Source organism: Somniosus microcephalus, chromosome 1 (assembly GCF_052327205.1).
Source record: "Somniosus microcephalus isolate GS21.2 chromosome 1, FLI_Smic_1.0, whole genome shotgun sequence".
Taxonomy (NCBI): Eukaryota; Metazoa; Chordata; class Chondrichthyes; order Squaliformes; family Somniosidae; genus Somniosus; species Somniosus microcephalus.
Genome location: NC_140987.1, coordinates 235883585 through 236026755, shown reverse-complemented (window position 1 = coordinate 236026755; position 143171 = coordinate 235883585).

The window sequence follows — 143171 nt, the reverse complement described above, 5'->3', positions numbered from 1 at the left end:
GAGGCAGGTTGGGGGAGGGATGGGTTCGTGCCCCCCGATTTTGGGATTTTAACCCCCCACACGCCTCCAATCCCGCCTCCACAGCCCAATGAAAATCCTGCCCATTGAGTCACATTTGCACCCCATGGGTGTGGCTCCACAATGGGAGCATGCGTTTGTGAAATTTACCCCAAGTAACCACTTTTTGAAGCTCAACTTGCCACAGACTGGGTGTCTGGCACAATTTTCACAAGCTACAATTAATTATTGTTCAAATGTTGTGATGCCTAAGCTTTTCTAATCGATGATATTGAAAAAATATCTGCAGGCTCTAAGATTTGAACAGTTTTGACACTGGCCATGATAATCCATGGGCTGTGATCCCAGTGGTTACACCCGCATTGTACCCTCCAGCTTTGACCTCACCAAAGGGTTTCAGTGGGAGGGTACATCATTTGCAATGCAGCCAACGGGTACTTCAGTTGCAATGGAACTAATGGACACCTGCACCATGTGGCCAGAAGGTCCGATGACTGCCCGCCATCAAGGATTGCCCAGGCCTTCTCCCCTCAAGACTCCATTCAGCTTCCCTTCGGCCCCCATGTATGAGGTGATGATGCTAATTATTTTAAATAATAATATTTTTGGGGGATCCAGGCTGCTCCCCTCACCTGGTTCCTGCTTCACATTGAGCCCCATTTGCACCTATCTGCATGCTGGCTCATTTTACCTTTCTTGGCAGACTATCTCTAATAATACACTGGTTCCCTGCTGAGCCAGGGAAGCAGGAGCTTCTAGTGTCGGGAGTCCTTGCCCCAGCCCCACCACTCCTTCTGCCCCCTTGGCGTTATTGATCTTGGAAAGGGCGAGTGGAGTTTCCACGCCTGATGAGGCCAACTGGGAAGAGATGGCAGGGATCCAGTGTAACTGGCAGCAGTTTGGATGAGGGCAGCAACTGTTGATTTAGTGAGAGCAACAATGGACAGTTTTAAGTTCAGCAGAAGATATAGGCCCAGAAATTTGTCCGCACCCATTGCACGAGGAACAGGGCCCATTCCCTGCATCTGAATGGTGAGGTCCGAGGCTCCCCATATATAGGGCCTTAAGCCTCATTATGGTGGAGCCAGCGCAGTCTCAGAGCCCGCTGACAAAGTGCAATAAAAATTCTGGCCTCTGCTGGTATAAGTGGGCCTGGGGGTTGGGACCAGGAGCGGGGTGATACCAGGGGTCAGGGCCGGAATCAGGGGAGAGCGGGGATCAGGGCTGGGAGATTGAGCGCAGAGATGGGAGCTGGTGAGGTCGGGATTGGGAGAGATCGGGGGCCAAGGCCAAAACTGGCGGCAATGGAAGGGGGAGCAGCAGCGATGTGGGAAGGTGCCGGCGGCGATCAGTTCCTTGAATGTGGAGTTACTTACCTTCTTGGTTGGCAGGTGATTCCTAGGCTTGGTTTCCCTGAGTGCAGCCAGCGATGGTGCCTCAGGGCAAACCAATGTTGGAGAGTGGACCTGAAACAGGGATTAGGCCCTTTAATTGCATATGCAAAAGGCATAACGCCTGCTTCAGGCGTGGGTAAAGGACTTCTTTTTTTTCCTTACCAAATATGGTGGTGCACTTCCAATAGTGCTTTAGGGTCTTTTAGGGGCATCTGAACAAGCAGATGGGGACATGGTTATGTCTCATGCAAAAGACAGCACCTCCAACAATGCAATTGTCCCTCATTACTGCATTAACGTGTCAGACTAGATTGCAAACTAGCATACTGGATTGGAAGTTGAACCCATAATCTTCTGACTCAGAAATTACAGTTGCACCAACTAAGCAAAGACATGGAAGGCAAAATGAGAGCAATGGCTTGCATGTAGTGCAGTATATTTACAGTCTGAGGATCTCAGATAGGGCTCTGGTTCTGAACATTGTTTGCTGCTCAAGGAGCTGAAAGAGAAGACATTGAATTTGGAGAGTAGGACATACACATCTACCCCATCGAACCCCTACATCATTTTAAAGACCTCTATCAGGTCACCTCTCAATCATCTCTCTTTTTGAGAAAAGTAGCCCAGCCTGTTCAGTCTTTCCTATTACAGGTAGACTACCTTTTATCCGAACTTCCGAAAACCGAAACCCTCTAAAAACCGAAGGTTTTTTCGTTCAGCGTAAGTCGTGCGCACGACATGACCAGAGTGGCGCACGACTTACGTTGAGCAGAGGGTCAGCGTAAGTCGTGCGCACGACCCCGACCCCCGCCGACGACCCCCCGCGGACCCCCGCTGACCCCCCCACCGACCCCAACTCCCGCCGACCCCCCCGCGGACCCCCGCCGACCCCCCCGCCGACCCCGACTCCCGCCGACCCCCCCGCGGACCCCCGCCGGCCCCCCCCGCCGACCCCCCCGCCGACCCCGACTCCCGCCGGCCCCCCCGCAGACCCCCGCCGACCCCCCCCGCGGACCCCCGCCGACCCCCCCGCGGACCCCCCGCGGACCCCCGCCAACCCCGACTCCCGCCGACCCCCCCCGCGGACCCCCGCCGACCCCCCCGCTGACCCCCCCACGGACCCCTGCCAACCCCCCCGCCGACCCCGACCCCCGCCGAACCCCCGGCCGTCCCCGACCCCCGCCGACCCCCCGCCAACCCCCACCGCCGACTCCGACGTCCCCCACCCCCGACCCCCCGTGGACCGCCCCCGCGGACCCCCGTCGACCCCCCCGCCGACCCTGACCCCCGCCAACCCACTCCCGACAAATTTCCCAGTCTTATAAAATACCTTCCGAAATCCGAAATTTTCCGAAAACCGAAACACGGCTGGTCCCGAGGTTTTCGGACAAAGGATAGTCTACCTGTATCCACTAATTAAGACAGCGTGTCGGCTGACAGTTCAAAAACTTTTTGTAAAGCAGCAAATATATTGTCAGCTGTTTTATTTTTGTGCCAAAAACATTTGTTCTCACAGAAAAGTGATAGTAAAATCAAAGGTTGCTAACTAACTGGGTACATTGATACAGATACAGAGAAAGTGAAAGAATAGGGAAAGAAGGGTACATTTTTCACTTTTGTGGTAACAACTAAGCTTAGTAGAGGTGTGTTATCTGATATTTTGTGCCCCACCTATGGTGCAATTTGGCATTTTGTTTAAAAGCTAGCAGACCTCCAGTGCCATTGGTCACTGATTAACTGGGGCGTGGAGTACCGTTTCTCATTTTAACTGCAGCCTCATTCTGGGATGCCAGATTTTCTGTTCCTGATCTGAAGCAGCAGCCTCACTGGTTTCAGATAAGAAAGTAAAGCGAGGCCACATCTGCCTGTTCAGGTAGATATAAAAGATCCTGTGCACTATTAATGGAGAGCAAAGATTTCACCAGGTGTCCAGGCCAACATTCCTCCCTCAATCAACAACTACCAAAGCAGATTAATTGGTCATTCATTTATTTTGCTGTTTGTGTGCAAATTGGCTGCTGGATTTGCTTACAAAACAACACTGAATGCATTTCAAATGTAATTTGTTGATTGTGAAGTGCTTTGGGAGATGCTGAGGGCATTAAACACACATTATAAATGCAAGCACTTTTTTTCATCGCTTTCTGACTCAGATGCCAGAATCCCTCCACTGAGCTGTTCCTGGAATCTGAATGAATGAAAAAGAAGAAAACTGGCAGATGTTCAAATAAGAAAACTGATGAACGTGCAATCACAGACTGGAGTTATACTGCAGCTAGTGCCAAGCTCAAGTGATATGAGATGGGCTCCTGTAGGGGGTCTCCCGTCTATTGGTTGACCTGACTACAGACACATACAGGCATTTCGGTGCTGCCACATTTCTGAAAACACTTTACAACATTGCATAGTGTCAGCTGTGGCTCAGTGGGTAGCACTCTCTCGATGGGAGGGGCCAGGAGTGAACAGGTGCTGCTGGGTGCTTGATTAATGCAGGGAGTTGGAGTGAGTTTGGAAAAAGTTGGTGGTGGGCTTTATGGTTTTGTTCAGGTTTTAGGGCCTTTGGATCCATAAACTGCAGCAGATGGCTGCTGAGGGGTCCAGAGTGCCAGGCACCTCAGAGGACAATGCTCCCAGGATGAATTTAATCAGGGGAGAAAATGTTGGGGGAAGGGAGAAAAAAGGCATAAAGATTTGGGCCGGGACCCCAGGAGATTTAGAAAAGAAAACACGGTGGTGGTTCAGTGCGAGGATAAGGAGATACGGGCTTTGGATATTATACATGAGGACTGTGGCGAGGGAACTGCTTTGCCTGCTGACTGAACCGAATGTTGGGTTCGAGGTGACGGTCAGTGGCTGGGAGGAGGTGGAAAGACTTTTAATAAGTTTGAAGGTTGGAGATAGGTTCTTGGATTTATCTCTGCTATATTTTGAAGAGCTGGTGGTCTCATTCTTGAACCTGTCAGTTTATATAAAGGGCAATGTGCTAATAAAAAAGTTGGATTCATGGGACATTAAAATTTGCTTGGCAATAAAGAGGAGATACTATCCAGGAACGCAGGTAGCAGATGGAACCCATTACGTTAAGGTGCGGTTCCCAGAGGGGGTGAAGTCACTGCCGTATAGCATGAAATTTGAGACAATGGAAGGAGTGCAGTACTTCCGGGTACTGCATGATAACCAGGTGGAGGTTTATTATTATTGTCTTGGACACGACCATCTTGTAAGAAGCTGTCCAGACGTGTATTGTTATAACTGCGGCGAGTCTGGACACATCACTCGGAGCTGCAAGGTGGAGAGCTGTGGGGTGTGTCACAAATACCCCACCCACTGTGATTGTGAGGTAGAAGGAAGCCCCTTGAGTGATGAGGAGATGGGAGAAGGAGCAGGAGGTGTGAGTGGAGCAGCAGGAGGAGCGAAGCAGGCGGAGGACACAGCTGGTGAATGGAAGGAGAAAAGAGCGCAGGAAGAGGCAGAAAATTACGGAGCAGAGAACAAGATGGAGATGGTGGAAAACACACCAAGTACAGTGGAAAAGGACAAAGACAGCGGAAGGCAGCACGGGTCAAGGGCAGAGTCATGCATGGCTTGGCTTTCCCTAAGGAATCTGGTGTCCACAGGGGGAGAGAAGGCAGGAGCGGGGTAAGTGTAAGTACTCCAAAGAAAGATGGGAAGTCGGACATCTTGGGGAGCAGGCGGGGGCAAGACAAGGAGAGAGCGCAAGAGGCAGGAGCCTTAAAGGGGCAGCAGGAAGGGAGCAGGGAGATAAAGGCACGAGAAGGGAGTAAGATAGGTGCAGATGCACCATTGTCCCAGAGAGAGAGGAAAAGGGGCGCAAGGGTAAGCGGTGGAGATGAGGCCAAAGGGAGTGGCACTGCTGGAGAAACCGTGATAGCATGAAGACTCTCTAAAGGGAGATTATGGGCTCGATTTTGCCAGGCCCAAGGAGGTGGGATTGGAGGCGTGTGAGGTGGTAAAATTACAAAAAATGGTGGGCGGGCATGATCCCACCAGCATCCCACCTCCGAGCAGTTTTCCCAAATGCGTGTTTTCTGAACCCGTTTCCATCACGCCTCCAAGAGGCGGGATAGGCCCTTAAGGCCATTAACAACCACTTAATTGCCTCTATAATCCCATTTTGAGAGGCCTTTCTGATTTTACCACGTTTCCCACGTCATGCACGTATCCTGTAGGAACACGCCAGTGAATCCTGGCAGCCTCACAAGCGGACTGCTTACTAACAGCTGCAGCTCCATCATTAAAAAGGAGTTTTCAGCAATCATCAGTTGCAGGTGGCAGAACTTTGCTCTCAGGTCTGCGGGAACATTTACCAGGCATACCCATTGTTGTGGAAGTTTGGAGCCTGACACCCATCTCCAGTGTGATCTCCTGGAAAACTCCTCTCACCACCTTGACTGAGCGCTTCCTCAACTGAGGCATATACCAGAAGCATGGGAACCATTTATTTCCTTTCCTCCTGGACATCAGATTCGGATGAAGACCAGCCGTGGCAGCAGCAGAACCATGAACAACAGCACCACCAACAGCAGCAGCAACAACAGGAGTGCCAAGCTGCTGCTCACCCACCTGAAGCTGCACAGGCCAGAATGTGCCAGCGCGCGACTGCATTGCTGCCCGGGATGTAAGGGACGCACTCATCTTGGCCAGATTTGCTTAGCCTGCACAATCAAACACTTTTGCCTCGCATCTTCTTTTCAGACCATCGACAATGGCCAAGAACCTGCAGATTCCTATAACTCTCACCACCATACTGACAAGTGCAAGTCACCCTAAGCCCTCAATGTGGAAAGTCCCATTAGCGAAATGACACACGCCATAACTACAGCAGTTTGCCATCAGAATTTTTTATGACAATGAGCAACTGATGGCTTTTCAAAATTAAACACAACATTACACCCAAGTGACTACCCTTGTGACTATTTGTGCATTATCTTCCTCTTACGCGAGCTCCTACGTGATGCTTCCCCTGTGGCTTCAGCAGATGTGGAAGCCCCTTGCTCACTTTCTTGCTGCTCCTGTCTCAACACCTTTGGCGGGTGTCCTCCGGGGTTCCGAACCTGTGAGGACTCGGCAAAAGTCTCCTGCTCCTACGGCTGTGCAGGGGTTGAGACGCCAATCTCAGTTGGGTGGGGACTGTGGTGGGGCTCTGACTGAGGGCTCTGCAGTGGCATGGCCATGTGAACGCTTGGACAGGAGCCCCCACTTCCTTGTTGTATGCCACCAATATCCCTCTCAGGGGTCAGCCCCACTTCAGAGCTAGCAAGTGCCTGGACAGCACCTTGCTGCACTGCAGGGGGGCCATGAGGACCCGTTTCTGCACTGGAATTCCTACTCCAGAGGACTTGCATGAAGGTCTGGTTTGTTTTGCTCAATATCTGACCGTCGCTCCTCAAGAGATGTCAGTCTATTCTGAACAATTACCATGTTTTCCATACCCTGGCGACTAAGCTCCTCCATGGACGTAGCCATCCTCTCCTCTACGGTAGCAAGCTTTACCATGGAGGTAGCCATCCTTTCCAAGGAGGTTTCCATCCTTTCCGTGGTGATGCATTCATGCACCAACGCCTCCACAAAGGCTCTACTCATGTTAGCGATGGACTCCTCCATTCGCTCCACACTCGCAGCGACCATGAGACAAAACCTGCCAGAGACTCCTGTACCTGTTCCTGGAGTTCCAGCACCGCACGCCATCTGGATGGACCCAGAGGCACAGGGTCGACATGCAGCGGAGCTGAGCTGGGAACATTCTCTCCACTGCGACGAGGACTCTCCACTGCCGTCCCTGACTCCACCATCTGCTGATGCTCACTTGTGAGCTGTGATACACCAGGTGACACCTTTACTCTATGTCACGAAGGTCCCACCGAGGTGTGAGTGTCTGCGCTGGCGCAGGGTGTGCTTAATTCTGCTGACGGAGTGCCCTCAGAAGTTGCAGCACCCTCTGAGGAGTCCGGAAGCTCAGGCTCTTCTTCCTGGACAGTGGGGACGGGGGCTCTCGAAGGTCCTGTGGGGGTGTAAAGGAAAGAGTTAGAGATGTGAGGTAAAGGTTGCATGTACATTGAATTATGCAGATGATCATAAGTCCATCTGTTAGAGCATCAGATTCATTATCAGTCACTCATGCAACGTCAATGAGAGAGATGCCAAACTATTCTGTCACCAGCTTGCTGTGATGCGCCCGCCTGTCTGTCCCCCACTTGGGAATCCTCCTCGATCCCGGCAATATCCAGGGCTGCCTCCTCCGAGGTGGTGAGCTGGGCTACTGAGGGTGGCCCTCCTCCTGTCCTCGCTCTTTCCCTGTTATCGTGGGCTCTCTTTTCCTGCAATGAGGGACACAAATGGAGTTTGAGTGAGAATGAAGGAGTGAGTGTAGAGAATCCATAGCATAGATGCTTAGAAGGCGACAAAGGACCCTCCCTGTGTTTTGTAAGTTGTTGTCATTGTGTCACAGTGATAGGGAGTGTGAGGGCTGCATGATCGAGTAATTAAGTGAATGTGACCATAGAGAGAGAAGGAATGGGTAAGGGTGTCAGTGTCAAGTGGGATGTGGAGGAAGAGGATGGCAAAGCAGAGTGCTGGTGAGGAGAGGCAATGGGGATGAGATTGAGGATGATGAGAAAGTCATACTCACATTTCCTGTGCGGAGAAGGTCATGAAACCTCTTCCTGCACTGCAGCCAGATTCTGTGGCACATAGAGATGGCATTGACCTCCTGGGCCACTTGCAGCCACACAGCTTTAGTCTGTTGTGGTGGCTTTTTTCTCCCTGAGGAAGGGAAGAGCACTTCCTTATTAGATCTTGCTCCCTGCACCAGAGCTTGGAGGGAGGGCTCATCAAAGCGAGGTGCACACTTTTGCTTGCTGGTGGACATGGTAGGTAAATGAAGTCCTTCATACAATGTCCAATGCATTTCCAGCCTCCAGAAGATGCAAGGCAGCTTGCAGGCCTTAAACCCAGCAGCACTGATGACGTCATCGGAGGCGACTTTCAGCATGGAAAGACTAATTGGGCCAGGGGTTCCCACACACTGGAAATCAAGTGCCCAATTAGGGGAAAATGGCACTTTTTACCCACTTCACATCGGAGTTGGGGTCCTGACATGAAAACCACCTGACATGCCCCAGCCCGACCCCAATGGCAAAATCGAGCCCCATGTATCTGACGGGGAGCAGGGATGGGAGGCTCGAGAGTGAGGAGTCAGAGGGGGACAGAGACATGGAAGTGGATGGTAGGATGGCATCGTGTGGAAAGTGTTATGTATTGTGTGTTCTCCTCCCACCTGTGGTGGCGCTGTCACAGCAGATAAATGGTTGGGTGTTCTCTTGGTTAAGTTTAGCTCTCTTTGTTCGGAACTCTCCAGAACTTCCCTTTCCTTCCTGAATAAAGCACTTCATGTTTGAATCTGTGGGTTCTGAGTTCTAATTGTGTCTAGGTAGAAAGGTACCGACACAACAGAAAGGCAAAGGTTAGTAACGGGCAGAAGGAGAGAGAAGGGGCAGCTCCTCGGTCCAAACCTAATGTAAGAAAGAGGCTGATATTAAATCCGTGTGTTAATGGTGACACGGAATGCAGGAGTTGGTTTAACAAGTCTTTACTGAATGGAGACAATGGAGAACTGAAACTACAGAAGGCTGCTAGCGCCTTTTTATACAGGGGTGGTCACTGCCGGTGCTGCAGTCTGAGACCAGTTATTCTCTTAAAAGTACACATACACAACAATTCCTCCCCTTTTAGATAAACAGTACATAACATTCATTTAACAACTAAATGATAACTAATTACAATCACAATTATGGTTGCTAGATACATTGGTTGAGGTTAATCAATTATAAGTTCAGTCTTTGAGGAGGCTTCCTGATTCTGTCTGGATAACGCCTGTTTGGGGTATCAGGTTCTTCTGGCAAGGTTGAGTCGGGATCAATGTCGTTGTTTCGTTCATCTGCTTCCAATATCACCGATTCTGCGGTAGATGCAATTGGTACGTCGGTTTCATCGCCAGGTGTATCAGATCGTGGTGTGGAGTTGACGTTTTCCCGTGACTCTAGAATCTGGTCAGCATGGTGTCTTACAATGCTCTCTCCAACGTCCACGGTATACATGAGAGGTCCTTGCTGTGTACAAATAGTTCCTGGCTGCCATTTCTCTGTGCGGTAGTCCCGGGCCAAAACTGGTTGACCTATCTTAAAACTCCTGGTCGGTCTTTCATTCATATTCTGAAACTGCCTGTTCTCCACATCTCTTCTGATGTTCGGCTTAACAAATCCAAGCGGCATCGTAGTCTTCGATTGAAGAACATCATGGCAGGAGTTTGGTTGGTAACCGCATGTGTCGCATTCCGGTAGGGAAACAAGAAGTTGTCCACCTTGTGTTGTAGGGGTATATCTTCATTACACATTGCCTTGATAGCTTTCTTGAATGTTTGAACAAACCTCTCGGCCAATCCATTAGTGGCTGGATGATATGGGGCAGATGTGTAATGCTTAACACCATTGTTCTTTAAGAAACTCCGGAACTCTTCAGACACAAATGTGGTCCATTGTCAGAGCAAATCTGTTCAGGCAGCCCATTCCTGGCGAATATGGTTCGTAAGACTGTAATAGTTTTTTCTGTGGTGGTTGAGGACATTTTTATTACCTCTGGCCACTTTGAATGTGCATCCACCGCAATTAAAATCATCGAGTCCATGAAGGGACCAGCAAAATCAATGTGCACCCTTTGCCATGGAGATGAGGGCGACTCCCATGGATGTAGAGGGGCTTGTGGTGGGGCGTTTTGGACCTTCTGGCATCCTGTACAGCTCTTGGTCATCTCTTCGATTTCTCTATCGATTCCTGGCCACCACACAAATGCTCTAGCTAAGTTCTTCATTTTTACCCCTCCCAGATGGCCCTCATGAAGCTCATTGAGCACGCTATCCTTCAATTTGGGTGGAATTACTACTCTGGATCCACACATCAAGGTTCCTCTGCACACTGACAGCTGTTCTCTTCTCGGCGAGAATGCTGGCAGCAGTGGTTCGCCATGTGCTGGCCATCCCTTCACCTTTAAATCATAGACCCGGGATAGTGTCGGGTCATTTTGTGTTTCCTTTTCTATGTTTGCATTCGTCACAGGGAGACATTCGACTATGGTCGAGTGGAATATCTCCATTGGATCCACTGCAAGTTCTTCTTCCACCGTCGGCAACGGTAGGCGCGACAATCCATCAGCATTCCCATGCTGTTTCGTTCCTTTGTACTCGATGTCATATTGGTGTGCCCCTAGGAAAAGGGACCACCTCTGTAGCCGTTGTGCTGTCATTATCGGTACGCCCTTCTGAGGGTTGAAAATGGAGACAAGAGGTTGATGATCAGTTATTAGAGTAAATTTTTGACCGTGCAGGTAGTGATTGAACTTCTTCACCCCCCACACTAGGCTGAGAGCCTCTCTGTCAATCTGGGCGTAGTTACGCTCGGCTGAAGTTAACGAGCGTGACGCAAAAGCTATCGGCCTCTCTAAACTATCAAGGAATTTATGTGACAGTACCGCCCCAATGCCGTAGGGAGACGCATCACACGCCAGTCTTATCGGTAGTGATGGGTTGTAGTGAGCCAATACTGCTCTTGAAGTGATTAAGTCCTTACTCTTCTGAAAGGCCCGCTTACAGTCATTGCTCCATTTCCATGCTACTCCCGTTCGTAGTAGGGCGTTCAGTGGGTGCAGCATTGTGGACAAATTCGGTAAAAACTTATGGTAGTAATTCACTAATCCGAGGAATGACCTCAGTTGCGACACATTTTCAGGCGCTGGGGCCTTAACAACCGCTTTAACTTTGTCAGGGGACTTATGTAACCCCTCTTCATCAATCACGTGGCCACAATACGATATCTGTTTCTTAAAAAACTCGCACTTGGGGCGGTTGGCTCGTAGCCCATGTTCACGTAGCCTAGTGAGCACCTGTTCTAGGTTGTTAAGGTGTTCACTCTCATCTTCACCTGTCACTAGGATGTCGTCCAAGTAACACTGAGTCCCCGGAATCCCTTGCAGGACTTGTTCCATCGCTCTTTGCCACATCGCCGGAGCTGATGCTACTCCGAATACCAGTCGATTATACTGGTAAAGACCTTTGTGAGTGTATATCGTGAGATACTTCCTAGAGGATTCTTCAACCTCCATCTGCAAATATGCTTGCGCTAGGTCAGTTTTTGTAAAACGCTTCCCTCCGGATAGTGAGGCGAAGATATCTTCCATCCTTGGAAGAGGATATTGTACTGTGTGAAGGTTTGGGTTCACTGTCACCTTGAAGTCCCCACAGATGCAAACCTTCCTTGGCTCCTCAGACTTATTGTTTAACGTTTTCTTCATGACAGGAACGATGGGTGTCGCCCACTCACTCCAGTCTACCTTAGATAACACACCTGCATTCTCCAGATTCTCCAGCTCTGCCTCGACGGCTGGGCGAGTTGCATATGGTACCGGTCTTGCTTTGAAAAACTTGGGAATTGCATTCTCCTCTATTTTTATCGAGGCAGTTACGCCTTTAAGAGTGCCCAGTTCTTGTTGAAGTACCTCTTTGGCGTCAGCTAAGATTGTTGACAATCGTCCAGGAGTGACGTCGTCATCCTTTTTACCAGCCAGCGTCAGTGCCTGAATGGACTGCCAGTCTAAACTTATCTTTCTGATCCATTCACATCCCAATAACGGTGGTCCACCATCTTGCAGAATGTAGAGATACAATTTCCGTATTTTCTTGCCATTGTATTCAACAGGCACCCTTATCTTTCCTCTGGGGTATACTTTTTGCCCCGTATACATCCTCAAGATAATGGATGTCTCTCTCAAGGGTATGTGTGAGAATAGCTGCTCGTAGTCTCGTCGATTCATGACGTTTAGAGCTGATCCTGTATCCAATTCCATTTTGACTTGAGACCCTGCTATCGTGAGGGTGACCCACATGTTTCGGTGATCCTCTTTTGCGATTACGTTGTGAAGTTTGAGACAGCTTAGTCTCTTGTTCCCAGATTCACTATCGCTCATCTGGTCTTCGGAACTACTGTCCGTCATCTTTTGTACTTTCCTGTACGGTTCCTTAGTAGCCTTTTTGTTGTCGTTGGTCTTCTTCTCAGACCTGCAAACTCGTGCAATGTGTCCCATCTTTCCGCATTGCCTGCATATTTTGTCCTTCGACCAGCAGTTCTTCTGGTCATGGTTTGTTCTGCCGCAGCGATAGCATTTTGCAAATCCCCGTGTCATTTCGTGGGTGCCATATTCCTGTGGCTTTTGTTGTATTTCCACAGCTCCCCTTGCTGCTGCTTCGTACGATACTGCCACGCTGAAAGCCTTATCTAGTGTCAGCTCTTTATCTGAGAGTAACCTCTTCTGGGTTCCTTCACTCAGGAGTCCACAGACAAATTTGTCCCGTAAGTTATCTGCCAGTCCTGCTCTGAACTGGCAGTGCTTTGATAGCTTGTGTAGTTCCGTAAGGTAATCAGCATTGCTCTCATTTTTGTGCTGATTTCTCCTGTGGAATTTAAATCATTCTGCTATCAGCAGCGGTGTAGGATTTAGGTGTTCCTGTAGGATAGCAACAATTTCGTTAAAACTCTTCGCCTTCGGTTTGGCTGGAGTAATCAGGTCCCGCAATAGGCCGTACGTTCTTGCGCCCATTAAATTTAGCAATACCGATGCCTTTTTCTCCTCGGCTATTTCATTTGCCTCGCAATATACCTCGACTCTTTCCACATACGTGGTCCAGTCTTCTATTGCATTATCGAAGGCAGTGATATCGCCAGTCTTTGGCATCTTGAAAATCTAAGATGGCGCCTCCCGCGCTTTGCCTTCGCCCCCGATTTAACAAAATGGCGCCTCCCGCGCTTTTCCTTCTTCCCCACCGAGTTAAGATGGCACCTCCCGCGCTTTCCCGCCGCTGCCGCTGCTGTCAACGCCGCTCTCCATGGTATTTTTATTTTTAACCGTTCCCGTCTTGGAGCGGACCCTCTGGGACACTTCCCTCCCTCTTCTTAGGTCTGATCGCTGCCCGGCTGCGAAGCAACGGCCGCGCCCTGTGTGCTCCACCCTCTCTCTCTCTCTTTGCTTCCCGACTCACTGCCCGGCCCCATTGCAGAGCCACCCGATCGAGCTCTAGCCCGCCGCAGCCCAGGAAGGATCAGTGCACTACCTGCCACCATCCTGATTGGCTGGGAAACCACAGACTGGAGACCAAGCCTGGCTCTCGACAGTCTCTCCTGCACTTTTCAAGTCGATGATGTGGAGGGCGGTTGCCCACGGTCGACGCCCGTTTCTCGTGTTTCTGTGGATTATTTTTTTATTTTTCTCTCTTCTGGCTTCGACCGTCAATAACGTCGTCTGAGGTGCTGCCAAGTTGCAGGCAAGTTCGTTTCTTACTCGTCGCCAGTATTAAATCCATGTGTTAATGGAGACACGGAATGCAGGAGTTGGTTTTACAAGTCTTCACTGAATGGAGACAATGGAGAACTGAATCTACAGAAGGCTGCTAGCGCCTTTTTATACAGGGGTGGTCACTGCCGGTACTGCAGTCTGAGACCAGTTATTCTCTTAAAGGTACACATACACAACAGCTGAAACGGCAGGGAAGGTTCAAACAAGAGGTGAAAAAGAGCCGGAGGCTGCAGGAGAAAGTAACAGCTGCCTGAAAAGTTAGGAAGGCGCTTGAGAGGAGGGAAGGGCCGGAGATTAAATGATGGGGAGATTATCAGGCATACTTCCCTTATTCGGAGCCATGGTTACATTGGTCTCGATTAATGTGAACGAACTGAGGGGTGAGAAGAAATTGCAACAGTTATTGCAGTGTTTAAAGGCACTGACCTGTTGTGTCTGCAAGAAACCTTTTGGGATGAGGATATCGTAGAAAGAGTTCGGAAGTTTTGGAAGGGAGAGGTGTTTGTAAGTTGTGTAAACAATAACCGTAGAGGGGTGGCTGTTTTGGTGAGTCTGTCCATGAAAGAGAAAGTTGCCTTGATGGACAAAGACATTGAGGGGAGATTTTTACAGCTAAAGGTAAAAATGGAGGAATTTAATTGCGAACTCTTTAATATCGATGCACCAAATGACCATTGCAAGCGTAGTGAGTTTTTTCGGTGGTTATTCACTGAAGCGGCAGAGGTGGAAAACACTTGTATAGTGGGGGATTTTAATGTTTTTTTTATCTTGGATGGACATTTCAGCCCAGATGATGGGAGACAAATTAAACTTCAGGTTTTGATGTTAATATGTGATGGAGGAATGGCTGTGCAGAGTGGCAGAATTGATTTGTATGATACAATTGAATGATCACGATGTTGTAAATGTTTTTAATGTTCAATAAATAATATGTAAAAAGAAAAGTGTGTAGCACACATACCTCTGAGTCATGGAGGCTGTGGGTTCAAGTCCCACTTCAGAGACCTGAGAATATAATCCAGGCTGACACTTCAGTGCACTACTGAGGGTGCTGCAGTGTCGAAGATGGATTTAATATTAAAGCAAGATCCCATCTGCCCTCTCAGGTGGACATAAAAGATCCCATGGTACTATTTCAAAGATGCCAGGAGAGTTCTCCCCAGTGGCCTGGCCAATATTTATCCCTCAACCAACATCACTGAAACAAATTATCTGGTCATTATCTCATTGCTGTTTGTGGGAGCTTGTGTGCATAAATTGGCTGCTGCTTTTCTTACATTATAACAGTGACTGCACTTCAAATGTACTTCATTGAGTGTAAAGCGCTTTGGGATGTCCTGAGATCATGAAGGATGCTATATAAGTCTTTCTTTCTTGCAAAGGCAACAGTGCAAGTGCAGCCTTAAAGTCATCTTCATTGGCAGGATTCCTCAGCGTGCTATCTGTTATGAAATTATAAACCTGTTCATTATAAATGGATTTCTGATTTAGTTGCACATAGCACTGAGGAGGTCGTCCTGTAATGCTTTTGTTACTAGTTTGCTGATTTTAGGCTTGATATTCTTGGTATTATTGGAACACAGAAACATTAGGAAGTAGGCCATTCAGCCCCTCGAGCCTGCTCCATCATTCAATTAGATCATGGCTGATCTGTACTTTAACTCCATTTACCCTCCTTTGCTCCATATCCCTTGATATCCTTACCTAACAAAATCTATCTTGAAAGCTCCATTTTCTCATTTGTTCACCCCCTTGTTTTCTGATTATTTTCTTTCTCATTTCTATTCATTGCCACCTTTATCTTTCTGCTGTCCTCTAACATTTGTCCTACTGGTCAGTTCATTTTTGTCTGATTTTATCTTGTCTGCAGCATCTTCAAGCCTTCCATTGCCTGTATTGATTAGAATTACCAAAGTGTGAAGATAGGGGCTGAGGGGCAGCAAGTAGTTTGTTAAGATCTGGGAAAATAACAGGAAGATTGTGCAAGCATAAAAACCATCACAAAGAGTGAGCTGAGCTATTACGGGGAGCTCTGTGGAGCGCAAAATGCAAGGTTGAGTGATAAGTGAAGGGAGAACTGTGACAGGGGTATGAGAATTATGGAAGCAGGGAGTTAATAGCCTGAGAGGGAATCAACACTTTCACTGTTCCTAAGATAGTGGTGGTGGAGGGGGGAGAATGAAAATAAGAGAAATAGAGTGTTGCCATGGCATCCAAAGGTTTCTCACTTTTTTTCAAGGATGCGATTGGTTCTTTTGTTTAGTGAATAGAATAATTTGGGAAATAGTGAGCTGTGTATGTGTTTTACCAAGTGCTTTTTGATTGGTTGCTGTTTAAGTGTGAATTTTAGGTCAATCAGTCAATCACATCAGACACTTTCTCATGCCCTATGAACACATCAGACATGTACCAGATGTAAACCTTTTAATTCTATAGGTTTGTTATTGTAAATTACAAGCGTTAGTCTAATTTCTGCATGGTATTTATATTTTGGCTCTAAACTAATAATTATAGTGTGGTAAGTGTAAATGACAATGAACACAGTGTGAAAAGCGAGCAAAACGTATTCCATCAACCGTTAATGTTTTTAGAAAAGCAAAATACTGCGGATGCTGGAAATCTGAAATAAAAACAGAAAATGCTGGAAATGCTCAGCAGGTCAGGCAGCATCTGTAGAGAGAGAAACAGAGTTAACGCTTCAAGTCAATGACCCTTCATCAGAACTGGAAAAAGTTAGAGATGTAACAGATTTTTAAGCAAGTGTAGGGGCAGGGAAAGGGGGGAGGAGAGGAAAGAATAAAAGGGAAGGTCTGTGATAGGATGGAAGACAGGAGAGATTAAATAACAAAAGGGATGATGGTGCTAGGCAAAAGGAGGTGGTAATGGGACAAGTTAAGAAACAAAAGATGACTCTAGATGAAGTGTGAATGGCAATGGCAGAATCATCAACAGCTGCCATGTGAGAGAGAAGAAAAACAAATTGGGGGGACGAGGTTATGGTCTGAAATTGTTGAACTTGATGTTAAGTCCAGAAGGCTGTAACATGCCTAATCGAAAGATGAGATGCTGTTCCTCGAGGTTACGTTGAGTTTCATTGGAACAGTGTAAGAGGTCAAGGACGGAGAGGTCAGAGTGAGAGTGGAGCGGAGAATTAAAGTGACAGGCAACCAGAAGCTCGGGGTCACCCTTATGGACTGAACGGAGGTGTTCTGCAATGCGGTCACCCAATCCGCGTTTGGTCTCCCCAATGTAGAGGAGACCGCATCGTGAGCAGCGAATACAGTATACTAAATTGAAAGAAGTACAAGTAAATCGCTGTTTCACCATTAATGTTCTTAGTTTGTTTGGTGAAACAATTGGGATGAATTCTTCTTGTACTCAAGTTCACTTTGGCCCAGAATTTACTGGGAAAATAACTGAGAGTTTAATGTGCATGCCTTATTAGTGTCAAAATAACCCAGCAATTTGTGGCAAGGAAGAGATAAGGTGTGAGTTGCGAATCGGCACAAATTGCTGGACGATTTATCCATGAGCCTCACAAAAACAGGAGAGCGGTGTTAACACCTCGTGAGTTTTAGTAATTTTCTGCATTTGCACTGTTAAAGCAAATTAACCTCACCACAGAAAGTCAGGGTTGGTACTTAATAACATAAGGACCCTTTTAATTATGTTCCAGGAATGCTGGAAGGTCCAGAAAAGGAATAATTGAAACTGTGGAGTCTCACTCCTACAGGTAGTAAGTTGTTCCTAGAGGTTTTTAAAATGTAAAATTTAACATTTTTATATTTTTCCTACTTTTCCTTTCTGTCTCCTTTTCTCTCTCTCAATGTAATCTTTCTTTCCCTCTTTATTTCTCTTTCTGTATCTAATTTGACTCTAATTCACCCTATTTCCTTCTCCATTGTTCATTGGTCTCTTTCTCTATCCTTATGTCTCATTGGTTAAGGAAATAGACTGTTGATCTTGTCATTCACCAAGGTCCTATATTCCCCATTATTAACTCGCACTTCCAGCAATTTGCAACACAAAAGATTTTTGAGCTGTAGGGTGATTTAAAAAATTACCCTGCAGCTCAAAAAAAACTAACAAATGGGGCATGCCGTGAAATTCCCCGCTCCAGTAAATTATGGGCCATTGTTACAGGCTGATGTCAAGAACTTTTGATGGCTGGGCAGCACTTTGAACTAGTCTGGGCTTATTATTGAACTCAGAATTACAGCATGAATATAGTTTTGCAGAACATTAAAAAAAGGGGTTGAATTCTTGTGGTGTATGTAACCTGTTCCACCTTGTGTTGTAGTGGAATCTGATCTTCGCTCATGGCCTTTATTTCTTTTTTGAACGTTTGTACAAATCTCTCGGCCAACCCGTTTGTAGCCGGATGATATGGGGCAGAGGTATAATGTTTCACCCCATTCTTCTTCATGAATTTCTGGAATTCTTCTGACACGAACTGCGGTCCGTTGTCTGAACATATTTGTTCTGGCAATCCATTTCTTGCAAATATCGTTCTTAGCACCGCGATCGTCTTTTCCGAGGTAGTGGTAGTCATCTTAATCACTTCTGGCCATTTAGAATGTGCGTCCACCGCAATTAAAAACATGGAGTCCATGAATGGACCAGCAAAGTCAATATGTACACGTTGCCATGGGGTTGAAGGCCATTCCCATGGATGCAGCGGTGCAATCAGAGGTGCATTTTGCAATTTTTGGCACCCTGAGCAGCTTTTCGTCAGATCCTCTATCTGTTGGTCGATACCCGGCCACCACACATAAGCCCTAGCAAGGCTTTTCATCTTGACTCCCCCCAGATGACCTTCATGCAGTTCCTTTAGAACTCTCTCTCTTAACTTAGGAGGAATAATCACCCTTGTTCCATACATCAATGTTCCTTGACAGACGGACAGCTGTTCTCGTCTTGCTGAGAATGCCGGTAACAGTGGATCACCATGTGCTGGCCATCCCTTCACTGTCACTTCGTAGACCCGGGACAGTGTCGGGTCGTTCCTGGTTTCTCTTTCAATACTTGCATTGGTGACTGGTAAACATTCGATGATGGTCGAGTGAAATAACTCAACAGGGTCAACCGTCGGTGCCTCCTCCTCTGTAGGTAGTGGCAGGCGCGACAGCCCATCAGCATTACCATGCTGCTTTGTACCTTTGAATTCGATCTGATATTGATGTGCCCCTAGGAAAAGGGACCATCTCTGGAGTCTCTGTGCTGTCATCACTGAAACACCCTTCTTAGGGTTAAAAATGGATACCAACGGCTGGTGGTCTGTCAGAAGCGTAAACTTTTGGCCCTGCAGGTAATGATTAAACTTCTTTACTCCCCACACAAGGCTGAGAGCCTCCCTATCTATCTGAGCATAGTTGCGCTCAGCGGAGGTCAATGATCTGGATGCGAACGCAACTGGCCTCTCCAGGCCATTTGGCAACTTGTGTGAGAGTACTGCCCCAATACCATATGGAGAAGCATCACAAGCCAAACGAATAGGCAGCGTTGGGTTGAAGTGAGCCAACACTTCCTCTGAGGTGATCAATGCCTTGCTTTTGTAATAAGCATAGCTGGGACACACAGACTTAACAGTGGTGGAACAGGTTACATACACCACAATTCTAATTCCCTAAATGCTGTTAAGAATGCAGTGTCTTCATTTGATATGGAGCTTGGAACTGTTTCTAGAATCTTCTCGGCATTTGTTTTGGAAATTTACTTAAAACTAGATAGCAACACCACGTAATTTGAATGTGATGTGCCCAGTCTAGGTTGTTATAAGTTTGAACAGTTTCTAGTTTTCTAAATTTACATTTACTCCAGTACTCCTCCGTCGAAGACTAAATACATTAATATTAATATTTTATCTGCATTGGATTTTATAACTTTGTTTCAACTTTAAAACGTTAGTTATCATATTATATAAATGTTTCCTTATTGCTATGGGACTTAAATATAAAAATAATGTCCTTGTAGGACATGCATGACTACACGAATATAGGTTTGTTTTATTTTAATTTATTTGTAAGCCTCCAGTTTACTATGCTTCATTTACCCATCAAGCCCACTTCACAAGATTATGCACAAGAATTTCATGAATATAAAATGAAATAAAAGTAGTCACGGCAATAACAGTATTGCAGCTTGAGAACAGCAGTAGGAAATATTAGCAACATAACTTGATATTATTGGACTGCAGCTTATTGTTAATGGGAAACTTCAGAGCAAATGTTGCTTTTGGGGAAACATTTTTGTAGCACACTAGCAAGCCTGCAGACATATATTTAATAGAGTGCACCACTGTTAAATATATAACTTAATTTTACATAGATTTAATACAAGATGTAATCTCACGAGCAACAATGTTATTTATATTGTAACACTGCACTATAATTTAAAGGGCTAGAAAAATATAATTGAGAATTCAGACCAACACTTTTATTTATCCAGTATCATTAACCACTAGCAAAGACTCCACATTTAATTTCATTTTTGTTTAAATAACAATTGCAAATTGTGTGGGGAGTTTTGCGCTGTTCAGTTACGCTTTTTGTTAACCACAATTAAACATGATTTATTCATACCACATTTAACAACCATGAAAGAAGAAATACCTTCGGCTCATACATTTGGGTCTGCTCCAAGCCAAAATCAAAGCTGTGAGAAGAAAGTGTCCACTGTGCAATGCAAAACAAATAAAAAGTTTACTTTACAATAAAAATACATGAAGATTCAAGCATTTAAGGGATAGATACATCAGAGAACATCTGCCCCATTTTTAAAATGCTAAAGTACATGTGCAACTGAGTAATATTCCCCTTGTGCAGAGGTGGCTGTGCTCTACCGTAGTTTCCTACTAGCACAGCTGGCCATAGACAAGATGCTGCTACTGGTGCGAAGACCCTCGTGTTTCCCCAAGCCACCTGGTGCAGCATGGGCACCATATTATGTGGTGGGCTGACGTGCTGGAGAAGTCTACTAGTAGCAGAGGGTTGGCCCATTTTCATTGTCAGTCAAGTGGCAAAGCTGAGTCAATTTTCCGTTGTGAGGTAGGAGGTTAACAATTTTTCCTGTTTCATTGTGTAGCAAGATTACAAGTGCGTTTGCGAAGAATTTCTTTGCTCCCTATTTCTAGCGAAGTTGGTCTTTCAAAAAACACTTGTTTATTGTTTTGCTAAAAATACTGAAGATGAGAAATCTCCAGTGTATTAACCGTATCAACAGCAACAGGAGTTCTTACCCTGTGGTGTTAGTACGATTAATTGGTCCAAGGGTGATAATTACCTATGCAAATGAAGGAAGTGTAACTTTCAATTATTGAATAAGCTGAAGTGCCCGGTGGTGCCGAGGCTTTTTCGAGGGCATGTTGTTGTTGGAAGAGAGAGAGAGAGCGACTGGGGGGAAAGAGAGAGAGCGACTGGGGGGAAGAGAGAGAGCGACTGGGGGGAAAGAGAGAGAGCGACTGGGGGGAAGAGAGAGAGCGACTGGGGGGAAGAGAGAGCACGACTGGGGGGAAGAGAGGGCGGGGAGGGCAGGGAGGGGCGGGGAGGGCAGGGAGGGGGAGGGAGGGCAGGGAGGGGGAGGGGGGTGGAGGGGGGGAGGGAGTGGGGGAGAGAAGGGGGAGAGAAGGGGGGAGGGGGGAGAGAAGTGGGGGAGGGGGGGAGAGAAGGGGGGAGGGGGGGAGAGAAGGGGGGGGAGAGAGACAGAGGGAAGGAGAGAGAGAGGGCGAGTGGCCCGCGGCCGCAAATGGAGCCAAGCCCCGAGAACAGGCGTGAGCCGGCTTGAGGCTGAGAGACGGCCACGCCCGGTTGCCGGGGTAACCCTTCCCCCCCTTCCGAGCCCCCGTCCTCCCGAGCACCGGCCGCGCCGCCCCGCCCCGCACTCCCGAGAGCCCCGCTCTCCGAGCCCCAGCCGCCCCGCCCCGCACTCCCGAGAGCCCCGCTCTCCGAGCCCTGCCCCCTCCCGGCCGAGCCGGCTTGAAGTCCGCCGATTGCGGCTGTGAGAGACGGCCGGCGGGCCCGGTTGCCGGGGTAACCCTTCCTGCTCACCAAGCCCCGCCCGAGATCCGCACTCCCGAGAGCCACGCCCCCCCCCGCCCGAGCCGAGCGGGGAACAGAGAGAGACGCCGCGTCTCAGCTGCTCCTGCTGTGCGCGCACCCTGACCCTCATGACCCTCGTGGCTGACGCCGTTGCCCCGGGTAACGTGACATGGGGGGGGTGGAGCTTAGCAGAAGCCATGGGACAATTACCTAGCTCGGGCCTGGCTGGGCAAGAAAGGCCCAGGCTTTGAGGCCTAACAAAAACGGGGAAAGATAGGAAAAAAAATCTTCAGGTTAGAGAAAATATTTACAAATGAATGACGTTTTTTTTAAAACAATTTAATAAAAGCAATTTTATTTTGCTGGAAATGTATATTTGAAAAGAAAGACGCAGAAAGCAGGAAAAAGAATGGAAGCAAGGTGGCGGCTACTCACCTCGGTTCAGAACGATAAGGCCCGCCCACACACGCACCGATTGGTCGACCGTCAGGTCACCAAAGCGTAGGATTGGTCAATCGTCCCGTCACTCGACCGTAGGAGGGCCCGGCCGCACGCGCCAGCAACCCGGTGTACGATTGGTCGACCTCGAGGTCACTCTGTCGCTAATGAGTGGATAATGAGATGCTAATGAGCAGAATGTTGAAGGTTTTTTGGATACCGCGGGCGCGATTTTCGTCCGGCCGAAACGTAAATACGCTTACCAGCGTTTCGGAAAGGTAAGCTTTCTTTCGACGTAACGCACGCGTAGGTACGCTCTGTAACTTTCGAGCGCATAGCCGGACAGACGCACACGTGAGGACAGACAGACAGAAGGACAGACAGACAGAAGCACAGACAGACAGAAGGACAGAGAGAAAGAAGTATCCGTTTATATATATAGATCGGATATAAGACTGATTGTTCAAATATTATTAGTAAAGCAGAAATTGAGAAAATTGGGGTCAGTATTTTTTTTTATATATTGGCTCGGATTTTGCAGTTAGTGGCAAATGAATGTTGCCAGCCGTTCATTGCGCTTACACTTGCCCATAGGTTTTTCATGGGCTTTTGCACTGGAACTTGCTGTGATTAGAAATCCATTTCAGTCATGCGCCCTCTACAGGGGATCTGGAACCTGTGTGAGCAGGTCAAGTAACTGTGTCTCTTCTCAACCAATCAGGTTGAAGAATCTTCACTGAACCACGCAGAGGCTAAACCAGGAAGTGTAAGTTAGAACATTTAATTCAATGTAAAATATTGTACAGAAAGTGAAATAAAGAGAGGGAAAGAAAATGGTATTAAAAGGAAGGTATGAAATCTTCATTGTCACTGGGTCAAAATCCTGGAACTCCCTCGCTAACAGCACTATGGGAGTACCTTCAGCACACGGACTGCAGCGGTTCCAGGAGGCGGCTCACCACCACCTTCTCAAGGGCAATTAGGGATGGGCAATAAATGCTGGCCTTGCCAGCGACACCCACATCCCATAAACAAATTTAAAAAAATGGTATTTTAATTTTTAATTTTATTTTTTTATTTTTTTATATCTCGAACAATAATTAAAATCTGAAGGAATGAGACTCCACACTATGAAAATAAATTTTTCAATGCCAGAGATGTTGTTTGGCAGTAATGAAGACTTATCACACCATTAAAAATTCACTTTCACATGAATGGACAAGCCCTAACTTTTTCTGGCATGTTCAGTGGGTATCTATCACGTAAGTAACCCGACTTCATGCCCTTCCATATATTTGAATGGTGAGACTCTCAGTGAGATACTGGTATAGCGAAGCTTCTGGAGGAGCAGAGCAACTAGGACAGAAACTTCCTAATTTCCGCGATTAACTACGCATGTGCGGACACCGGATGTTGCTGTCCAATTTACTCCTTAATAACGGTGAGCACTAATAGCCTCACTGTTATTTCTACCGCAAAATCTGGGCTATAATATAAAGATATATTCACACACAAAAGTTAAAGAGAAACTAAAATCATAACATGTTAAAACATAACTGGGTTTATTGATACAGAAATAACAACAACAATTTGGATTTCTATAGTGCCTATAATGTAGTGAAGCATCCCAAGGCGCTTCACAGGAGCGAAACAGAGAAACTGGAGGTGTGAAGATAGTTATATGGGTATATTTCTGACCAGTACAATGGGAAAATGTGTCTTTCCTTCACATAGTTTCCCTCTTGTACCAGACTGTGTGAAGAGGTTTTTTTTATCTTGCTTATGTTTTCAGTTCCTCCAGTGCTCCAACTTTGCTTGCTAAAAAAACTACAGTTGAAGCTCTTAATCTTGAACAAGCATGCCCACTAACTCACTGATGAGACATGCTGAATTATGAATTAGTTATTAGTTGGACAGGTAAAAATGTAGACCATTAACCTGACTGACGTTCAGAGAATTGGGTGACTTCAATATAAACCCAGGAAGCCACAAGCCAAAAATTACTTAAAGAGTAATCACTTTCTCACAATTTAAGGTGTTGGTTTACAAAATAGACTGCTGCTAAACACAGTGAACATGACCTTGGTGAAAGTATTTATAAGGGAAAGAAACAGATTTTTGGTTCAGCAGCAAACAGAGGGATAAGAGCCTAGTATATAAGCTAAATAAGCTGAGAGGGCCAGAAATCTTGGGTGTGGGGAAAAGCGTAAAGCAATTTGAGGTGGAACCCAGATCCACTAGATTTTCACCCTGTTTAAATTTTGCCCAAAATTCCAGTGGGGAGAGGAGAGTAGGTGTCATCTACCCCCCCCCACTCCCACCCATACCTTGGGAGCATGTCTGAGAGAGCCACAGGCAATGTTCCCCCTAATTTTTTTTTTTCGGGGGGGGCTAATTCACAGATTCGCGCATTGGCCATAAGGCTACAATTTTTTGAAGATGCTATTAGGTTTGTGGATGAGGGTATCCCAGTACACATTGGAGTAGAAATTGGTCATTATTGTGCCCGTTTTTTGCAGGGCACTGAGCTACACCCCGAGGACCTCTAAAAATGTCCGACGTCACATTGTCATCAGACAATTTCAAGTGTCTGGGGTCGTTGCCTAAAATAGGTGTTAGTCCCTTTGCTAAATGCCTGTTTTAGTACCTCTCTGAGAAATGTGGCTGTTCTGAGCAGAGCAGGCATTGGGACGATAACCAATACCCATCCCAATGGCCCAGAAATTTGGGTCTCCACGGGTGAGTACGCATGGGGTACTCACCCGTAAGCCCAATGGAAGTGCCGGTTTCGTGCATGCACTGCGCATCGCGGGAAACCGGCACTTCCGTTCCTCTGAAAGAAGGGGTTACGAGGTGGAACGCGTGCGCAGGAGAGGCAGCGCGTGCACATCGAACTTACGTTTTTTTTGCAGGTTTTCCCGGGAAGGTAAGTCTCCAGAAGTTAGACATATAAAAAGCAATCGCAAGGCCTGCTTTTTACAAGGTAAGTGGTGAATTAATTAAAATTAAAACATTTTTTCCAAGGTTTATTATTTTTAAATACTTTAAAGAAAGGTAAGTTTATTTTTAGCCCTGTTAGAAAATAAAATTATTTTTTTCAAAAATTTAAATTATTGTTTAAAATAGTTATTTCATGTAATTTATAGTTTATTTTAAAAATGTGATTTTTTAAAAATTTATTTGAAGATTTAGTGATGTTTTGGGACTTATAGCATTTATAGGTTTGACCTGTCAAACTTATGAATGAAGCATTCCCTGCTGCCATTGGCTCTCCATGGCCCACGTGATCCCAGGGGACGCATCAAACTAACTGTGCCCCTGGGATACGCAAGCACTGCGCGCCGGCAGTTGGAGGAGGCCCAGGATCGGAATACCATGCGGGCCCACAGCACAACGGCCGGCGCGCAAGGTAAGTGCAGGTCAGAGGTTTGCACCCGCGGGAAGTCCCCGACCCGAATTTCTGGGCCAATGTCTCCTTGGATTTTCAGAAAGCCTTTGATAAAGTACTTCACAATAGGTTACTGTGCAAAACAGAATCTTGTGGAATCAGTGGCGATGGATTAAAAATTGCCTGCATTCTCATAAGCATGAATTTATTATGAATGGCTGTGGCTCTGCTTGGAGGACTCTTAACAGTGGTGTCCCACAGGGATCGGTGTCAGAGCCATTGCTTTTTACTATCTTCATAAATGAACTAGATATAAGTGTTGGGATAGTGGTCTGTAAGTGCACAGATGATACAAAAATTTGTGCAAGTGTTAGGACTGTGGAGAACTCATTTATGCAAACGGGGCCAAACTCTGGCAAATGGTATTTAACTTAGATCAATGCAGTGTTAGACATTTGGGCAGGGCCAACACTAATTATACTTACACTTTACATGGAAAAGAACTGAAATCGGTTCAGAGAGAAAAGGATTTTAGCATTATCGTTTATAATTCTCTAAAATTTCATGATCAATGCCAAGATGCCATAGCCAAAGCAACTAGGATATTAGGTTGTATAATGGAACTATTCAATATAAATCAAATCACACCATTTTGTCCTTGTACAGGACCTTGGTTGGACCAAACTTAGGGGGAAAAATTCATTAACACCCCTTATGGGGCGCCATTATTGGCCGTGTGCAAAGTTTAGCGCCTGCCGCTAATTATTGGCACCGACGGCAAACTTGGCTTTTATCGCCCCTGGAGGTGATTGGAGTGCTAAATCAGGCACTTCACAACTGTCTTAAGGCGCAAAGGCCGAGGAGCGAGGCGCTACCTCAGAGCACTGATGAAGCATGGAAGGGCAAATCAAAATTAACCTGCATAGTGCTGCTCAGTACCCAAAACTCCTTCACACAGTGTTGAATCTCTCCAGAGTTCTTTCTCTCTCTCTCTCTCTCTCAGAATGCATGGTGCAAAAATGTCACCAACAAAAAAAGGCAGGAAGCAGTCGCCTTTAAATAGCGCTCCCCCGGTCCATTTCTGACTGCAAAACGCTCCCCTCAACCTGTCGTTGCTAGTGGCAGGCGGTAAGGCAGGGGGCGCCACTCAATATCCGGTCCGGGATGCTACCGGGGCATTGCGCCCTCGACTGACGTCACGATCTGCCGGCGCAGGAGATCGTGGCAATAGTGTTTAGTGCCACCGCAAAATGTCTAGTTAATTTTGCGAACGGCGCAAACATCGCCGCGCCCGGGCGCTAGTTGCTTTGCGCCCCATTAGCGCCCTCTTAAGGCACTAACGGGAGGTGCAAACAGCTGAATTTTTCCCCCTTAGAATACTGTGACCTGGCTGGGGCAGAGATCAGGCTTTCTAAAACATAGGTGGAATACCAGTAATGTAAGCATGGTCAACGTGGTCTTCTGGACTAATTTTGATCATTTAAGTGGGTTGGAAAGGAATTTTCCAGATTATTTTTTCCTAATTGGCCTTGAGTTTTTATTTGTTTTTTTCCTCTCCTATATGTTTACATGGCTGCTGGTGGGTAGGGAGGGTCTAGTCCTGATGCTTCAGGCATCATGACTGTATAGACTAGATAGTCTTTTCCTGCCCATCATTTCTGTATGTTCGTATCCCAGGACATCCACCAATTTTGTCCTCATTAAGCTCAATATAACTCTTGCTGAGAGTTAACATGCATTGTGGTGAGGATCAAGTAAAAGCACAAAGACAAATGTAATTATTCCCTAATGCTCAGGAGCAGAAGAAAATATAACTCCCCTTTTCTTCGGTCTTTTCTGTGCCTCAGTCGTCAGCACCAGAGCCACATGGCGTCGCTCCGCTCTTCCTGCTGGTTGTTGAGGTGGACTCCTCTGTTGCACCTGTACAGGCATGGGATGTCAGCCCTGACTACTTAAATGATCCCCTCCTCTTGAGTTGGGATAGAGCCTACTGCATTTGTGCTGGTGGAGTGGGACTCCAGGAATTTCAGGCCCATTGACTTGTCTTATCATTCATGCTTTTATGCTTTGCAGAGTTAAATTGAAGAATTAATACAGTTTTGTTGTGCATTGTTTGGTTGAAAACCTTTTTGTGTTGTTGGTGATGCTGGAGTTTGCATTTTGTATTGTTGATACTGGGCACATTCAAACATTGGCCTATTCGATGATGATATTGTTAATTTATTAACTAATTCACAGATGCAAAACACCCCATTTCTTTGTCACAAAGAAGTTGGGTAGATACTGAATTTTATGATAGCCCACTCGAGAATTTCACAATTGACACCATTGCATTGATACTCTGAAAAGGCTAAGAAAACTCTATAAACAACATCTTATCAGTTGGCTTGACACACTGTCTTAAACATTTAAATTCATGCAGGAGATGCTGCATGATAAGCAGGGGCTCAAAATGTGGTTTGGAGTCCCTTAACCATGAATTATGTTGTGTCATCAGTCTCAGTCAGCAACAGGACTGGATGTGTCAACTGTGCCCTTGTACACGTCCGTTCACTTGCTCTGTAACAGGAAAGGCATCCACTTAATAAATGTTGTACTACAATAGAGGATGGCACCTTTGATATGTGTGGAAGTTACCCCAGTTGTAGCAATCCATTTGATCAGTACTTCTTGCCTAAACATCCACCCTCTCCACCACTGGCATACCGTGGTTACAGTGTGTACTATCTACAAGATGCACTGCAGCAACTTGCACAGGCTCTTTTGGCAGCATCTCCCAACCTGCGAGCTTCTTCACTTGAAGGAGAAGGGCAGCAGGGGCATGAGAACACCATCAATTCCCAGCTGCCTTTCAAGTCACATAGCATTCTGACTTGGAAATGAACCAACATTCCTTCAACAGCGCTTGGTCAAAATCCTTGTACTCCATACTGAACAGCATGTGGGAGCACCATACCACATGGACTGCAATGGTTCAGAAAGAGGGCCAGCCACCATTGTCTCAAAGGCAACTAGGGATGGGCAATAAATGCCGACTGTGACAGTGATACCCACATCCTGAGAATGAATTACAAAAATCTCACTAAATTCTCACACACATTTATAGGGGACATGAATTGGCTGGTGGCGAACACTGGTGTCATTGTGTAGCAGGGGGGGTGAGTTGGGGTGGGGTATACTTAATGTTAATCAACCTGCCTCATGTGGCAGAGGCTATGATCTGAAAATGGTGCTCATGACTCTAATACCAAATCTGCAAATCTTAGAAGAGATGTATAACTGGGGCACACGGATCCATTTGAATAGTCATAAAATCCATATTTAGGTTCCTTAAAATTCATTTTTTTGTGCAAGTTTTTAATTTTTTTAATTCGTTCATGGGATGTGGGCATCGCTGGCAAGGCCAGTATTTATTGCCCATCCCTAATTGCCCTTGAGAAGGTTGTAGTGAGCTGCCTTTTTGAAGCGCTGCAGTTCATGTGGTGAAGGGTGTGGTGAAGGTTCTCCGACAGTGCTGTTAGGGAGGAAGTTCCAGGATTTTGACCCAGTGACGATGAAGGAATGGTGACATATATTTTAAGTCAGGATGGTGTGTGACTTGTAGGGGAATTTGGAGGTTGTGGTGTTCCCATGCGCCTGCTGTCCTTGTCCTTCTAGGTGGTAGAGGTTGCGGGTTTAGGAGGTGCTGTTGAAGAAGCCTTGGCGAGTTGCGTAAATGCATCTAGTAGATGGTACACACTGCAGCCACGGTATGCCGGTGGTGGAGGGAGTGAATGTTTAAGGCGATGGATGGGGTGCCAGTCAAGCGGGCTGCTTTGTCCTGGATGGTGTCGAGCATCTTGAGTGTTGTTGGAGCTGCGCTCATCCAGGGAAGTGAAGAGTATTCCATCACACTCCTGACTTGTGCCTTGTAGATGGTGGAAAGGCTTTGTGGAGACAGGAGGTAAGTCACTCACCGCAGAACACCCAGCCAATTAGCAAATCATAATTGCAAATCAGAGCATCCCAGGCCTCTCCCAGGAATTTACATGTAGAAGTGAAGTTGGTGGGTGTCTCAAGATCACATGGAACTATTTCGAAGAAGAGCAGGGGAATTCTCCTTGGTGTCCAGGCTGATATTTATCCTTCAACCAAAATCATTAAAAACTGATTATTAAGTCATTATCTCATTACTGTTTGTGGGAGCTTGCTGTGCACACATTGGCTGCCGCATTTCCTACATTACAACAGTGATTACACTTCTAACGTGCTTCATTGGATGTAAATTGCTTTGGGACATTCTGTGATTGTGAAAGCGCTATTTAAATGCAAGTCTTTTTTAGCTATGTAGGTACAAAAGTTGCATTTCTTGTGTATGCACAGTATTGTTAGAAATCAGGAATCACCACTTTGTAGAGGTTTTGGCCAATTAGTAGCTTAACTCTAGTCTTTCAACTAATCAGGATCTACTGCAAACCAATATGGTGGGTATAATGGCCCAGAAATTTGGGTCGGAGGCGTCGCGCGGGTGCAAGCCTCCAACCTGCACTTACCTAGTGCGCCAGCCGTTGAGCTGTGGGCCCGCGTGGGATTCCGATCCTGGGCCTCCTCCAACTGCCGGCACACAGCGCTTGCGTATCCCAGGGGTGCAGTTAGTTCGATGCGATCCCTGGGACCACATGGGCCTTGGAGAGCCAATGGTGGCAAGGAAATGCCCATTCATAAAATTGACAGGAAGAGCTGTCAAAACTATAAATACTATAAGCCCCAAAATATCACTAAAACTTCAAATAATTTTTTTTTTAATCACATTTTTAAAATAACTCTAAATTACATAAAATAACTATTTTAAACAATGTTTAATCAGAGTTTAAGATGGAATTTAACATGCTAGTTATACAGCAAAAACATCGCTTTGTCAACTTGGGCGTTAGTTAGTAAGGAGACTCAGAAATGAAGGTTTCCCCCTCTCTTACAGTCCGTTCCTTTGAGGCAGAGGAGCAACCTTCAACCTCTTACTCAAATTCAATTCACTGTTCCGGTGTTCCAATTCTGCCCTGCCTGGGACATCCTTTGTTTCTTCTATCTTTCCTGATCTTACCCTGCCTGTGGTCTCCTGTACATTGCTTCAGATCTTCTCTTTCGGTGTGCTCAATTAATTTGTTGGTGCTGGTTAGTCATAGGCATGAGTACACAATTGGCTGATGTATCAAAGTCTTATTACATAGGGTATACATATATATCAAATACACTATCATTACAGTCACAGTTAAATTCATTCTCGCAATCATTTCAAGTGACATTACAGTTTAACATCTAATCAACAAATCATAGACTTAAAAGATTCTGCAGATCTCTATTTTACTTGTATCCATCTTGTGGATAATTCTTGCTAAACATGATTTCTCCTTAGCCTCAATTGTCCCAATCCAAATTCCATGTAACTGTCTGCTTCAACTTCAATTTCAATCCCTCTAACAGGTACCAGTGTGCTTAACTCTATTCTGATTGTTTCATTAAATTAGATAGTTTCTCGATGGAGTACGTGTCAATGCTTTAAAAGTTGTCTCACTCCCCTGAGCCACATTAACCATTTCATGACTTGCTGTTGTGAAGTAACTGAGCATGTCTGAGACCCGTTCTTCAGTGCAAATTAACCAATCATTTCCGGATGGTAATTGCTTCATACGTAACAAATCACATTTGCACACTCATATCCGTATCTCAATATCATGCCACATGTGCCATCTGATACAAATCATTCTCGAGCTTTCAGGTACCTTATCAAAAGATTGTCTGGAGGTCTTTGCTCATCATCCTCTGCATGTCCCGATGCCTCGGGTTGTGGCCAGGCTATCAAATTCAGTTTTCTTAAAAAGTTCATTATAGGCAGGGACACAAATGTCTCCAAGAGAAAGCTATCAATTTACTATTCGTAGCTACACTTTCCTGACTTTCACGAGAAAGTTTGGAAAATTCCTATTTGGTGGTGTAATTCTCCTGTTTCTATCTTACACCCTCAATCACTTCCTCTCTCCATTTTACACATCCCATTAATTACTATTCATATCTCATTCATGAGCCCTGGAGGAACTTTACTGTCCAGTACATTATTTAAGATAGAAAACATAGATCAAATGTTCTCACTTGGTCCAAGTTATTATCACTTTTTATTTTATCATTATTTTAGAGGATCTTTTATTTTCCCAAAAGTAACCCAATATATGAGTCCATTTTGGCATTTCAAACTTATCCCAAAATCCAAACAGCAGTATTGTTGGACTGATAGGTTTTCTCAATGTTCAATTTCATTTCTATCAATTTATCTTATCAATTCCAATTTCAGAAACAAGTGATTAATGCTTTTACATGATGTTTTAACATTAGAGACAGAAGTGCTGCAAACAGTTTATAAGGTAATTTCCATATAACAAAAGAAAGAAGAGAATCCATTGTGGTTCTGCTTAAGAGCCCAACGGGTTAATTCGTCAAATCATAATTTTCCTTCTGTCACTGTGGGAAAATATTAACTTAAAATTAAGAAACTTAAATTTAATAATGTCCAATATCTTTACATTCATTCAGTAATACTAAAGTTGTTGCTTGGTGAACTTAAACAGCAGTCAGTGGAAAGTGTTAACCCTTTTGCAGGTTTTTAAGAAGGTGGAGCGAAACATTGTCAGGCGCGCACAATTGCATTACTTCACCTAAATTTAAAAAAACTTTCCTGATCGAAAAAGACAGTTGTGTTTTCACAATTTAATAGGTTAGTTAGTTACCTTTAATAATTCCAATTTAATTCAGACCAATAGTGTAATAACAAAACACAGGAAAGGTAAAACAAAAGAAAATAGCACAAGCTTGCAGAAAACAGTAAACTATGTCATATTTCTTATTGTCCTTTCTTCAGAGGTCTTTCCAAATGACTGTAAAAACATTGAATATAACTGGAGAAAAAATAATTTTTCACATTTAAACAAATCAAATCAATCAGTATGTCTCTGTTGTATCCGTGTGTTGTATTCGCATGCAGGAGTTGGTTTAACAGGTGTTTACTGAACAAAGTCTGGAGGTGAACTAAAAGATACAAGACGCTATACAGGCTTATATACACGTGTGGTCACTACCGGTATTACAGTACACAGGGGCTCTTAAAGGTACATACACTACAATTCCTCCCCTTTTAGATAATTAGTACATAACATTTTAAGTAATCATTAATTAACATGTTTACAAGAACAATAATCTACACATTTGCTGCAGTTAATCAATTATAAGTCACTCTCTCTGGAGGCCTCCTGACTCGGTCCGGATAACGCCTCGGTGGTGTAATAGTTTTCGGTGGTGTAGTAGGTTCTTTTGGCAAGGTCGATTCGGCTTGAATGCCAGTGTCTGGTTCATCTGGTTCCAGTATCATCGGATCGGAGGTAGATACTATGGGTATCTCTGCTTCATCATTAGGCATATAGAGTTGTGGTGTAGGTTGTCCCTTTTCAGATGACTCTATGATCTGATCAGCATGGCGCCTTATTATGCTTTCACCAATGTCCACGGTATACATCAGCGGTCCTAGTCGTGTGCAAATAGTTCCAGGCAGCCATTTCTCGGTACGGTAGTCCTGGGCCAAAACTTGTTGACCTATCTGGAAGGTTCTAGTTGGTCTTTCATTCATGCCTTGAAATTGCCGGTTCTCGACGTCCCATCTGATGTTTGGCTTGATCAAATCCAGCCGGCATTTTAGTCTTCTATTGAAAAACATCATGGCGGGAGTTTGGATTGTAACCACGTGTTGCATTCCTGTATGCAAACAAGAAGTTATCTACCTTATGTTGTAGATTTATGTCTTCATTACCCATGGCCTTTATGGCCTTCTTGAAGGTCTGGACAAACCTTTCAGCTAATCAATTGGTGGCGGGATGGTATGGGGCGGACGTGTAGTGCTTAACCCCATTGTTTTTTAAGAACTTCCTGAATTCTTCGGACACAAATTGCGGTCCATTATCAGAACGGATCTGTTCAGGCAGCCCATTCCTGGCAAATATGGTCCGTAATACTGTGATGGTTTTTTCCGTGGCGGTGGAGGACATCTTTATTACCTCCGGCCACTTGGAGTGTGCATCAACCGCGATTAAGAACATTGGCCTAGAAATTCAGTTGCGTTTGCGCCCACTTATTGGCTATAAAGTGGTTTGCGCCTGAAGTTTTTTATCGCCCCAAATTCAGATGGACCCTAACATCGGCGTTAGCCGGTAGCGCCGCGCCGGCACCGATGACGTCATCAGTGTGCGCAGCGCCCCAGTTGCAATGCTATTCCGGCCCGATGGCCAAATTCAGTTGCGGCCGCCTCGCCCGTGGCAGCCGCAAACAGCGTTTGTGAAACGGGGTCTTGCAGCTCCGAATGGCCGGCGCATAAAGGTGGAGCGGCGGCCGGCCGCTTTCCCAGCGGCCGCCTGCCCGCACCTCCCTCCCCGGACTTCTGCACCCCCCCCGCCACGGCATTGATGTCTGAGTCCCGCGAGCCCGGCACTTCTCCGTGGTGCCGGGCTCATTTGCCGGGGGAATCCACCGGCGATCTGACGGCTGCAGGCAGCTCCTCCTTAAGAGAAGGAGGAGGCCTGCAGTACCCCAGCCTGCCGCACCGCATCGGGTGCCGCAGCGGCAGCTGGACGCCTGAAAGTGACATTCATCGCCCCTAGCGAGGCGGCCAAATCCTGCAATAGCGCCCGCCGCCGTCTTGGCCCGTCACAACTGAATTTTAGGCGGGCGCTACGGGAATCCTGGCGAGCGCAAAATTTCAGGCGCAAAAGACCTGGCGGGGCCATACCGAATTTCTAGGCCATTGAGTCCATAAATGGACCAGCAAAGTCGATATGTAACCTTTGCCATGGAGATGAGGGCCACTCCCATGGATGTAGAGGGGCTTGTGGTGGGGCGTTTTGGACCTTTTGTCATCCTAGACAGCTCTTGGTCATTTCTTCGATGTCTCCATCGATACCTGGCCACCACACAAACGCTTTGGCTAGGTTCTTCATTTTCACTCCACCCAGATGCTCCTCGTGAAGCTCCTTTCGCACTTTATCCTGGAGTTTGGGTGGAACCGCCACTCTGGATCCACACATCAAGGTTCCTCGGCACACTGACAGCTGTTCTCTTCTTTGCGAGAATGCTGGCAACAGTGGTTCGCCATGTGCTGGCCATCCCTTCACCGTTAAATCGTAGACTCGTGAGAGAGTCGGGTCATTTCTCGTTTCCTTTTCAATGGTAGAACTTGTTACTGGTAGACATTCTACTATGGTTGAGTGGAACATCTCCACTGGGTCCACTGTAGGTGCCTCTTCTACCGTTGGCAACGGTAGGCGCGATAAACCGTCAGCATTCTCATGCTGTTTTGATCCTTTGTATTCTATGTCATATTGGTGTGCCCCTAGGAAAAGTGACCACCTCTGTAGCCTTTGCGCTGTCATAATGGGAACGCCCTTTTTAGGGTTGAATATGGAGACGAGGGGTTGATGGTCAATCAACAAGGTAAATTTTTGTCCGTGTAGGTAATGGTTGAATTTCTTCACTCCCCACACCAGGCTGAGTGCTTCCCTGTCGATCTGGGCATAGTTACGCTCAGCTGAGTTCAAAAGCTATCGGCCGCTCCGAGCCATCAGGGAATCTATGCGATAATACCGCTCCTACGCCTTAAGGGGATGCTTCGCACGCCAGTCTGATTGGCAGTAATGGGTTGTAATGAGCCAACACTTCTTTGGACATGATCAACCTTTGCATTTATGGAAGGCACGTTTACAGTCTTCGCTCCATTTCCAAATTACTCCCATTTGTAGCAGTGCGTTAAGAGGGTGCAGAACAGTTGTCAAGTTCGGTAAAAATTTATGATAGTAATTTATCAATCCCAGGAACGACCTTAATTGTGAGACATTTTCAGGTGCTGGGGCTTTTATGACCGCTTCAATTTTTTCAGGTGACTTATGCAACCCTTCTTCGTTAATTATATGGCCACAATATGATATCTGTTTCTGGAAAAATTCGCACTTGTGGTGATTTGCTCGTAGGCCCCGTTCTCTCAGCCTAATGAGCACCTGCTCCAAATTGGCAAGGTGCTCGTTGTCGTTTTCTCCTGTTACAAGGATGTCGTCTAGGTAGCATTGAGTCCCCGGAGTCCCTTGCAGGACTTGCTCCATAGCTCTTTGCCAGATAGCTGGATCTGATGCTACTCCGAAAACCAGTCGATTGTACTGGTACAGGCCTTTGTGTGTGTTTATCGTGAGATACTTTTTAGAGGCCTCCTCAACCTCCATCTGTAGATATGCCTGTGCCAAGTCAATTTTGGTGAAACGTTTCCCTCCGGATAGTGAGGCGAAAATATCTTCTATCCTTGGAAGAGGATACTGTATCGTGTGAAGTATCGGGTTTACAGTCACCTTGAAGTCCCCACAGATGCAAATTTTTCTCTGTTCTTCAGATTTATCATTATTCAACGTTTTCTTCATGACCGGGACGATGGGTGTTGCCCACTCGCTCCAATCTACCTTGGATAACACGCCTGCTTTTTCCAAATTCTCCAGCTCTGCCTCGACTGCTGGACGAATTGCGTATGGCACCGGCCTTGCCTTAAAAAACTAGGGAATTGCCGCATCTTCCACTTTTATTGAGGCGGTGACGCCTTTCAAGGTTCCTAGTTCCTGTTGAAACACTTCTTTGGCGTTAGCCAAGATGTCTTTTAATCGTTCAGGTATGACGTCATCATCATAATTTTTCTTACTGGTCACCGTCAGTGCCTGAATGGAGTGCCAGTCTAAACGTATCTTCCTGATCCATTCACGTCCCAACAACGGTGGACCACCATCTTGTAGAACGTATAAATACAACTTCTGTATTTCCTTGCCGTTGTATACAACAGGCACCTTTGTTTTCCCTCTGGGGTATACTTTCTGCCCCGTATATGTCTTCAAGATAATGGATGTGTCTTTCAAAGGTATATGCGGAAATAGCCGCTCGTAATCCCATCGACTTATGATGGTCAGAGCTGATCCTGTATCTAGCTCCATTTTAACTGGGGACCCCGCTATCGTGAGGGTAACCCAAATGGTCTGGTAATCTTCTTTGGCAATTACATTACGTATTTTGAGACAGCTTAGTCTCTTGTTTCCGGAGTCGCTATCGCTCTTCTGGTCTTTGGATGTACTGTCCGTCATCATTTGTACCTTTCTGTACTTTTCCTTATTGATTTTTTTTCTGTCAGTGGCTTTTTTGTTTCCAGATCGGCATACACGTGCAATGTGTCCCATCTTTCCGCATTGCCTGCATGCTTTGTCCTTGAACCAGCAGTCCGTCTGGTCATGGGTGGATCTGCCGCAGCGATAACATCTCTCGAAACCCTGTGTCATTTCATGGGTGCCGAAGTCCTGTGGCTCTTGCTGTATCTCTGCAGCTCCTCTTGCTGCTGCTTCATATGATACAGCCACTCTGAAAGCCTTGTCCTGTGTCAAATCTTTCTCAGAAAGCAGATTTTTCTGTGTTCCTTCACTTAGGAGACCGCAGACCAATTTGTCTCGTAGAGAATCTGCCAGTCCTGCCCCGAATTGGCAGTGTTTTGACAGCTTTCTTAATTCGGTGAGGTAATCAGCGTTACTTTCATTCTTGTGCTGATTCCTCCTGAAGAATTTGAATCGTTCCGCTATCAGCAGCGGTGTTGGGTTTAAGTGCTCCTGTAGGGTATCAACAATCTCCTTAAAATTCTTGTCCATCGGTTTGGCTGGAGTGATTAAGTTTCATAACAGCCCGTATGTCCTTGCGCCCATCAGATTTAGAAGTACCGATGCCTTTTTATCATCCTCTACTTCATTCACTGTGCAATATACCTCCACTCTTTCCACATATGTGGTCCAATCCTCTATATCACTATCGAAAGCAGTAATATTGCCAGTCTTAGGCATCCTGAAAATCAAAAATGGCGCCTCCTGCGCTTTCCTTTCTTCCCTGCCGAGAAAAAAATGGCGCCTCCCGCGCTTTCCCGCCGCTGCCGCTGCTGACAACGCTGTTCTCCGTGGTTTTTATTTACACAGATATTTTTAATAGTTGGAGACTCGTTCCCGCCGGACTCTCTGGGACTTTTCCCTCCCTCTGCTTGGTCCGAATGCCGACCTGCTTTGCAGCGCCGGCCATCTCCCGAGTGCTCCACCCTCCGTCTCTGTTTGCCTCCGCCTTCCGACTCGCTGCTCGGCCCTGCTGCAGAGCCACCCGATCGAGCCCCAGATCACCGCCCAGGAAGGATTAGTGCAGTACCTGCCATCAGCCCGGCTAGCTGGTGAAACCACAGTTTTTTGGTTTTTTTGTGTTTTTTTCTTCGACCTTCGTCTGAGGAATCAATCTCCTTGAGGTGCTGCCGAATTGCAGGTAAGTCCGTTTCCAATTCGTCGCCACTGTTGTATCCGTGTGTTAATGGAGACACGGAATGCAGGAGTTGGTTTAACAGGTGTTTACTGAACAAAGTCTGGCGGTGAACTAAAAGATACAAGATGCTATACAGGCTTATATATCTGAGTGGTCACTACCGGTATTACAGTACACAGGGGCTCTTAAATGTACATACACTACAGTCTCTCATCGCGTTTGTTTTAGGCATACACCAAGAAAATGTCATATATATAAATAATACTCAGCAGGGTTCGTTTTTAAACTCACTGCTGTTGAGTAGCAGTTTTTTGTTCTTCACTTCAGCATAGTGAGTCTTTTTTTCAGGATGCCTTGGGCTTATGCTGTTTACTTTCTCTTTCATTTTGTTTAAAACTCCTTCCAGCAAGTTAAGGTCTTTCCCTGTGTGCTTGAAGTTGCTTTCAAAGGTAAACTAGGAAATAAAATGGAGAACAGATACTGTAGAGAATAGTAAAAGCATATTCCCACCATTCAGGGACTGCAGTCTTTTCCTACTGCCTGTTCACAACGTCTGACTATGTAACCAATGATCCTGAAGAAGAATACGGAGGTGTGACCAAAGCCTGTGACTTTGCTGTTCCTCATCTTTGGTTGTGATTCAACACCAGATACAGATCATTGCAGCCCCTGATAGATCATTATACTTCTTATTGGTTTTGACATACTACGAGGAATTTTAATCTGGAGGAGCACTTGGGTTTGGATGCAGGTGGGGGTAGGAAACTGGCTCTAACACTCAGGCTTCCGGGTTGCCTACTAACATATGTTAATCGCTCGATTAGAGCGATATTTCAACTCACTTTCAAATTTAACGGCGCATCCACGGGTTTCCTGGGCTTCCTGAAACTCGCCAGTGAAAGCAAGGCGAGAACACAGCGGCAATTGAGGGGGCAGAATCAAACTCATGGAAATACTGCAATAGATACTCAATACTCACAGCTGCTTTCTTACCTACTAGTGAGAAAGGATTTGTTCACAGTGCTTTTGGTGAGAATTTACTTTCTACATTTGCAGGTTTCTCAATCACATCAGGATGGGCGGCGCTTTGGCTGCCTTAGATTGGATATCCGACGAGGGCCAATATGACCACCACCAGCACCAGCATCAGCCTGCTGTTAACAGACATGGGGGGAAAAATTTGTTAGCGACCATTTTGGGGCGTTAACAGCGCAAATATTAGCACCTGGCGCTAATTAGCACCGGTGACTGCGAAATTCAGTTTTAGCACCCCTAGAGGGAAGTGGAGCGCTTAATCAAGCACTACACACTTCTGTTAGGACGCTAACATCGGGGAGCGGGGCGCTACCACAGAGCGCTACTCAAGTTCAGGCGCTGTCAATTACAAGTACTCAGACAGTCTGGCACCTTCCAGTTCTTAAAGGGGAGGGTCAATCATACTGCACAGCCTCACCCTGCTCATTGTTGCTTGTGACCTGGGACTGCAAGGAGCTGCAAACCATCATTCACAAATCTCATAGCCGATCAGAGGCCCAGGGAGAGATCTCGCCGGTTCAGCGACCAAGCTTTGGAGGCTCTGGTTGCAGTTGTGGAACGCCGATGGGCAGTGCTGTTCCCAGACCTTGGCAGGAGGCCATTGCTGCAGGAGTTCAGAAGGATGTGGAGGGAGGTGGCCCAGTATGTCTTGGCCAGAAGCCTGGTCCAAAGGACTCACACTCAGTGCCACAAGAAGTTCAGTGATCTCACTCGGGTGGTTGGGTGAGTACATGCTTCAAAAACCTCTACATCCCATCATCTCAACCTCACTCTGTGCACAGACGGTACAAACACTCACCCACTAAATGTGCCCATCTACTAAAAGTCACATCCACAACCCATACCTTGCATACATTAACAGCTATTCAACTATGGTAGGCACATCTGCCAAACACATGGCCGCATACTCACTCACACGCTGTCCTTTTTCTTGCAGGCCAAGCTTGCTCATAACAGAAGGGAGCAGCAATGCATGGGAGGAGGTCAGGCGGAGCTGCACCCCCTTACACAGCTGGGGGAGCGAGTGCACAGCATCATTGCTGCAAAGGTCATGGGCGCTGTGGCAGTCTGAGAGGTCGACCCCCTTGAGGACAACAACGGTATGTTCATCACCTCTCCCTCTTCTCTCAAAACCACTTCCCCCTCGCAATACAAGCCCTTCCCACTTTCCATCTAAGTATACTGTCTCCATTCTTTGCTCCCTTCCTGCCCCCTCCCTTGACGTTAACCCCACTCTTGTGCCTTTGTGCTTTCATATAATCAGCCTGTCCCTCAGCCTCCCAGTGGCAGTGACGCGGGAGAGGAGCAGGAACACCAAGCCGGAGCCTCACTGTCTGTGGCTCCCGAGGGTGAGACATCTGATAATGGGGACACGCGGTCGCTGGAGGGGAGCAGAGGAAATGGCTCTGATGTGGGTGAAGCTCCAGGGCCCAGTGGGCTGCAGCAACACCATGGAGAAAGGGAAGCTCAGGGGCTATCTCCCCGGAGGGTGAGTGCGCGCACGAGTTCTGCTGCACAGGACTCAGATTGTGAAGGAATGAGCCCTATAACCTATTCAGAAAAATACACACTCTTATGAAAGAATTCTGGCCTTATTAACACAGGACAAACTGGGTTTGGAAATTTAGAAACTTAACTATGAAATCGCTGTGAAAGCATTCTGGCTATTGAGTTAAGACAGTTGTTGACCCTGAATAAATAACCTTATTGAAACAGAAGGTGAAGGGCTCCAACAGGCTGACCTTTGGGAACAAAAGCAATGGTTCACCATGGATAAGGTTTTCTAATTGACACTCCGTAAAAAGGCACGTAAGATAAGGAACATCTGCCCTCGTAAAGATGATATCAAGTAAGGAACATCTGCTGTCAACTGTTTTTATATGGTAAACTTAGAACAACTAGAGATGAGACATGGGTCTGGCTGAGGAGGTAGTAAGAGTTGCAGAGGTCAGTAGAAAAAATGACTAGAGATAATTAGCTTGCATCAGCAGAAAACCTTAAAGGAAGTACCACTGGAAAAGGGTATAAATATTGAACTCTCAAATGGGATAACAGACTCGCTTTAATCAGGCAAAGCGATTCTCGGCTTCAGAGGCAGCTCTGTAGTCTCCAACTCTTTGTACCTCGGGGATCAAAGGTGTTTGATTTTGGTGGATATCCTGAATAGAACTTTAAGAACTGTAATGCTGTGGTGAAGTTAAGATTTAAAAGTAAGATTCTATGATAATAAGATTGTAAGTTCTCTCTTTTTGGAACTGTTAATGTTGCAATTGATTCACCAACTGTAAATTGCGTATCGGTTCTTTAATAAATCTATGTTTTTAGAATTGTCTCACATAAGAATTCTGTATCAAAAACTCGTGAACTCAATCTTTGTACACTCTTTGGTGAGGAGTTGCAGAATCCTGGGGGAGTTTTCTGGACCCTCATAATATCCGGAACATTACAGTCTAGCTAAACTTGTTAAAAGCACTATCTGGAGGACTGTAACTTTCTCGGGTTGGTCCTTTCCTTTAGGGAGAGATAGTCCGGACCTTTAGACCCAATTGTGCGTCTTTAGGATTTGGCTACCTTTAACTTTAGCTGAAAGTGAACTTCATGAGAAATACACCTTCTCCGGGGTAGCCGTAAAGGGGCTAGGACTAGAAACTATCACTTCAAGATGAGGACCTCGATGTCAAGGCGATGACCACACAGGCAATGAGCATGCAAACTGAGCTCATGGGGGCAGTGGCAATGGTGCCCGAGAGCATGGATGCACCGGCTAGGAGCATGGAGGAGTCCACCGGCAGCACTGCTCTCATCTCTGTGCAAACTATCGAGCCCATCCTTGGCACTTTGCAGAGGATGGTTGCCTTGCAGAGAGACCGTGGGAACCCAGACCTCATGCCGCGTGTCATGTGTGAGGTGGCAGCAGCTATTATAGCACAGACCGAGGCAACACAATGGCTAGTGCTGTAATGGAGTCAGTGGTTGGTGGCATCCAATCTCAGACTGCTCTCATGCAGTCTCAGATTGATGCCACGCAAGTGCTGACTGCTGCCATCGTTGCTGGGTCGCCCACTGTCCACCGGGGATCTCACGGTGCCGCAGCAGGCCAGCAATCTGCTCGAGCAGATTGCTTTGGATGCTGAGGTTCTGCCCCGGGGGAATGGCAGTGTGTCAGTCGAGCAGGAAGGTGCTGTCCTCTCTCAGGATGATAGCATTCCTGCTCCCACCACTGCCACTCCACCATTGCACTTGCCGCAGCCTGTAACCCAGCCATCCCAGACTGCTGCCACCCATGCTGAGGTGTTGCAGTCTGCAGCCGGGCCTTCCAGGCCCAGAGCTGGTCGAGGGTGTCCTGCAAGGCCATCTCCAGTCTCTGGCTCCCAGACACAACAGACTTTCACCAGCCTTGCTGCAGCCACTGGGGCCACATTACAGAGGAGCAGTAGGGTTGGGAGCGGGGGAATTTCAAAGGGGAGGGACATCATTGAGGAAGGCCCAGTAAATAAAATGTTAATAGCAAATGGGGGGACTGTGTGTACAAAAGTTGATGTGTTTGTAAATATATTATTCAGTTTAGTAAGAAATAGTTCCGATTGCTAAGAACCAGTTGTTTGTTCATAAGTTGTTGTGTTTGTATATTATTGGTTGTGTTTGATAAGACTGCGTTGTGCAGAATAATAAATGTTTATTTTGACATAGCAAATTTTGTGATGTTTCTCATTTGAGCTTTGCCCAGTGATAGAGGCTGCGAGCTGGCTGTAATGATGTGGTTGTTCTGAATACGACAGGGGATATGTTTGTTTTCCAGGGCTGGCATTTATGTCAACTTCGCCTGCGATGAACCAGTGAAAATGAGTGGGCGCTCGGCTTTACGGCTCTAGCTGGTTTTCCACAGGTCCAGGACGTCATTGACTGTAAACAAGCGGCAATCCGGGCAACCCCAGATCATTCAGGAGTATTTGTCAACCGCAAGGGCTTCAACTCAATCAATGTGCAGCGAGTGTGCAACCACAAAAAGATATTTCTGCAGGTGTGCGCCAGGTTCCCGGGGAGCTGCCATGATGCTTTCATCCTGCGGCTGTCCAAGCTTCCTGACATCGTTGGACCTGTAACCGGACTTAAGGGGTGGCTGCTAGGAGACAAGGGATACCCAATTCAAACTTGGCTGATGAGACCCGTCTGAAACCCGACCACTTATGACCAACAGCGAAACAATGAATGCCATATGACCACCAGATGTGTGATCGAACAAACCATGTAAAGGTGCTTCAGGTGCCGTGACAAATCTCGAAGCACGATTCAGTACGCATCTTCCAGGGTCTCCAGAATGGTCGTGGTTTGCTGTGCTCTGCACAATATTGTGCAGCAGTGAGGCTTTGACTTTCAGGAGGAATAAGGTGAAGAGATCAGATCCTCCTCAGATGACTTGGAGGGGGAGGAGGAGGAAGCTGAGGAGGAGGAAGGTGACGAGGGCGATGCATCACCAACTGCTCACATTGCTGCCAGGGATGCCTTTATTAATGCAAGGTTTACTTAGGTTGCACCAATGGACCCATATCACAAGCACATGCAACCGCCACTCTTCCTGCCCCCCCCACCCCCTGCCCCCATTGCCACTGACAAAGCAGTCCTGTAAACAAACAACCACCTCTTGACAATCCTCCATTGGTCTTCATCAATTCATGTCTTCCCATTCATCATCAAACAAGTTAAAAGGCAACTCGCCACCAAGCACCCAAAAATGGACAAGATGGGAAAGTGGTGCAAATTAATATTTATGTGACCTAACTAAAGAACAGAAACTTAACAACATAACATTTTCGCATACACCCATGTGCAAACTCTTGTGCAACTACAAAGCCTTTTTTTCTTTTTTACTCTTCCTTTTCCTACTACTCCTACATGGTGTAAACCAGATGGCTTGAACAGAGGTAGAGGCAGACTGCACAGATCCCTGCTCTGACTGCTGAGATGGTTTTAGCTGACATCCTCTGGATTTTGTACCTGTGGCTGCGCAGCTATCAACGGAGTCCATGCACGCCTTGACCACGGCCGTGCAGACTCTGAATGCCAACATGTCTGTCACCTTGAATAGGATGATAGATACCTTAGCCTTCACCTTACAATGCTGCACTGATCTGCACCAAAGTGCTCTCCACCACAGTGGTAGCAGTGAATTGCGGCTGGGCCATGAGAGGGATGATGGCGAAAGGGGACATGGAAGTGGGAACACTACTCAAAAGCGCTTCCACTTCTCACCCATTGCCTCCGCTTCAGTCTGCAGCCCACATGCTGCCTCATTCCCCTCATATCTATCATCCTATTTAAGGTAGCAGGCATTTTGCCATCCAGAGTCTGCATGGCTGTGGTCAAGGCATACATGGACTCCGTTGATAGCCGCGTTAGATGTTCAACAGAGTTGGCCACTGTATCCATGCAAGAACACATCACTGCAATGCCCGACGACATCAATCCACTCATACTTGAGGCGAACTCCTCCAATCTCTCTGCAATCGTCATCAGTGTGCTTGGAAGGCCTGTCGGAGCATCGCACATTGTCTGCTGCTGCTCAATGATTCTCCTTTTCATCGATTGCCCCGGGGTACAGCATCTGTGTCCAGATGAGCAGAGCTTGGAGAGGGCTGTGCCCTCCAACACGGACTCTCCACTGCTGTCCCTGTCTTCTCCATCTGCTCTTGCTCACTGGTGAATTGTGAGACACCTGGTGAAAACCAACTATCTGCCTACGTGGTCCTACCGAAGTGTAAGTATCTGAGCTGGTGCATGGTCTGCATGAGTCCTGTGATGGTGCACCCTCAGAAGGACTCAGCTCCTCTGAGGAATCACCGCTGGCGACCTCCACTGACTTCTGTTGCATGCGTGAAGGCCCTGTCAAAGATAAAAGACATGAATTAGTCCTGGCAAGGTAAGCATATGTTTCAAGTTATCATTATGAAGATGATTATATTTTACTCGCTATTGAAATCAAGTCAACATGACTGAGTGCCGTACAACATGTAGGTCAGTAATATTTAATTGTGTCACCAGGTAGCTGGGAGCTCTCCATCTCCGATGGCCAGGGACACCGAAACTCCATTGATTTCCAGCCCCTCCTCCTCTGCGCTTGTAAGCAGTAAAATGCATGGAGAGCTGCCTCCAGTTTTTCCACCTCTCTTGTGTTCTGTGCTCTCTGCTCCTGCAACAAGGGAAAAATCAAACCTATGCGTAGTGTAATGACATGTGTTCACCCGATGGATGCAGTGCGTTTGGTGAGGGTGACTATCAGGGAGAGGCATGAATTTGCATAAAGATGAGGGTGAGTGGCAGTGGTGGATGGATCGATGGGGCTGTGAGGAAGTGCATAGAAAGAGAAGGATGTGTGGGCGTGCAAGGTAAGTGGGTGTGAGGCGTGATATGATGGAGTAGGCTTGAGAAGGCAGAGTGAGGGATTGGGTGATGCGCACAGCAGCAGGTAGGTAAATGCGCCCCTGTGCTCACCTATCCTGACCTGGGTAGGTGATTAAAGTGCTTCTTGCACTGAATCCAGGAGCGTGGCACTAAGCTCCTGCTGCTGACCTCCTGTGCTCCCTCCAGCCACGCATTCCTGGTGTCAACAGCAGGTTTCTTACTCCTGTTGCTGGGGAATAGTGTTTCTCTCTGACTCCTCACTGCCCTCAGCAGCACATCAAGGGAGGCGCTAGTAAAACGGGATGCAACCTTTGAACACCCTGATTCCATACTGAGAGTTCTTCCTCTGTTGCTTCCAACTCCAAGTCCCTGCAATTTCCATCTTCGGATTAGACTTTTAAATACTGGAGTTGAGATTGTGTTATGCGGGTCCTCATCACGCCCACTGTTGCAGATGGGACAGCAAACCCGGAAGCAAAATGATAATGAGATAGCTGCATTAAAAAGCCACAGACAAACACACTGAACTTACTTCTGTGTTACCCACACAATATTGGAACCCCCTCCCCCTCACCTCTGTCCCGCTCCCAACATGTCTCCAAGTAAATATCAGGGCCGCAGTGTAGGAGCCAGAAAAAGGGATGATAGGACCTTTGTGGGGCTGCCATACTCAAGATTTGCAGTGTTCTACATGTTTGCTGATGATACCAAACTCTCTACTACTACCTAGACAGCACAATTGTCACTGTGATGCTCAACTGCCTCAGCGACGCAAAGCCACAGATAAGCTACAACTTTCTATGGCTCAGTGTTATCAAAATTTAACCATCCTGTGCAGCCTTTACCAGATGTTGTGTGCCTCTCCTTCCCAGCTACTCGCTGTATTCTTATCACACTTGTCTCCATGACATCCATTTGCTTCCTATCAGCCCGCACATTGAATTTCAAATCTGCCTCCTAATATTCAAATCACTCCATTGCTTTGCTTCTCCCTGTCTCTGCAATGTTCTCTCACCCGACATCCCATCATGCATCATCCACTCCTCCAACATTAGTCTGCCATGTAGATCCCTCCATTACCCCCAATTCCCATTAGTGGCACAGCTTTCAGCCACCATGCCCCTGAATTCGCTTCCTAAATCTCTCTACCCTTCGACCTATCTCCCCAACTGCAAAATCCTCCTTAGATCTTTTTGGCCACCTCCAATGGGCCAGTGATTCCTGTCCCAATGCGTGAGTATGGACGGGGTACTCACGCGTGGGCCCGGAGGAATTGCCGGTTTTCAGCATGCACAGCGCATGCGAGGAAAACCGGCATTTCCTCTCCTCTGAACCAAGGGGTTAAGAGGAAGAACGCATACGACGTATCAGGCAGTGCTTGCGCGCTGAACTTCCCTTTTTTTATTAGAGTTGCCCGTGGGGAAAAGACTTCGGTTTTCACGCGTGGAAAAAGCAGCCGTAAGAACTTACTTTTAACAGGTAAGTGGTCTATTAAGTAAAATTAGAAAATTTTTCCACAGGTTCATTTTTTTTGAAGACTTTACAGTAAGGTAAGTGTATTTTTAGCCCCGATTTTTTATATAATAATTTTTTTCAAAATTTAAAATTATTGTTTAAAATAGTTTATTTATAGTTATTTATAGTTTATTTAAGTAGTGCGATGTTTTTTTAAATTTTCTTTCAAGTCTAAGTAGTGTTTTGGGGCCAGGAGTTTTCATGAGTTTGACAGTTCTTACTATCAAATTCATGAATGAACTTTTGCAAGCTCCCATTGGTTGCCCAGTGCTCACGTGATCCCAGCCGACTCATCGCACTAAGTACGCCACTGGGTCAAGCACGCACAGCATGGCAGGACCTGAAGCGGGCCAGTGACAGGAAATGCAATGCGGGCCAGGATTGAAATGTCAGCGCGCCTGGTATGTGCACATCGGGGGCTTGCACGCGCGGCAATCAAAGAGTGTTGTGAGTTTGGGTAAGTGTGAGAGTTCTTTAATTGTTATTTCTCTTTAAATCATTCTTGATAAGATTACTTAAGCAGTTTAAGTAAAGGGGAAAAGTTAAATATTTGGGATTCTGTTGGTTTAAGAAGAGTGAAACAAGGTTACACTGCAGTAGGAGTAAATTGGCACAGCAGGCAGTGGAAACCAGTTTTCTAACCAATCAGCAGGGGTGACTCATTTGGCTGTAAACAAACAAACAGTATAAAAGGACCAGTCCTAGTGCGAGCAAGCACTGAGTGTGAGTCATCAAAGAGTGCTGTGAGTTTGGGTAAGTGTGAGAGTTCTTTAATTGTTATTTCTCTTTAAATCATTCTTGATAAGATTACTTAAGCAGTTTAAGTAAAGGGGAAAAGTTAAATATTTGGGATTCTGTTGGTTTAAGAAGAGTAAAACAAGGTTACACTGCAGTAGGAGTAAATTGGCACAGTAGGCAGTGGAAACCAGTTTTCTAACCAATCAGCAGGGGTGACTCATTTGGCTGTAAACAAACAAACAGTATAAAAAGACCAGTCCTAGTGTGAGCAAGCACTGAGTGTGAGTCATCAAAGAGTGCTGTGAGTTTGTGTAAGTGTGAGATGGGGTAAGTGGGGTGTTAGGTGCTCTTTTCAAACTTTAACAGTGGGTTGTAGTTAATAAGGCCTTTCTGGTGCAGAGTGACTGTTGGTTAACCATTTAACTGGTGTAACTAAAGGGATTGATTTAATTTAAATCCAATTAATTAAAGGGGATACTGGCATCTAAAATCGGGCACAGGGTGTCCATAACTAACAATAAAAAATGTAATTAATTACATAGAATGGAGCAGGTGATGTGTTACTGTTGCGAGACGTGGGAGCCGGTGAACCCCATTGAGGCTCACGGTGATTACGTCTGTGACAAGTGTCTGCTGCTACAGGAACTCCAGCTCCGTGTTGATGAGCTGGAGTCTGAGCTTCAGACACTGCGACACATCAGGGAGGGGGAGAAGTACTTGGACTCTGTGTATCAGGAGGTCACCACAACTATGAAGTTAATTAATTCAGATGTAGCCCATGGTCAGGAACAGGACGGTGTGACTACGAGTGAGGCAGGTACGGGGATCCAGGAGGTAGAGCTGGAGGAGCCGCAGCCCTTGCTCTTGTCCAACAGGTTCGAGGTTCTTACTCCATGTGGGGACAGGAGCAGGGACTGCAGGGAGGATGAGCAACCTGGCCACAGCACCGTGGAATGGGGGGCCATTCAAGAGGGGGGAGTAAATAGAAATGTTGTAGTGGTAGGGGATAGTATTATTAGGGGGATAGATAGAGTTCTCTGCAGCCGAGAGCGAGAGATCTGAAGGCTTTGTTGCCTACCCGGTGCCAGGGTTAAGTACATCTCCTCTGGGCTGGAAAGAAACTTGCAGTGGGAGGGGGTGGATCCAGTTGTCATGGCCCATGTTGGTACAAATGACGTAGATAGGACAAGGAAGCCGGGTCTGTTAAAGGAGTATGAGCAGCTCGGGGCCAAATTAAAAAACAGAACCTCAATGGTAATAATCTCTGGATTATTACCTGAGCCACGAGTGAATTTGGCTAGGACAAATAAAATTAGAGAGTTAAATGCGTGGCTCAAAGACTGGTGTGGGAGAAATGGGTTTTGCTTCCTGGGACACTGGCAACAGTACTGGGGCAGGAGGGAGCTTTTCTGTTGGGATGGGCTTCACTTGGCCAGTGCTGGGACTAGAGTCCTGGCAGATCATATAACTAGGGCTGTAGAGAGGGATTTAAACTAACTAGTGGGGGGGAGGTTCCTAGAGAGCAAATAATAAAAATGACAACAGAGAAGTGTGGTAAACCACTGTTATTGTTGTTCACCGTTGTTGTTGTTGTTGCACACTGTTGTATCTATGCATGCCTCAGCTGGCTCCGCCCCTGGCTCCACCCACATGCCCAGGTATAAAGGTGACTGCTCTGCAGCCCCCTGCCTTCTTGGAAACCAGTCAACCACGAGAGGCATGCTCTGTTCTTTGTTAATAAAAGCCTTTTAGTTACTCTCCCAACTCTCAGTCTTTTATGAGTAATTGATAGCGCATCAATTTTATTAACAAAGACAAAATGTCAGCACCAAACGCTGAGCAGCAGGCGCTGCAGCAAACGACGGCACCAAACGCTGAGCAGCAGGCGCTGCTGCATGCCCTCAGACCAACATGCCTGGACCTAGACCCTCAAGAGGCGGGTTCGTCTACCAAGTTCGCACAATGGCTGCGTTGCTTCGAAGCTTACCTGGAAGCCTCAGCCGTGACACTAGATGGAAACAAACTAAAAATCCTGGCCTCCAAGGTGGGCCACCAAGTCTACACACTCATCCAGGATGCGACTACTTACGCGGCGGCTATCGATCTGCTAAAAGGACAATACACACGCCCGGTAAATACGGTTTATGCCAGACACCTCCTGAGATCCCGCAAACAGCAGTCCGGGGAATCGGTGGAGGCATTCCTACGGGCACTACAGATACTCGGCCGAGCCTGCGATTGTAAAGAGGTATCGGCCGCGACACACACGGAGGGACTTATCCGAGATGCTTTCGTTGCGGGCCTCAAGTCCGACAACTCCCGGCAGAGACTGTTGGAGAAGGGCGAAATCGACCCGAAGAAGGCAATGTCCCTCGCGCTCTCGCTAGACGCGGCCCACCGGAATACGGACGCATTCTCCCCTAACCGCTCCGCACCGTGGACGCCGCAACCTTGGGTCATGGGACCGCCACCCCCCGGCACCAACTGCTGCAGCGATGTCCAAGGGCCCGAAATGTTACTTTTGTGGCCAGGCAAAACACCCCAGAGCACGCTGCCCGGCGAAAAACGCTACCTGCTCTGGCTGCGGGAAGAAAGGACACTATGTCAGCGCCTGCAAAGGTAAAACCGCTAACGCCAGCAGCGCCGCGTGTGAACCGTGGGGGCAGCCATCTTGTCCGCCATCTTGGACACCTCCAGCCGCATGGGGATCGGGATCATGGGCGCAGCCATTTTGTCCGCCATCTTGGACGCCTCCAACTCCAATCGCGGGCGACCCGGACTCAACCACCGCCTCGTCTGACGACCACAGCGACTCGCTCGACCATACGCTGGCCTCCGTGACGCTGGACCAATCTCTCCCTCACCAACTGTCCAGGTCCATGATGGACATTACGGTAAACGACCGCGCCACTACCTGCCTTTTCGACAGCGGGAGCATGGAGAGCTTTATCCACCCTGACACGGTGCACAGTTACTCTCTCCCGGTCCTGCCAACGCACCATCGGATCTCTATGGCTTCCAAATCCCATTCAGCAGACGTCGGTGGCTACTGTGTGGTGACCCTTTCAGTAAGGGGCACAGAATACAAAAATTTTAAACTTCTTGTCCTGCCCCACCTCTGCGCTGCCGTTCTACTGGGGTTGGATTTTCAGTGCCACCTTAAAAGTGTCACATTAGCGTATAGCGGACCCCTCCCCCCACTCACAGTCTGCAGCCAGCAGCTTTTAAATCGCCCGCCGCGCACCATTTGCAGCCTCTCCATGCTTAAAGTCTCCCCCCCCCCTTGTTCGCTAACCTCACCCGCGACTGTAAGCCCATCGCTACCAAAAGCAGGCGGTACAGTGCCGGGGATAGGAGCTTCATTAAATCCAAAGTAGCAAGACTCCTGAAGGAAGGGATTATTGAGGGTAACACTAGCCCTTGGCGAGCACAAGTGGTGGTAGTGAAGACTGGCAAAAAACAGCGCCTAGTTATTGACTACAGCCAGACGATCAATCGCTACACCCAGTTAGATGCATACCCACTCCCCCGCATATCTGACATGGACAATCAGATAGCACAATACCGGGTGTTCTCGACGATTGATCTGAAGTCGGCATACCACCAGCTTCCCATCAGGGCTGAGGACCGCCAGTACACAGCTTTTGAAGCTGACGGTCGTCTCTACCACTTCCTCCGAGTCCCCTTCGGCGTCACCAACGGGGTTTCGGTCTTCCAAAGGGAGATGGACCGAATGGTTGACTAGAACGCGCTGCAGGCCACCATCCCCTATCTAGGCAAGGTCACCATCTGCGGCCACGACCAGCAGGACCATGACATTAACCTAGAGAAATTCCTCCGTACGGCCCAGCGGCTGAATCTAACATACAACAAGGACAAATATATGTTTCGCACCACGCGCCTCGCCATTCTTGGCTGCGTAGTGGAGAACGGAGTCATCGGCCCCGACCCCGACAGAATGCACCCCCTTATGGAGCTCCCCCTCCCCCACTGCCAAAAAGCACTGAAGAGATGCCTAGGGTTTTTCTCTTACTATGCTCAGTGGGTGCCCAACTATGCGGACAAAGCCAGACCCCTCATCAAGTCCACCCCCTTCCCCCTGACAGCAGAGGCATGTGCAGCCTTCACTCTCATAAAAAGAGATATTGCGAAGGCCACAATGCACGCAGTGGATGAGTCCATCCCTTTCCAAGTGGAGAGCGACGCATCCGACTTCGCCCTAGCTGCAACCCTTAACCAGGCGGGGAGACCCGTGGCCTTTTTCTCAAGGACCCTCCAGGGCCCCAAGATTCGACACTCCTCTGTCGAAAAGGAGGCCCAGGCCATTGTGGAAGCGGTGCGACATTGGAGGAATTACCTGGCCGGAAAACGATTTACCCTGCTCACTGACCAGCGTTCAGTGGCGTTTATGTTTAATAATAAGCAGAGGGGCAAAATCAAGAACGACAAGATCTTGAGGTGGAGAATTGAACTCTCCATCTACAATTACGATATCTTGTACCGGCCTGGGAAACTCAATGAGCCCCCAGATGCCCTATCACGTGGTACATGCGCCAACGCGCAGGTTGATAGACTGCAGACCCTCCACAATGACCTCTGCCACCCGGGGGTCACCAGGTTCTTCCATTTCATCAAATCCCGTAACCTGCCCTACTCCATCGAGGAGGTCAGGACCATGACCAGGAACTGCCAAATCTGTGCCGAGTGCAAACCGCATTTTTATAGGCCAGACAGAGCAAGCCTGATCAAGGCCACTCGTCCCTTCGAGCGCCTGAGTGTCGATTTTAAAGGGCCCCTCCCCTCCTCTGACCGCAACGTGTACTTCCTCAACATAATTGATGGGTACTCCCGTTTCCCGTTTGCCATCCCTTGCCCAGACATGACCAGTACCACGGTCATTAAATGTCTGAATGACCTTTTCGCCATGTTCGGCTTCCCTAGCTATATCCATAGCCACCGGGGCTCATCCTTTATGAGCGACGAACTCCGTCAGTACCTGCTCACGAGAGGTATTGCTACAAGCAGAACCACCAGCTACAACCCCCGGGGGAAAGGCCAGGTGGAAAGAGAGAACGCGACGGTTTGGAAGGCCGTCCTCTTAAACTTAAAATCTAAGGGCCTTCCGACCTCTCGCTGGCAGGAGGTCCTCCCTGCGGTGCTCCACTCCATCCGGTCACTGCTTTGTATGGCCACCAATGCCACCCCCCATGAAAAAATGTTCACTTTCCCCAGGAAGTCCACATCGGGTACCTCGCTACCGACATGGCTGACGTCTCCAGGACCCGTCCTACTGCGGAAGCACGTGAGGTCCCATAAAACAGGCCCCCTGGTCGAGAGGGTGAGCCCCCTCCATGCCAACCCCCAGTATGCTTACGTGGCGTACCCGGACGGGTGGGAGGACACAGTCTCCATACGAGACCTCGCACCTTCGGGTGCCCCTGAAACACTACCATTGCCATCCACCACTACCCACAACCCAACCCCTGTAGACGGCATGCCGCAGCCCCAGGACCCATCATTGACCACCCAACCACTCAATGAGATGCCAGATTCAACGTTGAATGCTGCACCATCACCGCCGCCACCACGACGATCAGGACGGCATACAAGGCCACCTGATAGACTTACTTACACGAACTTTTAGTACACTTCACCCCGCCGGAATAATTTTAAACAAGGGGTGAATGTGGTAAACCACTGTTATTGTTGTTCACCATTGTTGTTGTTGTTGCACACTGTTGTATCTATGCATGCCTCAGCTGGCTCCGCCCCTGGCTCCACCCACATGCCCAGGTATAAAGGTGACTGCTCTGCAGCCCCCTGCCTTCTTGGAAACCAGTCAACCACGAGAGGCATGCTCTGTTCTTTGTTAATAAAAGCCTTTTAGTTACTCTCCCAAATCTCAGTCTTTTATGAGTAATTGATAGCGCATCAAGAAGGTCATAGACTTAGGTAGCAGTGGGGAAATAAAAACCAGAGCATGTCAGGAAGGGGCAGAAGGTATGGAGTAAAAGGTAAAGTAATAAAAAGGGCAAAAGCAGGAACTAAGTGTCACAAAACATATTTGAAAGTTCTCTATCTGAATGCACGTAGCATTCGTAACAAAATAGACGAGTTAATGGCACAAATAACTACATATGGGTATGATCTTGTGGCCATTACAGAAACATGGCTGCAGGGTGACAATGCCTGGGAATTAAACAAACCAGGTTATATAATGATCAGGAAGGACAGGCAGGAAGGAAGGGGAGGTGGGGTGGCTATGTTAATAAAGGAAGGAATCACTGTAATACAGAGAAATGATATTGTGTCAAAAGATCAGGATAATGAAACAGTTTGGGTGGAGGTAAGGAATAATAAGGGGAAAAAAACACTAGTGAGCGTAGTCTATAGGCCTTCGAACAGTTGCAACTATGTTGGACGGAGTATCAATCAGGAAATAGTTGAGGCTTGTAATAAGGGAACATCTATAATTATGGGGGATTTTAACTATCATATTAATTGGACAAATCAAATTGGGCAGGGCAGCCTTGAATATGAGTTAATTGAGTGTATTAGGGATGGGTTTCTTGAGCAGCATGTAACTGAACCAACCAGGGGGCAAGCAACCTTAGATCTGGTCCTGTGTAACGAGACAGGATTAATTAAAAATGTCCTAGTAAAGGATCCCCTTGGAATGAGTGACCATAACATGGTTGAATTCCATATTCAATTAGAGAGTGAGAAGGTTGGATCTCAAACAATCGTGCTAAGCTTGAAAAAAGGAGACTATGAAGGTATGAGAGCGGAATTGAGTAGAGTGGATTGGGAAAATAGATTAAAGGGTAAGACGATACATGATCAGTGGTGTACATTTAAGGAGTTATTTTACAACTTCCAAAAAAAATATATTCCACTGAGAAGAAAAGGGTGTAAAAGAAAAGAGCCATCCGTGGCTAAGTAAAGAAATTAAGGATAGTATTCGACTAAAAACAAGGGCATATAAGGTAGCCAAATCTAGTGGGAGGATATAGGATTGGGAAAACTTTAAAAGACAGCAAAAAATAACAAAAAGATTGATTAAGGAAGGGAAGATAGATTATGAAAGTAAATTAGCAAAAAATATAAAAACAGATAGTCAGAGTTTTTATACTTATATAAAAAGAAAAAAGGTGGCTAAAGTAAATGTTGGTCCCTTCGAGCATAAGACCGGGAAATTAATGGTGGGAAATATGGAGATGGCAAAAACACTGAATGAATATTTTGTATCAGTCTTTACAGTAGAGGACACTAAGAATATCCCAACACTGGACAAACAGGGGGGCTATAGGGGGGAGGAGCTAAACACGATCAAAATCACTAAGGAAGTGGTACTCGGTAAAATAATGGGATTCAAGGCGGATAAATCACCTGGACCTGATGGCTTACATCCTAGGGTCTTGAGGGAAGTGGTGGTAGGGATTGTGGATGCATTGGTAATAATTTTCCAAAACTCCCTGGATTCAGCAAAGGTCCCGGCAGACTGGAAAACTGCTAATGTAACACCCTTATTTAAAAAGGGCAGTAGACAGAATGCTGGAAACTATAGACCGGTTAGCCTAACATCTGTGGCAGCTAAAATTTTGGAGTCCATTATTAAGGAGACAGTAACAGGACATTTGGATAATCATAATTTAATAGGACAAAGTCAGCATGGTTTTATAAAGGGGAAGTCATGTTTGACAAATTTGCTGGAGTTCTTTGAGGAAGTAACATATAGGGTGGATAAAGGGGAACCAGTGGATGTACTCTATTTAGACTTCCAAAAGGCATTTGACAAGATGCCACACAAAAGATTATTGCTTAAGATAAAAAATCACGGGATTGGGGGTAACATTCTGGCATGGATAGAGGATTGGCTATCTAACAGAAGGCAGAGAGTTGGGATAAATGGTTCATTCTCAGACTGGCAATCAGTAACTAGTGGTGTTCCGCAGGGGTCAGTGCTGGGTCCCCAAATCTTTACAACCTATATTAACGATTTGGAGGAGGGGACCGAGTGTAACATATCAAAGTTTGCAGATGATACTAAGATGGGAGGGAAAGTAGTGAGTGAGGAGGACATAAAAAACATGCAAGGGGACATTGACAGGCTAAGTAAGTGGGCAGAGATTTGGCAGATGGAATACAATACTGGAAAGTGTGAGGTTGTGCACTTTGGCAGGAAAAATCGTAGAGCAAGTTATTATCTTAATGGCAAGAAACTGGAAAGTACTGAAGTACAAAGGGATCTGGGGGTCCTGGTGCACGGAACTCAAAAGTTTAGTATGCAGGTGCAGCAAGTGATTAAGAAGGCCAATGGAATGTTGGCTTTCATTGCTAGGGGGATAGAATATAAAAATAGGGAGGTATTGCTTCAGTTGTACAAGGTATTGCTGAGACCGCACCTGGAATACTGCATACAGTTTTGTTGTCCATACTTAAGAAAAGACATACTTGCTCTCGAGTCAGTACAACGAAGGTTCACTCGGTTAATCCCGGGGATGAGGGGATGGACATATGAGGAGAGGTTGAGTAGATTGGGACTCTACTCATTGGAGTTCAGAAGAATGAGAGGCGATCTTATTGAAATATATAACATTGTGAAGGGGTTGGATCGGGTGGATGCGGGGAGGATGTTCCCGATGATGGGTGAAATTAGAACTAGGGGGCATAGTCTTAGAATAAGGGGCTGCTCTTTCAAAACTGAGATGAGGAGGAACTACTTCACTCAGAGGGTGGTAGGTCCATGGAATATGCTGCCCCAAAAAGCTGTAGAAGCTACATCATTACACAAATTTAAAACAGAAATAGACGGTTTCCTAGAAGTAAAGGGAATTAAGGGTTACGGGGAGCGGGCAGGAATTTGGACATGAGTCTAGGTTTGGATCGGACGTGGCCCTGTGGGTAGCGGAGCGGGCCCAGGGGCCATGTAGCCTGATCCTGCTCCTATTTCATGTGTCTAATTCTGTTAGATTCAGGAGATGGTTCTGTGATCGCAGATTGGCGGTTAGGATCAGACCAGCCATGATCTTATTGAATGGCGGAGCAGGCTCGAGGGGCCAATTGGCCTACTCCTGCTCCTATTTCTTATGTTCTTATGTTCTTATGAACCTAATTTCTGGCCCATTATCTTTTTTTTCGCTCTTCCTGTTTGGAACTGCAGGCATGACATTTGAAGTGCTTTGCAGTGTTTTGCTCTATGAATGGAGTTATCAGAGTTCATGTTGTTGAGGTTGTGAGTTCAAATTTTACCATGGCAAGTTGCAAAATTGAATTAAATAAATTTGGTAATCTTGGGCTTGTCTCAGTAAAGATGACCATGAAATTTGTTGGATTGTCATAAAAACCCAATTAGTTCACTAATATCCTTAAGGGAATGGAACCTGCCACTCCTACTTGGTCTGGCGTACATGTAATTTTAGTCCCACTTTATGCGGTTAACCCTTAATGTCTCAGCGAAACTAGGGATGGGCAATAGGTTCTGTCTTGACATTGTCACCCACATCCCTTGAACAAATTAAATAAAAGCTTCCACACCTATTTTTTTGAATTTTCATTATCTTTTCTGCTGGCATCCCACATTTGTATTTCAATGATCTAATCCATGCTGTTCTATTGCAAGTCATGGTTTACTTTCTTCAAGATGATGACTGAATTCACAGCTAAATGGGTTAAATTTTCTACACATGGTATGAAAGCATGTGCTCCAAGTAAGCATCATAGAAACATTGGGATGTGGGCCAGGGAATCCCTAGTGGTTTGTGAGTTCAGCTGCTGCTATACTGATGTTGTAGTCCATGGGCAAGGATAAAAAAACAACAGATTGTGTACATTTTGTTGGAGGATATTCATTTGGGGATTTACTGTGCTGAAATGTTCAAATGCTAATATTTGCCAAAACTCACCCACCTCTGGATTAGATTCTTGAGTCATTGAGCTGATCTGCCTCAATATATTTTCATTTACAGGGGAAATCAGAACTAGGGGCCATAAATATAAGATAGACACTAATAAATCCAATAGAGAATTCAAGAGAAACATCTTTACCCAGAGAGTGGTGAGAATGTGAAACTTGCTACCAGAAAAAAGAAAAAGAAAGACTTGCATTTATATAGCACCTTTCATGACCTCGGGATGTCCCAGAGTGCTTTATAGCCAATGAACTACTTTTGAAGTGTAGTCACTCTTGTAATGTAGGAAATGCAGCAGCCAATTTGCGCACAGCAAGTTCCCACAAACAGCAATGTGATAATGACCAGATAATCTGTTTTAGTGATGTTGATTGAGGGATAAATATTGGCCAGTACACCAGGTATAACTCTGCTGTTCTTTGATATAGTGCCATGGGAGCTTTTATGTCCACCTGAGAGAGCAGATGGAGCCTTGATTTATCATCTCTTCTGAAAGATATTAGCCTAGATTTTCATGCTCAAGTCTCTGGAGTGGGACTTGAACCCACAACCTTCTAACCTTAAGAGGTGAGAGTGCTACTCGCTTAGCCACAACCGACAGAGCTGTAGACTGATAAGGAGTATTAAGGCAGCTAGTACAGATGCATTTAAGGGGAAGCTAGATAAACACATGAGGGTGGAAGGAATAGAGAGATATATTGATGGAGTTAGATGAAGAAGGGTGAGAGGAGGCTCATGTGGAACATAAACACCGGCATGGACCTTTTGGGGCGAATGTGCTATAAGTGCTATGGCCCGGAATTTGCGGTCCCTATGACAGCAAACTGGCAGCATTCGCTGTCATTCCGTCTTTGAAACTGACCGCAACTTCAGGATTTAGCACATGCGCAGCCTAATGCGGATATCCTTATGTTGCAATCTGTCATTCACTGCTCCTCCACAGGCTGTGCTGTGCCCCTCCCCAACCCCCCCCCCCCCCCCGCACAGAGCCGCAATCAGAGAAATCACTCACATCATTGAAACTGACAAAAACTGTATTGATTTCTTTGTGGGTTCAAGGACAAGACATTTATGAAAGAGAATGTCTTTTAATCTAAAGTATGTTCAACTCTTTATACAGCATTTACAGGAGACATCATGCTAGTGATGCATCTAGAATGAAACTGAAACTAAACTAAACTGCCTTGCTTGTCTCTGTCACATGCCCTCTGCTGGTCAGGCACAAGCAATCAATACATGCAAAGCTGCTGGTAAGGCATCATAATCAAGCAGGCAAATACCATCTCTATTTGCTGATATCATTACATCTCCTTTTCTTAAAACAAAAGTATTTTACTTTTAACTAACAACATGTTTTCTTTGTATTAATCTGCATTTTAACTGTAACACTTAATGAACTTACATTATCATTATCATGATCAAGGTTTTTTAACCTTGCTTTGTGTGTTCACATGAAATATGTCAATACACTAGAACTTGAAGAAAGAATAAGATAACATTACTTCCTTCTATAACAATAGTCCTTAAATTTGCTCAATGAGTCTCTCAGGAGGCTTCACGTGTCTTGAGGATTTTCTGATTGATTGTCCTTGAATCTGAGTTGTTGCCTCAGATGATGTGTTCTCAGCTGTGTGATCAGGTTGTTCAACAGTATCAGTCTCTTGACCTGCTGTGGCTGGTCCCATGAGAAGATCTCGACGATTTCTTCTCAGAACAACACCCTCATCTGTCTGAATGGTGTATGATCTTGGTTGAACTTCACTCAGGACAGTTCCCTTCTGAGTCCATGTGTTTGTTTTGTCTTTGAACCTTACTTGGTCACCAGTGTGGAGTTCAGGTAGGTTTTGTGTTCCTCTGTCATAGTAGTACTTTTGCTTTTCTTTCTGTTGTTCTTTGAACTTCCTCACTTTCTCCCCCTCTTTTGTTTTCAGGAGGTTCTCCGGGATGAGTAGGTTTGACCTTAGCCGACGTCCCATCAGGAGTTGGGCTGGTGACTTACCACACTCGAGCGGCGTTGTGCGGTATACAAGCATGCTTTGGTAGAAGTCAGTTCCACTGCCTTTTGCCTTGTACATCAGTCTTTTCACTGTCTGGACCGATTTTTCCACTAGTCCATTGGACTGTGGATAGTGAGGACTTGATGTTGTGTGGACAAAGTCCCACTCTTTGGCAAAGTGTCGGAAACTTGCATTGTAAAACTGGGGTCCGTTGTCTGTGAAGACCTCGCTTGCCATGCCATGTCTGGAGAATATGGCTTTCATACATGTTATCACAGCATCTGCAGTGGTGGTGTTCAGTCTACAAACCTCTGGATACAGGGAGTAATAGTCTGTTACTACAAGATAGTCCTTCCCTTGACATACGAATAGGTCAGCGCCTACCTTCTGGTAAGGTCTGTCTGGTGCTGGGTGTGGCTTTAGTGGTTCTACTGGATTGCTTGCTCGATATTTCAGGCATATTGTGCAGTTTGACACCTCATTTGTCACATCTTGGTTGATTCGTGGCCAGTACATCACCTCTCGTGCTCTTATCTTACATTTTTCGATTCCCAGATGTCCTCCATGGATCCTTTTTAGCATCTCTTTTCTCAGACTCTTTGGGATAACTACTTTACTTCCTTTGTAGATGATGACTTCGACCACTGATAGTTCCGCCCTGCAGTTCCAATACTCTGCCATGTCAGGTGAGCAGTCTTGCTTCATGTTGGGCCATCCATCCAAGATGCTTTTCCTTAGTCGTCTCATTGTTTCATCTTTGTTGGTCTGTCTTTATGAGCTCCATTTTTGCATCTGCTATGGGCAGTGCACTTGTGATCATGTCCACGTAGGCGTTCACTTTTTCATCCATTTTGGTGTTTGCGGGCTCACTTGGGTCTACAGCTCTGGACAACGTGTCTGCTGTATACATCAGCTTACCCGGTGTGTACGCAACATTCAGTGTATAGCGTTGCAGCCTGATCATCATTCTTTGTATTCTAAGCAGACAGCTATTTAGTGGCTTTTGGAACAATGCAATCAAGGGCTTATGGTCAGTCTCTACACTGATTGCTTATCCTGCCACAAACTGGTGAAATCTTTCACAGGCGTATGTGATGCTGAGCAGCTCCTTTTCTATTTGAGCATATCGCGTCTCCGCATCTGTCATTGAGCGCGATGCATATGCAATAGGTTGCCAGTAGTCATATTTCTGCAGAAGAACGGCACCGAGCCCACTCTGTGATGCATCTGATGATATCTTGATGGGTCTCGCTGGGTCATAAAACCTCAGAACTGGTTCCTCTGTGAGCAGTTTCTTTAGATCGCTCCATGACATCTCATGCTCATGATTCCATTCCCATTCTATGTTCTTTTCAGTTAGTCTTCTCAGTGGCGCCATCTTTTCTGAGAGGTTGGATATGAATTTCCCCATGTAGTTGATCATTCCATTAAACCCCGGCACGTCCTTTTTGCATTGTGGCTTTGGCATATTCTCAATGGCGGACACCTTTCTGGGATCTGGTCTGATGCCCTCACTGCTAAGGATATCTCCCATGAATGTCAGTTCTGTCACCCCGAGCTGGCATTTCTCTCTATTCAGCTTCAGGTTTGTTTTCCTTGTTGCTTCTAGCACTTTTTTCAGTCTCTCGTCATGCTCAGTTCTCGTGGTTCGTCATACTATGATGTCATCCATTGATGTATCAACTCCCTCCAGGTGCTCATAGATCATATGGATAGTTTTGTGATACACTTCAGGAGCTGAGGCAATGCCAAATGGTAACCTTAGGAATCTGTATCTGCCAAATGGACTGTTGAACGTGCACAGTCTTGAACTTGCTTCGTCCAATTTCATCTGCCAAAATCCTGATGATGCATCTAACTTGCTGAAATACTTTGCATTTGCAAACTGTGCCATGATTTCCTCACGTGTAGGAAGCTTGAAGTGCTCTCTCTTTATTACTCTGTTTAGATCTCTTGGATCCAGGCAAATTCTGAGCTTTCCATTCTTTTTGTCCACTATGACGAGGGAACTCACCCACTCAGTTGGCTCATCTATCTTCCGAATCACGTTCAGGCTTTCCATCCTGTCCAACTCTGCCTTCAGTTGCTTTTGAAGAGCAAACGGAACTTTTCTGCATGGATGTATGACCGGTGTCATACTTTTATCTACTCTGATCGTGTGTTCTCCTGGAATGCAGCCTAGACCCTTAAATAGGTCTTTGTACTCTTTCATGAGTTCATCATAGACTGTCTCTCCTTCACTTTCCACAACGAGGACTCTCTTTACCAGGTTCAGTCTCTCACAGGCTTTTAAACCTAGTATGGCTTGCACATCCTTTGGCACCACAATTAATGCTAGCGTGTGCTCTCTGTCCTTGTGTGTTACTTTGACAATGCATCTTCCTTTCACTGGTATATCAGTACCTGAGTATCCTGTCACTTTCACTTTTATTCCATGTATCTTTGGTCTGGGTCTAATTTTCTTAAAATCAGTCTCTGATATCACATTAACTTGTGCTCCAGTATCCAATTTAAATGGAATGTGTATGTCATTCACTTTTAGTGTCAACATCCAGTCTCTTTCTTCTTTTTTGTTTTCAGACACAACATCTACATAGAACTCCTCTATGTCGCTTTCATCTACTGCATGGACCTTGCTTTGTTGCACTTGGTTCTTGCAGCAACGGGCATAATGGTTGTTTTTGTTGCAACTATTGCATGTTTTACCATATGCTGGACACTTTCTTGGTGGATGCTGTGTACCGCATCGACTACATGACATTCGATTGTCCCTTTCATTTTCGTTTGCTGGCCACGCCTCTTTTTTCACATTGGCGCTCTTTTTGTTCAACGGTTTGTATCCGTTCTTTCTCACTGCATCCACGTTGCAGCTACTGTCACTGAACAGCTCCTTTGCCTGCAACTTCACAGTCTCTGTAGCCCTACACAGTGCTATGGCTTTTCCCAGGTCTAGATCTTGCTCTCTTAGTAGTCTTTCCCTTAGACCATTATTCGGAATACCACACACCAGTCTGTCTTTTATCAGCGAGTCTGTCAGTCCCCCAAATTCACATGTTTTGCTTCTGTTTCTCAGTTCAATCACATACTGATCAATAGTCTCTCCCCTTTTCTGTACACATGTGAAAACTCTGTTCCTCTCAAACGTCACGTTACGTTTAGGTATGCAATAGGCCTCAAACTGTTCCATTATTTTATCTAGCTTCATTTTGTCTCCATTAGCAGCGAATGTGAAGTTATTATACACCTCCAGTGCTTCTTCACCCATGACATGTAAGAACACTGACGATTTATTTTTATTACTTTTCTCGTCAGCTCCGATTGCCGCTAAATACAACCCCACACGTTGTTTGAATCTCCTCCAATTTTCAGCCACCTTACCTGTCAACTGAAGCGTCGCCGGTGGGAGTAAACCTTCCATTTTTCACTTCATTAGCTATTCTCTAATGGCAAGTAACAATGTTCTCTTTTGGCTTGCTAATCTGTGGAGAGCTGATTTAACTTCAGATTTTTCCTCTTCATCTCTTTCAATCACTTCTGACACCATGTATTGATTTCTTTGTGGGTTCAAGGACAAGACATTTATGAAAGAGAATGTCTTTTAATCTAAAGTATGTTCAACTCTTTATACAGCATTTTCAGGAGACATCATGCTAGTGATGCATCTAGAACGAAACTGAAACTAAACTAAACTGCCTTGCTTGTCTCTGTCACATGCCCTCTGCTGGTCAGGCACAAGCAATCAATACATGCAAACCTGCTGGTAAGGCATCATAATCAAACAGGCAAATACCATCTCTATTTGCTGATATCATTACAAAAACCTCAGCTCTTCCGCAGTAATCACGCTGTTAAATTCCCCACTAAAAGTTAGACCCAAAGGGATTAGGTGTAACTGGGGTTTTGACAGCGTATTGACTGCTAAACAAAGGTTATGGCTCTGTACAACTAATTTAAATTTTGTACAGTGTCAAATTTATCCATTTTATTAATAATTTAAATTTTACAGAAACATAAAAAAAAAAAAAAAAATATGTTCATTTTTATTTCAGGTTTGCCTTTTCCCCATGTGAGAGACCCAATCTTTGTTTTGCTCTCTCCAACATTTAATAAAACATTGAATTTTAAGAGCTTACCCACTTCCAGGTTCACTGTCTATGAGAATTCTGCATTTTGATTGGCTGCTTAGACAGCTTGTTGATGTCACAGCAGCTCGCACAATGGGATTCCCACTATGTTACGTGGATTTGAATTAGGCGTCAGAAAACCCAAACTTCTTGATACAGAGATTGCGAGATCTTTGTATGAAACTTACTTCGGGACCAGCGGTGAGCACCTTTGATTCACCGCTGACCGCAAATTCCAGGCCGATGTAATAACATAGTCCATGACTGGTACTGCAGTGGCTCTCTCCCAATTTCGTAGATGAGGTCGCAGTCAATCTGAGAGTGTGACGTGCCACCAAGACATGCAGAGGAAAGATATTGTTTGTCCAAACCAAATGATATTGGGCCAGGTGTAACTGTAATTGTTGCAGATTATAACAATGAGTTTCTCCTCCTGAGTCAGATAATTTAGTAATTGGGATCCTCTTGTTATATAAAGCTGCATTTTTATTCAGATTAATTTACCATTGCATAATCACTGCATGTCAATCCATATGAGATTAAAGCAAGGACTTCCATTACGAGCACAATGTTAGTATTTTTGTGGAGGTTGGCATGCCTATTTTTAAACAAAGAATTGAGACATTACAGTCCTAAAAACCAAAGGGACTCCACTGGTCTCCTGCCATAATGCTGCCAGGAAAATGGTGACAAGTCGGTTGTGCTGGGACATCGCTGCGGAACGCGCTTGCTAAGTCGGGATTTTCCACTGCTAAGCTGTAGCTAGGGCCCATCATTATACTGGTGGCTAGTAGGAGTAGCTGTACCAACAAGGGGATTTGGGGACATTTTTGTTTCCAGTCATATACTTCTGTGACTAAGGAAGGAAAAATAAGAAGAGATGAGATGAGGGAAAGAGGAACTTACGCTTTTGCTGGTCTTGCATTCTTGCCAAAGTGATGAGCTGTAGGGGCTCTACTTTGAGCTGACTTGAATCTCATTGAGGCCTGTAAAAATGTCCCAGGCCTTTATTAGGGATTGATTATCTTTGCAAAGAGTCATGTTTGCTCCATTAGCAGCAGAAGATCTGAAGAACAGTTTCTTGGTGGGCCTCCCCAACCACATGGTGTCACTCTGACATTCACTGGCAAGTATGGTGTGCCCACCCTAGCCATGCAGAAGACCCTTCCCTCGTAGTGCAGATCTGTCACAACGGATGATATTAGTGTGCTAGTGAGCATGTTTCTATCAGTGTGGCATCAGAGAATGAATGATTTTGTAGTCATCATATTCCTTGGCTTTGACAGGGACAGCTGTATCAACGCTCACATATCTGATAGGGTCATTGCAGTGGCAAGAATTCAGTACCAGCAAATGCTTATTATTTCTTCTCTTTCTCATCTTATACAGTCTTTTATTTTCCTTTTATAGTCACAGAAGTAGATAATTGGGAGAAAAAAATAACATTTGACCTTGCAATAGTCAGTGTAATCCAGGTCCTAATTTTCCCAATCATTTGATAGCTTAAGAGACAGTTTGTAAGTGAAGTGAGTGTACTTGATCCACAGTCATGCACATTGTTGAAAATTGAAATTTCAAAAGACTAGCAGTACTTTGCTTTCATGATATACTTCTTTCAATTTCAGTTATTCTCTGCAACTGTCAGGTCAGGTCAGATCTGCTGCAAGAAAGCTAGGAGGTGATTCTTTTCACATCTAATATCGCTTTGGTCACCTAGGTGTCTGACACACATGGAAACTCAACCTTATATTTAAGAGTGTCAAGATGAAGCAATCGAGAAATCCACACAGGTAGTTCCTTTTTGCATGATTATGGTGCGCACTCTTTCCCCATTGGGAAATATCCCACTTTTCAAAGTCCAGAAAGTTGAGGCTGAGGTTGGCAGACGAAGGTTAAGGGACCTCCAAGCACACATGGGGCTGGATTTTGTCAGTGTGGGCGGGCTGGGGCGTGTCAGGACACCGACTCCTAAGTGAAGTGTTGAAAAAGTGGGATTTTCCCCTAATTGGGCAATTGATTTCCAGCGTGTGGGAACCCCTGGCCCATTGAGTCTTTTCATACAGAAAGTCACCGCTGATGACGACATCAATGCTGCTGGAGTTAAGGCCTGCAAGCAGCCTTGCTTCTTCTGGAGACTGCAAAGGCTCTGCAAATTGTATGAAGGAGTTGATTTCCCGACAACGTCCACGATCAAGCAAAAGTGTGCACCTCGGTTTGATGAGCCCTCCCTCCAAGCTATGGTGCATGGAGCCAGATGTAATAAGGAGGTGCTGCTCCCTTCCTTAGGGAGAAAAAAGCCACCCCAGCAGACAGAAGCTGTGTGGCTGCAAGTGGCCGAGGAGATGAACTCCATTTCAATGAGCCGCAGAACCTGGCTGCAATGCAGCAAGAGGTTTCTTGGCCTTCTCCGCACAGAAAAAGTGAGTATGACTTTCCCATCACCCTCAATCTGATCCCCATCGCCTCTCCTCACCAGCACTCTGCTTTGCCAAGCTCTTCCTCCACATCACACTTGACACTTACATCCCTGCACCCTTACCCATTCCCTCTCTCTCTATGGTCACAGTCACTTAACTATTCAACCATGCAGCCCTCATACTCCCTATCACTGTGATGCAATGACAACAACAACTTACAACACACAGGGAGGGTTCTTATTATCCTTCTAAGCATCTATGCTATGGATTCTGTACACTAGCTACTTCATTCTCACTCAAACTCCAGTTGGGATCCCTCCTTGCAGGAAAAGAGAGCCCACAATAAGAGGGAAAGAGCCATGACAGGAGGAGGGCCACCCTCAGTAGCCCAGCTCAACACCTGGGAGGAGGCGGTCCTGGAAATCGTTGGGATCGATAACAATACCCAAGTGGGGGACGGACAGATGGGCGCATCACAGCAAGCTGGTGACAGAATAGTTTGGCATCTCTCTCATTGACATTGCATGAGTCACTGATGAAGCTGATGCTCTAACAGATTGACTTATGATCACCTGCACTATTCAATGTGCATGTAACCTTGACCTCACATCTCTAACTCTTTCCTTTACTCCCCCACAAGACCATCAAAAGCCCCCGTCCCCACTGTCCAGGAGGAAGAGCCTGAGCTTCCAGGCTCCTCAGAAGAAGCTGCAACATCTGAGGGCAAAGCATCAGCAGAATTCAGCGCACCCAGCACCAGTGCAGATACTCACACCTCAGTGGGACCTTCGCGAGATAGAGTAGTGTTGGCACCTGGTGTATCACAGCTCACAAGTGAGCATCAGCAGATTGTGGAGACAGGGTCAGCAGTGGAGAGTCCTCGTTGGAGGACGCAGGACTCTGCCAGCTCGGCTCAGCTGCATTTCGACCCTGTGTGTAAGGGGTTTTCTCTCTCTAGAGATTCGCAGATCGCAGAGCTTTCTCTCTCTCAGAGGCCTCTCTCTCTCTCACTTTTGCACAGTAAAACCTTGAGTGGTTCGACCCACTCGCCCCTTAGATTCTAGACACTGGACTTAGGTGCAGGAACTGCAATGTAGAGAATACTCTTATAGACCAGGTTTAATGAAAACAAAATTATATTTTATTGCATAAGGAAAAACAAATCAAATGCAAGCAAATAAGAGGGTACATGGGAGGGAAAAACAAATCATAACAATACAGTACTAGCTACAATGGATACAGGCATTTTATACTTTACAAGAGTCATCAAGAAATGGGGAAACACACGGAACATCGAGGGACAAAAACTCATGTTAATTATACCCAAAATGCCCATCCCCTTAAGCCTATCTAGATCTGATTATGAAGGGCCAGAAACATGCTCACCAATCCAGTTGGAAAAGTATAGAGTTTTGAAACAGGTCTGTGTTTTGATCCCCTCAGGCGTCCTGTTTCCTCATGGTCAGTGGAGCCACAGCGGGCTGCGCCACACCTCTCTCTCTCTCTCTCTATCTCGAGGTGAAGGTCACGGACAGGCTGGACACTGATGGGCCTCAATGTCGGCGGAGATCATCTGCTTGACCACGGTTGGAAGCCTCTAGCCGGCTTTCATAAAGGTTTCTTCTGTAGTTTTGTCTCATCAAATGGCCCGGGGTTTGTCGACGATCTCCCGATGATTACCCCGGGGCGGGATGTCGACTCGAACCATCTTCTTCTTCTCCAATCGCCACGATGGCCACGATGGCGCTCTTTGATGGCTCTGATGGCTTTCTGATCGCTACGATGGCCCTATGGTCCCGATGGCTACCTCCTTCACTACCCCCGGGTGTCTCCAATTATACTTCTCAGATGAGGCCTTTATCTCCCGCCAAATTAAGGTTAGTCTTTGTTTAACTTTTGGCGGGCTTATGGCACAGCGGGGTAGTTATTATATTAAAACTGCTTTCGGGATGGCCGGTGATGGCCATCTCTTGTCTGGAATGACCTGGTAATGTTTTAATGTGTCCTTGATGTCTTTAACGGGTTTTTGATGCGTTCTTCATGAATATGGAACTGTTCCCCTTTGTCTGGGTAAACATCTAGATGGCCTTTATTTACAGGCCGATCTGGTTGGATCTGCATCCAATCGATATGTATATGTGTTCATGTCTGGTTTCATTTTCTCAGAAACGGCTTCCAGAACTTACTGTGGGTTGAATCCACAAAGCTGTCTGAGGACAGCAGGAACCATTTTAAACATGTCCCAATAAGTTGGTCACGGGGTCTGCCGGCCATTTTGAATGCCCCTTTTTCTGGGCTTCTTTTAAAACAGTCTTTAAAATCATGGCCTCTTCTGCCATTCGACCCTTATAATACAATATTCAATTTTGCGAATCTTACAGTGCCTCCGGGTCCATCCAGAAGGAGAGCGGTGCTGGAAGTCCAGGAACAGGTGCAGGAGCCTCTGGCAGCTTTTGTCTCCAGGGTCGCTGTGAGTGTGGAGCGAATGGAGGAGTCCATCACGAACATGAGCAGAGCATTTGTGGAGGCATTGGCGCATGAATGCATCACCACGGAAAAGATGGCAACCTCCGTGGAAAGGATGGCTAACTCCATGATAAGGCTGGCTACCATAGAGGAGAGGATGGCTACAGTAGAGGAGAGGATGGCTATGGCCATGGAGGAGCTTAGTCGCCAGGGTATGGAAAACATTGTAATTTTTCAGACTGGAATGACATCCCTTGAGGAGCGATGGTCAGCTATTGAGCATAGAAACCAGACCTTCATGGAAGTCCTCTGGAGTAGGACTTCCAGTGCAGAAACAGTTCCTCATGGCCCCCCTGAAGTGCAGCAAGGTGCTGTCAAGCCACTTGCTAGCTCTGAAGTGGGGCTGACCCATGAGAGGGATGTAGGTGGCAGAGAACAAGGAAGTGGGGGCTCCTCTCCAAGAGCTCACACAACCATACCACTGCAGAGCTTTTGATCAGAACCCCACCAGTGTCCTCACGCAACTGAGATGGGCATCCCAGCCCCTGCGCAGCGGCAGGAGCAGCAGACTGTTGGCGAGCCCACAGAGGTTCGCCACCCCAGAGGACGGCTGCCAAAGACGTCTAGACAGGAGCAGCAAGAAAGTGAGCAAGGGGCCTCCACATCTGCTGAAGCCACAGGGGAAGCACCATGTAGGAGCACACGTAAGGGGAAGATAAAGCACAAGTAGTCACCATGGTTGTCACCTGGGTGCTGTGATGTTATGTATTTAGACCAGCCATCATTGTCATTGTATTATAAACAGATTTGATGGCAAACTGCTGAAGTTGTGGCCTGTGTCATTTCGCAAATGGGACTTTCAGATTGAGGGCTTAGGGCGCCTTGCGATTATCAGAATGGTGGTCAGAGTGATAGGATTCCGTAGGTTCTTCTCCATTGTCGAAGATCTGGTAAGACGGAGTGAGACTAAAGTGTTTGTTTATGCAGGCTAAGCAAATCTGGCCAGGATGAGTGCGTCCCTTGCATCCCGGGCAGCAATATGGTGGCGCTCTTACATTGAGGGCTTAGGGCACCTTGCAATTGTCAGTATTGTGTTCAGAGTGATAGGAATCCACAGGTTCTTGTCCAATGTGGATGCTCTGGTAAGAAGGTGCGAGACAAAAGTGTTTGATTATGCAGGCTCACCAAATCTGGCTAAGATAAGTGCGTCCCCTGCGTCCCGGGCAGCAATGTTGTCGCGCACTGCTGCCTTATGGCCTGTGCAGCTTCAGGTGGGTGACTAGTGTTGAGTCTGTGTTTTCAAATGCAGTTATACTGAATAACAGGACACAGACTACAGAAGTAAGTAAACAGGTCTTTAGTGATTGAGGGTCAGGGCTGAACTGAGATACACTTTGCTCCGCAGGGTTTATATACCGGTGTGGTCACCACCGGTACTACAATGTACAGGAGCCATCAAAAGTAGTCCATCACCTTAAGGTATCCTCTTAAGGTAGTACAGGTTACATACACTACAATTCCTCCCCTTTTAGCTTTACAGTGTACACCCCAAATTAAACATTACATGGATAACATATATACAATTTACACACAAGAACTGTTCAAAGATTCAGTCTCTGAGGAGGCCTCCTGGTCCGGCCCGGATAACGCCTTTCAGGGGTCTCTGGTTCTCGTTGCTGGGGTGACTCATCCACTTGATCTCCCATGGTTTTAACATCGTCATATACATTCGAGTCCGAGGTAGATGCTACAGGCTCAATAAGTTCTTCAACTGGTGTCTCTGCCGTAGACATGGGGTCGACCCTTGTTCTCGATTCCACAAGTTGGTCAGCATGACATCATATTACGTTCTCTCCAACGTCTACCGTGTACATCAAGGGTCCTTGTCGTGCACGAATTGTTCCAGGTTGCCATTTATCATCCCTATAGTCCCTGGCCAACATTGGTTGTCCTATTTCAAAACTACGAGTGGCCTTGTTATTTACATGCTGGAATTGCTTGTTTTCGACTTCCCATCACACATTGGGTTTTAACAAATCCAACCGGGACCGCAACCTTCTGTTATAGAACATTATGGCAGGGCTTTGATTTGTCACTGCATGCGTGGCGTTTCGATACGCCATCAGGAAATTGTCCACCTTGTGTTGTAGTGGAATATGGTCTTCACTCATGGCCTTTATCGCCTTTTTGAATGTTTGTACAAATCTCTCGGCCAACCCATTTGTAGCCGGATGATATGGGGCAGATGTATAGTGTTTCACCCCATTCTTTTTCATGAATTTCTGGAATTCTTCTGACACGAACTGTGGTCCGTTGTCTGAACATATTTGCTCCGGCAACCCATTCCTTGCAAATATGGTTCTTAGAACTGCGATCGTCTTCTCAGAGGTAGTGGTCGACATCTTAATCACTTCTGGCCATTTAGAATGTGCGTCTACTGCTGACAAAAACATGGAATCCATGAATGGACCTGCAAAGTCGATATGCAAATGTTGCCATGGGGCTGAAGGCCATTCCCACGGATGCAGCGGTGCAATTGGAGGTGCATTTTGAACTTTTTGGCACCCTGAGCAGCTTTTAGTCAGATCCTCTATTTGTTTGTCGATACCTGGCCACCACACATAAACCCTAGCAAGGCTTTTCATCTTGACTCCCCCCAGATGACCTTCGTGCAATTCTTTCAGAACTATCTCCCTTAATTTAGGAGGAATAATCACCCTTGTTCCATACATCAATGTTCCTTGACATACGGACAGCTGTTCTCGTCTGGCTGAGAATGCTGGTAACAGTGGTTCGCCATGTGCTGGCCATCCCTTCACTGTCAAGTCGTAGACCCGAGACAGTGTCGGGTCATTTCGGGTCTCTCTCTCAATACCCGAATTGGTGACTGGTAAGCATTCGATGATGGTCAAGTGAAATATCTTGACAGGGTCAACTGCCGGTGCCTCTTCCGCTGTAGGTAGTGGCAGGTGCAACAGCCCAACAGCATTACCATGTTGCTTTGTACCTTTGAATTCAATATCATATTGATGTGCCCCTAGGAAAATGGACCATCTCTGAAGCCTCTGCGCCATCATTACCGGAACACCCTTCTTAGGGTTGAAAATGGAAACCAACGGCTGGTGATCTGTCAGCAGCGTAAACTTTTGGCCTTGCAGGTAATGGTTAAATTTCTTAACTCCTCACACGAGGCTGAGAGCCTCCCTATCTATCTGAGCATAGTTGCGCTCAGCGGAGGTCAATGATCTGGATGCGAAAGCGAATGGCCCCTCCGAGCCATCCGGAAACTTATGTGAGAGCACTGCCCCGATACCATATGGAGAAGCATCACAAGCTAAGCGAATAGGTAGCGTTGGGTTAAAGTGAGCCAACACTTCCTTAGAGGTGATCAGTGCCTTGCTCTTTTGAAAAGTCCGCTTACAATCATCGCTCCACTTCCATGGTATTCCTATTTGCAAAAGAGTTTTTAGCGGGTGTAACACCGTGGATAAATTTGGAAGAAACTTGTGGTAATAGTTAACCAACCCGAGGAACGACCTCAACTGGGATACATTTTACAACAGCTTTTACAACAGCTTCGATCTTGTCAGGTGACTTATGGAGCCCCTCCCGGTCAATGACGTGGCCGCAGTACGAGATTCGCTTTTGAAAGAACTCGCATTTCTGGCGATTAACTCTGAGCCCATATTCTTTCAATCTGATGAGCACCTGCTCCAAATTCGCGAGGTGATCCTTACCGTTATCTTCTGTAATCAGGATGTCATCCAGGTAGCATTGTGTGCCTGGGATTCCCTGCAATACCTGCTCCATGGCCCTTTGCCAAATCGCTGGAGCCGATGCCACTCCAAAAACCAGTCTATTATACCGATATAAGCCCTTATGCGTGTTGATCGTGAGATACTGACGTGACGCTTCATCAACTTCCATCTCTAGGTACGCCTGCACCAGGTCTATCTTAGTGAAGTGTTTCCCGCCAGACAGCGAAGCGAAGATATCTTCAATCTGCGGAAGCGGATATTGCACCGTGTGAAGAACCGGATTAACAGTGATCTTGAAATCGCCACAGATGCGAACCTTCCCAGGTTCCCCCGGCTTGTTGCTCAATGAACGCTTCATGACAGGAACAATGGGTGTAGCCCATTCACTCCAGTCCACCTTGGACAGTACCCCTGAACATTCTAGCCCTTCCAGCTCAGCTTCCACAGCAGGTCGTATCGCATAAGGCACTGGTCTGGCTTTGAAAAATTTTGGGTTTGCATGTTCTTCAACCTTGATGGTTGCCGTAATTCCTTTCAGTGTTCCAAGTCCCTGTTGGAAAACCTCCTTAGCATCGTCTAAGATTTTGGACAGTCGTTTAGGTTTGACGTCGTCCTCCTGACAGGCATCTACAGCCAGTGCTTGTATGGAATGCCAGTCCACATTTATTCTCCAGATCCATTCCCATCCCAGTAGTGGCGGACCTCCATCAGGTAACGCATACAATCCATTTTCTGACTTTCTTTACCATTGTAGACCACATTTACTTTTATCTTTCCTTTGGGGTATACTATTTGCCCCGTGTATGTTTTCAATACAATCTCCGTATCCCTTAGGGGAATGTGCGAGCATAACCTTTTGTAATCTTGCTTATTCATGACTGTTAATGCTGACCCAGTGTCCAATTCCAGCTTCACTTGGACTCCTGCTATCCGAAGCATGACCCAGATAGTTTGGTGGTCTGCTGTGTTACCCACATTATGTATTTTCAGACAACCCAGTTGCTTACTGCTGGAGTCTGAATCCGTCTTCTGTTCATCCGAACTGTTCTCTGTCACCTTGTGTACTTTTTTGTACTTCTCCTGCGGTGACTTTTTGCTGCTGGTCTTCTTTCCTGACCGGCATACTCTCGCTATGTGACCAAGTTTGCCTCATTGCCTGCATTCTTTATCTTTGAAGCAGCACTGGTTCTGTCATGCGTTGTCCTTCCACAACGATAGCACTTTACTGTGCCCAATGCCATTTCATTGGTGCTGAATTCCAATGGCCTTTGCTGTATCTCTACAGCGCCCCGTGCTGCTGCCTCGTGGGACGCTGCAATGCTGAAAGCTTTGTCCAGCATAAGGTCCTTTTCCTCTAGCAGTCGCTTCTGGGTTCCTTCCCTTAGGAGCCCACACACAAACTTATCTCTCAGTGCGTCTGCTAGTCCTGTTCCAAACTGGCAGTACTTTGATAACTTGCGCAGTTCTGTTAGGAATTCAGCGTTGCTTTCTTCTTTAAGTTGAATTCTTTTGTAGAATTTAAATCGTTCTGCTATCAGCAGTGGCGTGGGGTTTAAATGCTCCTGCGAGATAGTAACAATATCCGTGAAACTCTTCCCTACCGGTTTGTCTGGTGTTACAAGGTTCCTTAATAACCCATACGTCTTCGCACCCATCGAGTTTAATAGGGTTAGTGCTTTCTTATCATCCGGTACCTAATTCGTTGTACAGTAAACTTCGATGCGTTCCACATAAGTGGCCCAATCTTCCACATCGTTATCAAAAGCAGAGATGTTTCCCGTTTTTGGCATCCTTGCTGAGTTTCACCTTTCCCTTCGGATATTATTATTATTATTTTATTTTTTTTATTTAAGATGGCGGCTTTTCCCGCGCTTGGCGGCTTTTCCCGCGCTTGTCTTCTTCCCCCGCCGACTCAAAATGGCGATTCCCGCGCTGTTGCTGTCCACGCCTCCCAGCGGTCCTTTATTTTCCCTGCACTGCTGCTCTTGTTCCCCACCGCTCCCGCGGTCCTTGTGGCCATAAACGCTTTTCTGGCTGCTGCGCGTCTCTGCCCTGATTGCAGTCCGGCCCCTGACACCGGCTGCGATCATGTTCTCCACCCTTTTCGTCGTTTTCCCTCCCCTTCTCCCACTGAAAACTCAGCCAACTTCCCCCCCGTGCCGCTCGATCGGGCTTACCCGCTGCTGTCATCGAAGGGATGCTCACTGGTGTTTGAATTCGTGGCCAGAAGCCAACCCGGGTTCCCGATGGCCTCCTGTGCGATGCAGTGCTCAGCAGGATGATGAGGGTGGATGCCCTTGTTCGACGCCCGTTTCTGAGGACGAAGCTTCTTTTGATGCAAAAGTGCCGCTAGGTAAGATCAGACTCGTCGCCACTGTTGAGTCTGTGTTTTCAAATGCAGTTATACTGAATAACAGGACACAGACTACAGAAGTAAGTAAACAGGTCTTTAGTGATTGAGGGTCAGGGCTGAACTGAGATACACTTTGCTCCGCAGGGTTTATATACCGGTGTGGTCACCACCGGTACTACAATGTACAGGAGCCATCAAAAGTAGTCCATCACCTTAAGGTATCCTCTTAAGGTAGTACAGGTTACATACACTACAACTAGCAGCTTGGCGCTCCTGTTGATGCTCCTGCTGTTGGTGCTGCTGTTGTTCATGGTTCTGCTGCTGCCGTGGCTGGTTTTCGTCTGTATCTGATGTCCAGGAGGAAAGGAACTAAATGGTCGCCGTGCTTCTGGTATGTGCCTCAGTTGAGGAAGCGCTCAGTCAAGGTGGGGAGAGGGATTTCCCAGGAGGGCAAACTAGAAATGGGTGTCAGGCTCCAAACTTCCACAACAATGAGTAGGCCTGCTAAATGCTTGCCCATACCTGAGACAACAAAGTCCTTTGTAATGGTGAAGCTGCAGCTGTTAGTAAGCAATCTAATTGTGAGGCCGCCAGGATTAACTGGCGTGTTCCAGAAGAGGCATGGAGGATGAGGGAAATGGCTAACAGTCAGAAAGGCCTCTCAAAATGGGATAATAGGGGCAATTAAGGGGCTCTTAATGTAGTTGGGTTCTGGAACTCACTGCCTGAAAGGGTGGTAGAGGCAGAAACTGTCACTGCATTTAAGAAGTATGCCCTTGAAGTGCCGTAACCTACAAGGCTGCGGACCAAGAGCTGGAAAGTGGGATTAGATTGGATAGCTCTTTTTCGGCCAGCACAGACAAGATGGGCTGAATGGCCTCATTCTGTGCCATACATTTCTGTGATTCTATGATTCTTCCCTTAATCAACAACATTAAAAAAACAGATTGCTCATTTCACTGCTGTAATATTAGTCAAAATTGTTTTTATTTATGAGTGGAACCTCGTTGGTAAATTATCTGTTGTGACTAAAACCTTGCAATATTTAAAATTTCAACAATGTACATGGCCTCCGTATTTAACTATGGGCCAGTTTTTGGTGAGTGAGTTTTAAGGGGGAGTTTTAAACGGGTGGGTTGCGGTAAAAATGTAAAAAAAATCTCAAGCCCGAATCCAACCATCTCTGAACCCACCTTCTTCCAATTTTAACAGAGGTAGGATTGGGGACGGACTTCCAACCCACTCCCAGGAGACGGGTCACTCATTTATATATTTTAGTGAGGCTGCGTGTCTCAGATTTTTTATCTCTTCCAGCATTAACACTGGCCGTCCGGGTATCAGGAAACCCAGCAGCTAACGGGAGGCAAGGACTGCTGCATGGAAGAGGTAAGTGCTTTTCCAGCACTGGTTGTGGGCCAGGATGAACAGAATTGATACCTCACAGTCCCCCATGCAAACCTGTAAACCTTCCCAGTGATCAGACACCCCTCCCTCCCCCCGGAATCCAATGCCCACCCGATGTCCTCCAGGACCCACGATCTTCTCCTGCCCTCATCCACCCATGCTTTCCATGGGCCTCTGCGATCTTCACCCCTCCTCACCTGCTCTCTCCACCCCGCTGCAATCTTCTCCCCTCCTCCCTCGATCTCTCCAGCCCACCGCCCCCTCCCCCCACCCCCGTCAATGTCACCGCTGACCCCCGATCTGCCCTGGCCCCCATTGATGTTTCTCCTGAACCGTGATCTTTCTCCACCTCCTCTCCACTACCCGGCTGTTGCCTAGTGTTGAAGGCTTACCCATCGACGGGCAGCCAGCTTCTCAATGTGTTTGGATGCAACCGGGAAACGGAGTCCTGAGGGAAATCCATTCTTCCGTGTTTCCTGACCAACATCACCAGGCACATCAACATCACCAACAACAATACCAACCTTCTTTGCCATCACCTGATGCTGCACTGGACACAGGGCATCAGCACCCAAGCACACTGCTGCCTGGGGGGTCAGCAATGGCATCACCATGGCCAGATTTACTTCACTTGACACTGTTCACCCTGGCTGCCACATGTTGTGCCAGGTTAACACCACCCCACATGAGCACCATAAAGCATTCCTACAATGACCAAGCCATTCCTTTAACACTTATCACCATTACGGGGGTACCGTTATGTCTCACCATTCACTGCAACTCACTAAGACACTTCCAAAGGTGAGCACAGATCTGTACAATAAGGCAAAGTGTTGAAAATAAAGATTTCAATGTAAACACATTAGCAGAAAATTTACATGAACATTGCATAAAACACCCAAGTGCCTATCCTTGTGTGTTATTAGTTGAAATGATTGGACTAGGATGAGGGTGAGTGTGAGGAGTGGCTAGTGAGATGGGAAAGTGATATTGTAGATAGAGAGGGATGGGTGGAGCTGTAAGGTAAGTTGGTGTGAGTAAGGATGTGCTGGAGTAGGGTAGGGAAGGCAGAGTTATGGGGATGTGATGAGTGGCACAGCAGGATGAGGTTGCGTGTGGCTTGGCAGTAACGTTTCATGATCTACTGAGATCATTGAAAGGTTTGCGCCACTGCAGCCAGGTACTCCTGCTGACATCCCTGCTTTTGCCCTCCAATGTGCAACCAGGCTGTGTTGGTGTCCTGGGGAGGTCTCTTCCGCCCATGGGAATAGAAGAGAATCTCCCTGCGTGATGTGACTCCCTCCATAAGCATATGGAGGGAGTTATGCGAGAGCCTGGGTGCAGCCGTGTATCTTTGTGCAGTGCTTGTCAGTGTTTGCAGCAGCTCAATGCTGCAGAACACTGACAGCACAACTGTCAAAATGAATGTGGCCATGGTCCCTTTAAGGAAACCGGCTGATGACGTGTCATCAAATGACATCATCAGACCTGCTTCCTTTTAATTGGCCGGGAACCCCGCAGGGTGGGCTTAACAAGCCATATTAACGGAAAATCTTTTTGACAGAGCAGCTGCAGCCGGGAGTGGTACCGGATCCCACCAACCAGCATTCCTGCCGCGAACCCACCTCCACTGGGAAAATCCAGCCCTGAGTGTCAGTTCAAAATTCACCCACTATTCCAAAAATGAGGCCCAGGGTATTTTAACTCTTGGACCTCATTTAAATGCTGCCGGCCAACTTCCCACCTGTTCCGCACAGAAAGTTGATGGAAAATCACGTTGCTTGGATGCTACCCTCTGGCAGCAAATAAGTGGTGACATTAGCTGCTGGGCCACCGCACGGGTGTTGCCGTGACTGGGGGACATCGGACCGAGAATGTGGCAGTGGAGGCCGAAGATTTCCTTATGGGGTCTGGAGGTGCACGCCTGCTCCTCCTGGGCACACAGTGAAAGTAATAGAAAAAATGTAAAACTTTTTTTTTATGCCTCTTCTGGTCTTAATTTACTTCACCACTGAGTTGGCATTGTGGGAAGCACACTGCTTCTTCCTAGTCAAGCCAACTGGTAAAAATTGCAATCAGGTCTCAAACATATAATCAGGACCCTATATGCCTATGTTCAAAATGACCTTGCTAGCTTTATGCAGATATCCTTGACAGCTCCTCAAGAGAGCAGATGAAAATCAGAACCTGTCAGTTCTTGGTGGCTCCGGTGATTTTTAACTGCCCACCCGCCTGGTTTCCACCGGGTGGGTAGAGTTAAAATTGCCCCCGTTATTTTGTATGTGAACTAAATCTCCTGGTAAAATCAGGAGTTAAAGTATATCTTTGTATTGGAGTTGGAAAATTCCACTTGGCAGCCAGCCTACGGTAGGTTACTTTCCAGTTTTGAATAACTGTAAATCAAAGTAGGTTTGCAAACTAATTAGTAAAATAAAGTAAAATAAATGTGTTTATCACTCCGCCTCCAATCAATTGAAAACTAGGTTGGCAATAGCATCCAGAAGGTGAAGATGAAAAGCAATTGCTTTTGCCTAGGGCTAGAGACAAGGGGATGGCTCTGTTCTGGGTCCCTGCAGTTCACACTGCACATAAACAATGTGGGGAATGTATTTTTAATGCATTTCTAAAATTAGCTGATAACACCAAGCTAATCAAGGGTATGATAAGTCTAAGGCAGATTGATATCATTCAAGGTGATCTGTATCAGTTGAGCAGATGGACTATGGCACAGCAGATGGATTTTAATGTGGATAGATGTAAGACAATGTACGTTAGAACAGGAAACATGAAACACGGGCACACAAGAATGAATGGGTGTCCATTAACAATATTAAAAAGGGAAAAGATCCATGTGTTAGTATTGCCTATTTATTGAAAGCATTTTGTTGTTGTGATGTTGTCATTAGTTGTCATTAACAAGACTAATCAAGTATTGTAAAGCATCTCGAGGGCTTTTGATTAGAAGTACAAAGCGGTTATTTTATCCCAGTATAACTCACAGTTAAGATCACATTTAAAACCGAGCAAATTATATATGATCAATGAAGTCTTGATAGATCAAATGATCTTTTCTCATTTATATACTTGGTGTGAGAGAAATGGGTTTCGATTCTAGGGGCACTGGCACCAGTACATAAGAAGGAGCTGTTCCGTTGGGATGGGCTTCATTTGTACCAGGCTGGGACCAGTGTCCTGGCAAATCGAATAACTAGGACTGTAGATAGGGCTTTAAACTAAGTAGTGGGGGGAGGGATCCACTGAGCGGAAATTTAAAAAATCAAAGAAAAATGAGAAGGCAAAAGTGCAGGGTAGTGATAGGGGTAATGATAATCAGAGTGTGACAGGAAGGGACAGAGTGTATACACATAAGAGTGCATCAGAAAGAGGGGTCAGAGTAGGGAAAAATGTTAAAAAGACAAGATTAAAAGCTCTATATCTGAATGCACGCAGCAATCATAACAAGATAGATGAGTTGGCAGCACAAATAGAAATAAATGGGTATGATCTGATAGCCATTACAGAGACGTGGTTGCAAGGTGACCAAGGCAGGAAACTGAATATTCAGGGTTATTTGCCATTTCATAAGAACATAAGAAATAGGAGCAGGAGTAGGCCATTCAGCCCTTCGAGCTTGTTCCACCATTCAATGAGATCATGGCAGATCTTCTGCCTCAATTCCATTCACTGGCCTTATCGCCGTATCCCTTGATGCCCTTACTAGTTAGAAATCTATCGACTTCTGTTTTGAATATACCCAATGACTGAGCCTCCACAGCCCTCTGGGGTAGGGAATTCCAAAGGTTCACCACCCTCTGTGTGAAGAAATTTCTTCTCCTCTCAGTCCTGAATGGCCTACCCTTTATCCTGAGGCTGTGGCCTCTGGTTCTAGACTCCACAGCCAAGGGAAACATTCTCTGAGCATCCACCCTATCAAGCCCTGTAATAATTTTGTATGCTTCAATGAGATTCCCTCTCATGCTTCTGAATTCAAGAGAATACAGGCCTAGTTTACTCAATCTCTTCTCATATGACAGTCCCGCCATCCCAGGAATCAATCTCGTGAACCTTCGTTGCACTCCCTCTATGGCAAGTATATCCTTCCTTAGGTAAGGAGACCAAAATGTACACAGTACTCCAGGTGTGGTCTCATCAAGGCCCTATATAATTGGAGTAAGACTTCTTTACTCCTGTATTCAAATCTTCTTGTAATGAAGGCCAGCATACCATTTGCCTTCCTAATGGCTTGCTGCACCTGCACATTCACTTTCAGTGACTCATGTACAAAGACACCCAGGTCCCTTTGAGCATCTGCATTCCCCAATCTTTCACCATTAAGGAAATACTCTGTCTTTCTGTTTTTTCTACCAAAGTGGATAACTTCACCTTTATCCACATTATAATCCATCTGCCATGTTCTTGCCCACTCACTGAGCCTGTCGAGATCCCCTTGAAGTCTCTTCACATTCTCTTTGCAACTGACACTGCCACCTAGCTTTGTGTCATCAGCAAATTTGGAAATGTTACATTTAGTCCCCTCATCCAAATCATTGATATAGATTGTGAATAGCTGGGGCCCAAGCATCGATTCTCGTGGTACCCCACTAGTCACAGCCTGCCATCCTGAAAAAGACCCGTTTATCCCTACTCTTTGTTTTCTGTCTGTTAACCAATTCTCAATCCATGCTAGTATATCACCCCCAATTTGATGTGCCCTAATTTTGTTCACAAACCTCTTGTGTGGGACCTTATCGAAGGCCTTCTGAAAATCCAAATACACCACATTTACCAGTTCCCTTCTGTCTACTCCACTAGTTACATCCTCAAAGAACTCCAATAGGTTTGTCAAACAGGACTTCCCTTTCATAAATCCATGTTGACTCTGCCCAATTTTACTATTAGTTTCTAAGTGCCCAGTTATTGCATCCTTTATAATAGATTCCAGCATTTTACCAACTACTGATGTGAGGCTAACAGGTCTGTAGTTCCCCATTTTCTCTCTCCCTCCTTTCTTAAATAGCGGGGTTACATTTGCTATCCTCCAATCTGTAGGAAACGTCACAGAATCTATAGAATTTTGGAAGATGACAACCAATGCATCCACTGTACCAATGGTTACCTCTTTCAAAACCCTAGGATGTAGGTCATCCAGTCCTTGAGATTTATCAACTTTTAGTCCCATTAATTTTGCTAGTACTGTTTTTTACTAATAATAATTTCTTTAAGTTCCTCATTCTCGCCACACCCTTGGTTTTCTCGTATTTCTGGGAGGTTTTTTATGTCTTCCTCCGTGAAGACAGGAACAAAGGGCTGGATTTTGTCAGTGTGGGGGGCTGGGGCGTGTCAGGTGGAAATCGTGTCAGGACCCCGACTCCTAAGTGAAGTGTTGAAAAAGTGGGATTTTCCCCTAATTGGCCAATTGATTTCCTGCATGTGGGAACCACTGGCCCAATTAGTCTTTTCATACAGAAAGTCGCCTCCGATGATGTCATCAATGCTTTTGGATTTAAGGCCTGCAAGCAACCTTGATTCTTCTGGAGACTGCAAAGGCTCTGCAATTTATATGAAGGAGTTGAATAGTGGAAAATGTCAACAATCAAGCAAAAGTGTGCACCTCGGTTTGATGAGCCCTCCCTTCAAGCTCTGGTGCACGGAGCCAGCTGTAATAAGGAGGTACTGTTCCCTTCCTCAGGGAGAAAAAAGCCACCCCAGCAAAAAAAGCTGTGTGGCTACAAGTGGCCCAGGTTGTCAACTCCATTTCAATGAGCCGCAGCACCTGGCTGCAATGCAGGAAGGGGTTTCATGACCTTCTCCGCACCAGAAAGTGAGAATGACTTTCCCATCACCCTCAATCTGATCCCCATCGCCTCTCCTCACCAGCACTCTGCTTTGCCAACCTTTTCCTCCACATCACACTTGACACTTATACCCCTGCACCTTTACCCATTCCCTCTCTCTCTATGGTCACATTCACTTAACTATTCGATCATGCAGCCCTCAAACTCCCTATCACTGTGATGCCATGAAAACAACTACTTACAACACACAGGAAGGGTCCTTTGTATCCTTCTAAGCATCTATGCTATGCATTCACTACACTCACTCCTTCCATGGTCCATGGAGGAGCTTAGTCGCAAGGATATTGAAAACATGGTCATTGTTCAGAATAGAATGACATCTCTTGAGGAGCGATGGTCAGCTATTGGGCAAACAAAGCAGACCTTCATGCAAGTCCTCTGGAGTAGGACTTCCAGTGCAGAAATGGGTCCTCATGGCCCCCCTGCAGTGCAGCAAGGTGCTGTCAAGCCACTTGATACCTCTGAAGTGGGGCTGACCCATGAGAGGGATGTTGGTGGCAGACAACAAGGATGTGGGTGCTCCTCTCCAAGTGCTCACACGACCATGCCACAGCAAAGTCCTCGGTCAGAGCCCCACCAGAGTCCTCACCCAAATGAGATGGGTGTCTCAGCCCCTGCACAGCTGTAGGAGCAGCAGACTGTTGGCGAGCCCGCACAGGTTTGCCACCCCAGAGGATGCCTGCCAAACGTGTCGAGACAGGAGCAGCAAGAGCTCCACATCTGCTGAAGCCACAGGGGAAGCACCACGTAGGAGCACACGTAAGAGGAAGATAAAGCACAATTAGTCACAAGGGTAGTCACTTGGGTGCTGTGTTGTTTTGTTTTTGGACCAGCCATCATTGTGATTGTATTATAAAGCATTTTGATGGCAAACTATTGAAGTTGCAGCCTGTGTCATTTCGCAAATGGCACTTTCACATTGAGGGCTTAGGGCACCTTGCGATTATTAGAATGGTGGTCAGAGTGATAGGATTCCGTAGGTTCTACTCCATTGTCGATGATCTAGTAAGAAGGAGCGAGACTAAAGTGTTTGTTTATGCAGGCTAAACAAGTCTGGCCAGGATGAGTGCGTCCCTTGTATCCCGGGCAGCCATATTGTGGCACTCTGGTGCCTTCTGGCCTGTGCATCTTCAGGTGGGTGACTAGCAGCTTGGTGCTCCTGTTGATGTTCCTGCAGTTGGTGCTGCTGTTGCTCATGGTTCTGCTGCTGCCATGGCTAGTGTTCATCCGAATCTGATGTCCAGGAGGAAAGGAATCAATTGGTCGCCATGCTTCTGGTATATGCCTCAGTTGAGGAAGCGTTTAGTCAAGGCGCGGAGAGGGGTTTCCAAGGAGGTCACACTGGAGTTGGGTGTCAGGCTCCAAACTTACACAACACTGAGTATGCCTGCTAAATGTTCCCCCAGACCTGAAACAACAAAGTTCTGCCACCTGCAAATGATCATCGGTGAAAACACCTGTAAGAGCCATAAAAGCTTAAGAAAATACTTTAAAATAGTGGCTAAATGGCATAATACAGTTAATTTACCTGAACGACTTATTGTATTAAGAAACCCCCTATTTTCTTGCTCCAGTAGTATAGTCCGACACCCCCTTCATTCTTGCCACAATGGAACAGTCCCTAAGCCACACATGGGTGCAGCCATCTTACAGTTTTAAACTGCACGTGGTGAAAGAGGCAGAAGCTGTGAGGTTTGGAGCAGTACAGTTTTTGACCGTGTTCGTTTATACGTGTTTGCTTTGTAATTCTGTTTGTTAAGTGTTATAGTAAACCGTTTAAAAGATAAAGCTACGTTTGGGAACGTTTTATTTCGACACGCGTCTACTCGATGTTAAAAGCCCCACAGCCCAGTGGCCTGCCTGTTTGGAAACTAAGAAGCGCCACTACAACACCTTTGTAAAGGTGGAGCTGCAGCTGTGCATAAGCAATCCACAAGTGAGGCCACCAGGATTACCTGGCATGTTCCAGAGGAGGCGTGTAGGATGGGGGAAATGTGTTAAAATCAGAAAGGCCTCTCAAAATGGGATTAAAGAGGCAATTAAGTGGTTGTTAAGGGCCTTAAGGGCCTATCCCTCCTCTTGGAGGCGGGATGGAAAGTGGATCAGAAAACACGTACTTGGGAAAATTGCTCGGAAGTGGGATGGAGGTGGGAATGGGTGCGCCTGCCAGTTTTGCCAATTTTAACAATTCACACGCCTCCAAACCTGCCTCCTCGGGGCTGGGAAAATCGAGCACAAAGTATTTATTTAATTTCTCTGCCATTTCCTCATTCCCCATTATAAATTCTCCCGTCTCTGACTGTAAAGGACCTACATTTACCTTCGCCAGTCTTTTCCTTTTCATATACCTATAGAAGCTTTTACAATCCGTTTTTATATTTTTCGCTAGTTGGTGCTCATATTCCATTTTCCCTTTCTTTATCAATTTCTTGGTCCCCCTTTGCTGACTTCTAAAAAGATCCCAATCCTTAGGCTGACCGCTTTTCCTGGCAGCTTTATAAGCTTCCTCCTTTGACTTAATACTAGCTTTAATTTATTTTGTTAGCCATGGTTGGATCACTTTTCCTTTTGGGTTTTTATGCCCTAGAGGAATGTATGTTTGCTGCAAATTATGCATTATTTCCTTGAATGTTAGCCATTGTATGTCCACCTTCATGCCTTTTAGTGTAGTCTCCCAATCTACCATGGCCAACTTGTCCCCCATACCCTTGTAGTTTCCTCTGTTTAGATTGAAGACCTTAGTTTCAGATTAGACTACATCACTCTCAAACTTAATATAAAATTCAATCATATTATGTTCACTTGTCCCTAAAGGCCCCTTTACCACAAGATTATTAATTAGCCCTTTCTCATTACACAGTACCAGATCCAGATTAGTCTGTTCCCTGGTTGGTTCTGTAAGATTCGTGAAATTTTCATTAAATAATCACGTAGGAAAATAGGGTTAATAAAACAGCTTTATTGACCAAAAGAAGCTTATACAGAGAAACCTTTGATAAAAGGGCACACAAAATGGCCGCCAGACCTCGTGACCAGCTTCTGGGACCATTTGAATTTTTGTTACTGCAAGCCAGACAGGCTTGTGGATTGAGGGCATTAAAAGCCCGCGAAAACCAGTTTCGGGAAGCCGAAACTCATGGAACTGAGCATACATATTGATTAGATTATAAGTACAGGACAGATTTAGGTGGCAGGATGAGACCCATCAAGAAATGGGCGGACAATTGAATGAACGCTTTAACCCATTAAACTGTACAAAGAGAAGCCGTTTAACAGCCATTCAGGGCAATCTCCAGACCGATCAATATACAAACCAAGTTACGGTAACAAAGCAAAGACATTATCGGCCCAGGAAGGCCAGTTAAGCTATCACCAACTCGCATTATGAAGACAAAACACCCCTGCAGAGAGTTCTGCCCGCCAAAATTATTACAAAGACAGGGCTATGATTTGGCGGGAGATAAGAATGTTCCAAAAAGTATAACTGTGGATTGAGTAAAGTCCATTGGTACTTCGGTTCGGAACGTGTTCGGTTCGTGATTCAGTAAACGGTGTCCAGCGGGGTGTTCAGACGTGTGTTCCGCGACTTTGGGAGGTTCGGCCAGGCAAGGCCCGGCCACGACGGGAAGACGACGAGGGAGGCCCGGATACTTTTGTCGGGAGATCATCGACGATCCAGGCCGGAGAAGAAGACACTCAGGTCCCGGAGTGTGCATCCAGTTCTTCAACATCACATCGGTAATGGATCCATCCGTGGCGAGCGCTCACCAAGGCTGTATCAGCTGCCTCCATCGCAGGAGTACCAAGAGGAAAACAAGCTGCGCCAGAAGCTTCCAAACCCACGTGACGACGGAAAGCTGTGTCGAAAGGCTGCAAAGCCTTTTTCGCAATTCTTAAAGTGGTGAGCATAATCCCGAGTCCCTCAAATCAAAACTTAGTTAGGTTTAGGGGAGGGGGTTAAGGGTAATTGTAATGTGTTACCCCTTTCACGATGTGCCGTGTGTTCCCCATTTCTATAGAGTTAAGTTTATAGATGTGTGCATGCTTGTAGTTGCTTTAATCTGTGCATATGACATGTATTTTATAATGCTGCAAACTGTTCAATAAAGGCATCCATTTCGTGCTATTCGACCTGGTCTATTGAGTTTTTCTCTGCACTACAGCTCCCTGCACCTAAGTCCAAGGTCTAGAACCGTAGGGGCGAGTGGGTCGAACCACTCACGGGTAATTATTGCAAGAAGCCTGGCAGGAGACCAGAGCAAGTAAGAGAAACCCCTACAGAGATGGCGACCGCAGCAGGACCTTGGCAGCAGGAATGTAGTGTTTTAGATCAAGGTCTGAATAAACGAAATGTGATGGATGAGAGAATAGCGGATTATGTTTTTGGGAAGGTAAACCTTACAAAACAGTGGATATCCGACCTATTAAGAGATAGGCGCCCGCTAGACGCAGCCATCAAGTGGACAGAAAGCAAAGAACACAAAAGACCTGTAGAAAAAGCGGTCTGGCTGATGTGCTACAAGAAGCAAGTCCAACTTTTGGACCAAGTCGTTGTAGCACAGACGGCCCAGATCAAAGGGTTACTAGCAGAAGTAGAGGAAAAGGTTGCGGGAGGAAAGAGACTGATTGCATCGCTCAACGCACTGAATCAGGAACGCCACTCCGTAACCAATCGCCATGAGGCCAAGATAGATTACTTGGAGTGTCAGGTCACTGAGGCCAAGTCCAGTGAAGGAAGAATAAGAGACAGGTGTGTCCGCCTAGCTCAGCAGGTAAAGGCACAGGAGGAGAGTATTCTGGGAGCTAGAGCAGCGTACAAGATGGCCATCGAGGATAGGTCTGAGAATGCCGACCGTAGCACTTGCCAAAGGGAGCTAGAGGACCTGAGAATGGCCCTAGCGAAGGCAAACGGCTTGGTGTGTCTCATAAACCCACCAGCGAGCCATCTACAGTTAGCCAGGGAATCCAAAAGACCGATTCCGCGAGAGGCAGTTGGGGTACCAACCATCGAGCCCTCGGCACATCCCAACTATAACGAGTCTTGGGTTGCGGGGGAGGAAATGGTGGAGTTAGACGAAGAGGTTCCTGAGGTAGAGCAACCCCAGGTAGTAGGGTCGAAGCCGGCAGCGATGTGTCCCGCTCGACACCGGAGGCTCGGTCCGGACAACCAGAATGGCGATGACAGACCCCTCATGAATCAGATCATAATGCCCCACAGCGCACAACAGCTAAGGGCAATGATAAGCCACATCCCAAAACTCTCCGAGTCAGGAGATCCCTCCGTCCATTTTAGGGACGTGGAGCAGACCGCAGCAGTTAATGACTGCGACGGGGGAGAGCAGTCCAGAATGCTGCTGTTCTCCCTGGACAGCTCGATCCTCCAGTGTCTCTCTGACGAGAGCAAGAGAGGGCACAGGGAGTATGAGGATTTACGGGACGAGGTCCTGGAGATTATGGGGGAAGATGACGGAAGTCCGTTCCTCCGATTGGGTAGGACGGTACAGCTAGAGGGAGAGCCCCCACGGGTTTTCGCCGGAAGGTTGTGGCCAGTGTATCGGCGCAGCTGCCCGGGCGGGCCGGCCCAGGACAGGCTGGACGCTGGTCAAAGGGCTCATTGGCTCCGGTGCCTGGTCACCAATTGCTTGCCACAGGTGAGGGAGCAGGCCAAAACATGGTTTGACCCCAATAACCCCCGCTCCATGGAGGAGATAGTACTTGATCAGCTCACGATAGGTTACAGGAACAGCAGGAGTAGGGAAGTGCCTCCCCCGAAGGGAAAGGTGCATGAGGTGAGGCCTGCAGCTCCTGTTAAAAGAGAGTGGCATCAGGAGGGGAATCGCCCTCCCCAAGCCAAGAATAGTTGTTACGGGTGTGGGAAGGAAGGTCACTGGCGCCGGGACTGTAAAAATAAGGATTTAAAGGGAAAAGCTCCCTCAGCCCCAGCCCAAACGCCCATCCGGGAGAAAGGAGCCGATGTGTCGATCCATCCCGCTGCGATCGAGTCAGTTTTAGAGGCAATGCAGTCTCTAATGACCTCGCAGGGGAAGGTGGCAGTCGCCAACGGCCCTGTTGCTCCCCCAGCCCCAACCACGGTGCCCCAATGACTAAAGCCCGCGCAGCCCGTCTACCTGTGTCCGCTCCGATATGACGCATGGAGAAGACCCCTTGTGGAGATGGAGGTAGAGAAGGAAAAAGGTAGTTACCTGTTGGATACGAAGGCATCATGTACCGTGATCCACACAGCTAAACCTTTTGCCTCACCTCTGTCTACCCAGGCTCCATTCTCATTAGCGGGTTTCACAGGCAAAGAACAGGCTGGCGCGTTCTCCATCCCGCTCTCCATTCATTTGGGAGCACTCCACACCACATGGACGTGTATCCTGATGAAGTGGAACGAGGGGGGTGGTAAAGGCATCCTCGGGTCTGATTTCTTGGTGGAACACGGGATCCTCGTGGACCTTAGAAATCACTGTCTCTGGGGAGCCGAGAATGGGTTAGGCAAGGTAGTCATGATCCCAGGGAAGGGAGGAAAGGGGACCCTGTGCACCATGAAGCCGTCAGGAGGTTACGACCTCGAGCTTATGGTCGCGGACGTCCCAACGGACTTGCAAGCGTTTGTGTCGGACAATCTGACCGCATTTGCCACCCACAAGCACGACTGCGGGAGGGTCACCGGGTTTGAGGTCAGCGTAGACGGGGACCCCATGATCCGACCCCAAAAGCAGTATAACTTCCCCAAGGAAGCAGAACCCGACATGGAGACAGCAATATCTTCATTGGTGCAGCAGGGCGTGTTGAGGCCGATAGCCACTCATGTGAACTCCCCATTATGGCCGGTAAGGAAGCCGGACAATTCATGGAGGGCCACGGTGCACTACGGAGTCCTCAACAGTAACATCCCAGCCTGCGCGCCCACGGCAGCAGCAGTTGCCGACCTAATAGGGAGTATTCCAGCATCCGCGACCACGTTCACGGTGCTGGATATCTCGAACGGTTTTTGGTCCATTCCGTTGCGGCGGGAGGATCAGTACAAGTTTGCCTTTACTTTTAAAGGGCAACAGTACACTTGGAACTGCTTGCCACAGGGTTTCCACAACAGCCCCAACATTTTCCATCAGTGCATGGCAGGAAGTTTAAAGGAATTTAGCCAGCCCAATCAGATAGTGCAGTATGTGGACGACTTGCTCCTGTTCACGGATTCAAGGGAGGAGCACGGCCCACTATTAGCCGAATTATTGGAGCTACTGGAAAGGAAGGGTTTTAAAGTAAACCCAAAGAAAGCACGGATCGGCCAGCAGGAGGTGAAATTCCTGGGTCTGACCATCCGCGCTGGGGAAAGAGCCATAGATAAGGCTAGGCGGGAATCGGTGCAAGATTTGCCGATTCCTAACACAGTAACAGGTGTGAGGTCCTTTTTGGGACTGACCGGGTACTGCAGAGATTTCATCGAGGACTATGCAGCCACAGCAGCCCCGCTACTGCGACTCTTACACAAGGGAGTCGAGTGGTCTTGGGACGAGGGTTGTCAGGCAGCATTCGAGAAGTTGAAGAGGGACCTGCAGACCGCGCCAGCCCTAGGGGCTATAGATGGGGGGGAGGAGTTTTTCCTGGAAGTAGCCGCCAGTGGAGACAGCCTGAGTGCCGTGCTGCTCCAGGAGCGACACGGCAAGCTGAGGCCGGTGGTCTACTCCTCCAGGGTGCTTACGAATGTGGAGAGGAGTTTTTCCAATTGCGAACGGCATCTCCTGGCCACGCATTGGGCTGTGAACAGATCAGCGATCTTCACAGGAACCTCTCCCATCACTCTCCTCACTCATCACACACCCACAAAGATGCTTCTGGATGGAAGGATTAAGGATGGGACCATAAGCAGTGCTCGGATTGCGCGCTGGACCCTCCTCCTTTCCCAGATGGATCTCAAGGTTAAAGGTCTTTGCGAGCCGAAGCTCGCGGCCAACATGGTATATCCCGGAACAGCCCATCGGTGTTCCGTCGAAGGGGTATGGGAGGTCAACATAGGTTTACGGGCCGGGATACACCCCACAGGCCGCGAGATCTACGTAGACAGTTCCAGCACGGTATCTGCAGGCGAACGACTCTCAGGGTGTGGACTTTATGACCCCGCGGCAAACATTGCCCTGGCGATTATGCTCCCCAGCACTATGAGCGCACAGCAGGCTGAACTGTCCGTGGTGGCGTACGTGGTTACCCACCCCGAGATCTTCCCAACCCCATACATGATTTGCTCGGATAGCATGTTCACACGCAATTCGTGTACGGAATACCTGGCCATTTGGTCTCGTCGCGGATATACCTCCGCGGACGGACGACTTTAAACAGTTAAGCCCTGGCAGCAGTGGGGGAGGAAGGGGAGGTGTTCATCCACAAGGTGAAGGCTCATTCCACCACAGAACCCCACAGTCAGGGTAACCAGCAGGCGGATGCGCTAGCCAGGGAGGGTGCCCGCAACGGCTTTTTCTGGGACCCCTATGGACCCGGACCCGTGGCAGCAATCCGAGGCAGGGAGGGGACTCCAGGGAACACAGGGGTGACACCGCCCCTAGACCTAAAGACTGTCCAAACCCTGGATCCCGCCCTGAAAACAGTCCTCAATGCTATTGCTGAGGGCAAGCAGGTAGAGGGTCCGTCCAGTACGACAGCCCTCTCCGTCAAGGAAGGCATGTTGTTCCGGGAGGAACAGTGGGTTGTGCCACAGCAGCACCGGAGGGAATTCCTTCAACTGGCCCATGAGGGTCCAGGGGCAGGACACCCCGGGCCTGAGGTTACCTGGCAACGGGTAGAGCAGGCGGGATGGTGGCCGGGACTTCGAGACGATGTCCGCGAGTTCTGTTCAAGCTGTCTTGTGTGCGCTGCAAACAACCCAGACCCCCAGAAAAGGAAGGTGCCCATGGGGCACATCAGGAGGGTAGAGGGACAATGGCAGTCGATACAGGTCGACTAAATAGGGCCCCTGCCCACCGCCCAGGGAGGCTATAAATACTGCCTTGTCCTGGTGGATGTGTTTACCAAGTGGGTAGAAGCCTTCCCGTGTAGAACAGCTACGGCGCTGGGTACTGCCAAGATCTTGGTCCGGGAAGTGTCCTCACGGTGGGGGCTCCCCCGGTTTGTTGAGTCCGAGCGAGGGAGTCATTTCACCGGCCAAGTGATGCAGAACACCCTCATGCTCTTGGGCATTGAAGGGAAGTGGCACGTAGTGCACAATCCCCAGTCATCCGGGATTGTTGAACGCATGAACCGGACCCTCAAGGAAAAGCTGAGGAAAGAAGCAATGGGCTCGCCCCAGAAGTGGGCGGAGATCCTGCCTCTAGCCCTCATGGGGATCCGGGCCAGCCAGTCCAAAAGTACAGAGCACTCCCCGCACGAGTTAATGACTGGGAGGATCATGCGAACACCCACCCATGTACTAGCCCCGGTGCTCACTGAGGGCCAGCTCCAAGAGGTGAATCGGGACAAGTTCGTCCAAACCCTTTTGGAGCGCCTGAAACAGGTTTATGAGCAAGCAGCTGGGAACATGGGGAGACAGCATCAGGGCAATCGACTGTTGCTGGAACCCCGTAAGAAGCATGAGTGGGAAGTCGGAGACCAGGTCATGGTTAGGAACTATGCCCGAGTAGGGAGTCTAGAACCACTGTACATGGGGCCCTACAGCATTGTAGACAAGGCCAGCCCCATGGTGTACGCAGTGAAGGTGCCCCGACGTACTAAATGGTTTCACATTAACCAGTGTAAATTGTTTAAGCCGGGTGCACAAGGGCCAACAACAGGGGCCAGGTCTGAGGACAGAAATCCTCAGCCTGAGACAGGGTCACAGACCACACAGGCTGGAACTGTAGCCTGAGTGAGGGGAGGAGTCATCCAATCGGAGTAGGAGGTCTCCTCGTTAGTTTGGGATTCGGACGAGGGAGAGCCCGAACAGCTCGACCCCGCCCCTGACCCGATCACGGAGGAGGAGGAGTCGGAGGACGAAGGTCCCGCCCCCGACTCGAGCATAGGGGATGTAGGGATTGGGGCAGAGACTCACCACCTGTGGGGACAGGTGGGGTGGAGTCGGATGCCACGGATCCCAGCCCCAGGGGGCGGAGCCTGAGGGAAGGGAGCCGGAGCCGGCAGCTGTGGTGGGACCACAGGCTGCGACGGTGGAGGTCCCGATCCCCAGTCCGTTAGCACTGGGAGCCTCGCCCAAGGTGCCCCCTCGCAGGTCAGCTCGGACGCCTCAGCCCAGAAAGTTTTGGCCAGATCCTCCTTACTTCCCCCAACATCGATCCAGGGTAGCCCAGGAAAGACACGATTCCCGTTCAGCAGCGACAGGCTGCGGGGGATCAAAGCCGAAGGTCAGTGCAGCCCCGCCACAGGGAGCGGCACGCTGCAGCCCTCACAGGAATTAGGTAGGCCGCCCGAAGGAGGGTGGCGCTGTACATAAGTTTAGGTATGTTAAGTTTAGGTAATGATAAGTTAAGTTAAGTAATTTTGATGTTAGTTTAAGGCATGTAAAGTTTAAGATGATGGGGATGTTTTAAGCGGTAGTTTTCGAAGTCTGCCCAGTATGTGTGTTTGTTTGGAAGCGGGGTCAAGGGACCCGAGCGTCTGTTTAATTAGGCCAGCGCCTATTGGGAGCCTGGCTACATCATCTTATCGGTTACAGAAACCAAGAATACAATGGAGAGGATTCTCGTGGTGCTCGCGGCGATCGGGTGCGGGCTGGCCTACCGAGGCCGCACCAAGGACGTCGTCGTGTTCGGATGCTCCGGGGACACAGCCCCCATCGCGACGGATGGGATGGGGAAGCGAGAGGTTGAGGAAACCGCCACCTACTTCCACCAAGGGAGATGGCCAGGATGGCTGGGGTCGAATTCTACAGAATACTCCAGCAAATCCGGGTTTGCCTACTAAGAGACATAGGCCTAGAAATTGAGTTTTGGCTTAGCCAGGGCTTTAGCGCCGGAAGTTAGTGCCGGCGCTAAGTCCCCCTGCGCGCGCCAAAAATTCAGCAGGGCCGCGCCCAAACGTCTGCCGGCGCTACTGAAGGGTCTAAGGGCACTCAATTTCTAGGCCTTTGTTACTGTGCCCTCGGGTGAGGATCATTGCACCCAGAGTCAGCGTTACCGTGGGAAAGAGGATCTGTTTGGTGTGTAATGGGAACGTACCGCTAAGTAGATGGTGGTGGCTTCGAAAGCTGGGAAAGAATATGAAGAACTCTACAATCGAGTGGGAGCGACTGGGTAACAATACCCATCGGACAATTACGGGGACTCACGGACAATTACGTGTGTGTTGGGACAAGTGGTGGGAACCAGATGAAGGGATATATGTCTGCATGTGGGGTTCGAAGTACGTTTGCCCCAAAGGCATATCCATCTTTTTCCAGAGGCAGTGGCAGGATGCTGGGAAAGTGATGAGGTGGGACGTCAGCACCCAGGCGTGCGGAGTCCCATTCTCCCCGATTCCGGTAAACGCCACTGAACTCATCACCCGCCCACGCAAGCCCCTGCCCACGATTCCGGTAGCACTAGCCCAGAAGGAAGGGTGCCCCACCACCACAAAGGGACCCGGGAACGGTTTAGTATTGGTACCCACCGGTCAGATGCTGTACCAAGGGGTACACTACGCGGTGGCCTCAGTGATTTTAAACCTCACTGAGGTACGATTGCCGGAGTGGTGTCCCAAGGAAACGGAGCAATTGTACCAGGTCCTGTTAACCAGGATGTTCAGACAATTTTATGAGTTTGACTTTGCCGACATCGACAAAGCCGAATTGTACACCACACCACAGGAAGTTTTGGATCGGGTAGGGAGGCAAAGAAGGGGTACTGTAAATGACATCTTCACTGCTTTTAGTACCGGGATGTCTGTTGTCAATGCTCTAGACAACGTGGAGCTGCAGACACAGATTAATGGTCTAAAGGCCCAGCTAAGGAACATACTGACAAACAAAAATAAGGTAGTGGGTTCTGAGCTACATGAGGACCAGGCCATGACACTACACTTAAAAGAAATAATCGCTGAGCTGGAGAAACACGCTAGAACGGTAAATGCACTCATTAGGGAGGATCGGAATGCGTCTGATCAGGCTGCACAGAACGAGGCTTGTGTGCTATACGGGGCGTGGTTACTGGGCGAGGGCCGCAGTAATCTGGAGGATTTAAAACAAGGTTTGGTCCCGTCCTGGATCAGCAATACGCACTTGCAAGCGCTCCACCCTTTTGAGAACACATTAAGTCCGTGCCAGCTCAGACTAGCTGCAGAGGCGTACCCAGTCCCAGTGGACTGTGGACGCTCGAATCACACTATCATGGGAATAGTGGTGAGGATGCCGGTGTTGGGTCCCACAACAAAACCCGCCCCGGCATACAGGGTGGAGAACATTGGAGTCATTCAGGGGGGTGCGCACATTCATTACGCAGTGGTCCCGCCTTATGTCATCAGATGGGAGCGTACGATGACAGGCACTGACCTCTCGGGGTGTCGAAGCCGGGGAGCACACATCATCCTGTGTCCCCAGCACTTGAATGCCTTTTTAAAACCACAGTGCGGGTTCAGGGCCGCTAGCGCGAAGCCGGTAAATTGCACCATGGAGGCAATGGCAAAAGACCATGTGCCCCCGCAGGTGGCATATATCGGAGGTGGAACATACTGTGTTACCACTGCAGCGCCTCGCTACCACCACGGACAGCACGGGTGGTGTCCGGTCAGTGACAGCAGTTTCTGTTTCAAACCCAGGGCTGAAGTTCAAGTGGCACAACAGCGAATTGTCCCCATTCCTGTACCTTCCACTGTTCACCTCACTGTAAAAGAGAATTTCACGGATTTTCAGCGATTCGTTGTGCATTTTGGTTATGTCAATCCCCCTCTCCCCGAACACCTCACCAAGATTTTAAAAGCCGTAATATTCTCACAGAAGCATTTTTACACACTAGAGCAGAAGACATTGGAGATAGGGAAAGACATATTAGACATAGTCACCCCACCATGGTGGGACCTGTTCACTAATATAGAGATCCTGCCCTGGATTAGAATAGCATCCCACATCCTAGTAGTGTGTCAGGTTTTGATTGTAATATATTTACTGTTCGTGCATTGCAAGAGAGGCAAATGCCTCCAGAGGCACGAGAACACAGGAGAATGGAGAGAACGCTATGTACGAGTGGGTGAAGAGACCCCCGCTTAGGCTGCTATGTATTAAAGGATAAAGCATCCCTCCACTCTTGATTTTGGTTACTATATGATTTAAGTGTATGAATACTGTTGTATTATAACCGTTGATCGGTTTTCTATTTTTGATTAATAAAATGTGTATGCAGGTGGTGTAAGGGGTATCGGCCCCTTCACATCTGAAAGATGAATGTGTTATAGTTTGAGGTAGTACTGCCTATGGTTGTCCAACTGTACACAATGTAATTTTTCTGAAATGGGAACTGCATGTGTCGTGGGGGTCATAGATAGTTAATTACCAGGAATGTTTGGATGTGGGGAATCAGGGAAAATTTGCTCACCGAAGGTTATTGATACTTTAAGCAAGCTATCAGTATCACAGGAGGGACTGTAAGATTCGTGAAATTTTCATTAAATAATCACGTAGGAAAATAGGGTTAATAAAACAGCTTTATTGACCAAAATAAGCTTATACAGAGAAACCTTTGATAAAAGGGCACACAAAATGGCCGCCAGACCTCGTGACCAGCTTCTGGGACCATTTGAATTTCTGTTACTGCAAGCCAGACAGGCTTGTGGATTGAGGGCATTAAAAGCCCGCGAAAAACAGTTTCGGGAAGCCGAAACTCATGGAACTGAGTATACATATTGATTAGATTATAAGTACAGGACAGATTTGGGTGGCAGGATGAGACCCATCAAGAAATGGGCGGCCAATTGAACGAACGCTTTAACCCATTACACTGTACAAAGAGAAGCCGTTTAACAGCCATCCAGGGCAATCTCCAGACCGATCAATATACAAACCAAGTTACGGTAACAAAGCAAAGACATTATCGGCCCAGGAAGGCCAGTTAAGCTATCACCAACTCCCGTTATGAAGACAAAACACCCCTGCAGAGAGTTCTGCCCGCCAAAATTATTACAAAGACAGGACTATGATTTGGCGGGAGATAAGAATGTTCCAAAAAGTATAACTGTGGATTGAGTAAAGTCCATCGGTACTTCGATTCGGAACGTGTTAGGTTCGTGGTTCGATAAATAGTGTCCAGCGGGGTGTTCAGCCGTGTGTTCCGCGACTTTGGGAGGTTCGGCCAGGCAAGGCCCGGCCACGACGGGAAGACGACGAGGGAGGCCCGGGTTCTTTTGTCGGGAGATCATCGACGACCCAGGCCGGAGAAGAAGACACTCAGGTCCCGGAGTGTGCATCCACTTCTTCAACATCACATCGGTAATGGATCCATCCGTGGCGAGCGCTCACCAAGGCTGTATCGGCTGCCTCCATCGCAGGAGAACCAAGAGGAAAACAAGCTGTGCCAGAAGCTTCCAAACCCACGTGACGACGGAAAGCTGTGTCGAAAGGCTGCAAAGCCTTTTTCGCAATTCTTAAAGTGGTGAGCATAATCCCGAGTCCCTCAAATCGAAACTTAGTTAGGTTTAGGGGAGGGGGTTAAGGGTAATTGTAATGTGTTACCCCTTTCACGATGTGCCGTGTGTTCCCCATTTCTATAGAGTTAAGTTTATAGATGTGTGCATGCTTGTAGTTGCTTTAATCTGTGCATATGACATGTATTTTATAATGCTGCAAACTGTTCAATAAAGGCATCCATTTTGTGCTATTCGACCTATTGAGTTTTTCTCTGCACTACAGCTCCCTGCACGTAAGTCCAAAGTCTAGAACCGTAGGGGCGAGTGGGTCGAACCACTCACGGGTAATTATTGCAAGAAGCCTGGCAGGAGAGCAGAGCAAGCAAGAGAAACCCCCTACAGTTCCTTTACATACTGATCTAGGAAGCCATCTCGCATGCATTCCAAGAATTCGTCCTCCACACCATTAGTGGTAATTTGATTTGCCCAGTCAATATGTAGATTAAAGTCCCCCATGATTACCGTATTGTAAGGATAGGCAGAAAGGAAAAGGAAGTGGTGTAGCTCTGTTAATAAGGGATGAGATCAGTGCAGTAGTGAGAAATGATATTGGCATAGAAGATCAGAGGTAGAATCAGTTTGGGTGGAGATAAGAAATAATAAGGGTAAGAAGTCACTGGTGGGAGTGGTCTACAGACCCCCAAACAGTAGCCATACTGTAGGACAGAGTATAAATCAAGAAATAATAGAGGCTTGTAAGAAAGGTATGGCTATAATCATGGGAGATTATAATCTTCATATTGATTGGACAAAGCAAATTGGCAAAGGTAGACTTGAGGAAGAGTTCTTAGAGTGTATGCGGGATGGTTTCTTAGAACAATACGTTGTGCAACCAACCAGGAAGCAGACTATTTTAGATCTGGTAATGTGTAACGCGGCTGGATTAATTAATGATCTCGAAGTGAAGGATCCTCTTGGGAAGAGTGATCATAGCATGGTAGAATTTCAAATTCAGTTTGAGGGTGAGAAAGCTAGGTCTCAAACTAGTGTCCTGAACTTAAATGAAGGTAATTACAAAGGTATGAAGGCAGACTTGTTTAAAGTGGAAAATAGATTACAGGGTAAGACTGTAGAAAAGCACTGGCAAACTTTTAAGGAGATATTTCATAACTCACAGCAAAGATGTATTCCAGTGAGAAAGAAAGACTCTAAGAGAAGGATAAACCATCCGTGGCTAACTAAGGAAGTAAAGGATGGTATCAAATTGAAAACAAAGGCATACAATGTTGCGAAGAATAGTGGAATGCCAGAGGATTGGGAAATTTTAAAAACCAGCAAAGGATGACTAAAAAAATGATAAAGAGAGCAAAGATAGCTTATGAGAGTAAGCTAGCAAGAAATATAAAAACAGACAGTAAGAGCTTCTCCAGGTATATAAAAAGGAAGACAGTAGCTAAAGTAAACATTGGTCCCCTAGAGGATGAGTCTGGGGAATTAATAATGGGAAACAGGGAAATGGCGGAGACTTTGAACAAATATTTTGCATTGGTCTTCACAGTAGAAGACACTAAAAGCATCCCAATAATGGATAATCAAGGGGCTATTGGGGCGGCAGCGGAACTTAAAACAATCACTATCACTAGAGAAAAATTATTAGGCAAACTAATGGGACTAAAGCTAGACAAGTCCCCTGGGCCCAATGGCCTGCATCCTAGGGTCTTAAAAGAGATGGCTGCAGAGATAATGGATGCATTGTTTGTAATCTACCAAAATTCCCTGGATTCTGGAGCAGTCCCAGTGAACTGGAAAACTGCAAATGTAATGCCCCTATTTAAGAAAGGAGAGAGACAGAAAGCAGGCAACTATAGACCAGTTAGCCTCACATCTGTCATTGGGAAAATGCTGGAGTCCATCATTAAGGAAGTGGTAGCAGGACATTTAGAAAATCATAATATAGTCAAGCAGAGTCAGCATGGTTTTATGAAAGGGAAATCATGTTTGACAAATTTGCTGGAGTTCTTTGAGGATGTAACAAGCAGGGTGGATAAAGGGGAACCAGTAGATGTTGTGTATTTGGATTTCCAGAAGGCATTCGAGAAGGTGCCGCATAAAAGGTTACCGCACAAGCTAAGAGCTCATGGGGTTGGGGTGAATATATTAACATGGATAGAGGATTGACTAACTAACAGTAAACAGAGAGTTGGGATAAATGGGTCATTTTCAGGTTGGCAAACTGTAACTAGTGGGGTGCTGCAGGGATCAGTGCTAGGGCCTCAACTATTTACAATCTATACTAATGACTTGGATGAAGGGACTGAGTGTAATGTAGCCAAATTTGCTGATGATACATAGATTGCTGGGAAAGCAAATTGTGTGGAGGATGCAAAGAATCTCCAAAGGGATATAGATAGACTAAGTGAGTGGACAAAAATCAGGCAGATGGAGTATAATGTGAGAAAATGTGAGGTTATCCACATTGGTAGGAAAAATTAAAAAGCAAATTGTTATTTAAATGGGGAGAGATTAAAAAATGCTGAGATACAGAGGGATCTGGGGGTCCTTGTATATGAATCACAAAAAGTTAGCATGCAGGTACAGCAAGTAATTAGGAAGGCAAATGGAATGTTGGCCTTTATTGCAAAGGGAATGGAGTATAAAAGTAGGGAAGTCCTGTTACAACTGTACAGGGCGTTGGTGAGACCACACCTGGAGTACTGCGTACAGTTTTGGTCTCCTTATTTAAGGAAGGATATACTTGCATTGGAGGCAGTTCAGAAAATGTTCACGAGGTTGATTCTGGAGATGAAGAGGTTGTCTTATGAGGAAAGGTTGAGCAGGTTGGGCGCATACTCATTGGAGTTTCGAACAATGGCAGGGGATCTTATTGAAACATATAAGGTTCTGAAGGGGCTTGACAGGGTAGATGCAGAGAAGATGTTTCCCCTCATGGGTGAATCTAGAACTAGGGGGCATAACTTCAGAATAAGGGGGGGTACCCATTTAAAACAGAAATTTCTTCTCTCAGAGGTCATAAATCTTTGGAATTCTCTTCCTCAGAGAGTTGTGGAGGTTGGGTCATTGAATATATTTAAGGTGGAGATTGACAGATTTTTGAATAGTAAGGGAGTCAAGGGTTATGGGGAGCGGGCAGGGAAGTGGAGTTGAGGCCAAGATCAGATCAGCCATGATCTTATTGAATGGTGGAGCAGGCTCGAGGGGCCAAATGACCTACTCCTGCTCCTACATCTTGGCCCAGAAATTCGGGTCGGGGGCTTCCCGCGGGTGCAAGCCCCCGACCTGCACTTACCTTACGCGCCGGCAGTTGAGCTCTGGGCTCCCATGAAATTCCACTCCGGGGCCTGGCCCAGCTACCAGCGCGCTGTGCTTGCGTGTCCCAGGGGCGTAGTTAATGCGATGCATCCCCTGGGATCATGTGAGCCATGGGCAGCCAATCAGAGGAGGGAAAAGCCCATTCATAAGATTGACAGGAAGACCTGTCTAAACTTATGAATATACGAGCCCCAAAATAACAGTAAACCTTCAAATAATTTTTTTTTTAAATCACACTTTTTAAATAAACTATAAATTACATTAAATAACTATTTTAAACAATAATTTAAATTTTTGAAAAAAGCAATTTTATAAAAAAAGGGGCTAAAAATATACTTACCTTGCTTTAAAGTATTTAAAAATAATAAACCTGTGGAAAAAATGTTTTAATTTTAATTAATTGACCACTTACCTTTTAAAATGCAGGCCTTACGCCTGGTTTTTACATTTCTAAAATCTAAAGACTTACCCTCACGGAAAAACCTGTAAAAAAAGTAAGTTCAAAGCGCACGCGCAGACTCCCGCGCGCACGCATTCGACCTCTGAACCCCTTCGTTCAGAGGAACGGAAGTGCCGGTTTCCCGCGCATGCGTAGTGCATGCAAGAAACCGACACTTCCATCGGGTCCACGCGTGAGTACCCCGTGCGTACTCACGCGTTGGGACCTGAATTTCTGGGCCCTTATGTTCTTATGTTCTTATTTTCAGCACTTAGTTATTTCTTTTCTCTTTGTGGTCTATTGCAGCTCTTACCTGTTATACCCAGTAGCTTCTTTTCTGCATTTTATTAAATTTTAAGGTTAATTTCTCCTGGTACAGGTTCATGTAAAAGGTTGAGTATTTCTATAATAAGGGCTCTTACGTTGTTTTTACTGCCTCGAGTACAATGTTTCACATTATTTCCATCGATCAATTAGCTCATTCACATGCTAATAAAGGCAGCTGCTGATTGTTCGAAAGGCTTAAATTTCTACAAGCAGCATGTTGAAATTTGTAGAAGTCAAAAGAAGGAATTATTAGTGCTGGGTAAGGTGAATGAAATTAATAGCATGAAACCTAAAAGTGCTGCAATATAAGCAGAGCTCTGCATCAGTGACTCACCTCTGTTTACATTTCTTCCTATCAGCGAAACCTAATCAGGTCTAGGTTGTCTGGCACATGTCATTTGTGAGATCATAATGAATGTAAGGTTGTTCCTGTAAGAGGAAACAGAGTGACCTTGGCATCCTATTTGACACCATATCCTCTCCATCACCAAGATCATCTACTTCCACCTACGTAACATCGCCCGTCTCCACCCCTGTTTCAGCTCATTTGTTGCTAAAACCCTCATCCATGCCTTTGTTAGCTCCAGACTTGATATTCCAATGCTCTCCCGGCTGACTCCCCTGTTGCACCCGCCGTAAACTTGAGCTCATCCAAAACTCTGCTGCCTGTATAATAACTCGCACCAAGTCCTGCTCAGCCATTACCCCTGTGCTCACTGACCTACATTGGCTCCTGGTCCGGCAACACCTCAATTTTAAAATTCTGATCCTTGTATTCAAATCTCTCCATGGCCTTGCTACTCCCCATCTCTGTAAACTCCTTCAGACCTACAACCTTCTGAGATCTCTGCACTCCTCCAATTCTGGTCTCTTGCGCATCCCCTATTTACTTGGGATGTTTTACTATGTTAAAGATGTCATATAAAAGCAAGTTGTTGTTGTTGAAATGAACGATTAATAAATAAAAAGAAGATAATGTAAGAAAAGGACAAAAGGCTATTCAGCTCATGAAAGCTCTCCTCAGTAACTCAGCCTAGCTGTGATTTCCCATACCATTAAGGGGGTATCTGACCCAGTAAACATCTCCCCTGACGGTGACAGAAACATAGAAACATAGAAGATAGGAGCAGGAGTAGGCCATTCGGCCCCTCGAGCCTGCTCCGCCATTCAATGAAATCATGGCTGACCATCCAAATTCAGTACCCTGTCCCTGCCTTCTCCCCATATCCCTTGATCCCTTTAGCCTTAAGAAATATATATAACTCCTTCTTGAATAATGGGATGCGACCATTATTCACATATCCATGCAGTCGGGTGATAGAAATAATTCAGGTTATATTTCCCAGCCTGTTAAGAAAATATCAGAGATTTCTTCAAAGGGACAAGCTGAGTTTGCAGTTTCCTTTGATCTGGCTTGATTGATAGCTTTAGGTTTACAAGACTCTGGGGGCGAAATTGGGCTCAGTAATGCCCATTTTTTGGGCACTATGAGTCCCCTTAGGGTTCCAAAATCGTCTCCGTGGTAACGGGGTTAGTGCGCGTTTATTTAACGTCCGCCAGAGTATGCAGAGTATACAGGTCGTGATGTCATTCAGCATGCAACAATGATTTGATGCCAGCGCTGCCATTTTGAAGCTCCATGCTCCAGCCAATGCCCTCTCATAAGCTCGCACAGCTGAACACGCATTAAGCAGCATGAAGGACCCTCCACCAGCGCTATTTAAAGTCATCATCAACTACTTACAGGTTAGTTGCTAGTTTATTCTGGCTGTTGCTACAATTTTACACATTTTTGGTGATTTCCATAGTTGTTTCAAGTCTCAAAAGTCTACAGGGAACAGTGTGGCAGGTGCAGAAGCAGTTTTGCTGATTTCAAGGCTTCTGCACAAAGCAGTTGCTCCCAAACTTGGGTGGACTAATAGGCCTTCCCTTTGAAATCGAGCATGACTGACAGAATGAGCAGAGGCCACGCAAAACAAGACAAGCTGCTAGAAGAGGGGGAGGAGGAGGAGGAGGGGGAGAAGGGCTCTCAGCAGGAGGCCATATCCACACAGGCTGTTCAGGGAGCAATTCTCCTATCTGAACCTCAATGCGACCAATGTTTGAGACATCTGCGCTTCACTGTTTGTCACTGAAATCTGCCACCTGCTGCAGCCACAACTCCAACCTCAGAGCAGGGGACAGATCGCATTGTCAGTGGCTGTGAAGGTGACCGTGGTCATGAACTTTTATGCGTCTGAACACTGCCCCTTTGAACACTGATATCCACAGCTATGATGGCAGAAGACCAAGCTTGAATGGCAGCAAGCTGACAGTATGACAGCAGTCTGCGCTTCCACTGCAGCAAATAGACTTTTGGTGGAAGCTGAGACATCGGCCATCAGACGCTGCATCATGGTTGGTTCCACAAGTGTGTTGACGGATTTGGCCACCAGTTCGATGCTGGAAAGGATGAGCTCCAAGTACTGCACAAACCCCTGTGACAAGTTGGTACCGGACTGCTCTATGCTCTTTGACATTGAATGCAGGCTTTCTCACTGGCTTCCTAATGCATCAAGCATTTTGTTATGTACACCAGCAACCTTCTCCAGTAGCCTGGCCCATCAAAGTCCTCATCTGAGTCCTCTGTAGCAGAACTCGTGTGCAACCTCGCCCTCCTGCGAGCTGGCAACTGCGCTATCCTTGTCCACTGTCCTGGCTGCAGTGTACATGTGCCTGGTGTCTCACCATGTGCAGATCCCACCTCTATGTTATCCTATAACATATGTGCAGTGGCAGTATCTGAGCTGGTTGGTGCGAGTGTGAAATCAGGTGAAGGTGTGTCTTCATCATCACTGTCCTCTTGGTCTTCCTCCACTACCTGAGCAGATTGCCGTTCTTGGACATCTGAAAGGAAAAAGGGAGAAAGGTAAGGTTGTGACGAGGGAACGGGGAAAGTAAGAAATGCATGCATGTAAATGAGAAAAGTTTGTATTATGAGGGGGAAGCGGGATATGAGAAGGAGGATTAGGTATGAGGATACCTTTCGTTGTACTACACTTGTGCACTAACAATGACAATAAAGTTGATTATTATGATTATGGTCTTCAATGGATTCAGCCCCGCCAAAAGCAAAGGCCCTTCCCATAATGGCCAGCACCGACTCCTCCATGGGTATTAAAACAGGCGCGCCTCTCCCCCTTCAGTTAGCTCCTGCTGCCTCTCCCCCTCTCCAGTTAGTTCCCACTGCCTCTCCCCCGCCAGTTAGTTCCCACTGCCTCTCTCCCTCCAGTTAGTTCCTGCTGCCTCTCCCCCTCCAGTTAGTTCCCACTGCCTCTCCCCTGCCAGTTAGTTCCCACTGCCTCTCCCCTGCCAGTTAGTTCCCACTGCCTCTCCCCTGCCAGTTAGTTCCCACTGCCTCTCCCCCGCCAGTTAGTTCCTGCTGCCTCTCCCCCTCCAGTTAGTTCCCACTGCCTCTCCCCTGCCAGTTAGTTCCCGCTGCCTCTCCCCCGCCAGTTAGTTCCCGCTGCCTCTCCCCCTCCAGTTAGTTCCCACTGCCTCTCCCCCGCCAGTTAGTTCCTGCTGCCTCTCCCCCTCCAGTTAGTTCCCACTGCCTCTCCCCTGCCAGTTAGTTCCCACTGCCTCTCCCCCGCCAGTTAGTTCCCACTGCCTCTCCCCTGCCAGTTAGTTCCCACTGCCTCTCCCCCTCCAGTTAGTTCCCACTGCCTCTCCCCTGCCAGTTAGTTCCCACTGCCTCTCCCCTGCCAGTTAGTTCCCACTGCCTCTCCCCTGCCAGTTAGTTCCCACTGCCTCTCACCCGCCAGTTAGTTCCTGCTGCCTCTCCCCCTCCAGTTAGTTCCCACTGCCTCTCCCCTGCCAGTTAGTTCCTGCTGCCTCTCCCCCTCCAGTTAGTTCCCACTGCCTCTCCCCTGCCAGTTAGTTCCCACTGCCTCTCCCCCGCCAGTTAGTTCCTGCTGCCTCTCCCCCGCCAGTTAGTTCCCACTGCCTCTCCCCTGCCAGTTAGTTCGCACTGCCTCTCCCCCTCCTGTTAGTTCCCGCTGCCTCTCCCCCTCCTGTTAGTTCCCGCTGCCTCTCCCCTCCAGTTAGTTCCCGCTGCCTCTCCCCTCCAGTTAGTTCCCACTGCCTCTCCCCTGCCAGTTAGTTCCCACTGCCTCTCCCCCTCCAGTTAGTTCCCGCTGCCTCTCCCCCGCCAGTTAGTTCCCACTGCCTCTCCCCTGCCAGTTAGTTCCTGCTGCCTCTCCCCCTCCAGTTAGTTCCCACTGCCTCTCCCCCTCCAGTTAGTTCCCACTGCCTCTCTCCCTCCAGTTAGTTCCCACTGCCTCTCCCCCTCCAGTTAGTTCCCACTGCCTCTCCCCCGCCAGTTAGTTCCCACTGCCTCTCCCCCTCCAATTAGTTCCCACTGCCTCTCTCCCTCCAGTTAGTTCCCACTGCCTCTCCCCCGCCAGTTAGTTCCCACTGCCTCTCTCCCTCCAGTTAGTTCCCACTGCCTCTCCCCTGCCAGTTAGTTCCCACTGCCTCTCCCCCGCCAGTTAGTTCCCACTGCCTCTCCCCCTCCAATTAGTTCCTACTGCCTCTCTCCCTCCAATTAGTTCCCACTGCCTCTCCCCCGCCAGTTAGTTCCCACTGCCTCTCTCCCTCCAGTTAGTTCCCACTGCCTCTCCCCCGCCAGTTAGTTCCCACTGCCTCTCCCCCTCCAATTAGTTCCCACTGCCTCTCCCCCTCCTGTTAGTTCCCGCTGCCTCTCCCCCTCCTGTTAGTTCCCGCTGCCTCTCCCCTCCAGTTAGTTCCCGCTGCCTCTCCCCTCCAGTTAGTTCCCACTGCCTCTCCCCTGCCAGTTAGTTCCCACTGCCTCTCCCCCTCCAGTTAGTTCCCGCTGCCTCTCCCCCGCCAGTTAGTTCCCACTGCCTCTCCCCTGCCAGTTAGTTCCTGCTGCCTCTCCCCCTCCAGTTAGTTCCCACTGCCTCTCCCCCTCCAGTTAGTTCCCACTGCCTCTCTCCCTCCAGTTAGTTCCCACTGCCTCTCCCCCTCCAGTTAGTTCCCACTGCCTCTCCCCCGCCAGTTAGTTCCCACTGCCTCTCCCCCTCCAATTAGTTCCCACTGCCTCTCTCCCTCCAGTTAGTTCCCACTGCCTCTCCCCTGCCAGTTAGTTCCTGCTGCCTCTCCCCCTCCAGTTAGTTCCCACTGCCTCTCTCCCTCCAGTTAGTTCCCGCTGCCTCTCCCCCTCCAGTTAGTTCCCACTTTCTCTCCCCCTCCAGTTATTTCCCACTGCCTCTCCCCCTCCAGTTAGTTCCCACTGCCTCTCTCCCTCCAATTAGTTCCCACTGCCTCTCTCCCTCCAATTAGTTCCCACTGCCTCTCCCCTGCCAGTTAGTTCCCACTGCCTCTCTCCCTCCAGTTAGTTCCCACTGCCTCTCCCCCGCCAGTTAGTTCCCACAGCCTCTCCCCCTCCAATTAGTTCCCACTGCCTCTCTCCCTCCAGTTAGTTCCCGCTGCCTCTACCCCTCCAGTTAGTTCCCACTGCCTCTCCCCCTCCAGTTAGTTCCCACTGCCTCTCCCCAGCCAGTTAGTTCCTGCTGCCTCTCCCCTGCCAGTTAGTTCCCACTGCCTCTCCCCTGCCAGTTAGTTCCCACTGCCTCTCCCCCTCCAGTTAGTTCCCACTGCCTCTCCCCCTCCAGTTAGTTCCCACTGCCTCTCCCCAGCCAGTTAGTTCCCACTGCCTCTCCCCAGCCAGTTAGTTCCCACTGCCTCTCCCCTGCCAGTTAGTTCCCACTGCCTCTCCCCCTCCAGTTAGTTCCCACTGCCTCTCCCCCTCCAGTTAGTTCCCACTGCCTCTCCCCCTCCAGTTAGTTCCCACTGCCTCTCACCCTCCAGTTAGTTCCCACTGCCTCTCCCCCTCCAGTTAGTTCCCACTGCCTCTCCCCCTCCAGTTAGTTCCCACTGCCTCTCCCCCTCCAGTTAGTTCCCACTGCCTCTCCCCCTCCAGTTAGTTCCCACTGCCTCTCCCCTGCCAGTTAGTTCCCACTGCCTCTCCCCCTCCAGTTAGTTCCCACTGCCTCTCCCCCTCCAGTTAGTTCCCACTGCCTCTCCCCCTCCAGTTAGTTCCCACTGCCTCTCCCCCTCCAGTTAGTTCCCACTGCCTCTCCCCCTACTGTTAGTTCCCACTGCCTCTCCCCCTCCAGTTAGTTCCCACTGCCTCTCCCCTGCCAGTTAGTTCCTGCTGCCTCTCCCCTGCCAGTTAGTTCCCGCTGCCTCTCCCCCTCCAGTTAGTTCCCACTGCCTCTTCCCTGCCAGTTAGTTCCCGTTGCCTCTCCCCCTCCAGTTAGTTCCCGCTGCCTCTCCCCTGCCAGTTAGTTCCCACTGCATCTCCCCCTCCAGTTAGTTCCCACTGCCTCTCCCCCTCCAGTTAGTTCCCACTGCCTCTCCCCTGCCAGTTAGTTCCCACTGCCTCTCCCCCTCCAGTTAGTTCCCGCTGCCTCTCCCCTGCCAGTTAGTTCCTGCTGCCTCTCCCCTGCCAGTTAGTTCCCGCTGCCTCTCCCCCTCCAGTTAGTTCCCACTGCCTCTCCCCTGCCAGTTAGTTCCCGTTGCCTCTCCCCCTCCAGTTAGTTCCCGCTGCCTCTCCCCTGCCAGTTAGTTCCCACTGCATCTCCCCCTCCAGTTAGTTCCCACTGCCTCTCCCCCTCCAGTTAGTTCCCACTGCCTCTCCCCTGCCAGTTAGTTCCCACTGCCTCTCCCCCTCCAGTTAGTTCCCACTGCCTCTCCCCCTCCAGTTAGTTCCCACTGCCTCTCCCCCTCCAGTTAGTTCCCACTGCCTCTCCCCCTCCAGTTAGTTCCCACTGCCTCTCCCCCTCCAGTTAGTTCCCACTGCCTCTCCCCCTCCAGTTAGTTCCCACTGACTCTCCCCTGCCAGTTAGTTCCCACTGCCTCTCCCCCTCCAGTTAGTTCCCACTGCCTCTCCCCCTCCAGTTAGTTCCCACTGCCTCTCCCCCTCCAGTTATTTCCCACTGCCTCTCCCCCTCCAGTTAGTTCCCACTGCCTCTCCCCCTCCAGTTAGTTCCCACTGCCTCTCCCCCTCCAGTTAGTTCCCACTGCCTCTCCCCTGCCAGTTAGTTCCTGCTGCCTCTCCCCTGCCAGTTAGTTCCCGCTGCCTCTCCCCCTCCAGTTAGTTCCCACTGCCTCTCCCCTGCCAGTTAGTTCCCGTTGCCTCTCCCCCTCCAGTTAGTTCCCGCTGCCTCTCCCCTGCCAGTTAGTTCCCACTGCATCTCCCCCTCCAGTTAGTTCCCACTGCCTCTCCCCCTCCAGTTAGTTCCCACTGCCTCTCCCCTGCCAGTTAGTTCCCACTGCCTCTCCCCCTCCAGTTAGTTCCCGCTGCCTCTCCCCTGCCAGTTAGTTCCCACTGCCTCTCCCCTGCCAGTTAGTTCCCACTGCCTCTCCCCCTCCAGTTAGTTCCCGCTGCCTCTCCCCCTCCAGTTAGTTCCCGCTGCCTCTCCCCTGCCAGTTAGTTCCCACTGCCTCTCCCCTGCCAGTTAGTTCCCACTGCCTCTCCCCCTCCAGTTAGTTCCCGCTGCCTCTCCCCCTCCAGTTAGTTCCCACTGCCTCTCCCCCTCCAGTTAGTTCCCGCTGCCTCTCCCCTGCCAGTTAGTTCCCACTGCCTCTCCCCCTCCAGTTAGTTCCCGCTGCCTCTCCCCTGCCAGTTAGTTCCCACTGCCTCTCCCCCTCCAGTTAGTTCCCGCTGCCTCTCCCCCTCCAGTTAGTTCCCACTGCCTCTCCCCCTCCAGTTAGTTCCCACTGCCTCTCCCCTGCCAGTTAGTTCCCGCTGCCTCTCCCCTGCCAGTTAGTTCCTGCTGCCTCTCCCCCTCCAGTTAGTTCCCGCTGCCTCTCCCCTGCCAGTTAGTTCCCACTGCCTCTCTCCCTCCAGTTAGTTCCCACTGCCTCTCCCCCTCCAGTTAGTTCCCACTGCCTCTCCCCTGCCAGTTAGTTCCCACTGCCTCTCCCCTGCCAGTTAGTTCCCACTGCCTCTCTCCCTCCAGTTAGTTCCCACTGCCTCTCCCCCTCCAGTTAGTTCCCGCTGCCTCTCCCCTGCCAGTTAGTTCCCACTGCCTCTCTCCCTCCAGTTAGTTCCCACTGCCTCTCCCCCTCCAGTTAGTTCCCACTGCCTCTCCCCTGCCAGTTAGTTCCTACTGCCTCTCCCCTGCCAGTTAGTTCCTACTGCCTCTCCCCTGCCAGTTAGTTCCTGCTGCCTCTCCCCTGCCAGTTAGTTCCTACTGCCTCTCCCCTGCCAGTTAGTTCCTACTGCCTCTCCCCTGCCAGTTAGTTCCTGCTGCCTCTCCCCTGCCAGTTAGTTCCTACTGCCTCTCCCCTGCCAGTTAGTTCCTGCTGCCTCTCCCCTGCCAGTTAGTTCCCGCTGCCTCTCCCCTGCCAGATAGTTCCTGCTGCCTCTCCCCTGCCAGTTAGTTCCTACTGCCTCTCCCCTGCCAGTTAGTTCCTGCTGCCTCTCCCCTGCCAGTTAGTTCCCACTTCCTCTCCCCTGCCAGTTAGTTCCCGCTGCCTCTCCCCTGCCAGTTAGTTCCTACTGCCTCTCCCCTGCCAGTTAGTTCCTGCTGCCTCTCCCCTGCCAGTTAGTTCCTACTGCCTCTCCCCCTCCAGTTAGTTCCTGCTGCCTCTCCCCTGCCAGTTAGTTCCTGCTGCCTCTCCCCTGCCAGTTAGTTCCCACTTCCTCTCCCCTGCCAGTTAGTTCCCGCTGCCTCTCCCCTGCCAGTTAGTTCCTACTGCCTCTCCCCTGCCAGTTAGTTCCTGCTGCCTCTCCCCTGCCAGTTAGTTCCTACTGCCTCTCCCCCTCCAGTTAGTTCCCACTGCCTCTCCCCTGCCAGTTAGTTCCTGCTGCCTCTCCCCTGCCAGTTAGTTCCTACTGCCTCTCCCCCTCCAGTTAGTTCCCACTGCCTCTCCCCTGCCAGTTAGTTCCTACTGCCTCTCCCCCTCCAGTTAGTTCCTGCTGCCTCTCCCCTGCCAGTTAGTTCCCACTGCCTCTCCCCCTCCAGTTAGTTCCCACTGCCTCTCCCCCGCCAGTTAGTTCCTGCTGCCTCTCCCCTGCCAGTTAGTTCCTGCTGCCTCTCCCCTGCCAGTTAGTTCCCACTGCCTCTCCCCCGCCAGTTAGTTCCTACTGCCTCTCGCCCTCCAGTTAGTTCCCACTGCCTCTCCCCTGCCAGTTAGTTCCCACTGCCTCTCCCCCGCCAGTTAGTTCCCACTGCCTCTCCCCTGCCAGTTAGTTCCCACTGCCTCTCCCCTGCCAGTTAGTTCCCACTGCCTCTCCCCCTCCAGTTAGTTCCCACTGCCTCTCCCCTGCCAGTTAGTTCCCACTGCCTCTCCCCCGCCAGTTAGTTCCCACTGCCTCTCCCCTGCCAGTTAGTTCCCACTGCCTCTCCCCCGCCAGTTAGTTCCCACTGCCTCTCCCCCTCCAGTTAGTTCCCACTGCCTCTCCCCTGCCAGTTAGTTCCCACTGCCTCTCCCCTGCCAGTTAGTTCCCACTGCCTCTCCCCTGCCAGTTAGTTCCTACTGCCTCTCCCCTGCCAGTTAGTTCCTGCTGCCTCTCCCCTGCCAGTTAGTTCCTACTGCCTCTCCCCTGCCAGTTAGTTCCTGCTGCCTCTCCCCTGCCTGTTAGTTCCTACTGCCTCTCCCCTGCCAGTTAGTTCCCACTGCCTCTCCCCCGCCAGTTAGTTCCCACTGCCTCTCCCCCTCCAGTTAGTTCCTGCTGCCTCTCCCCCTCCAGTTAGTTCCCACTGCCTCTCCCCCGCCAGTTAGTTCCCACTGCCTCTCCCCCGCCAGTTAGTTCCCACTGCCTCTCCCCCTCCAGTTAGTTCCTGCTGCCTCTCCCCCTCCAGTTAGTTCCTACTGCCTCTCCCCTGCCAGTTAGTTCCCACTGCCTCTCCCCCGCCAGTTAGTTCCCACTGCCTCTCCCCCTCCAGTTAGTTCCCGCTGCCTCTCCCCCTCCAGTTAGTTCCCACTGCCTCTCCCCTGCCAGTTAGTTCCCACTGCCTCTCCCCCTCCAGTTAGTTCCTGCTGCCTCTCCCCCTCCAGTTAGTTCCCACTGCCTCTCCCCTGCCAGTTAGTTCCCACTGCCTCTCCCCCTCTCCAGTTAGTTCCTACTGCCTCTCCCCTGCCAGTTAGTTCCCACTGCCTCTCCCCCGCCAGTTAGTTCCCACTGCCTCTCCCCCTCCAGTTAGTTCCTGCTGCCTCTCCCCTGCCAGTTAGTTCCCACTGCCTCTCCCCCTCTCCAGTTAGTTCCTACTGCCTCTCCCCTGCCAGTTAGTTCCCACTGCCTCTCCCCCTCTCCAGTTAGTTCCTACTGCCTCTCCCCCTCCAGTTAGTTCCCACTGCCTCTCCCCCGCCAGTTAGTTCCCACTGCCTCTCCCCCTCTCCAGTTAGTTCCCACTGCCTCTCCCCCGCCAGTTAGTTCCCACTGCCTCTCCCCCTCCAGTTAGTTCCCACTGCCTCTCCCCCTCTCCAGTTAGTTCCTACTGCCTCTCCCCCTCCAGTTAGTTCCCACTGCCTCTCCCCCTCCAGTTAGTTCCCACTGCCTCTCCCCCTCTCCAGTTAGTTCCTACTGCCTCTCCCCTGCCAGTTAGTTCCCACTGCCTCTCCCCCTCTCCAGTTAGTTCCTACTGCCTCTCCCCCTCCAGTTAGTTCCCACTGCCTCTCCCCCGCCAGTTAGTTCCCACTGCCTCTCCCCCTCTCCAGTTAGTTCCCACTGCCTCTCCCCCGCCAGTTAGTTCCCACTGCCGCTCCCCCTCCAGTTAGTTCCCACTGCCTCTCCCCCTCCAGTTAGTTCCCACTGCCTCTCCCCCTCCAGTTAGTTCCCACTGCCTCTCCCCCTCCAGTTAGTTCCCACTGCCTCTCCCCCTCCAGTTAGTTCCCACTGCCTCTCCCCCGCCAGTTAGTTCCCACTGCCTCTCCCCTGCCAGTTAGTTCCCACTGCCTCTCTCCCTCCAGTTAGTTCCCACTGCCTCTCCCCGTCCAGTTAGTTCCCACTGCCTCTCCCCTGCCAGTTAGTTCCCACTGCCTCTCCCCCGCTAGTTAGTTCCCACTGCCTCTCCCCGTCCAGTTAGTTCCCACTGCCTCTCCCCTGCCAGTTAGTTCCCACTGCCTCTCCCCTGCCAGTTAGTTCCCACTGCCTCTCCCCGTCCAGTTAGTTCCCACTGCCTCTCCCCTGCCAGTTAGTTCCCACTGCCTCTCCCCTGCCAGTTAGTTCCCACTGCCTCTCTCCCTCCAGTTAGTTCCCACTGCCTCTCCCCGTCCAGTTAGTTCCCACTGCCTCTCCCCTGCCAGTTAGTTCCCACTGCCTCTCCCCTGCCAGTTAGTTCCCACTGCCTCTCTCCCTCCAGTTAGTTCCCACTGCCTCTCCCCCGCCAGTTAGTTCCCACTGCCTCTCTCCCTCCAGTTAGTTCCCACTGCCTCTCCCCCTCCAGTTAGTTCCCACTGCCTCTCCCCTGCCAGTTAGTTCCCACTGCCTCGCCCCCTCCTGTTAGTTCCCACTGCCTCTCCCCTGCCAGTTAGTTCCCACTGCCTCTCCCCTGCCAGTTAGTTCCCACTGCCTCTCCCCCTCTCCAGTTAGTTCCTACTGCCTCTCCCCCTCCAGTTAGTTCCCACTGCCTCTCCCCCGCCAGTTAGTTCCCACTGCCTCTCCCCCTCTCCAGTTAGTTCCTACTGCCTCTCCCCTGCCAGTTAGTTCCCACTGCCTCTCCCCCGCCAGTTAGTTCCCACTGCCTCTCCCCCTCCAGTTAGTTCCCACTGCCTCTCCCCCTCCAGTTAGTTCCCACTGCCTCTCCCCCTCCAGTTAGTTCCCACTGCCTCTCCCCCTCCAGTTAGTTCCCACTGCCTCTCCCCCTCCAGTTAGTTCCCGCTGCCTCTCACCCGCCAGTTAGTTCCCACTGCCTCTCCCCTGCCAGTTAGTTCCCACTGCCTCTCTCCCTCCAGTTAGTTCCCACTGCCTCTCCCCATCCAGTTAGTTCCCACTGCCTCTCCCCTGCCAGTTAGTTCCCACTGCCTCTCCCCCGCTAGTTAGTTCCCACTGCCTCGCCCCCTCCTGTTAGTTCCCACTGCCTCTCCCCTGCCAGTTAGTTCCCACTGCCTCTCTCCCTCCAGTTAGTTCCCACTGCCTCTCCCCTGCCAGTTAGTTCCCACTGCCTCTCACCCTCCAGTTAGTTCCCACTGCCTCTCCCCTGCCAGTTAGTTCCCACTGCCTCTCCCCTGCCAGTTAGTTCCCACTGCCTCTCCCCGTCCAGTTAGTTCCCACTGCCTCTCCCCTGCCAGTTAGTTCCCACTGCCTCTCCCCTGCCAGTTAGTTCCCACTGCCTCTCTCCCTCCAGTTAGTTCCCACTGCCTCTCCCCCGCCAGTTCGTTCCCACTGCCTCTCCCCCTCCAGTTAGTTCCCACTGCCTCTCCCCCTCCAGTTAGTTCCCACTGCCTCTCCCCCTCCAGTTAGTTCCCACTGCCTCTCCCCTGCCAGTTAGTTCCCACTGCCTCTCTCCCTCCAGTTAGTTCCCACTGCCTCTCCCCCGCCAGTTCGTTCCCACTGCCTCTCCCCTGCCAGTTAGTTCCCACTGCCTCTCCCCTGCCAGTTAGTTCCCACTGCCTCGCCCCTGCCAGTTAGTTCCCACTGCCTCGCCCCCTCCTGTTAGTTCCCACTGCCTCTCCCCTGCCAGTTAGTTCCCACTGCCTCTCCCCTGCCAGTTAGTTCCCACTGCCTCTCCCCTCCAGTTAGTTCCCACTGCCTCTCCCCTGCCAGTTAGTTCCCACTGCCTCTCCCCCTCCAGTTAGTTCCCACTGCCTCTCCCCTGCCAGTTAGTTCCTGCTGCCTCTCCCCCTCAAGTTAGTTCCCACTGCCTCTCCCCTCCAGTTAGTTCCCGCTGCCTCTCCCCTGCCAGTTAGTTCCCACTGCCTCTCCCCTGCCAGTTAGTTCCCACTGCCTCTCCCCTGCCAGTTAGTTCCCACTGCCTCTCCCCCTCCAGTTAGTTCCCGCTGCCTCTCCCCTGCCAGTTAGTTCCCACTGCCTCTCCCCCTCCAGTTAGTTCCCACTGCCTCTCCCCTGCCTGTTAGTTCCCACTGCCTCTCCCCCTCCAGTTAGTTCCCACTGCCTCTCCCCTGCCAGTTAGCTCCTGCTGCCTCTCCCCCTCCAGTTAGTTCCCACTGCCTCTCCCCTCCAGTTAGTTCCCACTGCCTCTCCCCTCCAGTTAGTTCCCACTGCCTCTCCCCCTCCAGTTAGTTCCCACTGCCTCTCCCCTGCCAGTTAGTTCCCACTGCCTCTCCCCCTCCAGTTAGTTCCCACTGCCTCTCCCCCTCCAGTTAGTTCCCACTGCCTCTCCCCCTCCAGTTAGTTCCCACTGCCTCTCCCCTGCCAGTTAGTTCCTGCTGCCTCGCCCCCTGCCAGTTAGTTCCCACTGCCTCTCCCCCTCCAGTTAGTTCCCACTGCCTCTCCCCTGCCAGTTAGTTCCCACTGCCTCTCCCCCTCCAGTTAGTTCCCGCTGCCTCGCCCCTGCCAGTTAGTTCCCACTGCCTCTCCCCCTCCAGTTAGTTCCCACTGCCTCTCCCCCTCCAGTTAGTTCCCACTGCCTCTCCCCTGCCAGTTAGTTCCCACTGCCTCTCCCCCTCAAGTTAGTTCCCACTGCCTCTCCCCTGCCAGTTAGTTCCCACTGCCTCTCCCCCTCCAGTTAGTTCCCACTGCCTCTCCCCCTCCAGTTAGTTCCCGCTGCCTCTCCCCCGCCAGTTAGTTCCCACTGCCTCTCCCCCTCCTGTTAGTTCCCACTGCCTCTCCCCTGCCAGTTAGTTCCCACTGCCTCTCCCCCTCAAGTTAGTTCCCACTGCCTCTCCCCTGCCAGTTAGTTCCCACTGCATCTCCCCCTCCAGTTAGTTCCCACTGCCTCTCCCCCTCCAGTTAGTTCCCGCTGCCTCTCCCCCTCCAGTTAGTTCCCACTGCCTCTCCCCTGCCAGTTAGTTCCCACTGCCTCTCCCCTGCCAGTTAGTTCCCACTGCCTCTCCCCCTCCAGTTAGTTCCCACTGCCTCTCCCCCTCCAGTTAGTTCCCGCTGCCTCTCCCCCGCCAGTTAGTTCCCACTGCCTCTCCCCCTCAAGTTGGTTCCCACTGCCTCTCCCCCTCAAGTTAGTTCCCACTGCCTCTCCCCCTCCAGTTAGTTCCCACTGCCTCTCCCCTGCCAGTTAGTTCCCACTGCCTCTCCCCCTCCAGTTAGTTCCCACTGCCTCTCCCCCTCCAGTTATTTCCCGCTGCCTCTCCCCTGCCAGTTAGTTCCCGCTGCCTCTCCCCTGCCAGTTAGTTCCCACTGCCTCTCCCCTGCCAGTTATTTCCCGCTGCCTCTCCACTGCCAGTTAGTTCCTGCTGCCTCTCCCCCGCCAGTTAGTTCCCACTGCCTCTCCCCCGCCAGTTAGTTCCCACTGCCTCTCCCCCTCCAGTTAGTTCCCACTGCCTCTCCCCCGCCAGTTAGTTCCCACTGCCTCTCCCCCTCCAGTTAGTTCCCACTGCCTCTCCCCCGCCAGTTAGTTCCCACTGCCTCTCCCCTGCCAGTTAGTTCCCACTGCCTCTCCCCCGCCAGTTAGTTCCCGCTGCCTCTCCCCTGCCAGTTAGTTCCCACTGCCTCTCCCCTGCCAGTTAGTTCCCGCTGCCTCTCCCCCTCCAGTTAGTTCCCGCTGCCTCTCCCCCTCCAGTTAGTTCCCGCTGCCTCTCCCCCTCCAGTTAGTTCCCGCTGCCTCTCCCCCGCCAGTTAGTTCCCACTGCCTCTCCCCCTCCAGTTAGTTCCCGCTGCCTCTCCCCTGCCAGTTAGTTCCCGCTGCCTCTCCCCCTCCAGTTAGTTCCCGCTGCCTCTCCCCCTCCAGTTAGTTCCCACTGCCTCTCCCCCTCCAGTTAGTTCCCACTGCCTCTCCCCCTCCAGTTAGTTCCCACTGCCTCTCCCCTGCCAGTTAGTTCCCGCTGCCTCTCCCCCTCCAGTTAGTTCCTACTGCCTCTCCCCCTCCAGTTAGTTCCCACTGCCTCTCCCCTGCCAGTTAGTTCCCGATGCCTCTCCCCTGCCAGTTAGTTCCCACTGCCTCTCTCCCTCCAGTTAGTTCCTGCTGCCTCTCCCCCTCCAGTTAGTTCCCACTGCCTCTCCCCTGCCAGTTAGTTCCCACTGCCTCTCCCCTGCCAGTTAGTTCCCACTGCCTCGCCCCCTCCTGTTAGTTCCCACTGCCTCTCCCCTGCCAGTTAGTTCCCACTGCCTCTCCCCCTCCAGTTAGTTCCCGCTGCCTCTCCCCTGCCAGTTAGTTCCTGCTGCCTCTCCCCTGCCAGTTAGTTCCCACTGCCTCTCCCCCTCCAGTTAGTTCCCACTGCCTCTCCCCTGCCAGTTAGTTCCTGCTGCCTCTCCCCTGCCAGTTAGTTCCCACTGCCTCTCCCCCTCCAGTTATTTCCCACTGCCTCTCCCCCTCCAGTTAGTTCCCACTGCCTCTCCCCCTCCAGTTAGTTCCCACGGCCTCTCCCCCTCCAGTTAGTTCCCACTGCCTCTCCCCCTCCAGTTAGTTCCCACTGCCTCTCCCCCTCCAGTTAGTTCCCACTGCCTCTCCCCCGCCAGTTAGTTCCCACTGCCTCTCCCCCTCCAGTTAGTTCCTGCTGCCTCTCCCCTGCCAGTTAGTTCCCACTGCCTCTCCCCCTCCAGTTAGTTCCCACTGCCTCTCCCCCTCCAGTTAGTTCCCACTGCCTCGCCCCCTCCTGTTAGTTCCCACTGCCTCTCCCCTGCCAGTTAGTTCCCACTGCCTCTCCCCTGCCAGTTAGTTCCCACTGCCTCTCCCCCTCAAGTTAGTTCCCACTGCCTCTCCCCTGCCAGTTAGTTCCCACTGCCTCTCCCCCTCCAGTTAGTGCCCACTGCCTCTCCCCTGCCAGTTAGTTCCCACTGCCTCTCCCCCTCCAGTTAGTTCCCACTGCCTCTCCCCTGCCAGTTAGTTCCCACTGCCTCTCCCCCTCCAGTTAGTTCCCGCTGCCTCGCCCCTGCCAGTTAGTTCCCACTGCCTCTCCCCCTCCTGTTAGTTCCCACTGCCTCTCCCCTGCCAGTTAGTTCCCACTGCCTCTCCCCTGCCAGTTAGTTCCCACTGCCTCGCCCCCTCAAGTTATTTCCCACTGCCTCTCCCCTGCCAGTTAGTTCCCACTGCCTCTCCCCCTCCAGTTAGTTCCCACTGCCTCTCCCCCTCCAGTTAGTTCCCACTGCCTCTCCCCCTCCAGTTAGTTCCCACTGCCTCTCCCCCTCCAGTTAGTTCCCACTGCCTCTCCCCCTCCAGTTAGTTCCCACTGCCTCTCCCCTCCAGTTAGTTCCCACTGCCTCTCCCCCTCCAGTTAGTTCCCGCTGCCTCTCCCCCTCCAGTTAGTTCCCACTGCCTCTCCCCCTCCAGTTAGATCCCACTGCCTCTCCCCTGCCAGTTAGTTCCCACTGCCTCTCCCCCTCCAGTTAGTTCCCGCTGCCTCTCCCCCTCCAGTTAGTTCCCACTGCCTCTCCCCCTCCAGTTAGTTCCCACTGCCTCGCCCCCTCCAGTTAGTTCCCACTGCCTCTCCCCCTCCAGTTAGTTCCCACTGCCTCTCCCCCTCCAGTTAGTTCCCGCTGCCTCTCCCCCTCCAGTTAGTTCCCACTGCCTCTCCCCTCCAGTTAGTTCCCACTGCCTCTCCCCCTCCAGTTAGTTCCCACTGCCTCTCCCCCTCCAGTTAGTTCCCACTGCCTCGCCCCCTCCAGTTAGTTCCCACTGCCTCTCCCCCTCCAGTTAGTTCCCACTGCCTCTCCCCCTCCAGTTAGTTCCCACTGCCTCTCCCCCTCCAGTTAGTTCCCACTGCCTCTCCCCCTCCAGTTAGTTCCCGCTGCCTCTCCCCCGCCAGTTAGTTCCCACTGCCTCTCCCCTGCCAGTTAGTTCCCACTGCCTCTCTCCCTCCAGTTAGTTCCCACTGCCTCTCCCCGTCCAGTTAGTTCCCACTGCCTCTCCCCTGCCAGTTAGTTCCCACTGCCTCTCCCCCGCTAGTTAGTTCCCACTGCCTCTCCCCGTCCAGTTAGTTCCCACTGCCTCTCCCCTGCCAGTTAGTTCCCACTGCCTCTCCCCTGCCAGTTAGTTCCCACTGCCTCTCCCCCTCCAGTTAGTTCCCACTGCCTCTCCCCTGCCAGTTAGTTCCCACTGCCTCGCCCCCTCCTGTTAGTTCCCACTGCCTCTCCCCTGCCAGTTAGTTCCCACTGCCTCTCCCCTGCCAGTTAGTTCCCACTGCCTCTCCCCCTCCAGTTAGTTCCCACTGCCTCTCCCCTGCCAGTTAGTTCCCACTGCCTCTCCCCCTCCAGTTAGTTCCCACTGCCTCTCCCCTGCCAGTTAGTTCCTGCTGCCTCTCCCCCTCCAGTTAGTTCCCACTGCCTCTCCCCTCCAGTTAGTTCCCGCTGCCTCTCCCCTGCCAGTTAGTTCCCACTGCCTCTCCCCTGCCAGTTAGTTCCCACTGCCTCTCCCCTGCCAGTTAGTTCCCACTGCCTCTCCCCCTCCAGTTAGTTCCCACTGCCTCTCCCCCGCCAGTTAGTTCCCACTGCCTCTCCCCCTCCAGTTAGTTCCTGCTGCCTCTCCCCCTCCAGTTAGTTCCCACTGCCTCTCCCCCGCCAGTTAGTTCCTGCTGCCTCTCCCCCTCCAGTTAGTTCCCACTGCCTCTCCCCCTCTCCAGTTAGTTCCTACTGCCTCTCCCCTGCCAGTTAGTTCCCACTGCCTCTCCCCCTCCAGTTAGTTCCTGCTGCCTCTCCCCCTCCAGTTAGTTCCCACTGCCTCTCCCCTGCCAGTTAGTTCCCACTGCCTCTCCCCCTCTCCAGTTAGTTCCTACTGCCTCTCCCCTGCCAGTTAGTTCCCACTGCCTCTCCCCCGCCAGTTAGTTCCCACTGCCTCTCCCCCTCTCCAGTTAGTTCCTACTGCCTCTCCCCTGCCAGTTAGTTCCCACTGCCTCTCCCCCTCTCCAGTTAGTTCCTACTGCCTCTCCCCCGCCAGTTAGTTCCCACTGCCTCTCCCCCGCCAGTTAGTTCCCACTGCCTCTCCCCCTCTCCAGTTAGTTCCTACTGCCTCTCCCCTGCCAGTTAGTTCCCACTGCCTCTCCCCCGCCAGTTAGTTCCCACTGCCTCTCCCCCTCCTGTTAGTTCCCACTGCCTCTCCCCTGCCAGTTAGTTCCCACTGCCTCTCCCCTGCCAGTTAGTTCCCACTGCCTCTCCCCCTCCAGTTAGTTCCCGCTGCCTCTCCCCTGCCAGTTAGTTCCTGCTGCCTCTCCCCTGCCAGTTAGTTCCCACTGCCTCTCCCCCTCCAGTTAGTTCCCACTGCCTCTCCCCTGCCAGTTAGTTCCTGCTGCCTCTCCCCTGCCAGTTAGTTCCCACTGCCTCTCCCCCTCCAGTTAGTTCCCACTGCCTCTCCCCCTCCAGTTAGTTCCCACTGCCTCTCCCCCTCCAGTTAGTTCCCACTGCCTCTCCCCCTCCAGTTAGTTCCCACTGCCTCTCCCCCTCCAGTTAGTTCCCACTGCCTCTCCCCCGCCAGTTAGTTCCCACTGCCTCTCCCCCTCCAGTTAGTTCCTGCTGCCTCTCCCCTGCCAGTTAGTTCCCACTGCCTCTCCCCCTCCAGTTAGTTCCCACTGCCTCTCCCCCTCCAGTTAGTTCCCACTGCCTCTCCCCCTCCAGTTAGTTCCCACTGCCTCGCCCCCTCCTGTTAGTTCCCACTGCCTCTCCCCTGCCAGTTTGTTCCCACTGCCTCTCCCCTGCCAGTTAGTTCCCACTGCCTCTCCCCCTCAAGTTAGTTCCCACTGCCTCTCCCCTGCCAGTTAGTTCCCACTGCCTCTCCCCCTCCAGTTAGTGCCCACTGCCTCTCCCCTGCCAGTTAGTTCCCACTGCCTCTCCCCCTCCAGTTAGTGCCCACTGCCTCTCCCCTGCCAGTTAGTTCCCACTGCCTCTCCCCCTCCAGTTAGTGCCCACTGCCTCTCCCCTGCCAGTTAGTTCCCACTGCCTCTCCCCCTCCTGTTAGTTCCCACTGCCTCTCCCCTGCCAGTTAGTTCCCACTGCCTCTCCCCTGCCAGTTAGTTCCCACTGCCTCGCCCCCTCAAGTTATTTCCCACTGCCTCTCCCCTGCCAGTTAGTTCCCACTGCCTCTCCCCCTCCAGTTAGTTCCCACTGCCTCTCCCCCTCCAGTTAGTTCCCACTGCCTCTCCCCCTCCAGTTAGTTCCCACTGCCTCTCCCCCTCCAGTTAGTTCCCACTGCCTCTCCCCCTCCAGTTAGTTCCCACTGCCTCTCCCCTCCAGTTAGTTCCCACTGCCTCTCCCCCTCCAGTTAGTTCCCGCTGCCTCTCCCCCTCCAGTTAGTTCCCACTGCCTCTCCCCCTCCAGTTAGTTCCCACTGCCTCTCCCCTGCCAGTTAGTTCCCACTGCCTCTCCCCCTCCAGTTAGTTCCCGCTGCCTCTCCCCCTCCAGTTAGTTCCCACTGCCTCTCCCCCTCCAGTTAGTTCCCACTGCCTCGCCCCCTCCAGTTAGTTCCCACTGCCTCTCCCCCTCCAGTTAGTTCCCACTGCCTCTCCCCCTCCAGTTAGTTCCCGCTGCCTCTCCCCCTCCAGTTAGTTCCCACTGCCTCTCCCCTCCAGTTAGTTCCCACTGCCTCTCCCCCGCCAGTTAGTTCCCACTGCCTCTCCCCTCCAGTTAGTTCCCACTGCCTCTCCCCCGCCAGTTAGTTCCCACTGCCTCTCTCCCTCCAGTTAGTTCCCACTGCCTCTCCCCGTCCAGTTAGTTCCCACTGCCTCTCCCCTGCCAGTTAGTTCCCACTGCCTCTCCCCCGCTAGTTAGTTCCCACTGCCTCTCCCCGTCCAGTTAGTTCCCACTGCCTCTCCCCTGCCAGTTAGTTCCCACTGCCTCTCCCCTGCCAGTTAGTTCCCACTGCCTCTCCCCCTCCAGTTAGTTCCCACTGCCTCTCCCCTGCCAGTTAGTTCCCACTGCCTCGCCCCCTCCTGTTAGTTCCCACTGCCTCTCCCCTGCCAGTTAGTTCCCACTGCCTCTCCCCTGCCAGTTAGTTCCCACTGCCTCTCCCCCTCCAGTTAGTTCCCACTGCCTCTCCCCTGCCAGTTAGTTCCCACTGCCTCTCCCCCTCCAGTTAGTTCCCACTGCCTCTCCCCTGCCAGTTAGTTCCTGCTGCCTCTCCCCCTCCAGTTAGTTCCCACTGCCTCTCCCCTCCAGTTAGTTCCCGCTGCCTCTCCCCTGCCAGTTAGTTCCCACTGCCTCTCCCCTGCCAGTTAGTTCCCACTGCCTCTCCCCTGCCAGTTAGTTCCCACTGCCTCTCCCCCTCCAGTTAGTTCCCACTGCCTCTCCCCCGCCAGTTAGTTCCCACTGCCTCTCCCCCTCCAGTTAGTTCCTGCTGCCTCTCCCCCTCCAGTTAGTTCCCACTGCCTCTCCCCCGCCAGTTAGTTCCTGCTGCCTCTCCCCCTCCAGTTAGTTCCCACTGCCTCTCCCCCTCTCCAGTTAGTTCCTACTGCCTCTCCCCTGCCAGTTAGTTCCCACTGCCTCTCCCCCTCCAGTTAGTTCCTGCTGCCTCTCCCCCTCCAGTTAGTTCCCACTGCCTCTCCCCTGCCAGTTAGTTCCCACTGCCTCTCCCCCTCTCCAGTTAGTTCCTACTGCCTCTCCCCTGCCAGTTAGTTCCCACTGCCTCTCCCCCGCCAGTTAGTTCCCACTGCCTCTCCCCCTCCAGTTAGTTCCTGCTGCCTCTCCCCGGCCAGTTAGTTCCCACTGCCTCTCCCCCTCTCCAGTTAGTTCCTACTGCCTCTCCCCTGCCAGTTAGTTCCCACTGCCTCTCCCCCTCTCCAGTTAGTTCCTACTGCCTCTCCCCCTCCAGTTAGTTCCCACTGCCTCTCCCCCGCCAGTTAGTTCCCACTGCCTCTCCCCCGCCAGTTAGTTCCCACTGCCTCTCCCCCTCTCCAGTTAGTTCCTACTGCCTCTCCCCTGCCAGTTAGTTCCCACAGCCTCTCCCCCGCCAGTTAGTTCCCACTGCCTCTCCCCCTCCTGTTAGTTCCCACTGCCTCTCCCCTGCCAGTTAGTTCCCACTGCCTCTCCCCTGCCAGTTAGTTCCCACTGCCTCTCCCCCTCCAGTTAGTTCCCGCTGCCTCTCCCCTGCCAGTTAGTTCCTGCTGCCTCTCCCCTGCCAGTTAGTTCCCACTGCCTCTCCCCCTCCAGTTAGTTCCCACTGCCTCTCCCCTGCCAGTTAGTTCCTGCTGCCTCTCCCCTGCCAGTTAGTTCCCACTGCCTCTCCCCCTCCAGTTAGTTCCCACTGCCTCTCCCCCTCCAGTTAGTTCCCACTGCCTCTCCCCCTCCAGTTAGTTCCCACTGCCTCTCCCCCTCCAGTTAGTTCCCACTGCCTCTCCCCCTCCAGTTAGTTCCCACTGCCTCTCCCCCGCCAGTTAGTTCCCACTGCCTCTCCCCCTCCAGTTAGTTCCTGCTGCCTCTCCCCTGCCAGTTAGTTCCCACTGCCTCTCCCCCTCCAGTTAGTTCCCACTGCCTCTCCCCCTCCAGTTAGTTCCCACTGCCTCTCCCCCTCCAGTTAGTTCCCACTGCCTCGCCCCCTCCTGTTAGTTCCCACTGCCTCTCCCCTGCCTGTTTGTTCCCACTGCCTCTCCCCTGCCAGTTAGTTCCCACTGCCTCTCCCCCTCAAGTTAGTTCCCACTGCCTCTCCCCTGCCAGTTAGTTCCCACTGCCTCTCCCCCTCCAGTTAGTGCCCACTGCCTCTCCCCTGCCAGTTAGTTCCCACTGCCTCTCCCCCTCCAGTTAGTGCCCACTGCCTCTCCCCTGCCAGTTAGTTCCCACTGCCTCTCCCCCTCCAGTTAGTGCCCACTGCCTCTCCCCTGCCAGTTAGTTCCCACTGCCTCTCCCCCTCCTGTTAGTTCCCACTGCCTCTCCCCTGCCAGTTAGTTCCCACTGCCTCTCCCCTGCCAGTTAGTTCCCACTGCCTCGCCCCCTCAAGTTATTTCCCACTGCCTCTCCCCTGCCAGTTAGTTCCCACTGCCTCTCCCCCTCCAGTTAGTTCCCACTGCCTCTCCCCCTCCAGTTAGTTCCCACTGCCTCTCCCCCTCCAGTTAGTTCCCACTGCCTCTCCCCCTCCAGTTAGTTCCCACTGCCTCTCCCCCTCCAGTTAGTTCCCACTGCCTCTCCCCTCCAGTTAGTTCACACTGCCTCTCCCCCTCCAGTTAGTTCCCGCTGCCTCTCCCCCTCCAGTTAGTTCCCACTGCCTCTCCCCCTCCAGTTAGTTCCCACTGCCTCTCCCCTGCCAGTTAGTTCCCACTGCCTCTCCCCCTCCAGTTAGTTCCCGCTGCCTCTCCCCCTCCAGTTAGTTCCCACTGCCTCTCCCCCTCCAGTTAGTTCCCACTGCCTCGCCCCCTCCAGTTAGTTCCCACTGCCTCTCCCCCTCCAGTTAGTTCCCACTGCCTCTCCCCCTCCAGTTAGTTCCCGCTGCCTCTCCCCCTCCAGTTAGTTCCCACTGCCTCTCCCCTCCAGTTAGTTCCCACTGCCTCTCCCCCTCCAGTTAGTTCCCACTGCCTCTCCCCCTCCAGTTAGTTCCCACTGCCTCGCCCCCTCCAGTTAGTTCCCACTGCCTCTCCCCCTCCAGTTAGTTCCCACTGCCTCTCCCCCTCCAGTTAGTTCCCACTGCCTCTCCCCCTCCAGTTAGTTCCCACTGCCTCTCCCCCTCCAGTTAGTTCCCACTGCCTCTCCCCCTCCAGTTAGTTCCCACTGCCTCTCCCCCTCCAGTTAGTTCCCACTGCCTCTCCCCCTCCAGTTAGTTCCCACTGCCTCTCCCCTCCAGTTAGTTCCCACTGCCTCTCCCCCTCCAGTTAGTTCCCGCTGCCTCTCCCCCTCCAGTTAGTTCCCACTGCCTCTCCCCCTCCAGTTAGTTCCCACTGCCTCTCCCCTGCCAGTTAGTTCCCACTGCCTCTCCCCCTCCAGTTAGTTCCCGCTGCCTCTCCCCCTCCAGTTAGTTCCCACTGCCTCTCCCCCTCCAGTTAGTTCCCACTGCCTCGCCCCCTCCAGTTAGTTCCCACTGCCTCTCCCCCTCCAGTTAGTTCCCACTGCCTCTCCCCCTCCAGTTAGTTCCCGCTGCCTCTCCCCCTCCAGTTAGTTCCCACTGCCTCTCCCCTCCAGTTAGTTCCCACTGCCTCTCCCCCTCCAGTTAGTTCCCACTGCCTCTCCCCCTCCAGTTAGTTCCCACTGCCTCGCCCCCTCCAGTTAGTTCCCACTGCCTCTCCCCCTCCAGTTAGTTCCCACTGCCTCTCCCCCTCCAGTTAGTTCCCACTGCCTCTCCCCCTCCAGTTAGTTCCCACAGCCTCTCCCCCTCCAGTTAGTTCCCGCTGCCTCTCCCCCGCCAGTTAGTTCCCACTGCCTCTCCCCTGCCAGTTAGTTCCCACTGCCTCTCTCCCTCCAGTTAGTTCCCACTGCCTCTCCCCGTCCAGTTAGTTCCCACTGCCTCTCCCCTGCCAGTTAGTTCCCACTGCCTCTCCCCCGCTAGTTAGTTCCCACTGCCTCTCCCCGTCCAGTTAGTTCCCACTGCCTCTCCCCTGCCAGTTAGTTCCCACTGCCTCTCCCCTGCCAGTTAGTTCCCACTGCCTCTCCCCGTCCAGTTAGTTCCCACTGCCTCTCCCCTGCCAGTTAGTTCCCACTGCCTCTCCCCTGCCAGTTAGTTCCCACTGCCTCTCTCCCTCCAGTTAGTTCCCACTGCCTCTCCCCCTCCAGTTAGTTCCCACTGCCTCTCCCCCTCCAGTTAGTTCCCACTGCCTCTCCCCCTCCAGTTAGTTCCCACTGCCTCTCCCCCTCCAGTTAGTTCCCACTGCCTCTCCCCTCCAGTTAGTTCCCACTGCCTCTCCCCCTCCAGTTAGTTCCCGCTGCCTCTCCCCCTCCAGTTAGTTCCCACTGCCTCTCCCCCTCCAGTTAGTTCCCACTGCCTCTCCCCTGCCAGTTAGTTCCCACTGCCTCTCCCCCTCCAGTTAGTTCCCGCTGCCTCTCCCCCTCCAGTTAGTTCCCACTGCCTCTCCCCCTCCAGTTAGTTCCCACTGCCTCGCCCCCTCCAGTTAGTTCCCACTGCCTCTCCCCCTCCAGTTAGTTCCCACTGCCTCTCCCCCTCCAGTTAGTTCCCGCTGCCTCTCCCCCTCCAGTTAGTTCCCACTGCCTCTCCCCTCCAGTTAGTTCCCACTGCCTCTCCCCCTCCAGTTAGTTCCCACTGCCTCTCCCCCTCCAGTTAGTTCCCACTGCCTCGCCCCCTCCAGTTAGTTCCCACTGCCTCTCCCCCTCCAGTTAGTTCCCACTGCCTCTCCCCCTCCAGTTAGTTCCCACTGCCTCTCCCCCTCCAGTGAGTTCCCACTGCCTCTCCCCCTCCAGTTAGTTCCCGCTGCCTCTCCCCCGCCAGTTAGTTCCCACTGCCTCTCCCCTGCCAGTTAGTTCCCACTGCCTCTCTCCCTCCAGTTAGTTCCCACTGCCTCTCCCCGTCCAGTTAGTTCCCACTGCCTCTCCCCTGCCAGTTAGTTCCCACTGCCTCTCCCCCGCTAGTTAGTTCCCACTGCCTCTCCCCGTCCAGTTAGTTCCCACTGCCTCTCCCCTGCCAGTTAGTTCCCACTGCCTCTCCCCTGCCAGTTAGTTCCCACTGCCTCTCCCCGTCCAGTTAGTTCCCACTGCCTCTCCCCTGCCAGTTAGTTCCCACTGCCTCTCCCCTGCCAGTTAGTTCCCACTGCCTCTCTCCCTCCAGTTAGTTCCCACTGCCTCTCCCCGTCCAGTTAGTTCCCACTGCCTCTCCCCTGCCAGTTAGTTCCCACTGCCTCTCCCCTGCCAGTTAGTTCCCACTGCCTCTCCCCTGCCAGTTAGTTCCCACTGCCTCTCTCCCTCCAGTTAGTTCCCACTGCCTCTCCCCGTCCAGTTAGTTCCCACTGCCTCTCCCCTGCCAGTTAGTTCCCACTGCCTCTCCCCTGCCAGTTAGTTCCCACTGCCTCTCCCCTGCCAGTTAGTTCCCACTGCCTCTCTCCCTCCAGTTAGTTCCCACTGCCTCTCCCCTGCCAGTTAGTTCCCACTGCCTCTCCCCCTCCAGTTAGTTCCCACTGCCTCTCCCCTGCCAGTTAGTTCCCACTGCCTCGCCCCCTCCTGTTAGTTCCCACTGCCTCTCCCCTGCCAGTTAGTTCCCACTGCCTCTCCCCTGCCAGTTAGTTCCCACTGCCTCTCCCCCTCCAGTTAGTTCCCACTGCCTCTCCCCTGCCAGTTAGTTCCCACTGCCTCTCCCCCTCCAGTTAGTTCCCACTGCCTCTCCCCTGCCAGTTAGTTCCTGCTGCCTCTCCCCCTCCAGTTAGTTCCCACTGCCTCTCCCCCTCCAGTTAGTTCCCGCTGCCTCTCCCCTGCCAGTTAGTTCCCACTGCCTCTCCCCTGCCAGTTAGTTCCCACTGCCTCTCCCCTGCCGGTTAGTTCCCACTGCCTCTCCCCCTCCAGTTAGTTCCCACTGCCTCTCCCCCGCCAGTTAGTTCCCACTGCCTCTCCCCCTCCAGTTAGTTCCTGCTGCCTCTCCCCCTCCAGTTAGTTCCCACTGCCTCTCCCCCGCCAGTTAGTTCCTGCTGCCTCTCCCCCTCCAGTTAGTTCCCACTGCCTCTCCCCCTCTCCAGTTAGTTCCTACTGCCTCTCCCCTGCCAGTTAGTTCCCACTGCCTCTCCCCCTCCAGTTAGTTCCTGCTGCCTCTCCCCCTCCAGTTAGTTCCCACTGCCTCTCCCCCTCTCCAGTTAGTTCCTACTGCCTCTCCCCCGCCAGTTAGTTCCCACTGCCTCTCCCCCTCCAGTTAGTTCCTGCTGCCTCTCCCCGGCCAGTTAGTTCCCACTGCCTCTCCCCCTCTCCAGTTAGTTCCTACTGCCTCTCCCCCTCCAGTTAGTTCCCACTGCCTCTCCCCCTCCAGTTAGTTCCCACTGCCTCTCCCCCTCTCCAGTTAGTTCCTACTGCCTCTCCCCTGCCAGTTAGTTCCCACTGCCTCTCCCCCGCCAGTTAGTTCCCACTGCCTCTCCCCCTCCAGTTAGTTCCCACTGCCTCTCCCCCTCCAGTTAGTTCCCACTGCCTCTCCCCCTCCAGTTAGTTCCCGCTGCCTCTCCCCCGCCAGTTAGTTCCCACTGCCTCTCCCCTGCCAGTTAGTTCCCACTGCCTCTCTCCCTCCAGTTAGTTCCCACTGCCTCTCCCCATCCAGTTAGTTCCCACTGCCTCTCCCCTGCCAGTTAGTTCCCACTGCCTCTCCCCCGCTAGTTAGTTCCCACTGCCTCTCCCCGTCCAGTTAGTTCCCACTGCCTCTCCCCGTCCAGTTAGTTCCCACTGCCTCTCCCCCGCTAGTTAGTTCCCACTGCCTCTCCCCGTCCAGTTAGTTCCCACTGCCTCTCCCCTGCCAGTTAGTTCCCACTGCCTCTCTCCCTCCAGTTAGTTCCCACTGCCTCTCCCCGTCCAGTTAGTTCCCACTGCCTCTCCCCCGCTAGTTAGTTCCCACTGCCTCTCCCCTGCCAGTTAGTTCCCACTGCCTCTCCCCGTCCAGTTAGTTCCCACTGCCTCTCCCCTGCCAGTTAGTTCCCACTGCCTCTCTCCCTCCAGTTAGTTCCCACTGCCTCTCCCCCTCCAGTTAGTTCCCACTGCCTCTCCCCCTCCAGTTAGTTCCCACTGCCTCTCCCCTGCCAGTTAGTTCCCACTGCCTCTCCCCCTCCAGTTAGTTCCCACTGCCTCTCCCCCTCCAGTTAGTTCCCACTGCCTCTCCCCTGCCAGTTAGTTCTCACTGCCTCGCCCCTGCCAGTTAGTTCCCACTGCCTCGCCCCCTCCTGTTAGTTCCCACTGCCTCTCCCCTGCCAGTTAGTTCCCACTGCCTCTCCCCTGCCAGTTAGTTCCCACTGCCTCTCCCCCGCCAGTTAGTTCCCACTGCCTCTCCCCTCCAGTTAGTTCCCACTGCCTCTCCCCTGCCAGTTAGTTCCCACTGCCTCTCCCCCTGCAGTTAGTTCCCACTGCCTCTCCCCTGCCAGTTAGTTCCCACTGCCTCTCCCCCTCCAGTTAGTTCCCACTGCCTCTCCCCCTCCAGTTAGTTCCCACTGCCTCTCCCCTCCAGTTAGTTCCCACTGCCTCTCCCCTGCCAGTTAGTTCCCACTGCCTCTCCCCTGCCAGTTAGTTCCCACTGCCTCTCCCCCTCCAGTTAGTTCCCACTGCCTCTCCCCTGCCAGTTAGTTCCCACTGCCTCTCCCCCTCCAGTTAGTTCCCGCTGCCTCTCCCCTGCCAGTTAGTTCCCACTGCCTCTCCCCCTCCAGTTAGTTCCCACTGCCTCTCCCCTGCCTGTTAGTTCCCACTGCCTCTCACCCTCCAGTTAGTTCCCACTGCCTCTCCCCTGCCAGTTAGTTCCTGCTGCCTCTCCCCCTCCAGTTAGTTCCCACTGCCTCGCCCCTGCCAGTTAGTTCCCACTGCCTCTCCCCTGCCAGTTAGTTCCCACTGCCTCTCCCCCTCCAGTTAGTTCCCACTGCCTCTCCCCTGCCAGTTAGTTCCCACTGCCTCTCCCCCTCCAGTTAGTTCCCACTGCCTCTCCCCTGCCAGTTAGCTCCTGCTGCCTCTCCCCCTCCAGTTAGTTCCCACTGCCTCTCCCCTCCAGTTAGTTCCCACTGCCTCTCCCCTGCCAGTTAGTTCCTGCTGCCTCTCCCCCTCCAGTTAGTTCCCACTGCCTCTCCCCCTCCAGTTAGTTCCCACTGCCTCTCCCCTGCCAGTTAGTTCCCACTGCCTCTCCCCCTCCAGTTAGTTCCCACTGCCTCTCCCCCGCCAGTTAGTTCCCACTGCCTCTCCCCCTCCAGTTAGTTCCCGCTGCCTCTCCCCCTCCAGTTAGTTCCCACTGCCTCTCCCCTGCCAGTTAGTTCCCACTGCCTCTTCCCCTCCAGTTAGTTCCCACTGCCTCTCCCCTGCCAGTTAGTTCCCACTGCCTCTCCCCCTCCAGTTAGTTCCCGCTGCCTCTCCCCCTCCAGTTAGTTCCCGCTGCCTCTCCCCCGCCAGTTAGTTCCCACTGCCTCTCCCCCTCCTGTTAGTTCCCACTGCCTCTCCCCTGCCAGTTAGTTCCCACTGCCTCTCCCCCTCAAGTTAGTTCCCACTGCCTCTCCCCTGCCAGTTAGTTCCCACTGCCTCTCCCCCTCCAGTTAGTTCCCACTGCATCTCCCCCTCCAGTTAGTTCCCACTGCCTCTCCCCCTCCAGTTAGTTCCCGCTGCCTCTCCCCCTCCAGTTAGTTCCCACTGCCTCTCCCCTGCCAGTTAGTTCCCACTGCCTCTCCCCTGCCAGTTAGTTCCCACTGCCTCTACCCCTCCAGTTAGTTCCTACTGCCTCTCCCCCTCCAGTTAGTTCCCGCTGCCTCTCCCCCGCCAGTTAGTTCCCACTGCCTCTCCCCCTCAAGTTAGTTCCCACTGCCTCTCCCCTGCCAGTTAGTTCCCACTGCCTCTCCCCCTCCAGTTAGTTCCCACTGCCTCTCCCCCGCCAGTTAGTTCCCACTGCCTCTCCCCCTCCAGTTAGTTCCCACTGCCTCTCCCCTGCCAGTTAGTTCCCACTGCCTCTCCCCCTCCAGTTAGTTCCCACTGCCTCTCCCCCTCCAGTTATTTCCCGCTGCCTCTCCCCTGCCAGTTAGTTCCCGCTGCCTCTCCCCTGCCAGTTAGTTCCCACTGCCTCTCCCCCTCCAGTTAGTTCCCACTGCCTCTCCCCCGCCAGTTAGTTCCCACTGCCTCTCCCCTGCCAGTTAGTTCCTGCTGCCTCTCCCCCGCCAGTTAGTTCCCACTGCCTCTCCGCTGCCAGTTAGTTCCCACTGCCTCTCCCCCTCCAGTTAGTTCCCACTGCCTCTCCCCCGCCAGTTAGTTCCTACTGCCTCTCCCCCTCCAGTTAGTTCCCACTGCCTCTCCCCCGCCAGTTAGTTCCCACTGCCTCTCCCCCTCCAGTTAGTTCCCACTGCCTCTCCCCCGCCAGTTAGTTCCCACTGCCTCTCCCCCTCCAGTTAGTTCCCACTGCCTCTCCCCCTCCAGTTAGTTCCCACTGCCTCTCCCCCTCCAGTTAGTTCCCACTGCCTCTCCCCCGCCAGTTAGTTCCCACTGCTTCTCCCCTGCCAGTTAGTTCCCACTGCCTCTCCCCCGCCAGTTAGTTCCCGCTGCCTCTCCCCTGCCAGTTAGTTCCCACTGCCTCTCCCCTGCCAGTTAGTTCCCGCTGCCTCTCCCCCTCCAGTTAGTTCCCGCTGCCTCTCCCCTGCCAGTTAGTTCCCGCTGCCTCTCCCCCTCCAGTTAGTTCCCGCTGCCTCTCCCCCTCCAGTTAGTTCCCGCTGCCTCTCCCCCTCCAGTTAGTTCCCACTGCCTCTCCCCTGCCAGTTAGTTCCCACTGCCTCTCCCCCTCCAGTTAGTTCCCACTGCCTCTCCCCCTCCAGTTAGTTCCCACTGCCTCTCCCCTGCCAGTTAGTTCCCACTGCCTCTCCCCCTCCAGTTAGTTCCTACTGCCTCTCCCCCTCCAGTTAGTTCCCACTGCCTCTCCCCTGCCAGTTAGTTCCCGATGCCTCTCCCCTGCCAGTTAGTTCCGACTGCCTCTCTCCCTCCAGTTAGTTCCTGCTGCCTCTCCCCCTCCAGTTAGTTCCCACTGCCTCTCCCCTGCCAGTTAGTTCCCACTGCCTCGCCCCTGCCAGTTAGTTCCCACTGCCTCTCCCCTGCCAGTTAGTTCCCACTGCCTCTCCCCTGCCAGTTAGTTCCCACTACCTCTCCCCCTCCAGTTAGTTCCCACTGCCTCTCCCCTGCCAGTTAGTTCCCACTGCCTCGCCCCTGCCAGTTAGTTCCCACTGCCTCGCCCCCTCCTGTTAGTTCCCACTGCCTCTCCCCCTCCAGTTAGTTCCCACTGCCTCGCCCCTGCCAGTTAGTTCCCACTGCCTCTCCCCTGCCAGTTAGTTCCCACTGCCTCTCCCCCTCCAGTTAGTTCCCGCTGCCTCTCCCCTGCCAGTTAGTTCCTGCTGCCTCTCCCCTGCCAGTTAGTTCCCACTGCCTCTCCCCCTCCAGTTAGTTCCCACTGCCTCTCCCCTGCCAGTTAGTTCCTGCTGCCTCTCCCCTGCCAGTTAGTTCCCACTGCCTCTCCCCCTCCAGTTAGTTCCCACTGCCTCTCCCCCTCCAGTTAGTTCCCACTGCCTCTCCCCCTCCAGTTAGTTCCCACGGCCTCTCCCCCTCCAGTTAGTTCCCACTGCCTCTCCCCCTCCAGTTAGTTCCCACTGCCTCTCCCCCTCCAGTTAGTTCCCACTGCCTCTCCCCCGCCAGTTAGTTCCCACTGCCTCTCCCCCTCCAGTTAGTTCCCACTGCCTCTCCCCCGCCAGTTAGTTCCCACTGCCTCTCCCCCTCCAGTTAGTTCCCACTGCCTCTCCCCCTCCAGTTAGTTCCTGCTGCCTCTCCCCTGCCAGTTAGTTCCCACTGCCTCTCCCCCTCCAGTTAGTTCCCACTGCCTCTCCCCCTCCAGTTAGTTCCCACTGCCTCTCCCCCTCCAGTAAGTTCCCACTGCCTCGCCCCCTCCTGTTAGTTCCCACTGCCTCTCCCCTGCCAGTTAGTTCCCACTGCCTCTCCCCTGCCAGTTAGTTCCCACTGCCTCTCCCCCTCAAGTTAGTTCCCACTGCCTCTCCCCTGCCAGTTAGTTCCCACTGCCTCTCACCCTCCAGTTAGTGCCCACTGCCTCTCCCCTGCCAGTTAGTTCCCACTGCCTCTCCCCCTCCAGTTAGTTCCCACTGCCTCTCCCCTGCCAGTTAGTTCCCACTGCCTCTCCCCCTCCAGTTAGTTCCCGCTGCCTCGCCCCTGCCAGTTAGTTCCCACTGCCTCTCCCCCTCCTGTTAGTTCCCACTGCCTCTCCCCTGCCAGTTAGTTCCCACTGCCTCTCCCCTGCCAGTTAGTTCCCACTGCCTCGCCCCCTCAAGTTAGTTCCCACTGCCTCTCCCCCTCCAGTTAGTTCCCACTGCCTCTCCCCCTCCAGTTAGTTCCCACTGCCTCTCCCCCTCCAGTTAGTTCCCACTGCCTCTCCCCCTCCAGTTAGTTCCCACTGCCTCTCCCCCTCCAGTTAGTTCCCACTGCCTCTCCCCTCCAGTTAGTTCCCACTGCCTCTCCCCCTCCAGTTAGTTCCCGCTGCCTCTCCCCCTCCAGTTAGTTCCCACTGCCTCTCCCCCTCCAGTTAGTTCCCACTGCCTCTCCCCTGCCAGTTAGTTCCCACTGCCTCTCCCCCTCCAGTTAGTTCCCGCTGCCTCTCCCCCTCCAGTTAGTTCCCACTGCCTCTCCCCCTCCAGTTAGTTCCCACTGCCTCGCCCCCTCCAGTTAGTTCCCACTGCCTCTCCCCCTCCAGTTAGTTCCCACTGCCTCTCCCCCTCCAGTTAGTTCCCGCTGCCTCTCCCCCTCCAGTTAGTTCCCACTGCCTCTCCCCTCCAGTTAGTTCCCACTGCCTCTCCCCCTCCAGTTAGTTCCCACTGCCTCTCCCCCTCCAGTTAGTTCCCACTGCCTCGCCCCCTCCAGTTAGTTCCCACTGCCTCTCCCCCTCCAGTTAGTTCCCACTGCCTCTCCCCTGCCAGTTAGTTCCCACTGCCTCTCCCCCTCCTGTTATTTCCCACTGCCTCGCCCCTGCCAGTTAGTTCCCACTGCCTCTCCCCCTCCAGTTAGTTCCCACTGCCTCTCCCCTGCCAGTTAGTTCCCACTGCCTCTCCCCCTCCTGTTAGTTCCCACTGCCTCTCCCCCTCCTGTTATTTCCCACTGCCTCTCCCCTGCCAGTTAGTTCCCACTGCCTCTCCCCCTCCAGTTAGTTCCCACTGCCTCTCCCCTGCCAGTTAGTTCCCACTGCCTCGCCCCCTCAAGTTAGTTCCCACTGCCTCTCCCCCTCCTGTTAGTTCCCACTGCCTCTCCCCTGCCAGTTAGTTCCCACTGCCTCTCCCCCTCCAGTTAGTTCCCACTGCCTCTCCCCTGCCAGTTAGTTCCTGCTGCCTCTCTCCCTCCAATTAGTTCCCACTGCCTCTCCCCCTCCTGTTAGTTCCCACTGCCTCTCCCCTGCCAGTTAGTTCCCACTGCCTCGCCCCCTCCTGTTAGTTCCCACTGCCTCTCCCCCTCCAGTTAGTTCCCACTGCCTCTCCCCCTCCAGTTAGTTCCCACTGCCTCTCCCCCTCCAGTTAGTTCCCACTGCCTCTCCCCCTCCAGTTAGTTCCCACTGCCTCTCCCCCTCCAGTTAGTTCCCACTGCCTCTCCCCCTCCAGTTAGTTCCCACTGCCTCTCCCCCTCCAGTTAGTTCCCACTGCCTCGCCCCCTCAAGTTAGTTCCCACTGCCTCTCCCCTGCCAGTTAGTTCCCACTGCCTCTCCCCCTCCAGTTAGTTCCCACTGCCTCTCCCCCTCCAGTTAGTTCCCACTGCCTCGCCCCCTCAAGTTAGTTCCCACTGCCTCTCCCCCTCCAGTTAGTTCCCACTGCCTCTCCCCCTCCAGTTAGTTCCCACTGCCTCGCCCCCTCAAGTTAGTTCCCACTGCCTCGCCCCCTCAAGTTAGTTCCCACTGCCTCTCCCCTGCCAGTTAGTTCCCACTGCCTCTCCCCCTCCAGTTAGTTCCCACTGCCTCTCCCCCTCCAGTTAGTTCCCACTGCCTCGCCCCCTCAAGTTAGTTCCCACTGCCTCTCCCCTCCAGTTAGTTCCCACTGCCTCTCCCCTCCAGTTAGTTCCCACTGCCTCTCCCCCTCCAGTTAGTTCCCACTGCCTCTCCCCTGCCAGTTAGTTCCCACTGCCTCGCCCCCTCAAGTTAGTTCCCACTGCCTCTCCCCTGCCAGTTAGTTCCCACTGCCTCTCCCCTGCCAGTTAGTTCCCACTGCCTCTCCCCCTCCAGTTAGTTCCCACTGCCTCTCCCCCTCCAGTTAGTTCCCGCTGCCTCTCCCCCGCCAGTTAGTTCCCACTGCCTCTCCCCCTCAAGTTAGTTCCCACTGCCTCTCCCCCGCCAGTTAGTTCCCACTGCCTCTCCCCCTCCAGTTAGTTCCCACTGCCTCTCCCCTGCCAGTTAGTTCCCACTGCCTCTCCCCCTCCAGTTAGTTCCCACTGCCTCTCCCCCTCCAGTTAGTTCCCACTGCCTCTCCCCCTCCAGTTAGTTCCCACGGCCTCTCCCCCTCCAGTTAGTTCCCACTGCCTCTCCCCCTCCAGTTAGTTCCCACTGCCTCTCCCCCTCCAGTTAGTTCCCACTGCCTCTCCCCCGCCAGTTAGTTCCCACTGCCTCTCCCCCTCCGGTTAGTTCCTGCTGCCTCTCCCCTGCCAGTTAGTTCCCACTGCCTCTCCCCCTCCAGTTAGTTCCCACTGCCTCTCCCCCTCCAGTTAGTTCCCACTGCCTCTCCCCCTCCAGTTAGTTCCCACTGCCTCGCCCCCTCCTGTTAGTTCCCACTGCCTCTCCCCTGCCAGTTAGTTCCCACTGCCTCTCCCCTGCCAGTTAGTTCCCACTGCCTCTCCCCCTCCAGTTAGTTCCCACTGCCTCGCCCCCTCCTGTTAGTTCCCACTGCCTCTCCCCCTCAAGTTAGTTCCCGCTGCCTCTCCCCTGCCAGTTAGTTCCCACTGCCTCTCCCCCTCCAGTTAGTTCCCACTGCCTCTCCCCTGCCAGTTAGTTCCCACTGCCTCTCCCCCTCCAGTTAGTTCCCGCTGCCTCGCCCCTGCCAGTTAGTTCCCACTGCCTCTCCCCCTCCTGTTAGTTCCCACTGCCTCTCCCCTGCCAGTTAGTTCCCACTGCCTCTCCCCTGCCAGTTAGTTCCCACTGCCTCGCCCCCTCAAGTTATTTCCCACTGCCTCTCCCCTGCCAGTTAGTTCCCACTGCCTCTCCCCCTCCAGTTAGTTCCCACTGCCTCTCCCCCTCCAGTTAGTTCCCACTGCCTCTCCCCCTCCAGTTAGTTCCCACTGCCTCTCCCCCTCCAGTTAGTTCCCACTGCCTCTCCCCCTCCAGTTAGTTCCCACTGCCTCTCCCCTCCAGTTAGTTCCCACTGCCTCTCCCCCTCCAGTTAGTTCCCGCTGCCTCTCCCCCTCCAGTTAGTTCCCACTGCCTCTCCCCCTCCAGTTAGTTCCCACTGCCTCTCCCCTGCCAGTTAGTTCCCACTGCCTCTCCCCCTCCAGTTAGTTCCCGCTGCCTCTCCCCCTCCAGTTAGTTCCCACTGCCTCTCCCCCTCCAGTTAGTTCCTGCTGCCTCTCCCCCGCCAGTTAGTTCCCACTGCCTCTCCCCCTCCAGTTAGTTCCCACTGCCTCTCCCCCTCCAGTTAGTTCCCACTGCCTCTCCCCCTCCAGTTAGTTCCCACTGCCTCTCCCCCTCCAGTTAGTTCCCACTGCCTCTCCCCCTCCAGTTAGTTCCCACTGCCTCTCCCCCTCCAGTTAGTTCCCGCTGCCTCTCCCCCTCCAGTTAGTTCCCACTGCCTCTCCCCTCCAGTTAGTTCCCACTGCCTCTCCCCCTCCAGTTAGTTCCCACTGCCTCTCCCCCTCCAGTTAGTTCCCACTGCCTCGCCCCCTCCAGTTAGTTCCCACTGCCTCTCCCCCTCCAGTTAGTTCCCACTGCCTCTCCCCCTCCAGTTAGTTCCCACTGCCTCTCCCCTGCCAGTTAGTTCCCACTGCCTCTCCCCCTCCTGTTATTTCCCACTGCCTCTCCCCTGCCAGTTAGTTCCCACTGCCTCTCCCCCTCCAGTTAGTTCCCACTGCCTCTCCCCTGCCAGTTAGTTCCCACTGCCTCGCCCCCTCAAGTTAGTTCCCACTGCCTCTCCCCTCCAGTTAGTTCCCACTGCCTCTCCCCCTCCAGTTAGTTCCCACTGCCTCTCCCCTCCAGTTAGTTCCCACTGCCTCTCCCCCTCCAGTTAGTTCCCACTGCCTCTCCCCCTCCAGTTAGTTCCCACTGCCTCTCCCCTGCCAGTTAGTTCCCACTGCCTCGCCCCCACAAGTTAGTTCCCACTGCCTCTCCCCCTCCTGTTAGTTCCCACTGCCTCTCCCCTGCCAGTTAGTTCCCACTGCCTCTCCCCCTCCAGTTAGTTCCCACTGCCTCTCCCCTGCCAGTTAGTTCCTGCTGCCTCTCTCCCTCCAATTAGTTCCCACTGCCTCTCCCCCTCCTGTTAGTTCCCACTGCCTCTCCCCTGCCAGTTAGTTCCCACTGCCTCGCCCCCTCCTGTTAGTTCCCACTGCCTCTCCCCCTCCAGTTAGTTCCCACTGCCTCTCCCCCTCCAGTTAGTTCCCACTGCCTCTCCCCCTCCAGTTAGTTCCCACTGCCTCTCCCCCTCCAGTTAGTTCCCACTGCCTCTCCCCCTCCAGTTAGTTCCCACTGCCTCTCCCCCTCCAGTTAGTTCCCACTGCCTCTCCCCCTCCAGTTAGTTCCCACTGCCTCGCCCCCTCAAGTTAGTTCCCACTGCCTCTCCCCTGCCAGTTAGTTCCCACTGCCTCTCCCCCTCCAGTTAGTTCCCACTGCCTCTCCCCCTCCAGTTAGTTCCCACTGCCTCGCCCCCTCACGTTAGTTCCCACTGCCTCTCCCCCTCCAGTTAGTTCCCACTGCCTCTCCCCCTCCAGTTAGTTCCCACTGCCTCTCCCCCTCCAGTTAGTTCCCACTGCCTCTCCCCCTCCTGTTAGTTCCCACTGCCTCTCCCCTGCCAGTTAGTTCCCACTGCCTCGCCCCCTCAAGTTAGTTCCCACTGCCTCTCCCCCTCCAGTTAGTTCCCACTGCCTCTCCCCTGCCAGTTAGTTCCCACTGCCTCGCCCCCTCAAGTTAGTTCCCACTGCCTCTCCACTCCAGTTAGTTCCCACTGCCTCTCCCCTCCAGTTAGTTCCCACTGCCTCTCCCCCTCCAGTTAGTTCCCACTGCCTCTCCCCTGCCAGTTAGTTCCCACTGCCTCGCCCCCTCAAGTTAGTTCCCACTGCCTCTCCCCTCCAGTTAGTTCCCACTGCCTCGCCCCCTCCTGTTAGTTCCCACTGCCTCTCCCCCTCCAGTTAGTTCCCACTGCCTCTCCCCCTCCAGTTACTTCCCACTGCCTCTCCCCCTCCAGTTAGTTCCCACTGCCTCGCCCCCTCCTGTTAGTTCCCACTGCCTCTCCCCCTCCAGTTACTTCCCACTGCCTCTCCCCCTCCAGTTAGTTCCCACTGCCTCTCCCCCTCCAGTTACTTCCCACTGCCTCTCCCCCTCCAGTTAGTTCCCACTGCCTCTCCCCCTCCAGTTACTTCCCACTGCCTCTCCCCCTCCAGTTAGTTCCCACTGCCTCTCCCCCTCCTGTTAGTTCCCACTGCCTCTCCCCCTCCAGTTACTTCCCACTGCCTCGCCCCCTCCTGTTAGTTCCCACTGCCTCTCCCCCTCCAGTTAGTTCCCACTGCCTCTCCCCCTCCAGTTAGTTCCCACTGCCTCTCCCCCTCCAGTTACTTCCCACTGCCTCGCCCCCTCCTGTTAGTTCCCACTGCCTCTCCCCCTCCAGTTAGTTCCCACTGCCTCTCCCCCTCCAGTTAGTTCCCACTGCCTCTCCCCCTCCAGTTAGTTCCCACTGCCTCTCCCCCTCCAGTTAGTTCCCACTGCCTCTCCCCCTCCAGTTAGTTCCCACTGCCTCTCCCCCTCCAGTTAGTTCCCACTGCCTCTCCCCCTCCAGTTAGTTCCCACTGCCTCTCCCCCTCCAGTTAGTTCCCACTGCCTCTCCCCCTCCAGTTAGTTCCCACTGCCTCTCCCCCTCCAGTTACTTCCCACTGCCTCTCCCCCTCCAGTTAGTTCCCACTGCCTCTCCCCCTCCAGTTAGTTCCCACTGCCTCTCCCCCTCCAGTTAGTTCCCACTGCCTCTCCCCCTCCAGTTACTTCCCACTGCCTCTCCCCCTCCTGTTAGTTCCCACTGCCTCTCCCCTGCCAGTTAGTTCCCACTGCCTCTCCCCTGCCAGTTAGTTCCCACTGCCTCTCCCCTGCCAGTTAGTTCCCACTGCCTCGCCCCCTCAAGTTAGTTCCCACTGCCTCTCCCCTGCCAGTTAGTTCCCGCTGCCTCTCCCCCTCCTGTTAGTTCCCACTGCCTCTCCCCTCCAGTTAGTTCCCACTGCCTTTCCCCCTCCAGTTACTTCCCACTGCCTCTCCCCCTCCAGTTAGTTCCCGCTGCCTCTCCCCCTCCTGTTAGTTCCCACTGCCTCTCCCTCTCCAGTTAGTTCCCACTGCCTCGCCCCCTCAAGTTAGTTCCCACTGCCTCTCCCCCTCCAGTTAGTTCCCGCTGCCTCTCCCCCTCCTGTTAGTTCCCACTGCCTCTCCCTCTCCAGTTAGTTCCCACTGCCTCTCCCCTCCAGTTAGTTCCCACTGCCTCTCCCCCTCCAGTTACTTCCCACTGCCTCTCCCCCTCCAGTTAGTTCCCACTGCCTCTCCCCTGCCAGTTAGTTCCCACTGCCTCTCCCCTGCCAGTTAGTTCCCACTGCCTCTCCCCTGCCAGTTAGTTCCCGCTGCCTCTCCCCCTCCAGTTAGTTCCCACTGCCTCTCCCCTGCCAGTTAGTTCCCACTGCCTCTCCCCTGCCAGTTAGTTCCCACTGCCTCTCCCCTGCCAGTTAGTTCCCACTGCCTCTCCCCTGCCAGTTAGTTCCCGCTGCCTCTCCCCCTCCAGTTAGTTCCCACTGCCTCTCCCCTGCCAGTTAGTTCCCACTGCCTCTCCCCTGCCAGTTAGTTCCCACTGCCTCTCCCCTGCCAGTTAGTTCCCACTGCCTCTCCCCTGCCAGTTAGTTCCTGCTGCCTCTCCCCCTCCAGTTATTTCCCACTGCCTCTCCCCTGCCAGTTAATTCCCACTGCCTCTCCCCCTGCCAGTTATTTCCCACTGCTTCTCCCCCACCAGTTAGTTCCCACTGCCACTCCCCCTCCAGTTAGTTCCCACTGCCTCTCCCCCTCCTGTTAGTTCCCACTGCCTCTCCCCCGCCAGTTAGTTCCCACTGCCTCTCCCCTGCCAGTTATTTCCCACTGCCTCTCCCCCGCCAGTTAGTTCCCACTGCCTCTCCCCTGCCAGTTAGTTCCCACTGCCTCTCCCCCTCCAGTTAGTTCCCACTGCCTCTCCCCCTCCAGTTTGTTCCTGCTGCCTCTAGTTGGGTGCCACTTTCTCCTGCAAGAGAGAGAGAAGTGTGTCAGTGAGTGTCTTGCGATCTGTTTGTGTGATGTGGCTGTCATGGTTGAAAAGCTGGTCATGTGCGCAAACCATGAGATGTGGGTTTGAGGCTTGCAACAGTGCTAAGTGTGTGAGGGTGAAGTAAAGCATATGAATGGTAGGTATGAGTCCTGATTGATAGAGATTGTTTGGTAGATGAGTGATGGGTGTGTATTGATTTGAGCAGTGGCTGAGGGAAATGGTGCAGCTGGTAGTATATGGCACTTGAAGATGCATTCACTGACCTTGACCACTAGTGTGAGGTCATTAAACCTCTTCCGGCACTGCTACCAGGTGCTTGGGATTAAACTCCTGGCATTGAATTCCGCAGCTATCTGTTCCCATTGCCTTCTCATCGTGTGTCTGGAGGGCCTCCTGCCCTGCTGCAGATACAGGACATCTCTCCTCCTTTCCACCTCCAGTGCAGCATCTGAAAACCTTGGTGTACGCTTTCTCTCTTGGTCAGCCATTGTTGATTGTACTATTCTCAATGAGCGCAGCACCTCCAGCAGCTTCAATGCACCTTCCCTTTAAGAGGTGCAGTCTATCTTTAAGCAGTGCAGGTTAGCTTTAAATAGTGCTTGCAAGTAATAATATTTGTCCTCATGTTGATGCATGCAGCTGGCCATTCTTTAGTTCAGTTTAAATTTCAGCTAAGGGAATGCTGCATGTCATGAGGAGAGCTTATTTGCTACACACACACATACAAGCATCACAGCTTTTGCAGTTGATGGAAATGTGTAAGACATGCTGTGGAGAAGATACGTTTAAATTCTTGTGAACTCATCCAAATCTTTGTTGCTTTTATAAGTATTAGTATGACCAATTCTTTACTATTTTCTTTTCCTTCAGTGCCTATTCAATCATAGTAATAGATCTCATTTGTAATTTTAGCCTGAATGATATGGTCTGACAAGTTAATTGTTAGTCCTGAGTTACATTAATCACATTTGCCGCATGCTTAAGATTATATGGGCCACTTCAGATCATATGGGCCATGGTCCACTTATGGAGACGACAATTCGTCATGAACACAAATAAAATATAAATCTTCCCTTTCAATAATTTCTAAACTCAGATTATTTAAAGAAGATTTAAAGTTAATCCCCCTTTTTTGATAAAGGTTTTAGAGGCTGGTATGATCAACATACGCTCAAGTGATTCTAATTGTACTGTTGTATCAGAAAGAACATTTGGTGAACTGGATAATACAGTCTGAACTCAGTGCATGGAAGAACCAAATGCCTCAAAATTAATTTGTTCATGTTCAGCTAATAGTGTGATTCTAGGGCATGTTGCGATAATACTGTAGATGGTAGAACACGTTATGTTCATATAGAATATTCCTTCAAAGCTTCAGTCCAGTTATAGTAAAGATATGGGAGCGATGTAGGCCCTTTTCCCTCACAAGTATATACAGACTAGACTATCATAAATGTCTAAAATTTATAAGAATCCCAATTTAGGTTACCCCAAACTGTCTTATGTTCCTGGTCCAGAGTAATTTAATAGTTGTACCCCAAGCCATCAACATCGAATGACAGTATAACTCAAGTGAAATAAGTTAACTCCTTCTTGACAGAGATGTGAAAAGTGAAGCCAGGCACAGATGTATGAACTATCAGTACTTTAATCAAACATCTAACTTAACAAAACAAATATCTTCATAAAGTTAATCATCGAGATTATTATAGGCAGTTATATACAATTAATTGTTATTGGCACAAATATATTTCAGGTGTATTACTGTATCTCAGCCATTGCTGAATTTTCTGTATTAAGTATAGCAAAATGATTCAGAACTTGAGGTTGTTTTGCGGCATAACAAAGTTAGTTCTATGATTCAAAATAACAACAGAAAATGCTGGAAAAACTCAGCAGGTCAGGCAACATCCGTGGAGAGAAATTTGAGTTGACGTTTCGGGTTGGACCCTTCTTCAAAACTGGAAAGAAAAGAAACTAGATCGGAGGCAGGGCTGCGATCGGACAAAAGAATAAAAGAAACAAAAGAAGTAAAAGAGATTAGAAGCGAGACGAGATGGTGATAGGCTGGGATTAGGTGTAAAGTGTACTGGCAGGGCAAAAGAGAGCTGCCAGGTGTGAGAGAGAAACAAAAGGAAAGGGGGGGGGGGAAAAGGAGTGGAACAATTACAAGAGAAAATGAAATGGGGGCCGAGCTTATGATCTGAAATGGTTGAACTCGATATTGAGTCCGGAAGGCTGCAGACTGCCTAATCGGAAGATGAGGTGCTGTTCCTCGAGTTTACGTTGAGCTTCCGTGGAACAATACAAGAGGCCAAGGACGGTGAGGTCCGAGTGGGAATGGAGCGGTGAATTAAAATGACAGGCGACCGGAAGCTCGGGGTCACCCTTACGGACTGAACGGAGGTGTTCCGCAAAGCGGTCACCCAATCTGCGTCTGGTCTCCCCAATGTAGAGGAGACCGCATCGTGAGCAGTGAATACAGTATACTAGATTGCGAGAAGTACAAGTAAATCGCTGTTTTATGTTCTATGATTCATACTGAATGATAATGACAAGTTAATAACATATGATGGCACAAGCCGATCCTTCAGCAGAATGACTGTGGTCCAGTCTGTTGAACACCCATTGGAAGCTTATAGTGTTTTGCCATCTGTGGCTATCATTTTTGCTCTTTGGTCATCTTGTTCTTATCCTGGAAGGTTCAAAAATTTCTGCACAACCCCAGAACAGAAGGAAAGTCTTTTAAAGTGATTTTTGGAACATCACAGAAGGAACATGGAAAAGGGGTAAAAGTGTGGTTGGGCCAGAACAGAAGGATTTTAAAGAGATTGTTTAAGGAAGAGACTTTTGGGACTGTTTAAAGAGTTATTGGACAAAAGGGATTTAAAATAAAAATCCCAGGAAGATTTGGCTGGTTTAAAAGACATGTTCAGGCTTGCAAAAGGCTGGAACAGCAGGGAGGCGGGATGAGCCCCTGAGGTTTGGATATTGGACTGTCTAAGGAATGTCGGGATGCCCCAGTTTTACATAAGGACAATGAAGCTTGTTTTCCCGCCCAAGCCAGGTATCAGGTAAACAGGACATGTCCCCAGCCATACAAAGGAAAGAACATTCAGCCCCAGGTAACCATAAACAAACCACAGTCAAAAGTCAGTTTTAAAGAGATTTAAAAATGTTTAGCATTTTAAATTGGTTTCAAGGCAATCCCAAAACCAGTTAAAAGCCGATTAAGTTTGGGAGAGCCATCCCCTAAACTCGTTAAATCTGGATGGGCCAATCCCGAAGCTCGTTAAAGTTTTAAAAGACATTAAGAATAACGAGCCCGCCAAATTTAACAAAGGAAACCGAGATTTGGCAGTCAGATAAGCCAGGCCCTAAATTAGTAAAATTGAGGCCTGCTTGTCCAGTTAAACAGTTGAGCACGATCGAGTTCAGAAGTCAAGTTACAGTCAAGGTCGAGTGCAGTACAGCTCAAGAGAGCGACCATCATCGGAGACTCGAAGGAAGAAAGAAGAAATGGAGATCGCGGCAACTAAAGGCCTACAGAAACCAACACCAGCCAATATTACCACCAACCAGGTAATAGTGGGCCACCGCGACCAACAAGAAACCAACCGCCGAAAAACTCATGAACCAAAGAATGGTTTCCACTCTACAGGCTAGTCTGACTTACCCCTGGGTAAGATTTTGGACAAAAAGACTCTAAAACTAGCCCTAACCAAAGAAATTGTGTACTTACCCAATAAGATCCAAACAGAGCGACTAACCGCATCAGCGGACTCAACCCAACTGAAGACTCAACACAGGTGCAGTCTTCTACCACCTCCGAGGTGCGGCAGGCCCCAACCGCCACAACTAAAGAGAACCCCAAAATCACGAACCTCTACAACTGTCAAGAATGTCGTTTTGGTGAGCATTTCCTGGTCCTCTGGATTCCAGCCTAGCTAGTGTAGTGGGGTTGGGAGGGAAGGGATTTTGTACATTGTAATTCTCCCTTGCTTATTCTGTGTGTTCCCCACCCTTTTAAAGTGTAAGTTTTTATTGTATTGTAGCGGAGCCACTAAGGGACTCCGATCAACTGTATATAATTCCCTTTAACAATATGTTAGCTGCAGCCTAAGTCTGTATCTTTGTATATACTGTTTGCATGTACAGAGCGCGGTTCCTTTAAGAGCACGGGCAAATGCGATGACGTCACGCCGTTCATCACGTGATGCCCCACTGGCAGGAAAAATGTGATGACGTCATGACGCCAGCCACGGGACCGCCCAAGCAGTCCTCGTGGAGCCTCCGAACTGACTAGACCTGTATACGTAGTTCTCGTGCATTTGCTTGTTAAACTCTGTTTGTTTTGCATTAAACATTGTTTGTT